General features: G+C 37.6%; 8 protein-coding genes and 1 long non-coding RNA gene across 11 annotated transcripts; 5 read left to right on the top strand and 4 right to left on the bottom strand.

Annotated features, from left to right (window-relative positions):
• Positions 1–581: 581 nt before the first annotated feature.
• On the bottom strand, positions 582–4,119 carry LOC139131760 (heart- and neural crest derivatives-expressed protein 2-like). The gene is made up of 2 exons (XM_070697989.1): positions 3,292–4,119; positions 582–1,794 (listed from the first exon to the last, which is right to left on the bottom strand). Exons 1-2 carry the CDS (start codon positions 3,790–3,792, stop codon positions 1,699–1,701), a joined length of 597 nt encoding a protein of 198 aa, XP_070554090.1. The 5' UTR covers positions 3,793–4,119; the 3' UTR covers positions 582–1,698.
• Positions 4,120–18,818: 14,699 nt separating this feature from the next.
• On the top strand, positions 18,819–26,153 carry LOC139132291 (tripartite motif-containing protein 3-like). The gene is made up of 3 exons (XM_070698679.1): positions 18,819–21,053; positions 25,240–25,390; positions 26,044–26,153. Exons 1-3 carry the CDS (start codon positions 18,819–18,821, stop codon positions 26,151–26,153), a joined length of 2,496 nt encoding a protein of 831 aa, XP_070554780.1.
• A 1,342-nt stretch (positions 26,154–27,495) lies between these two features.
• On the top strand, positions 27,496–29,252 carry LOC139130526 (twist-related protein-like). Its single transcript, XM_070696291.1, has 2 exons — positions 27,496–28,193; positions 28,799–29,252. Exons 1-2 carry the CDS (start codon positions 27,744–27,746, stop codon positions 28,802–28,804), a joined length of 456 nt encoding a protein of 151 aa, XP_070552392.1. The 5' UTR covers positions 27,496–27,743; the 3' UTR covers positions 28,805–29,252.
• A 1,888-nt stretch (positions 29,253–31,140) lies between these two features.
• Positions 31,141–49,844, bottom strand: LOC139131763 (centrosomal protein of 44 kDa-like). Its single transcript, XM_070697993.1, has 10 exons — positions 49,528–49,844; positions 45,090–45,183; positions 44,272–44,419; positions 43,639–43,803; positions 42,887–42,923; positions 42,325–42,512; positions 40,847–41,125; positions 38,738–38,825; positions 37,374–37,860; positions 31,141–31,394 (listed from the first exon to the last, which is right to left on the bottom strand). The coding sequence occupies exons 2-10, from the start codon at positions 45,173–45,175 to the stop codon at positions 31,331–31,333; spliced, it is 1,542 nt and encodes a 513-aa protein (XP_070554094.1). The 5' UTR covers positions 45,176–45,183; positions 49,528–49,844; the 3' UTR covers positions 31,141–31,330.
• On the top strand, positions 32,969–36,138 carry LOC139131764 (uncharacterized). The gene is made up of 2 exons (XR_011552185.1): positions 32,969–33,177; positions 34,090–36,138. It is a non-coding gene; the product is annotated as an uncharacterized lncRNA (long non-coding RNA).
• A 289-nt stretch (positions 49,845–50,133) lies between the features above and the next one.
• Positions 50,134–67,134, top strand: LOC139131771 (F-box only protein 8-like). Of its 2 annotated transcripts, XM_070698034.1 has the most exons (7): positions 50,146–50,318; positions 53,510–53,913; positions 56,780–56,906; positions 61,327–61,445; positions 62,058–62,242; positions 62,941–63,043; positions 63,348–63,487. In XM_070698034.1, the coding sequence occupies exons 2-6, from the start codon at positions 53,681–53,683 to the stop codon at positions 62,994–62,996; spliced, it is 720 nt and encodes a 239-aa protein (XP_070554135.1). In that variant the 5' UTR covers positions 50,146–50,318; positions 53,510–53,680; the 3' UTR covers positions 62,997–63,043; positions 63,348–63,487. The 2 variants fall into 2 exon arrangements, with proteins under 2 accessions (XP_070554134.1, XP_070554135.1); XM_070698033.1 differs by lacking the exon at positions 62,941–63,043 and having other exon boundaries at positions 50,134–50,318; positions 63,348–67,134.
• A 2,832-nt stretch (positions 67,135–69,966) lies between these two features.
• On the bottom strand, positions 69,967–89,175 carry LOC139131772 (CWF19-like protein 2). 2 transcript variants are annotated; one of them, XM_070698035.1, is made up of 15 exons: positions 88,998–89,175; positions 88,399–88,503; positions 87,796–87,906; positions 86,674–86,808; positions 85,785–85,904; positions 83,770–83,982; positions 77,520–78,428; positions 76,986–77,213; positions 75,991–76,131; positions 74,605–74,817; positions 74,097–74,213; positions 72,999–73,154; positions 72,552–72,632; positions 71,680–71,781; positions 69,967–71,059 (listed from the first exon to the last, which is right to left on the bottom strand). In XM_070698035.1, exons 1-15 carry the CDS (start codon positions 89,085–89,087, stop codon positions 70,913–70,915), a joined length of 2,868 nt encoding a protein of 955 aa, XP_070554136.1. In that variant the 5' UTR covers positions 89,088–89,175; the 3' UTR covers positions 69,967–70,912. The 2 variants fall into 2 exon arrangements, with proteins under 2 accessions (XP_070554136.1, XP_070554137.1); XM_070698036.1 differs by lacking the exon at positions 88,998–89,175 and adding an exon at positions 88,736–88,860.
• On the top strand, positions 89,113–95,473 carry LOC139131774 (malignant T-cell-amplified sequence 1-A-like). Its single transcript, XM_070698038.1, has 6 exons — positions 89,113–89,221; positions 91,311–91,463; positions 92,455–92,552; positions 92,876–93,009; positions 93,657–93,724; positions 94,566–95,473. The coding sequence occupies exons 1-6, from the start codon at positions 89,211–89,213 to the stop codon at positions 94,639–94,641; spliced, it is 540 nt and encodes a 179-aa protein (XP_070554139.1). The 5' UTR covers positions 89,113–89,210; the 3' UTR covers positions 94,642–95,473.
• A 1,117-nt stretch (positions 95,474–96,590) lies between these two features.
• On the bottom strand, positions 96,591–108,408 carry LOC139131773 (ATP-binding cassette sub-family E member 1-like). Its single transcript, XM_070698037.1, has 16 exons — positions 108,237–108,408; positions 107,510–107,629; positions 106,520–106,605; positions 105,632–105,729; positions 104,877–104,994; positions 104,341–104,478; positions 103,934–104,003; positions 103,459–103,555; positions 102,716–102,805; positions 102,130–102,251; positions 101,631–101,780; positions 101,143–101,277; positions 100,429–100,598; positions 99,749–99,891; positions 99,064–99,186; positions 96,591–98,492 (listed from the first exon to the last, which is right to left on the bottom strand). The coding sequence occupies exons 2-16, from the start codon at positions 107,613–107,615 to the stop codon at positions 98,333–98,335; spliced, it is 1,806 nt and encodes a 601-aa protein (XP_070554138.1). The 5' UTR covers positions 107,616–107,629; positions 108,237–108,408; the 3' UTR covers positions 96,591–98,332.
• Positions 108,409–120,548: the final 12,140 nt, after the last annotated feature.

A 120,548-nucleotide genomic window follows, 5' to 3' on the forward strand; every position in this document is an offset into this window, starting at 1 on the left:
ATTCGACTGGATACAAGGGACGAGCAGCCACCCAGTGAGATGGCCAGAGAGCCTCATGTGGTGCTTTGTTGGCTAACCGATCTTTTACTTTCTCCCTTTGCGAAACTAACACGTTTCTTGATTATTTATCTGCAATTCCTCCAAACTAGGTGGTCTTTTGTCTTTGCCTTTTATTTCGAGGGCAATACATTTCATAAACAAGTTTGTAACATTTCCAGACCCACCGTACACGCGCGTGCGTCCACTTCGCAGAGCCAAAATCTTAAAACGCACGTCCATTGACTATATATCTGTATACTGCAAGTGCAAGTATCAAGGGTTGACGTATGTCATCGAAGTAACTTGTTATATACGCCGGTGCGTCAATTAACAAACTTAACTGAGCTGAGCACAGTATCAATTATGAGAAACGGCTCGAGGAAAGCCGACACCTCTATCCTCCATGTTACTGCAGAAGCCACGACGATTGAGTGTATCATGCGCCCAGCGTGCTTATTCTGTTTCAAAATTTGATGTGAAAAGAGAAACTGTACATGGAAAACATTTGTTGAAACTGTCGAAAAAACAACAAACACAGACCATATCCTTCTAAACAACGAAACGTTCGAGTTTATTTCTGAAAGAAAACCTGGGCAGAAGCCAATAAAATGCTTTGAAGAATAATAGAGCACCCAATCAGATATTTCCTATCATCCTTATTCAAACTAATCTTTGAATAAATTATTGTTGTTATTGCGGACAAAAAACTGGAGTTTTCAATGGATTTGATTCGTCTTCAGTCTTTTCCCTGAGATTAAGCAACCGGCAGAGAAACTATCAACTCATCGGTCAGATCACGGAAAGTTTCGAGTAATATTATTTATTTACCAAAGAACGGTTCTATAAAAATTAAATAAGTATTCCGTAAAAATCAAATCATAATACGCCAGAAATTGATTTAGAATTAAATGTACATGTATTGGAAGGAAAGCAAACCATTAAAGTTCATTCAGGTTGGTTTTTCTGGACGCGGGAGAACAGGTTCGCAGTGACGGTAAGTCGGTGAAATTACCCCGCTGATGTTCGATTTGTGACGCGGGCGACTTTTTCGCCCACCTCGTCACAAACTGCTATGCTCTGCCCTGGCGTTCATTTCTTTGCAATTCTTAAAATTATCTGTGGAAATTAATAATTGGCAAGATTTACATACTGGGGTCGGCGTAGACGGAATGAAAAATGAGAGCAGTTTTGTGTTTCTGTATATGAGACGTGTGTTGTAAAATCCACCAAGCATTCTGTGCAACAAATACAATGCGCAGGACAACGACCAAATCATGAAAATCTGAGTTTTTGGTGTGATTGAATATACCACACTGATTCATCGCTTTAAGAGAGTTAATTAGTGAACCCTTTCCCGTTGTGCAGAGTCCACTATCATTTCATGTTCAAGACACTGACGGCGATAAACTCTCCTTTGCTGACAAGCAAACCAAAGATATGTCCATGCTAATGACAATCGCTCCCTACACCACATTGGCAAGCACACGCCCGACCTCGACAAAGTGAAATGTATCCAGCCTCAGGACTGTCTTATTTATTTGAAGTAAGTTTCCAAATGTCCTCTATGTCCATTTCTTGTTGTAAATTGCCGGAAATAGCCCAGTCACAGCGTTTGATGACACTCACACTTGCAAGCGGATTTTTCAAGCCATGGGTAACTCACTGTTTCAGTTCGAGGGCCCACACGTGCTGCGGCCAGCCAGTCCGCCCTCTTCCTCGCTTCTCGCCGTTACATTGCACACCAAGAACAGACGACTGCAAAGCACAAAAAACAAAGAAAAACAAAAATATAAAATAAGCTATAAGTCGTAAATCGAACTTTACATGGTATTTATGTAATGTGCAGCGATTTTTGTATTGGGGCGTAGATTTGCAAAGCATTATCTGAAGTCAGGTTATGTTTTTTGTACGATGTCAACACCAGTACGGACTTAGGTGCTGATTATCGTTGTTTCTGAAATTCGCATAGTATTTGCAAACGGTAAGACACAACAAAATGTTTAAAAAAAACCCCAGTGTAGTGAGAGTCTTTTGTTTAATATTAACTTGTCTTCTAGTTTCTATTCGCCTCGAATTTAAGCACAGGATGTACGTTACGCCATAATGACTGCGTTAGTCGATTTTGACGAAATAGGCGAGCGTTAGTCTAATCAGGCTGACTTGAAAAGAGAAAACCGAGTGGCGTCGGTAGATTCTGAAACAAAGAACCGGGTCTTTTCTAGGTGCGTTTTTAAAGCTTCACAAAAAAGAGGGATAAAGTCTGTTGTTTCTTGAGTGTGTTTTTCAGGATGGCTTTATTCAAACCCCGTGTAAGAGCTACGAGTAACAGGTCGCGCAAACAACAACAGACCGACACTGTCATAAGTGGCAAATATTGTGTAAGTGTATCTTAGGTGGTTATTGGATTCTGCGTGATTTATACATTTTCTGTTAGACCTGCGGCTCTCGTGGCTAACCCCACTCAAAAAGTTAATTTGTATGTATCTATCAGGATTTTTGATACACAAGACGAGCCCCCAAATCGCACGCTAGCACTGGTTAGCAGTGTCGAACAGTATCCAGGCACAGGGGTAAAATTACAGCGATAGCGCCGAACTCTTCACTGGGCAACGTCCTGCGTCAGTCAGCGAGATTGAATAAGGGATCACAGTTCAAAATTGAGTGAAAGACTTCAACCAACCGGTCACTTTTGGATCAGATGCACTAATAAATATCCAAAAATAATTATGCTTATCATACTCCGTTACAGAGAAACCATTAAAATGAAATCTATCTTATGCCCTCGATGTCAGATCTGTGGGTTTTATTAAATTCTGTCAGCACTCAATTTATAACAAACCATCGAGTGTTTTGAGTATTCCGTATTATTGATCCCCTCCTTGGCAACCGAAGAAATTTTAACCCTTAAAATTACCGTTAGCCGATTTTACATGACATCAACCAACGTTAATACATAGGAAATACAAAGCCCTATCTTGTTGATGTTTACCGTCATTCAGACAACACACTTGATAAGAAATATATTTTCAGTAAGATATCCGCCAGAGGATTGTAAGATCAGTAGCAATACAGAGGGAGAAATGACAATAATTATTGCGTCGATACAGCCGACACGGTGATGCTATTCAACACACGTTTAGGGTACTAGAAGGTTTACTTGTTTTAGCAATACCAAAGGGGATTGTTTTCATTCATCGTAGCTTCGATTGTCTCAGCCAAATTACACAAACTCCTTAAGAAGATGAAACTCACCATGTCACGCCGCCTCTTGTCTTCTTTGCTTTCGAGTTTCCTGAGCTCAGCTCGGAAGCCGTCGGGCATAGCGTTCGTTGAAGAGTCACTGTTTAACACATCCATGAGATAGGAAATGTAACTGGTGGCTAGTCTCAGTGTTTTGATTTTGGAAAGTTTTGTGTCGGCCGGCACATTCGGGATGCAGTCGCGCAGATCAGAGAAAGCGCCGTTGATGCTCTGGGTGCGTCGCCTTTCTTTCTTGTTGGCCGTGTTCCTCCTTTTAACGGGCCTGGGCCTGGTCGCACCGTCGGAGATGTCGTACGTGCATGGGCTGGTTTCCATAGGGTAGTCCGATGGAGACATCTCCCCACCGTTCAGAATCCAGCTTTGGTAGTACCGTGGGTCGTGGTCTTGGTAGGGACCGGGGTGGACGCCGTTGTGGTGGTACGAACAGTCGCTGGACATGGACAGCGTCACAGGATGGGGATGGTGTTGATTGTAGCCGCCGACAAGACTCATCTTGCGGGAAACTAGCTTCTATTGTCCAAAAGAATACAGGAACAGAAAATGCTGACAATTGTGAGCGAGACAGGATGTCCGAAATGTTCGGCAAATGGACGTATGTTCTTGGCAACGAATGTCAATCTCTCTGACCAGGGTAATATATGTTTTTACTATATGGTTATGTAGTGACGCTGTGTACACCAGATACCTTCCATAAACTGTTCCTAGCCCCGAATCCTACAAACCCTACGGCAGAGACTGGGAAAAAATAGTCAACATCCGAGTGTTGGAGAGGAAATGCCTCGGTGAAGGCGTAATAGACTGGAACTGTATTTTAATAGCAATAGTTGCAGTTCACAGCCAATTTATATAAATGGTGTAGTCTGGAAGTCACTATTAATCGAGAGGGGTGGGCGCCTCTTCAAAGTTGAAGAACCTTGGCGTTGGGTTCGCTTGGAGAAGTTTAACGTGACTCAATCGGAAACCACGCCAGCACACGTGCACATGGTGTCGATGTCATGGCGAAATATGAAATAAAAACTTAAATATTGCGGAGGTTATCGGGAAATATGCTTAGATTTCGTCTTGGGCAGAACGTCGCGTCGTCCTGTCTACACCACAACTGTTGTTGGGCTACCTCACTCACGTGGATGGGGTTAATGTTGCCGTGTCGATGACGGCTGGTGTAAAGTCTCAATTGGAGACAACGTATGCCGTTTCTTGATGTATACTTGATCGCTATCTGCCTATCTCCCTTGAGGATGGCTCCTCACAAAGCCGCACTTGTCCGCCTCTCAGTTCTTTCCAAGTTTCGGGTGGTCTGCAGAGTCGTGGCTGAAATGAATGTTAATTTTACGATCGGGAAGCGCTCCCCTACGGTGGCCCCTACACGCCACGGAACTCTACTACTTTTGAATATAAACTCTAATTTTTCTTGACAATATCTTTAATATTTGTAAGAGATTTTATTTCTCCACCGCAAACTTTTAATTTTGTACGGGCAACTTTATCTTAACATTATCTTAACTTTAACTTCTCGAAAGTAGTTTTAGTTTTAACAATAAACAAAATATGTTTCTCAAAAGTATTTTTTATTTTGTAAAACAAAAGTAAAATTTTTTCAAGATAACAACTCCCCTACACGTCATGGAAATTTATTACTTTTGAACATAAACTCATATTTCTTGACAATATATTTAATATTTGTAAGAAATTTTATTTCTCCACAGCAAACTTTTATTTCTGAACGGGGAAACTTTATTTTTGGGGTAAACTGTTTTTAAAACTTTTAACAAAAACACTTTAACTTTTAAAAAATAACTTTAACTTTGAACAAAATAGTTTTACTTTGAACAAAATATTTGTTTTCAAAAACGTTTTTATTTCGAAAAGAAGTAAAAATTGTTCACAGCAAGAGTTGAAGATTTTTGCTAAGCGCGAACTGAGTTACTTAAATGACATAACCTTATGTTTTAGAGCAGAAAACTTAAATTCTTAAAGAAAAGTTTTTTTCAGAGTAAAATTAATTTCTTTAAGAGTAAAATTAATTTCTTTATGGAAAAAAGATTTTCTCAGAGCAGCAAATTGAAATATAGTGAATAAAACTTTTTCTCAATGGACAGAAATTATTTTCTGAAGACAACAAAACTAATTTTTCAAGATATATTTTCTACATATGAGTGTGGTTTAAGAATTTGGTAAAACTGAACTGAGAAAGAACGAAAAAGGAAGGATGAAAAAGTCAAACTTACTTTTCTTCAGAGCGAAATTTATTTCTGAGAGGAGAAATATTTCATGTGAGGGCGCAATTACCTATAATGCATAGCAAACTCTTTCTAGCGAGAGTGAACATATTTGGAAGAGTAAAACATTTTTCCGACGAGCAAAACTATTTTAACGGCGGCGGAAGTTAAAGTATCCCACCATGCAACACCCAAGTGTGATGACCCAGAGTCTCCGAGTTGGTAGCCGGTATCAGACAGTTCGTGTTCGTGTCGGCTACATGGACGATCTGCTCTCCGAGACAACCACCATGACTGACTTCATCAGCGATACGGGCACGCCCGCCCGGCCCTACCCTGCCTGCTTACGATGCTATGTGTTGGGGCTGTATAACGCCGGGAACTCACAACATCGTACACAGGGCTACGGGCACGCGGGTCAGTTGCCATTTGTCTGAGTCCCCGAAGAACGGTTTTATGTTTGAGTGATTCGTCCTGACGGCAGACGGTGTGCGACGGGACCGCATTGGGGTTCTTCATTAGCTCTGCATTGCATAGCCCTGCGTACACGGTACAGGTCTGTGTGTTCCCGGCGTTATACGCTGGGAACACACAGACCTGTACGCAGGGCTATGCATGGCATGCGGCAGGGCTGTGTGTTACCGGCGTTATACAGTCTCCCACCACATAACACCGGTAACACACAGCCAATGTGTGTGATATTCATTTTTTCTAAGAGGAGAAGCCAGATTCGTGATTTATAGAAACTGAAAGTGAACCGAGCCCGCCAGATTTGACCACAGTCGCGGACTGGTTTTGACTTTCACGTGTTTTGCGGGGTCAAAAACGTGAAAGTCAACCAGCCCGTAAAAGGCATATCCCGTCCGAAAACACCACAGCTGTGGACCAACAACTACTGTATTGAACCACGCTCGACTGTGGTCAAATCTGGTGGGCCAGGTTCAGTTTCAGTCGAAGACTCTATCAATTACGAATCTGGCTGATAGAAAAGATGACTATCACACAACATCAACGATGAAGGAATAGCTCTGCATGGCAGGGCTGTGTGTTACCGGCGTTATGTGGTGGGAGGCCGTATAACGCCGGTAACACACAGCCCATGCAGAGCTAATGAAGAACCCAATGCGGTCCATCCCGTCGCACAACGTCTGCAGTCAGGACGAATCACTCAAACACAAAACCGTTCTTCGGGGACTCAGACAAGTGGCAACTGTTGAACTGACTCGTTTGCGTGCCCGTGCCCATAGCCCTGCGTACGATGCTGTGTGTTCCCGGCGTTATACGGCCCCAACACACAGCATCGTACGCAGGCAGGGTAGGGCCGGGCTAGCTGCAGTACAGTACGGCAAACCGTCCGACCCAAATACCCAGGTAAAACCTCGAGGTACTGTACTGCAGCTAGGGCCGGGCTAGCGTGCCTGTATCGCCGATGAAGTCAGTCATGGTTGTCTCGGAGACTCTGGGTCATCAAACTTGGGTGTTGCATGGTGGGATACTTTAACTTCCGCCGCCGTTAAAATAAAGTTTTGCTCGTCGGAAAAATGTTTTACTCTTCCCCAAATATGTTTACTCTCGCTAGAAAGAGTTTGCTATGCATTATAGGTAATTGCGCCCTCACATGAAATATTTCTCCTCTCAGGAATAAATTTCGCTCTGAAGAAAAGTAAGTTTGACTTTTTCATCCTTCCTTTTTCGTTCTTTCTCAGTTCAGTTTTACCAATTCTTAAACCACACTCATATGTAGAAAATATATCTTGAAAGAATTAGTTTTGTTGTCTTCAGAAAATAATTTCTCGCCATTGAAACAAAAGTTTTATTCTCTGTATTTCAATTTGCTGGTCTGAGAAAATCTTTTTTCCATAAAGAAATTAATTTTACTCTTGGAAAAATAAAACTTTTCTTTAAGAATTTAAGTTTTCTGCTCTAAAGACATAAGGTTATGTCATTTAAGTAACTCAGTTCGCGCTTAGCAAAATCTTCAACTCTTGCTGTGAACAATTTTTACTTCTTTTCGAATAACGCTTTTGAGAAACAATATTTTGTTCAAAGTTAAAGTTATTTTTTAAAAGTTAAAGTGTTTTTGTTAAAAGTTTTTAAAACAGTTTACCCCAAAAATAAAGTTCCCCGTTCAGAAATAAAAGTTTGCTGTGGAGAAATAAAATTTCTTACAAATATTAAATATATTGTCAAGAAATATGAGTTTATGTTCAAAAGTAATAAATTTCCATGACGTGTAGGGGAGTTTGTTATCTTGAAAAATTTTACTTTTGTTTTACAAAATAAAAAATACTTTTGAGAAACATATTTTGTTTATTGTTAAAACTAAAACCACTTTCGAGAAGTTAAAGTTAAGATAATGTTAAGATAAAGTTGCCCGTACAAAATTAAAAGTTTGCGGTGGAGAAATAAAATCTCTTACAATATTAAAGATATCGTCAAGAAAAATTAGAGTTTATATTCAAAAGTAATAGAGTTCCGTGGCGTGTAGGGGCCACGGTACTCCCCGGTGTACACTGAAATGCAGCGGAGTCCGTTAATCGATTTTTGTATGGTTGTAAAGTAACGGCGAGCGAGAAAAAATGCACCACTGATGGGCCAAGTGTATCTGTGAACACAAGGCAAGATTCAGTGGTTTATCAGTAAACTGTCTATTCGCCAGCTATAAGCGCATCTGTTTATAACGAATCCTTCCATGTGTTTAATGACCTAAATGCGCGGCCTAAATGGTTTGCAAGCAGCTGAATATCCTTGTCTACGACACGTAGGAAAAACAGTTACTTTAATTACATATGCAAATTCTCATTATTAAATTGGCCATTTATCCCTGAATGTGCCATATGCTGGTCGATCTCAAATCAAAGCGTGATGCATTTCCAATATCTGATTTCAAATGACAATTGACAAATTGTCAAACCATCTTGGTCCCATTCAGCGCGTACATTCCAAGCTCGTACAGTAACCTATGTATCTTGTACTTTTATTTTCATTAACCCTAAGATTTTTTAAGGAGCATAGTTGGCATTTGCACCAGAAGGGCGACGTTTGATTACAGCTATGCTACTGATTTTTTTCCTAAATGGCTGTATCTTGTCAACGAGCATCATAAATCAATCAATCACCAAAGTAAATAAAATACAATATTTCCGGTATGCATAAAATGTATCGCCCTGTTGGTGCAGAGGTAAGAAAGAATTATGTCTGAAAGATGAGTATCGCCACGAGTTCTCGCAATATTCACCAAAGTGAACGATTCAACGATTGGTAACGAACAGTTTATTCTGAAGTGCGTTTTATTGGAGTCTATGTTCAGTAATAACCAAGAACTTCTTGTTAATTGTTGTGCAAGCGTTTACCATGTGTCACAAACAGGCCTGCAGAAGGAAGGCCGTCCCGTTTTCAATTGTCTCAAACAAGTAATTCTGCTATGCATATATGCTGTTGTACGCCATAGACACACACGCATACACACATACATACATACATACATACATACATACATACATACATACATACATACATACATACATACATACATACATACATACATACATATATATATATATATATATATATATATATATATATGTATATATATTATACAAACACATATATACATATATGTGTGTATACATACATACATACATACATACATACATGCATGCATGCATGCATGCATGCATGCATACATACATACATACATACATACATACATACATACATACATACATACATACATACATACATACATACATACATACATACATACATACATACATACATACATACATACATACATACATACATACATACATATATTTACATAAATACATATAAATACGTTCACACATACACAGGGATGAACGTGCATTGTATGATGTCCTAACGACTTACTGAGAACTTTCAAAAAGAAACCATAAGTGTCTGCATTGGAGCCAGTTATATTAATGGAAATATTCACAGACGGTTGAGTGTTTGATTTTGTGTCTGCATAAGTCAACTGCACATTGAAATACAGAGAATCCTGGGATTACACAGTGCTACCCCCACTGTCATGGTACAGCATTGTGTTCAGTCAAATAGACAAGTCTTCCCATGGTTCCGTTTATAGGGGCTGATAACTTGATGTATTGCAATTATTGTTAAATTTGTTAGATTTGACAAATTACTGAGATGATTGAATAAAAAAATATTACCATTAGTATTTTGCATACAGAAGGTAACATAATACCTTTGATCACAGTTTGCCTAATTGTTCTCATAAACGAAGTTTTGTGGTGCTATAAAGGCATGCGTTTAATATTATGAGTATGTGTATCTCAACATGTAAAGCAACGACGCAGTTGTGAAAGCGAAATGTACAGACCCTGGTTCGGATGTTCGGCATACTGCAATATGTCTTCGCACGTACGCGGGATACGTTGATATGCACGCATTGACGATAAATCTGGAATACAGAAATATGCCGAGACAGACATATTTTGTTGAGGTACGGCATGATCACAGAAACGGTCGTAAAAAAATCTGGCGACCATAGACTGCATACCAGCCATTGAGAAATTTGCCACGCATACAAACAATACAATATCTCCTGCAAATAACCGACCGGGACAATTTTGCGTGAATACCCATTTTTCCTGCGGGTCGCATGTCTGAGGTATTGCCATTTTTTCTGCATTGTCCACGTGGGGGCATGTACTAAATTTGGAACATGGTAAAACAGTGAGAGCTGTCAGAGTAGGGAATGCCACAAGGAGAAAGCGTATGAAACATGTAAAGTCCTCACACCATCGTAGTGCGCCAAACGCCCCACGGCCAGTCATCTTCACTTGCTGCTTTCTGAAGACATTTGCTGGCAATAGTTGGTTTAAATGTTAGACAGCCATGGCTCTAATATTTGACCACTTTTTAACCATTTTTGTTACTAATGTCACTAAATATATTTTCTTGTTCTATTCTCAACAGCTTATTAAGATACAGTATTCAGCTTGTCAACTCAGTCTGTAAATGTTGACAAGTGAATTCAGGTCCGTACTATAGTTAACTCGTCATCAATTGTGTATTTTACAAGTAAAGACGCTGAATAGTCAACATGCGTTAGGGAGTACAAGAACTCGCACTATTGACATACAAAACAAAAAATGTGAAAAAAATCTCCAGAAGTTACAGCTACTGTTGCTTCAAGCACGATCTTGTTTTCGTTGATTCAGAGTGCGCCAAGTATGTAAATCAATAATCGGGAGCTAACAAACTTAGGGATTAGTGGATATCCATGGACAGATGTTCTGTGCTCCTGTGGCCAATGATTGAGAGGTAAAACAGCCACGGACCTTTTTTGTTAACTGGGACGGATTACACGCAAGGTGTTTTTAAATGACAGGGAAAAAGATAATGGGGTTGAAACGGGAAAGTGTTGGATTAATAATATATAGAGAGAGAAACGGCAAGGGTGTCACGGTCGGGTTCTCACAGATGTATAGGCGGGATTTGGAAGTTGACACAGGGGAGATGGAATAAATGGTTGACGCAGAAAGAACTTGGGTTATACAATACCAGGTACATAGGAGATTGAATGATACAGTAAGGATAACACGGCTGTGGAGTTTATGCAGAAAGGGGCACTGCTGTAATGTTGCTCCCCTCTGCCCAGCAGAATGGGATTAACAGTGTTCTGTGTTGGATTGTGGGGTTTATGCAGAGGGTAGATAAAGGCAAAAAAGACTATGGTCCAACAATACCAGGTACACAGAGATTGAATGACAAAGCAGGGATAACACGGTTAGGGAATTTTATGTAGAAAAAGGCCGATGCGATTAACAGTAACACAGATTTTGTGTGTCATATGCCAACGAGTGAAGTGAGTACAACGTGCAACGTGGTGTAAGGAAGAGAGGGACGGGGAGCGTGGTCAATACACAAACATACACACATCCATCCATCCATCCCTCAATCCATCCATCCATCCATCCATCCATACATGCATACATACATACATACATACATACATACATACATACATCCATCCATCCATACATGCATACATACATACTACATACATACATACATACATACGTACGTACATACATACATACATACATTCATACATACATACATACATACATACATACATACATACATACATACATACATACATACATACATACATACATACATACATACATACATACATACGTACGTACGTACGTACGTACGTACGTACGTACGTACGTACATACATTCATACATACATACATACATACATACATACATACATACATACATACATACATACATACATACATACATACATACATACATACATACATACATACATACATACACACATACACACACACACACACACACACACACACATACATACATACATACATACATACATACATACATACATACATACATACATACATACATACATACATACATACATACATACATACATACATACATACATACATACATACATACATACATACATGTACGCCATATAGCAAAGTCCGTTACACATGTATTCACGGTTAGCGACCATTTCCTCTCAAAAACGATGAAATTTGCTGCCACATGATGAAGACAGATGGCTTGAGCAAACTTTCAACCATTCTCTTTCAAAATCAAGACGCTGTGTTAACAAGCTAACAGCACAGGGTCAAAGTGCAAATTTTGACACTGGAGTAACAACTTACCCAATATTTGCCGACATTTGAAATGCAAAATGGTCGCAATCCCTGTATTATCTGTATGGGGAAATATTATTTTTCTAACTTTCACAAACTAAGCCGGTGAAAATTTACTTTAATTTTCCCAAATGCTTTAAAATGAGCCCCTACAAGTGACAGCCCAACTGAGAATATTGTAGAAGTTTGAGTTCGAAATATCTGTCCCGAAGGCACATTCTACCTTTAAAATCGTTAACCCCTTTGACAATATTGGCAAATAGGGTATGTTTTTGTAGAATACCAAATAATGTTATGTCTACATTACAGAAGAATACATACTGGTAGGTACATTCCGAAAGTAAAGCCAGACCAACAAGGCGCGAATATCAGCATATACTTGCCGCTATGTACGTAACATGCAACACAACCTGTCGGTTGGCAAGTATCTGCCCTGATAACAGCCAGGCGTCAGGTGATACGAAATTCCTCCTGAGTGACTCATTTTTTTCACAAAACTCTATTGTATATATGATATTTGGTTTACCCTGAGAAAATGGGGGCGACTCAATGAATAATCTTGCTTAAATGTTTATTAAATGAAAGATTTGTTTGAAAAAATTATGCTCCCATATGTAGAATTTTCATAATGGTGAGTGTTGAACAAGGTGTAGGGAAAGGTTTTAAGCAGTGCTGTGAGATGCATGAAAACTATTGTGTTTTGCTTCCCGCCAAAACGTACTAGACATGCTTTACATTTCCAGTCTATCCAAGGGACACAGTCGTACAACTTATCTAATTAGAACTTTTACGTCCACAACGAAAGTGTAAACGCGGTAAAGCACATTTCGAGCTTGCTAATTAAACGCTCAACATTAGCTCAGCTATGTTTTTTTTCAGCAGCTTCGGCATGAAGAACTAAGCAATGGAAGTAAAATTTCGACGAGCGGGACTGGAACTTTCGCAAACGTAACAAGAAAAACCGAACAACACCCCTAATTTATATCAGTTAACTTCCTGATTTCCTTGAATCGGTTTAATGGCCGTGTTCGGTAAAAACAGGATCTTTTTCTACATTGTGAGGTCTCACTACATGCGTCTGATATGAAAATTAGGGTGTGTTCACGTTATCTAATCAGAGGAAGTGGCGTTACTTTTCTATATTTATCAGAACCGTCGATATCAAATACACCGAAACGCATATTAGCATATGTAATGTGTTTACCATATGAGAACAGCACACCCCCATCTCTGAAATTCACGTTTTCTATACAATGCCCTTGAAGATTTCTAGTCACAACGTATCTTTCCGTGTCCATGTTTATTAGTGTGTTAATTTGTGCTACCAAAGCCAATGGTAGAGTGGCTATTTGTCATGTTGCGACGAGATTCATAGCGAGGACGGGACGTGAAGAAACAAAAATCGTGATTGAAGCGTGTGAAACGGCCTTTTGACGATTTAAGGGAAGAACCATTTATTTCTGGGGTGGGCAAATGGGTATGGCAACAATTTTTTCCATCACCGTGACAGCATTTTTTTTATATTGTCAGTCTATTTCTCGAGCCATTACAGGATCAAGTAATATTTCTCTTATTCACCTGTCACCAATTTTTTTCCAAAAAAAGTCCAACCCCCAGAAATCAAATGGCTCTCCCTAAAACTACTCACTATATCAGGCTCAAGACCTGTACTTTATTTCCAACACGCCAAATTAGTAATGTTTAGCTAAATTTTCCCACATTAAAACATTCAGCGGCACAAACCCTGTTGACATGTGTTCGATCGATGTCAGTTTGAGTACTGATTACATTTTCGATTTGGCAAGTCCATTGAAATCTTGAGATAGTGATGAAAAAAGCGAGCTCCAATGGTGTTTTTGCAGAAAGTAATGCCCGATGCTCTGGTTTTAAAAGTTCCTCATAACCCCCTAAATTACCACAGAATGCTAAAGTCACCTTTCATCACGGTCAGCATTCAAACCACAGTTACGAGTATTTCGATGCATAGCGGCGGCCGCTATGTATCGAAACACTCGTCACTGTGATTCAAACGCACAATAATCTGCGCAAAAATGTTTCACATCAAAGCTAAAGCCTAACAAGCATCACTGCAGGTATCAAACTCGGAGGTGAGTTCTATTTTTCACCGAAACTGTAGCGAATCACTAGTCTGACACCATCACTAGCGATCCTCATGTCTTTCCAAGACATCATCATACTTATAACTGATTTATTGAATGTAATTCGATGACACTAAGCTAGATGGTGTCAGGCACCGCAATCTCACGGCGGACTCTACAAAAAGTTATGACGCCCTCTTGACTCTAGTCGACTGTGGTCAGTTGCTGGCTACTAACTGAGCTAATAGAGATTTTACAGAAACGTTTACGTTTTGAGTCAATTCATGCAGGACCTATATCTTTGGCATATTTTTTCCGTACAGTCTGGTTCTCGGGACCGCTGTTCGGATGGGAATCATCAAAGCTACCGCTGTTGGTTCGTAGGAATACATTGTGAACAACAAGCGACCGAGCACCGATAGCTCAATAATTCCGTGTCAGCAAAGTTGTCCGAATAAAAGCGATTTAACCGTAACATCGGGTGGGGAATGGGAGAGCAGGCGGGCAGTTTTTTCACATTGGTGAGTGGAACAAAATCAATTCTACTGCTCAGCGGGCACCTTGAAAAAAAGGCCCAATGGACGGGCAGGGAGTATAATTTGGTTGTTTTCAGGAGTTTGCCGATGGAAAGGGAAAAGCTCTATAAGTGGAAAAATCCTCTGTAATTGGGAGACGGTAGCAGAGGGAGTTTATTGGTGGGGAAAGCGTAAGGGGGTTCCTGGCAATGAGAAAGAAATGAGAGAGAGGGAAAAACATGGACGGAAAGGGAAACATTTAAACTTGCAGCAGGAGGGTAGTCACGAACATTATCTGTTCCTCTTCAACATTTTTATTTTGTTCAAAATTCATTAGAAAAGAATAGAATATGTGCAAACTAAAACACCATTGGTCACAATGTCTGTAGAACAGCTCTCGATCGATCATGATCTCTGATGCTGTCAAGCCCACGGCAAATTCCCCTACTCTAAATACATTTATGACTTTGAGAACTGATAAACCCACGGAGCCTGCAAGAAAAGTTATGTATTGACGAAACAGCACCATCAATGGTCAAAAAGGCCACTATAAAAACGAAAGTTGTGCGTTCTACGGACAATGATGGCGCTATTACAACAGACAGGTTGGTGTGCGTTCTGTTCGACGGGTAAATCATTATTTGATAAGAAAAATATCCTGAGAGTATATGAAAGAGTTGGCAAACTATAGCTGAAACCCCAATTCAGATAAAATGTTCCAAAGGATTAGTGCTCCATATTATAATATGTAATGTTATCACTTTATAATTTGTCGTAATGTAAGGTAATATGCGGAAGTGATAGACTAAAATTTTTGCTCAAAGTTCCCTAAACAAATTAAAACTTGTAACCAGTCTCTTACCAAATTACGGGGTAAAAATCAGGGGTTATCGTGCAAAGTTTGGTGCCAGAGAAACACATTGCCTAACATTTATCGATATTTGAATTCAAAATGTGTTTACTTTACGGGATACATGAAATTTTCCATTTTCGAAAACATAAAACGGTAAAAAATTTTCTTACTCCAAGAGCTTTAAAATGAACCCCCACATGTACAAGCAGTAGACCAGAAAAATATTGAAAAGTTTTAGAGTCCGAAGGTCTGTCCCTACGGTGCATTCTACCTTTAATGCTAGGTTTTAACACAACATTCTTTTGCTTTGCTGGAGCACATTTTTATAAGAAAATTATTATTATTATAGTAAGACACAGATAACGGACAATTTGTGAAAGTAGCGCATAAGTTCCGTAATGATAGTTCACTCCGCAAAGCCCTCTCGAGATTTTGTGGCCTTGACAATTCCAAATACAATGAACACGATTGGAACTAATAATTTTGAAGGTGCCCTACATCTGAATGTTGCAATATTACAAATTACTCATAAAAACCATAAAAACAAGTGTATAACCAAAAAAGAGAAAAGCAGATGAGCTTACATTTGCAGATCAAAAAGACCTTACTTTACCATCCAATTATCCCAAATTAGTTCCAATCCTGTTAATGTACTATGTAGAGCTTCTGGACAATTCTGAGTACATGTACTATGTAGAGCATTGTGAGAAGTTATTTGTGACTTGCCTTCTATTGCTGTGTACACACGATGATAATTTGTGCCATGAAGAAATTTTAGGACGAAAAAGTAGCACTATTGAAATTCTACAAATGTTGAGGAACACGCTTTCGCTAAAAGCGATGGAAATCTCAACAAAGCTGCCGTTGGTGTCGCTGCATCATTCTGCAGAGAATTTAATACTCTTTCATAGTAGCAGCGCGCTAATTGCTATTGACATCGAGGTCTTGACTTTAAAAATGAGGGACAGCGTCCCGGGAGAAGTAGACTATTAAATGCTTTGCCTTGAAGTCGTAAGACAAATGTCTGTTTGATTCAAACGTTTCATTTCAACAACCTGTTGCGGAAGCTTTGCAAAAATTTTCGTGTTAAAACTGAGCAAAAACATGTCCTTCGCGTTTATTTTCCGTCGAATATGTATTCGTTTTCTCTCAACAAACTGAAGCTACAGTTTACAGTAAACTATTTCACTGTTAGAAAACAATTGGCACGTTGATTCAGGATAACCCTCCCACAATTTGAATTGCCCGCAAGAAATCTAGAGATACCACAACCATGTCGTAAAATGGCATCAAGTCATCTTTAAAACCTCAATATTTTCCCATAAAAATATAAACATAGAAATTTTGCATTCTTAACCTTCCCGAGTTTCCTTTCTAAGAAAATACATATACCTTGACATGTATTGCTTGAAACTTTCATAACGCGACAAAAATACTGAGAAATTAAAGAAATGAAAAAAATACCGTTACACCGTAGAGGATTTTTAAAAATAAATTGCAGGAAAAAAAATCAACGTTGAATTTGATAAATCAGATAAATGACCTTCCCCACACATCGGTATCCATGGTGATAGGGCAAACAATGAAAGAAGACAATAAAGACAAATTGTTCGTTTAATTTGATATTTGTGTTGAATTCTACAACATTAAGTGTAAGTACACCAGGAAATACTTTTCAAACATGTGTTGTCAAATTGTTGTCAAATTGTCAAATTTCTCTGTAAAATATATAATTACGTCACCATCTGATTGACAAGGGTCATCGTACAGATCTAGTAATCAGTATCATTACGATTGAAAACAGCCATAGGAATAAGATTAATAGCAACAGTAATTAATTTTTCAATTAATGGCATTGCCTGATACTGAAATTATTATTCTTCCCTTCACAGGAAAATATGTATTGGAGATATGGGTAGTTCCTGCATACAGTTTACAACAGATTCATAGCATCATAGAATTTTCGTAACGCGGCATAAGTGCCGATAAATTATTATTTGATAATATGTAACAAACTATCATCAAAATATTTAAATAAGTAAACCAAATATTTAAATTGTAAAGTGAGGTATTTATTTTAAAACATGAATAAACTATTAATTCATGACAGAACTAACCATTAGGGTTCATTTGCGACAGATTTACTTTTGATGCTAGTTTAATAAGATGTGAGCTGCTATTCAATCATTACAATATTTCAAATATCCATATCGTCCATTTTCATGTTAATTAATGTATGTGCATAATTTTACAAAATCATACAGCGTTAATAATCATTTTGCAAATTTTCTTCCTGGGTTTGTATTCAGTTTTCTATATTCGCACAATACCATGGTATTTACTGAAAATTGTCTTCATGTAGTGAATCATTTAGATTTAAAAGCTCCATTAGATGTTAGTTTGCACCGGTCTGGTATTTGTTTCTTGTTCTACTCCTAAAACCGTGTAGAAATGCCGGCTGCTAAAATTGTCAACATTGCCTATATATGTGTTAATATGCTAATTGTTATTGTTGACGACTAAAATTTGGTTTGGACTTGAATTTGATTTATTTGTCAATAATAACATTTGATGATGTATACGATGGGTTGCGTGTTCATGAATATTTCAACATACTTGAGAAGAAAATGAAATTGTATCGTATTTCATAGCATAAAAATAATGGAAATCTTATCAAAAATTACTGCTATTGTCCCCTTGCGTAACCTGCGAAATGCAAGCTGGAGATGCGTTTATAAGCAGTACAGGTCAGCTGTTGTCTGTGCTGTATAAAGCTGGCCTGCTTTTAAAGAAAACCTCTGTAATGCACATGCGCTGTCGTTTGGAGAGTTGTCGCAGCACAGCGCAGCCAGCGGTAGAAATGGGGCAGGGAACCAAACGCATACCATTGTCAAATTCATAGATTTTATGTAATCACGATATAATCGGGGACATTCAAACGATTGTTACTAAATATAATGTTAATATGTGTGTATGTTAAAAAAAACATCCACGCCTTAACAAACCGATTCCTCGACTGCCATTACATGGTAATTTAAGGTCATAGGTCATTTTGCTGCTTTACAAACAAAAACGCGAGGAGGTTTGTCCATTCAGAGTTAAAACACTTCACGAGAATATCACTACACGACTTGAGAACAATCATGGAAACGAAAGAAGCGAAGTTCGTTGAAAAAATCGACGAAGATTTCCTGAACTGTGTCGTGTGTTGTGAACGATACAAGGATTCAAAAATACTTCCGTGTGTGCATAGCTTCTGCAAGACCTGTTTGATCAAGCTGGTTGGCAGCCGACCTACTTTAACGTGTCCCGTCTGCTGCCGCATCCACAGACTCTCCGACAATGGAATTGATGACTTTCCGAGCAACTTCTTCGTCAACCAATTGGCCGAGGAATTTCGTAGGAGACGAGAGGTCGGAGAGGAACCCGCGGAACCCGAGAAGTGTGGAGGTTGTGACAAAGACAAGGCAGTACAGAGATGTCTGGAGTGTGCTTTCGTCTTGTGTGTCTCTTGCGTCGACGCGCACAAACGGATTCCCGTGACGCGACATCACAGCCTCTTGTCCCTGGCCGCTTACGAGGAGGCAAAGATCAATGACCTAGCCTCCGTACAGCCGCCAATCTACTGCGGCAGCCATAAAGGTAGCGAGGTCAAATTCTTCTGCGATAGCTGTCAGGTTCCTATTTGTTTGGAATGCACAGCACTGGACCATTCGAAACCTGAGCACAAATACCGGTATCTGAAAGACGCCGCCAAGGAACATAAGGTAGTCCTCAAAGAGATGATTGAAGAATTGACTGGTAAGGAGAATGATGCGCGCGATAGCATCTGCGACAACAAGAAAATGACAAATGACTTGGAGACTCGGTTTCAGGCACAGAAGCAACAGATAAACGAATGTGTCAAGGAGACCATAGCGAAGATGACAGGCCTTGTAGAGGAAAGTGGTAAACGACTGATGGGGGAGTTGACGGATGAGTACAACTCGAGGAAAAGAAACCTGAAGACTCAGTTGAAAGATCTTGACTTAAAAGAGGGCGACCTGACAAACGCAAGGGAGTACACAGAAAAAATAATGCATTACGGCAATGATGCTCAGTTGATGTCTGTCATCAATGTGATGATCTTTCAATTCAAGGAGCTGTTGCAGATTGACACAAAATGCCCGCCGGCTGCTGACAGTTTCTTGGAATTCCACCGGTCGGAAGACTTCTGTCAGGACAAGGAAGTCGGGTTGATACTGAAGGAGGTGTACGAAACAGTTCTGACATCTCGGGATGCTGGCTCTTCCCAGCAGGAGGAGCTCTCATTCTCATTGGTGTCCGAAGATCCGAACAATTCCGAAAAAGATGAAACAGAGGTTGTTGACCGCGTGAGTAAGGCCCCAGGTAAGACAGTGGTTGAAGTCGTTGACAAGGAAGACGAAACGTTGTCGTTAAGGTGTGCTGGCGAAGCGGCAGAAGACTACGAGATTTCTGTGTCCGTCCCAACCAAAGGACGCCTACAAGGCTCGTGCGTGAGGGTGAAGTTAGTGCCCAGAAAAGGGCTCGTTGACCAGATCGGAGAGCGGGGGAAAGAAGCTGGAAGATTGAACGGTCCATTTGGGATCACGGCTAACAATAAAAAGGGCATTTTGATCTGCGATCACGGTAACGAAAGGTTACAGGAGTTCAAGATGTCGTGTCAGGTTCAAAAGGGAGACAAAATAGTTAAATGCATTTATCTCGACGACAGGAAATATGGCGGTATTTTCAAACCATGCTTTTCAACAGTGTCAGAGAAGGACGAGATTTTTGTAACAAGTGACAAAGCCAATCAGGTATTTGTTTGTGATGAGAATGGTAAACTTATAAGATGCTTTGGAGGAGAAACTCTCGTAAAACCGAGAGGAATCGCGATCAGCCCACTCGATGGGAGGGTGTACATCGTTAACATGGGGGGACACAGCGTAGCAGTGTTCAAACAAGATGGGGAACATCTTTTCTCCTTTGGTGAGGAAGGCAAGGAAATTGGTCAGTTTTCTTACCCCTGGTGTGTCGCCATTAAACCTGACGGCAGCGTGGTCGTATCAGATTGTGGAAACCACCGCATCCAGGTGTTTAGTGGTGATGGTCAGTACCTCTACTCCTTTGGCGCAGAGGGGAGGGATAACGGCCAGCTGGACAGTCCAGAGGGACTGGCATTAGACAAAGCAGGGAACATGTATGTCTGTGATCACTATAATAACAGGGTTCTCAAATACAACTCATCTGGTGTATTTGTCTGTCGAGTCGACCAAGACGAAGATGGTCTTCGCCATCCATGTGACGTCTCTGTGATGGAAGATGAACAGTTCACAAAGTTGCTCGTCACTGACTGTGGAAACGATTGTGTCAAAGTGTTCAATATGTGACGTTTTCGCTAACTCGACGACAACACTGTCCTGTGTAATATTATGCGGAGTTGGGTAAACGAAACGGTACATTGCACTTCGCTACGTGTCCGTGCAAACGTCACTTTTGTACAACAGTATGTTAACCGATAAAATCTTGTTAAAGCAGCTGGTTTAGAGGTGCAATAACTTCTGATATTTTCATCATTTGTGTTCCAGAAAACAAATACGTTTCTTGTTCTTCTCCCCCGGTATGTCTGAATACAAATATTAGCCGCAAACACGCGTACGGGGCATTGTGTACTATACGCAACGGTTATTGCTGACATATGAACTCCAGATTGAACAGAATCCAGTTGTCAACGATAACCATGGATATCATAGTATACACGCACTGGCTGTTTTTACCATGTCTACATGAATTTTGAAATACAACAAGAAAAACCCATGTTTTATTAACGGAACAAAAATGTCGGAAAAGACAAAAAGTTACTGCTACTGGAGCTTCGAGAGTATACACGTAAAAACACGATGTAACATATGGTACAGTACGATACAGAAATTACTTTAATCTGTCTTTTCAGTTGGACGTAACATTAACGACATTCATTTGACATTTTGAATATCTTTGGATTTTCATCGTGTCGAGATTCCTTTCTCCAAACAATTTGATGAAGGTTTTGTGTCAATTTTGATCGTTCTAACGTTATTATGTGGTGATCATGAATACATTAGTAACGTATCAGCACAGCTGATGAACACCGTCATGACCACATCCTCCGTATGGTAAATATCAGTGTATTTCCTGAGGGTGCCTTTCATGGTAATTACATACGAATGTACCTCCTAAGATAATATTAAATTACTCTAGGGCTCAGTATGAAGCCAGTTAGCCTTTGCCTTCTGAGTTGATAAACACTTGCCGTTCATTGAAACAGCTGATGTGAAGAGTTTGCTTGGAGCGCAGCGTATGACAAGAACCATGACGTATGTCGGTTCGCCATGTTCCTAAGTAATTCATTCAAGTTTATATTACAATGCCACATTTCATGTCTTTCATAGTGTCTCTTTTGTTTTAACGTTTAGGCTTTTAAACGTTATGTTTGTCATATGCACAGCTATTATTATTTTAACCATTTCATTCCAATTCCCAATTATGTAAGTTCTACATTTATTGAAAACAATAGGGATGTAACAAAGGTCTGGTGGTGCGCGGTTTAACCTGTTCACCCCTAATACCCTGCTAACAGTTCCACAAACACCATCGATAACAATAAACTTGGGCCAAACTATGGTGGTGAAAGGGTTAATCTGTAGTTGGTTAATGACGGACGTGACTTAATCAGATTGTAATCGCTCAGCCATTGCAAAGTGGTGATTTCTTGAACAAGCAAGTATTTCACATTTCATAGCGGTCATTCTCATCAGGAGATGTTTGCAATCAATACTTGATAAATATTTACTGCTGCAAATACAACCAAGAGCTTTGCAAAATACAGCTTCAAAGTAAGAGTGTAATTTCAGATTAAGAGTAGATTATATTTAAGAGTTTAAAATGTCAATCCGAACTGTGAATTCTTGAATTTTTTGAAGACGATAATAGTGTATAGGTTTGTACTTTCTACCCATTTGATTGTTGGCATTCACAATCTTCCCAGTCAGTGCGATGACAGATAAACTAGGAGTGCACTCGATGTAGGTTGTATAATATAGAAGTTTCCATTGTTACTTCGTTCAACAGTAGTTTGGAACTTTTAATATTTGTATTCTGAAGCTTTTTGTGATGGTAATGGTTTCTCTCAACACCTTGGGACTGATTTAGAATCACATTTGTAACAGTTTTAATATCACGTACGAATAAGTATAATTAATTTTGAATATTTTCTGACCACATCATAGATTTCCACGATTTAGAAATGTATCTTTCTCTGTAGATAACATCACAGTTTCTGAATATGTAATATCAATTCCACATAAATAAATAAATTCGAAAATGTCACCCCGAAGACTTTCCGTGTCCGAATACCTTTTCCCATTCCTGTCTGTTTGATGACGTCATGAAGCAGCCAGCTTATGCAGCAAAACTGAACATATCACGACATCTAAAGCAACTTAGCAGCAGTGAAAAACGCGTTTTGGCTTTGAGCGGCTCTAGCGTAGAACATGTGTCACAGGATTAAAAGGTCATTATTAAAAAAAGTAACGGAACATTTTTTTTAATTTAAAGGCCATTATTTGTAACTTTTGACCATTTTTTACCTCGGAAAATTCCATGTTGGAGGCTCATATTTGTTGCAAATGTTGTTTTACGAAGAAACAAACATGATTAATGATGTTATAGCCACATAAAACTGCTAATTTTTGTTCAAACGTGTTGCCCTTCCGAGCTCATTTGTTGACGTCTGGCATGCTCAGCGTGCTGGGGAGAACGCAGATATGGTGACGCCGCGATCACGCCAGATGTACAAGTTCACGTTTATTGCGGGATCAAAACAACATTGCGTCGAGGATTGCCAGACATCTGGCTACGCAACGTGCTCGGACAATGGACTACGACGTAAGTGCCGGGCATAAGTAATGAATATTTATTTTGAAATTGCTGTAAATGGCTCGTGCAGGTGCAGAAGAATGGCTATGTTGCAATCCGCGTGTCAACAGAGTTTGTATTTCTGTCCGGACAAAAATTGAAATTTTCGTTGTAAAATCACATGTTATTTAGTTGTAGGGCACGTAATGTTTCCGAATAATATGCGATTCTCTGTTATTTGACAGCCTATTCAACATGAGCCAGTGATCATTTCAATCAAAACTAACGGAAAAATCGCAAGAAGATACAGCTAATGGAACTTTAAATATGAAAAATCTGAAATGACACAGTAGGTGAGTTAACATTTCCTCGGCATTTGAAGGTATGATTAGGAATCTATAAAGTCTGGACTGCATTAGAATGCATCTATGTTGAAAGTAAAAAAAGTGTTTCTCTGCCCCCCCCCCCCCCCCCGTAACATAGGCATGAAAGAGGGCGCTCCAGCTAATAAGCCCTAAAAGGGAAACATTATCCTCTTGTCGTGTTCCCGCCTCTGTGATAGTACCCTTTGATGATAGTAGAATTTGAGATGGTTGGTCTAAAATAATGAATGCAAGTCGAAAAAAATTGAGAAATCTATGTTTAAAACTCAACCTAAAAGAGACTTTAGGGTATTTTATCCTAATTACCCATTCCTCCATACCACCATATTAGTTTTATCGGCGCAATTTGAACCAAACTATGTAAAGACTGTCTACATTATTCAAATGCTCGTCAGAATTCGAGATGTGTTATGTAGACTGTGTTCGGATGTAACACTAGCAACGATAACTTGCTGACTTGAAAATCTTTACGAGAATTTAGAAAATCCCCAAATTTTACCCAATCTCTCATGTTGTGTTTGTCTCACTTTTTTATGTTTTGCAAGTAAAACACTTATCTCATCAGTTCGCAGTTTGGAAAGAGTCGCGCCCCCACCCTCAGCTTGTTAACCACTCTGTAAAACGATTTGAAGTGCGTCCCCTTCTACCGATTTATATTAGCAGTCCTCAATCCCAGCATAAGCGAGTTCCAGCTTGTCGACAGTGACCAGGATTTAAAGATCAATTCTGTTTGTATTTTTTAATATTTTTACGAAATGGTAGGAAGAGCATAGTGAAAATCTTCAAAAGAGGTCTCATTTTCTCTGTGTACAAGAGGGTAATTAATCAATAAGATTCAATAAATTATTATTCATTTTTCAAGACGTCGTGGCAGTTATTGCAAGAAGATGCTACGAAAATTAAGGTTTGTCGATAACTCGCCCATGAGACTATGGCCTGAGACACTTTAAAAAGTGGAATGCTTATCAACTTCACTTCAAAACAAATTGATTAACTCAAAAACTCTTGAAGAAAAATAACGGGCAAACACACCAGTCAATGTCGACGAGTTAGAACTACGACTGGCGATAACCCCGAGCGCTCTGACGTCATACTATACCGGAACCATGAGCTCACACGGTGACCGTAATCTTTCAGACGACAGACACACTTCTAGTCCTGTCTCCGAACATCTGTCATTGCTTGTGACGTTGCCGAGCGCAGACACGCTCGGTCAAGCGATCGAGTCAACATGTGTTATAATTTCTGTAGTAACACAAATTCCGTATACGGTAAATTTTAGGTAATACGGTTACACATATATGATGATGATGACGATGATGATGATGATGATGATGATGATGATGATGATGATGATGATGATGATGATGATGATGATGACGACGACGACGACGACGGTGATGATGATGATGATATTAACTCTATAAACAAGGGTATGGAGGGAAAATAGATTAATTTTCAAATACGATTCTTTAAATCATTTGGAAAACATTGCTTTAAAGTTGCATTACTTTATTTGTGACAAAAATATCGTGACAGACTCTGACGATGATGCATTCTAAAATTTACATTTTCATGTAACCGACACATGATTAACGGTTTAAGAAATATAAGCTAGAAAGGAATTCGAGGGACACGCACATAATTACAGAAGTACACATAGCGCTAGAAAGTGTCGTTTCTCCAAATGAATATGGAGAAGAGCTTTCTACTTGTCTGTGCATAGAGAACCCAGAAATCTGGTTGTTGTTGTTATTATTATTGTTGTTTGTATTGTTGTTTATGTTTATTAGTCGTGATGTCGTTGTTGTTGCTGTTGACCAATAAAATTCAACGAAGATAACTGTTGTGTTGTGGTTGTTTCAAACTTAATGTAGATGTCATAAGAAACGCTACAAGGACACTATCATTCTTCGACCCGATGTAACTATGCCAACGTACGCTCTCTTGTTTAAAGGGACATAAGCTGTAACTTGTGGCAAGTTTTTCAGTATTCTGCTTCTGTATATCATCTACCGTGTCTGACCCCAATTAAAGCATTTGTGTTCTATCAATGACCAATACAGATGTATGTTCTTCTCCCCAGATCTTGGTGAAATACCTGGTATTCAACTCGTCAACACAGGCTCTGTTGACAAGGCTGTGTTGACAGGCTGTGTTGAGTACATTATATTATGTGTTGAATGCCCACAATAATTGATAAACACAGGGCTATAGAATGACGGCATTGCTTGCGTATATTGTACACTTGTAACGATACGCTGTGCTGGTATGGAGAACCCTTTGTATCAGCATACCGGCATACGTTTGGGAAGAAGAGGAGGAAGCGAAAATTGAACATCTTCTACGACAAAAATCATGAAAATATTACAAAAGATTAAAAAATTACAGCTTTTGTCCCTTTAAAATTTACTCTGCATCAACTCCCAGTGATACGAAACAATTCGCAAAACGCACTACTCCCTTTGAATCTGACATTTTTGTCCAATGCAAATAACCGACTGAAGGAATGCATCAGGGACTGCTGAAGAAATTCTATACTTGCCTCGGTAAAGCCCCTTCCGACAGACTTTCACGCGAATCCATGCGGTCAATGTGGTTGTCCTTTGCTGTTCAGCACTCTTTGTCGCCAACCAGCTGTCGCCTCGTCGCCGTGGCTGACTTCCAAAGCTCGGCGACATCATCTGTGACTGTACGTTTGCCGCCACTTCAAATTCTTGTGCGATAGTAGCAACGGGACAAGTCAGTCAGTCAAATTAGAATTATGGGATAGACCAGTTAGTCTAGGGACAAGCAATTATTTGTAGTAAGAGAGGAGTGCTCTATAACAAGACAATGGTGTGTGCCTGCATCATCAATGGGAAAAGTAGTAGTTACGAATATGAAATTTGTCTCGAAATATGATTGCAGAGAAATCAGTACTACATGTAATTTATAATAAGCCGTGGAAAAACTTACATGAAGGACGGTCGATGGACAGGGTCGGCTTTTTTTGCAGTTGTTCAAAAAGAGTTGAAAATTTAAGTACGTGTTCTCGAATAATGTTTGTCGATCTCGAAAATGTCTGCGCAGTGTCAGGTTCTTTATCGTTTTATTTGACAATTCACTGCATTAACATCCACTTTCGGCACTGTAAAATCTTTGTAAAGCCATTCTGCTCGACAGGTGAGAAATGCTGCCCCAGAAAGAGTAAAGCTGTGACGTAATGCAATTTTCGTTCGGCCAGAATTTTCATTTACAGGTAGAATTATTTAAACTTTCTAATGACTTAAACATACGACAACATTTCTTGAATTCACAAAGGGCCCGAAATTTGACTTGTTTTACAATGTGCACAGCCTCTCCCTGATAGAATAGTTTGTCCGAAAGTACCGATTGAGTTACGGGGTCGTGGTGAAGACATAAAAGATATAGTCAGATATCCTTTGATAACCCTAACTGGCTTGTACAGCTACATCGGCGCCAGTGTTTTTTTGTCGTCCCGAAATTCTCGCTCGGTATGTATATAAATACGGGATAGTTGTCAGGGATAGTTGTCGCTCACATTGTACTCTGATTCTAGCACATTGGCAGCCGAGTTGGTCTCAAACACGACCACCAGAACTTCCGTGCAAACAAGTCATTCATTATTTGGTTCTGCAAACGCTTCTTCTCGCTGTCCTTTCGAGATTTCATCTTCTGAAGACATTTATCCAGCTCGCACAAGAATCCAGTAGAACGTCTTGCCGTTTTGTACGTTATTCGAAAAAGGTATTCTTCAAATCGGACCAAGCATCAATCGAAAGAATGAGTCATTCCCTCACAACGAAGTCCTCCAACAAGTTAAAGATGCCCCTGAAACTACATGCGAAGACAGCAAGCGTTGATATCCTTTCAAACGAGCATCGCAGTCCTTGCTATGTCAAGTTGAAGAGAACACCTCATAATCGAGTGTGTGCGTCTTCAAAGATGTTATCCATGACTTCGTTTAGCGTGAAAAGGAAACACTGGCTCCTAGCGAATAGGAAAGCCAGGTCCTGCGATGCTGTCATGAACACTGCATTCCAAGACTTAAAGAAATGCATTCCCAACTTGACGCACGGAGAAGCCGATGAAGTCCAAACATTGACAGTAGCGAGTAAATATATCTCATACCTGATGGAGTTGCTCGGAGTGGACGATCCGAATGAAGTGTCCATGGAGACAAAGGCAAACTCGACCGACACAGTTTACTCTGCGCTGAAGACGTGGAGTGTGGTAAGTTTTAAGATCATTATTTTCACTTGCTTTTTCCCTCACATAGTGTCTTTTTTTCCCCAAAATAATCCGTCTAATAACAATGACTTTTCCGCAAAGGTGTGTAAGTAGCCGGTTCTTTTGCATGGATTTATAAAACATTGCACAACCATGGAGACTCGACCTGGGAAAAGGGTACGCTATTGTAGATCCAATCCTTTGCATCAGAAATGCACTATTGTGTTTGTGGTAAGCAAAATAAGCTGGAAAATTACAAATTTCTTCTGGCAGTGCTTTGGTGATGAAGTTATGTAATATTTCATGTTTATTCACATGTCGGACTTCCTTCTCAACTTTGCCTGTCAATTTTTCAAGTTGTCAAGAACAGTCCATTTGTAGCTATAACTCGAACGCCGAAGCTCAGCCTGCAAGTTTCGCAATAAAGATTGTTCCGATGAAGCTGAACAAAACCCATAGATAGATACACTGCACGAACTCAGCGTCAAGTTCGCAATAAAGTGAACGTAGCCTTTCGTTCGGTGTCAAAGACATGAAAAATGAACTTTATAAAATATGATTATTGCATTGTAGGTGAAGTTATCTTTAATTTTTTGAATCTGTTACAGGAATGACGTATACGGGCAGGGAACCGTGCATGAATCAGGACTGCTTCCAGATGACATAACTTCTCATATGGCGAAATGCGCGTGCACCGACAGCAATGTGTCGACATGACGATTGTTATGAGGAACAATCATGTCTATCTGAGTGTTTAACTTAAATCGCTGGAATTTCACTGTCAGTCGATTCCAGCGACCTCTGGAGACAAACGTATATTTAAGAAGCATCGCAAACCCAGATTTATACTGTTTATATTCCCGTCCGACATAGGCGATCAAAGTCTTTGTTTTATATACTATCGTGTTACAGTTATCAGGACCCCTTATTTTATTTAAGTTGGGTAGAAGTGTAACTTGGTTTGCATTGGCTCTGTTTTTTTTTTCTTTTCAAAATGAATTTGAAATTTCTACGATTTACAAACTGATTCATGCATAGATTAAATAAACTGATATATATCCACTTTCTCAGTCATGTGTCTGTAATTACTGAATGGTTGTTTGCCGAAAACCTTAAGAGACCCCTATACAATTGTGAAGAGTAGATAGTGTAGAGGTTGACACCGAACACGGGAACTTGATGGAAATTTGGAGTCAGTGGTACTATTGGTGTCTGACCCTCACTCACTTGACTTTACCTGTTACAGTGGTTGCACCTGCATCTTCAGATATTACTTATTTTAGTTGGTCAACTGCTTCGTTCAACTTGCAAAATGCGACTAATTCGCACTGTGGAAAGCTCCGGTTTGCATAATTGGTGAACATGTATGAACGATTTTCCACGCATCTATTTTAAACAAGCGTTGCCTCATCCCCGAACGTGACACCTCCCTCCGTCCTGTCGCTGCACGCTTGTACAACACCTTTCACAGTAATATCATGAACATGGTCGGTGTGAAATATTTAGCTGGCCTAAAGTAACAGAAAGTAAAATATGTCGCTTGAGGGCGCTGCACTTCATCATGCCAAAGGAAGTGGGTAAAGAGAGAACTTCAGAGCCAAGTGAAATGAACAATAAATGTCCTTAGTGCAAGAAGCATTCTGACGGAAACTAACCAGCAAGGAGAAAATATTATGCAATTTGGAATGCACCAGGTTCTTGATGTAGACTGTTCGATTCAACATGTTCGACAGGACTTGTAGTTGTACCTCATACCATAGGGGTCTCGATCTCCAATGATGATGATAATTAAAGATCTAAAAAATGAAGAAAAAATAAAAATATATTTGGACTCAGTAAATTTGTTGGTGTCGTTATTGTTGATAGTATTTGCAGAAAAGAACAAAAGTATGCGCTGCAAAATTCAATACGGCCTAATTGTACACGTGCTGCAAAATTCAATACAGGCTAACTATACACATGCTGCAAAATTAAAACAGCTCAAGTGTATAGTTAGGCTGTATTGAATTTTGCAGTGCATACTTTGTTCTTTTTTGCAATACTATCAACAACAACAACAAGAACAACGACAACAACAAATTTACTGAGTCCAAATATATTTTTTTTTTCATTTTTTAAATATCTAATTATCATCATCACCATCACCATCAGAGATCGAGGCCCCTATGGTCATACTTGTTCACTCTCGGCACCCCACCCCTTCACTTCTAAAATGGGCCCCGAAAATCATGCTTCCACAATGAGGTATTTATCTCCTCATTTCAGACTCACAGTGCCCCTCAATGGTCTGGAAAAGCCAGTTAGGGCAACTTTTATAATAAAGCAAAACCGCGATAGCAACTGTAATTTGCAGTGATTGATTGTTAGAAAACTTCCAAATTACACAGTATGTTTTAAATACATGCAAGGCCCATTGAAAGAATTTTTATAATAAAGCAAAACCGCGATAGCAACTGTAATTTGCAGTGATTGATTGTTAGAAAACTTGCAAATTACAGTGTTTTAAATACATGCAATGCCCATTGAAAGAATTTTCCTCTTTCCTAACTCTTAATTACTGTATTACTGTAAAAAAGCTAAGAAATGTGATAATATTTCTGTGGTGACTTATTGTATTACTAGTAGTCTGCAAGTACACTCCTTGCCTCAGATTTCACTGCACTGTATTTCAAATGTCGGAAGAGCAGTTGAAATGGTAAACAACAGTAATGTCTACCTTAAGAGGAGATGGCGCTAGACACATTTATTTGGTTGTCGAGTGCCCGTGGATCCCATTTCAACTTGACCACACAATTCATTGCTGTCACAACGAAAGAAATAAATGCACTTTATTTCCAAACAACTTTTATTTCTCTTACGCAGTAATCTGTTGAATTGGAATGAAATATGAACAATAGAAATGAATAAATAAGACTATGACTGTCAATTCATTCAGAGCATTTTGGAGAAATATATATATATATAATAAAGATCAGATTTTATTTTAATATCACTGAAACTCGATATACATATGTCCCTGACCAAATTCTCTTACACATTTACAAGTTTATCAAAAATAATTTATTTATCCATCGACATGATGATGTACATCAGCACTGGAACAAATTTTTAATTGAAATTGGTGATTAATCGTACATGGGCTAATTATCTTCTGAATTGGTCAAACTACTATTCATCCCAAGCATTGCCTCAGTGTCCTTCACCCTGAAAAGAAAAAGAGATTTTGTCACTATAAAATCTTTCTTTTAACAACAGTCATCCATGTAGGTCTTGCGCAGGCTATCCATTCGAAATTAGATGTAATCATTGATTCCATGATCTGATTTCATCAATGTCTCTAAGATAGAACAATATCATGCATATGATCAGTAAATGTGAAATCTTAAAATGGCTAATTTGGGGGATATATGAAAGGTGTAACATGTGTAAAAACAAGTTAGCCCTACAAGTTTTGGATTGTGAAAACACTCGCATGGCAAACAAAAGTCACCCCTTATAGCCGCAATGCAACTACACAGACAGAGCAAGTGGCGCATTTTGGCAATTGTCCAATGTATCCTTTAAAACCGTCCAAAACTGAATGCAGAAAAGCCTTATAGAATGCTCTGCACTTGGGGTGCCTTGAAACAGTCAGAATGAGCATTCTGTACAGCCTTTTCAGCACACACAAAAATCTATTGTTCTCGGTGTAGATATATAATAATGAAGCATATTTTCATACATCATACCTTCCCGAGAACCGTCACAAAAATTTCATCCCATCACGTGATATATGATTTTTTTGAACATTTACCATTGGAATGTGTGTAGATTTGCAGTTAGTTTTATCATTGCACTGTTTATACAGAATGTTTTAAATAATTAACTTAAAGAAGTGCACAAATCTTTTTACATATGATCATAAGCCAAAGGAAGTTACATGAAAAAGAAGAATAATTAAACAAAAGAGAGTGCCCCTCACTTTAACATCAAATGATAACGCTGAAGATGTATAGAAGTCACAGTAAAAGTTGTGTTGTTGGTTGACCATCTGGGCATTGTTCAACATGGATAATTATAACACACCTCATCTGCAGTCTGTGTTCTAATTCGCCAATTGATAGTTACGTGGGATGCGTTCTTTTTGTGCTGATCCACGTAAACGACATCATCAGGCATCATTTGTTGGAACTGTTGCCTGCCAGGCATCGGTTCCGAAAAATGATGCCCGCTGACGTCAAAAAAACATTGGCACATGCGCGAACTGGAATGTAAACAAAGATGTCGTCTGTGGCTGAGCGAAACGATAGTCGAGAAATTTCTCGGTTTATCCTACTTTCTGAAGAAGAACTGAATGCTCTGGTTTCAAACAAGGACTCGAAACGAACGAAAACGATAATCAAAGGTGCATTGAACGTTTTGCAGAAGTATTGCGACCCTGTCAGGAAAAACTTCTCCTTGCCAAACCACTCCAACATATTACATCATAAGCTTACATGCGACAAGTTTTGAGTATGGTACGTTCTTATGCATGACTACGGATGAGGTGTGTTATAAAACACATATTGACTGGCCATGAGGGCAACAGCATACGTGTTTTAACCCTTTAGCGGCAGCGCCCTCTATTATCGATCATATATGATCGAAATTGCGTGTACGTCGGCTTTCCCGCTGTTCCTATAGCCGTTCTGACGATGAATGAGCTGATTCAGCCATATATGGCAAGGGTTTACCCTAATAAGGCAATATTCGTTTGAATGATGTCATTTTTTTCCGAATAAACATGAGCCGAGGCTCTCCGAAGTTAGCGTGGGTTATCATGTATACGATCTTGAGTGTAGACTTCCAACGCAGATTTCTGCGTGATATAAAGAATTCGCACAGATCGAATTTCTTCTAAATCACTGTAAAAATGAGCGACACTGACGACAGCAGCGACTACCCTAGCAAAAGTTCACCCGAGGAATCTGAATATGACGATGGTTTTTGAGCAGGATGATAAAATAAGGTGAGTTTCAGTGCTTTATTGCCGCAGCGTATAGAATTGAACGTGAAAAAAATTCAAATTGACGTATCCACGTACTGACATAACGGACATTTTGGAAAAAACTGCATTTGCGATTGAAAAAAAAAATGAAATGTCAAATTCTAAAAACGCACGTTGTTTCAAAATATTATGATCTCATTATTTTTGGCGACTTTTATTGGCGTTTTGTAATTTCTGTGGGATTTTGCGAAGTTTTCAAAGCCGTTACTCAACTGACAGTACGCAGGTCAGCGTAACAGAAAGGTCAATTTGTGTGACGCCATTTTGTGTTCACTGCTGCATTAGCAAGCGATTCCGCTTTTGATGAGTACATGAATTGTGATCGGCCTGTTCATTATAATTTACCGTTTTGAAGGATATTTTACTGTTGGGAGTATTTAGTGAGCTTGGTATGTTTTTTTTAATCCGCTTTTACTCTCCCCGCCGTACCACAGGCGAGGTACATGTACGTACGTGATGTAAACAACATGAGCACGTGGCGATCCGTCGCGATATCACATTGAGGTTTGAAGGTCACTGACAAAATGTATTGAGGTTGGCAGCTTATTGCTTTTTGGGTCGTTTCGTTCAAATTTCAGAGAAACAGTCGTCCGCCTTGTAAGTTTTACTAGTTACTGGCAAATTCCAGACTGGTGCTGGTTACATCTGCACTCGATCAATAAACGGCAAACCCGGAAGTTGTACCACTGTTTACAAATTGAAATAAAAGACCCGAGAATCTCAATAGGCGATTACAGAAATTCACTGTGGGGCAGATATTCGCATAATAATAGAACACAAAATTGTCTATCAGTTTGATGTTGTAGTGTTCGATATCATCCATTTTATTATTTCTTTTCTGATCATTTCTTTCCTAATCTTTTCAATTTCCAGAGTGTATCTAAGATATGGATATTCCAGCCATGGTGATTTAGACCCAAGTCTGTGGGGATCAATCTACGGCATCTTACCAGACAGGGAATCCATCATCTGACACATGCTGTAGATTTTTTAAAGTTATTCTTTACATTGGAATTGATGGGCCAGATTTGTGAGTACACAAATATAGATGCTCATCACCATGTGCAAACCCGGCAAAGTTATGGGGAACCTGATGGAAGCTGGACTGACCTTACACCAGATGAATGGTACAAGTTTATCGGCCTTCTAGGACTAAATCAAAAGTTACAGCTACTGTGCCTTTCAATCAATAATAAGAGACAATCAGATCAGGGGGTGATTCAGAAAGTACAATATAAATTTGAAAGTGTGATTTTGCCCATCCCTGTACTTGCGTCCATATTCAGATGTGCTGTAGGTGGTTGAAGTGATACCTATATATATTTTGATATAGTTTCAAACTTCATTGCATGATATGAGTCAAGTTGACTTACAAATCACAAAATATATTTTGATATAGTTTCAGACTTCATTGTATGATACAAGTCAAACTGACTTACGAAACAAATATATTTTGATATAGTTTCAAACTTCATTGTATGATATAAGTCAAACTGACTTACGAAACAAATATATTTTGATATAGTTTCAAACTTCATTGTATGATACAAGTCAAACTGACTTACGTAACAAATACATTTTGATATAGTTTCAAACTTCATTGTATGATACAAGTCAAACTGACTTACGAAACAAATATATTTTGATAGTTTCAAACTTCATTGTAAAACTCACCTGCTGTAATGCCCTACCTTTTGCTGCTGCTCATCTGTATAAGGTCATAGTTCGTTAGATTGACATGATTGAGCCAGGCTGACTAACAAATCATAAAGGCAAAATTTATGAAATGTATTTTGATGTAATTTCGAACTTCATTGTATAATTCATTTGGTGTAAGGTCAATGTTCATCTGTCATGATGTGACATGACTCAAGTTGACTTACAAATGAGAGGTCATGGAATGAAATATATTTTCATATAACTTCAAACTTCATTGTACGATTCATCTGGTGTAAGGTCATAGTTCCACCGTCAGGATGTGACGTGACTCAAGTTGACTTACAAATGAGAAGTCATGGAATGAAATATATTTTCATATAAGTTCAAACTTCATTGTACAATTTATCTGGTGTAAGGTCATGGTTGATTTGCAGAATGTGACGAGACTCAAGTAGACTTTTGAAATTTTGTTTTTTTTGAAATTCCAATTTACTGCCAGTCATGTGGTCACTTTTTATAAAAGTTCATCAGTTCAAGGTTATATGTATATACTAGTCTAGGGTAATTCATTTGTAGTGTAGCAAACTGAGCAACATGAGCAATGTCTGCAATATGGCTTTGTCCATTCTTTCTGACAAGTGTCTGAACTTGAGATAGAAATGTGGATGTAAAAGTTACAGTTTTTTGAATCTTTAGCAAGGGACTGATGTATGTGCTTTTATTTACCCTTATGTTCTCATTTGCATTTGTTATCATTTACATCATTCTGTTTCAGTGTTCACTTTCAATTGTGAATAAGAATTTACATTTGTATTATCAATATAAGGTTGGATCAGTACTGCTTTTATCTGGTTGCAAAGATACAATCATGTACCATATTTGTACATGAAAGCATTGACAAAACTAGCATTGCCACAGTATGTGACCAGAGTTCAGGTCATTGTAAGCACTGCCATTTACTCTTCTGAAATATTTCATGCTAAAACTGGAACAAGATAGAGTAAGAAAATGTATGTGTTCATTATCAACTAAAATGTTATCTATGCGGAAAAATAAATTCCAATGTGTTGTCACGGCTATGTTTGTCGCTTGCAATTTTTAGTTAGAGACTATCATATCCTAAGGGAACAAGGAAGGAAGGATTACAAGGAAGTGTTGTAAAGCTTTATTTCCTGTGTTCAGAATTTGTTCAGAATTCATTCAAGTGTGATGTACACACATTATACTTGTATGGTGAAATAAAAAGCTTTGGTTTCACTCATACATATAGTGACTGTGTGTATTGATATGTTTGGAAGATTGTTAGCTGACATGCTTGGGCCGGGGATTTTTGAAGTCTTCAGTCATTGTAGGTAACACATATGATCCCATTGTGACCTTACATCCTGATATTGTTGGTGGTTTGAGTCTACTGATTTGAAATTACACCAGCCAATTTGAAACTACACCAGCCAAGCTGGACATTTCTACATGTGTAGTCTCTCATGCTAGAAGCAAAACGATTCATTTTTCTCCACTACTGAAATGAGAATTTCTGAATATTGAATGATGCAAACCAACAAATAATACCGGGGATGTAGGATCACCTAGGTCATAGTAGATATGGAAAAATATCAGCACATAACAAGTATGCAGTCTTTATTTACCTGTTTGAGTTTGACAACTCCACAAGTGCCCATTTTGAAAGTTTGCTTTCACGAAAACCGAAACCCTGTACGGTCTCCCCCGTCCCTGGGATATATTATCTTGGTCCTCATATCTTGCATATATAAGGAAGATTTACATATAATTTGCATATAAATGATCAAAATGAGAATAATTATTGGTAAGAATATTGGTATTTGTTCAGAGCTATATGATAAAAATTCAAAAAGGACAACATGGAACATGAAATAAATTATGACCAATCAAAATTGTTCTTCAGTTGACCTGCCTTGCCTAGCAGTTGTATGCATACAGGTTATCACGCGACTTGTTAAATCAACTGTAACTTTTTCATTTTTCACTATTTTCTAATGGAATTTTTTTCTGGTAATCCATTGAAGTGCACATATTTCATCACCAAGCAAATTTGATGAAGAATTGATTCAGATAATAGTGATATAATGGTATTTTTCTCAAAAATTGGGTTTTTATGGCGGCCATATTGGATAATTTGCATATAATCTGCATGTAATTAGCATATTTTTTGGTCTTTCAAATATATATTTTGACTGCTTGCGACAAGACCAACTTGATGATACCTCATAACCCCACAGGTATCATGTCAAAATTTTATCAGTAGGTAGGTGTTTTGGGCATACATATTTCCCATGCTTAACCATTGGCTGCTAAAGGGTTAACCCCTTGGGCCTATGAGTCACCCCAAAAACAGACTTTTTCCTTCAGCCTCGGGAAACAGTCTGTTTTTGAGGGTGACTCGACAGTCCCGAGGGGTTAAAGACGTATGCTAGCTGTTGCCCTCATGGCCAGTCAATATGTGTATACTGTACTCTTACATTGCCAAGAGTCTGTCGACCTTCTCACTAGTCTCAGTGACGCTGGATGAGAAGTTGCTATCACCGACTGGCTGTTCAGTAGTGCTGCTTGTGACGTCATCACCATCAGTGGCTGAAATTTTAACATTGCCAGGTTGTGCAGTGGATTGTTCTGTCTGGTCTACTATCACTGTTGTTGTAACTTCATCTGTTGGTTCAGACATAGCACCAGGGATACTGGCTGCAGTTGTAGAGTCTGCATTACATCCAGTAGGTGATGGTGCCGAGACAGTGGCTGCAGTCACTGCTTCAGGCTCTATGTCATTTGAAGCTGCAGAAGTTGGGATTGTATCATCTGTCTGGGCGGTTGAGGGCGCTGTTTTTGCTGCTGTGATGCATGTACCAGCTTCCTCAGACACTGTTGAGTCGACAGTGTGGTTTGTTGATCTGACATCAGTGTATGCAGGGGGCAGCAATGAAGTGGAAGTTGCTGCAATTGTTATAATATCTGTTGGACAATTTTGGGAGAAAGTGATTAGGAAATGTGTCTGACGATGTGTAGCCATCATCGGTATCTATGAAGCCAACTTCAAGGACCATGAACTTGACCAAACAATCACATCTAAATATCAATATTCTGAAAGTTAGCCATCTTGTCAATGTTTCTCATCTTGAAAGTAACCTTCTTTGAAAGGAAAACAAAAAATTGACTAGATATAAAACTAATACTAAAGATCAACTCAATGTTTTCATGAACATACCGGTAGTGACATCTAATCATCATAGGGCAAATGCAATAACTATGCCAAGCAAATGTCATCTACTTAATTTTGTTCATCTAAGTAGTGGTATTTATTCCAGTGACTGCACATATACCAACCATCAAAACTGTGATCTCACCAAGGTGTAATGAACAAAATTTCTGTTGTATCAGGCCTGTGTAAGAAATCGTGCCATTGAAATACACAGTTGTTGAGCAGTGAAGTGATGAATATCAATGGAACAGTAATAATATGTTGTGAGCATGTGAATTGTGTTTTGTGTTTCTTGTAACTTTCTTTTGATTAAGCAACCATTCATCCTGCATACTGTTTATGTATATTATTGTTATTGTACACAAGTGTTGACAGGAAAGAAGTATGATAGAACAGATATTCCACTACTAAAATTGTCTTTCTGACTGTAAAGTTTCATGTGAACTTTAGCTCAAGATCAAATTAGAGACTATTTGTTCATTTTGATTTGAATATTCATGGTCTATTTCCCCTTAGGTAACAAATGCACTCATCGGGGAGGCATTAATAAATTTACGAATATTAACGCACTCCCCCCCTTTACTTTTCCATGATCAGGAACAAAATGTTGCATTGACAAATGTATCTTACCAACAGGTTCTCCTTGTGTAAGTACAGGCTTTGTTGAGGAGGGTAGTTCAGGTTTTGCTGCAGGTAAGATTCCACTACCACTGGGAGCCTGTGTAGAGCCAATGATGTGTAAACTAAGATGTCATACAGTCATATGTCAGTGTGTTCACTTGTATGTCCAGCACATGAAGGGAAGTAAGATTGCATCTTGTGATCAGTTCACCTACTTCATAAATTTATGATACCAAATCACCAACTCAATGAACTATGTCGACAAAAGCCTCAGCACAGGTACTGTAAACATAGCTAAATGGCTCATGGAATGTGAGGTTAATCATATGTATCAAATTGATGCTGATATGCAGCTCTAATGCCTTTGTTTTGCTGACAAGTATAACAGTTGAAACATGGTTTGCCATGTATGACTACCAGGCAAGAAATGCAAATAAAAACAAAATCCACCATTGGCCCTGCAAAAGTACAGTTGTTATATACACTGAAAAGTACACATTTTCCAATTATCTCTCTATAATCAGTCTTAGAACAGCTCATATTCCTGACCTGATCACTGTTACTGATGGAAAATCATTAATGTATACCATGACACATAAGTCTGTCAGCGTTCTTCACACATCACATAATGTTGTTAAACTCTATCAATAGCATTTCATTTAAATTTTCCTAGGTACTGACCCTAACAAAAAACATTCAATGTATGCATGTAGGTTGTCATATGTTAGAAGAAGTGTTTTCACCTTTCTTCACATCTCAAATGCCTAATACCTCAGTTACAATATCCACAATCAAACAGAAACTATCACTGAACTATGCAAGCAAGAAAGTCTTGAGTACATATTTGACCGTTGACAATTCACATTTCAGCTACAGAATTGCCTGAAAAATCTTTTTACGAAACAAACACAAATATGGTGACTCTATCCCGTTACAGAATGAGTCAGTTAAAATCAGATTCATTAAAACTCTTGACACCTATATTTTCAAACCATCTGACTGACTGACTAAAATGAAGTGGATATGTAGCCTTATGAAGTATAGATAATAAAGTAGAAAACATAATTACAGCAACATTTTGATACGAGTCTTGTCAATAGTTACTAAGTGATCTAATTTATACTTTTTGTAACAGAAATTCCCACATAGGAGACAGAGAGATGGCAGACAGTGTATTAACCTTTCATAGTAAAATTTTGGCTAAAATGTACTGTTTGCTGGATTAAAGTTGGGACCTTTGCACTGAGAAATAGAGGACAAAAGGTCAAATCTCTGAAAGTCCATGTTACTTCCTTGTCACATCAGTGTTCGCGGTAACTTTTTTCTCCTCGTGTACGGCATACGCATTAGTCTGCTAAAATTGCGTAAAAAGTATCGATTGATGAAAAAACTGACTGCAAAATACAATGTGCCGTTCAATAAACCTACACTACATATTCGGATTGGCGATAACAGGACAATATGTCGTGAATTCCGACATGGGTTCAATTTCACTGCGCTTCTACGTGTTCTCCATGTTGGGTTGCCCGGTAGTGCCTTTTGATTGACCCTCTGAATCATTTTTTTCATGGACTCATGGAGCAAAGTGGAAAGAAAATAGAGTTGTTTGCTTCGACGCCATGCTGCATGTGTGCTTTGATCAAATTTGGGGACAGTGAGACGCGATGAGAGTGCACAGTTGGCATTCAATTTGTTGCAACATTTCCGTCAATCACTCACTTTGTGTTATAAGTTTCAGAAACTATTGCCCGCCTGAAAATTTGCAACGTAATTCATAGGCACAGCTGACATGATAACGTGCCTTTGAACTATGATGCCGATTTTTCAGACCACGCCCAGAGAATCCGAAACTTTCCACACAAAATGAGTGATTGACGGAAATGTTGCAACAAATTTAATGTCAAACGGGCACTCATCTCGTCTGGTTGTCGCCTAAGCTCAGTCGCGGGGTGTGCTTTTGGAATATTTTCACTGTTTTCCTTTGCGTATAGAAAACGCATAACAATGAAAAAATGCGTAGAAAGTCAATTTCAATGCGTAAATACGCACGTTTTTTGCGTAACCGCGAACTCTGCATATTGTGTACAAGGTAAACCAAGAAGAAAGAACAGTTCAAACCTGTGACTGTAGCAAATGGATGCGTGATTCAGCAAGAGTAAGACGTCCAAGTATAGACTCTAAGTTGTGATCAACATTTGCAGTGGCATTCTCTCTGTGTTCTCTGTCTCTGTCCCGTGATGACTCTCGTTCAGCCAATGTAGACTCCAGTCTTGTCAGTCTTTCGTTCAGTCTGTCCTCAATCTCGGCAAGTTTCAGGCTCATTCTCTCTTCAAACTCTGTCATTCTCACATTTATTCCCTCTTCAAGCTCTGTCAGTTTTCTCTCAGTGTCAGATGTCTGTGAATTAATGAAAAGCGCCATATGGGTGAGCAAAGTTTGAACATTTTGAACATGTTGCAAAAATGAGTCGATTGTAAAGGATGCATGCATTATTGTTCTTGGAGGTCAAGTTTAAACATTTTATTTTTTTGCAAATTTTATTTATTTTTTCAAATAACCTGACGTGTATACAGCTATTGTAATTATGCAACTCTACTTAAATTCAATAAACTCTTCAAAACTCTTCAAAACCTGGCTGTACAGCAGACACACTTCAGGAATCAACAAGAGTCTGGACTTCACACAACAGATTTCTATGTTCATATCCAATATTTCATCTTCATATTGTAGCATAGATTCGGTAATATTTTAGATATTGTTGAGATAGGCAATGGTAAAATTAACAGCAGATTGATGCAAATTACCACTCTGAGCTGTAAGACAAACTGATCAGAAAATGACATGGTGTGACAAATTCCTCCTTCGTTTCTGTTTGGTATACTTTTGGGGACTTTGGATAAATTGACAAGGAAAACAAAGAAATTACAGGGATGGTCTTAAAACTTCATGTTATCTCTTGAGAGGGATCCAGGTTTTCATTGCAAGCACAATACACTGGACAAAACATTTCAGCAAAAGTTGCAAAAGTAAGTGTTCACAATCATCTCGCTCTAATTTTGGAAAATTTTATCATAATTAAACAAAAACCCAAGTCGAAATTTTTTCACTTTGTAACAAATCTAAAAATCATTGCTGGGGATCAACAAACTCTATATAAGTTCATGCGATATATTGAAAAGAGAGTGTACCATTCATATTAGGCCGGACAAAAAAAATTGTGCTGTTCTGATAACCCGACCTACCCTATTTTTTACCTGCCGACCCAAAACTTTTTAGAGCTACATAAACACGAAAGTAAAAAAAAAGAAAGAAAAAACTTGTAAAATCACGCGTTTGTTACTTGGCATTTGATTTGTGCTTGAACGAGGATGTCTTTTGTCTTTTTTTTCTTTTATATGTATGATACATTTTTCTGGAAATGCTGTGGCTAGTGTTTGACCTCCCTGAACCCCTGAAAAATGCATATTTAAAAATAAAAATATTTTGGAAAAAAAAATTCCTGCCAACCTACCTACCCTATCTTTGAAAGCCATGTTATTGGAAGAGCACAATTTATTTTTTAGCCTTACAAAGAACACCAGAACAGTCATACCCACATTAGTTTCTCTTTCATCAGGGACAGGAGAAGCATTGGAGCTTCTGTAGCCATCATCGGGTCTAGGTTCTCCCTGGGAGTTGAAAACAGTGGCTTGAACTACTGCGATGGATGCTGGTCGATAACTCAATTGTGACTGATCAGCAACTCTGCGGACCTGTGGAGTGCTTCCTAGACGAGATGACATCACTGGAGTAAAGAAAGAAACAACACAATAAGAGATCTTTATGCGTCCTTCTTTGAGACTTTCCGATGACATGGGGGTAGCCTCCAAATGAGCAACGTGGTGATGTTGGTACCACACGCAGCTGTAAATGTCTCATTATTTTTGAGCAAAGTCATGTCACAACTAATTTGGGTTTCATTAATGTAAAACTGCAATTAAACTTTCGATGATATGCCTGTCTGTGCAAGATTTTTGTGTCAAGTGTCAACGTTTGCAGCATTAGTTTGGTATAGTCAGCTGCATATTGATTGAGTCAAATAAAATTGCTGGATATATCTGTGTTAAAGCATAAAAACAATGTGCTTGGAGTGACCAGCTTCAACAAAGCTATTGTTACCTGTTGATGATTGCTTTGTTAATCTTGACTTGGATGTCTGAAATTGAAAAATGAAAAAGTCAAAATGGATAACGATCACAAAATTTGCTCTACACAATTAAAACTACCAGCGTTTTGGACATTTTCTACAACTTCAATGTCTAATGACGATACCTGATATTCTCTTAGCCACAAAATGTTGAAGTGTTTAAGTCTCTAAAAACTTGGCTTTCAGTCCAACTGTATATTACATTATAGCCTATTCTTCACTTCTGGTATTTTTGAACATTTTCTTTCAGAGTTTGTGTCTGTGAGTATGACAATTGGAGTGATTCATGGGAATAAAGTGGTCTACAAAAGAAATTAAGGCTCTTACTGGAACTGTTCAGACCTATTTAGTTTTGCACCTACACAGTATTTAAATGGATAATAATCATTAGTGTATTGTACATGTATTTAGTTATAAATATTGTAATGGGTTTAAACAAAGCTGATATAATTATAATTATCTGATATCAGCGTTGTTTTATTTGGCGTTATTAATCATCTCATCAAGTAATTTTGACATGTTTCTGGCAGATATGATAGACTTCAAAAACATATCCTTGTTTTGATGATGTTGGTGATTCAAGATATCAAAAGTCAATACCAAAAAGGGTTTCAAAATTACCTCTGCATTTACAGGAAGGTTTTACTGAATGTTTCATATATCAGATCATTGCAAATGTTTCATGCATACATGTACACACATCAATTGGCTGACAATGATGTACCTTTGATTTCACTGAAGTCTTGGGATCTCTGTTCATGGCTATGTGTCTTTGCTTTACCAAGTCTAATAGATCACATGTCATAATGATCTTTCTCTCCACAAATCCAGAAGACATAATTTGATCTTTAGTTAGTGGCGGTTTGTAATTGAAAATATCTCTCAGAATCTGCAACAGGAAAGGAAATGATGAAGCAGACAGATGGTTGATAAATGCAGTGACACCATTCAAAGATAAATCTACGTACATCATCTTCAATGAGAAACTAACAATCCACCAAAAAAACGCTACAGTTTCCTTTTGTAATGAAATACATGATGGATGAGCAAAGTCTGTCATCTTGGACAACCAAATTTTTGCATAGATGAGAGACTCTAGAGACTTTGTAGTAAATTATAATACCAATGCAATCATTTCATAGGGATGAATTTTCAACTGACAAGCCACTTTACTTGACTTAACCCTTTCACCACCATGGTTTGGTCAGGACCCATTGTCATCAATGGTGACTGTGAAGCAGTTTACGAGGAATTGGGGGAGAATAGGTAAAACTAAGACAGATCAGAGGACCATCAAAATACTGCATGGCTCTTCTCTACTATAGCAAGATTACGAATTTACAAATATATAACTCACCTTGAAAACAGTTTCAACAAATCTGAAGTCTGTTTTGCCACAGAGAGAAAGGTTTGATGTGGCAATGAATTCAGCTACTGGGCGAGAGTATTCAAGGAATGCAAAGTCCCAAATAGGCAATATTGAAGCAACTGTACCATCTATAATCCTGTTACAGAAAGGAGGAAGGCAAGAAGATTATTCCCAACACAATAGGCAAAAAGACAACAACAAACCATACTGACTCAGTGATGTTGTTTCAATTTGATTCTTCAACCTGGTGTCAGATTTTCATGGCATTATTTTATGTTGTCAGCACCTTTACTGATTTAACATCAGACCTGCCATCTTCATATTGACAGCAAAAGCGGAAGAAACTACTGTAATAGGAAAGTGTAACTACCACCAAGTCATGAATCCATGGAAATGACTTTTGATGATTTCAAGAAAGTTTGTTCTGAAAATTGTACGACTTAGAGAGTAGATATATCAAGTTCTTGTTCATGCATAGCTTCATCAAAATTGAGCACTTTCCAACATAATTTACAATACAAATCAACACACAAGAAACAATGACTGAAGAATTGTCTAACTGCTAATCTGTAAAACTCTTTACCATAAAGTTTAATATTCACTTTTGAGACTTTCAAATTTCCATTGACATTCTCCTGTTTTCAGTTTTTGAAACTACCCTTGTCAAATATTAGTCAAAAGTTTTCACTTTACTCTGCACTGCCATCACATGCCATGCTAAAAAGCACCACCATTTACAAATAAACGTTAAAATTAAATACACTAAGATGTAATTCATAAAAATAGTGACATTGTAAAGAACATACCCTCTGTCAACTTCACCAGGATATTTCATGTGTCGTAGCTGAGTGCGTAATTTACGCAGATTATTTTTGATGTCTCCTGTGGCCATCCTGAGATCTGAGAGCAGTATAGAAATACACGTAGGTGAAACAATATTGTTTATGAAAGAATATAAGAGGTACAGATGCCATGTTAACAGTTTCGCGTACTGTGTTTTGTGTGAGTTTTTATGTTAATTTGCTGATTGATACTTGGCACTTCATCTGTCATCAGTGATCCTATCACAGCCAGCATGTTAATGCATGCTATTGTGTGAACCACAATTTATTTCACTCATTGATTACATAACAATGTGCTAGTAACATTAACCTTTTTCCTGCCAGACGGTAATTACTGTATCACTTCCCCATCAGCCAAGTCAGTAAACAGCGGTATTGAGCCAAAACATGACGTATTTTCACCTACTTGGCTTGGTATGTTATAGCATCTTTTGTCCAAAACAATTCAACTTTACAGTATATATGGCTAGTTTTCAATTGGGTTCGAACCCACAACATACGGCATCAGTCGCCTAGCGGAGAGGCCACAGAGAGAACCGCTCGGCTAAATCTCCACTCCCAAAAAAGAGTGGTTCAATAGTCGGCTAAGCTGTTACATTTTTCTGACTGAGACAGCTCTACACGTTGTAGAGTTCGTGAAGCACTCACGCATGCATGCTCACTATCACACATCACACATACAAACTTTATCGAAGCGAAGAAACAAATTTCATCGCTTTAACTGGGTGAATGATAACCTTGGTACAGTATTATGTTTTCAACAGTCTTCAAATGTACAGTATTATGTTAAAATACATCATATGGAATACGTTGTGTTTCATTAATTTTAACCATCTTCACCTGGTGGTGAAATATGGACGCCAGGAAAAGGGTTAAGCAAATAAAAAACTTGTCAAAACAATTGTGTGTATTAAAAAATTTTGTTACTGATGAATTGAGTTGTTACTTACACAAGTAGGCAAGTTTAAATGAGTAGAATATTAAGTAGCTTTCCTTGGTAAAATACTCATGCAAAATATCCAAAAGGCTTATACTTAATCAAAGAGCAAGAGAAGAGAGACAAAATTATCATATTAGAAGCATAGGAATACTAAAAAAGTACATTCTTTTACTACCGTACAGTATCAATTAAAAGAAGATGGAATGTGACAAAAAAGGTAAAATACAAAATATGAAGGAGATGGTAAACACTTTCAGATGAGAAGACAGATGATGTTTGCATGATCATTACTTGAAAATGACATAATAACCTATTACCATAACTGTAAAGTGGAAATGCATCTTGAGACTCCTCAAAACACCCTCTGTGTGTTCTATAGGATTCATTATGTTTTTATTAATACTGTTGCCTAAAACTAAAACTAACTCTAAACCCCTTCAAGGCTAGATTTGACATGCTTTTTGAAGTACGAACTTCCTCTAGTTGAACTGATTACAGGTATTACAACATTGGGCAAATCTTTTCCCTTAATTACATGAAGCTAAAGCTAACTTTTGATAATTTTTGCACCATTTTTTGTTTTGAATGTGAACCATAATTCCTCGTTCTACTCCCCCTAAGCATGTTGATATACACAGTATTCAGCTAGTAGGGATTTTAGGTCACATGACATTCGTGTTGAACGTACACGTTCGATGCAGGTCTAGTCCGAACTTTCGTGTTAATTCTTATTAAGACCAAATAATCAGAGAAAATGAAACTGTAGTGTTGAAGATTATTATTTTAACTTCATTTTGGGAAATTTTCACTTTTGTACTACGATAAATGGCAAAGCAGCACGACTACAAACTCACGCGTACCGGCGATTTTGGCGTCCATTATGAGCGTTGTGCCGTGATCTCAAATGTCCCGCGAAAGAGATCGAATATATACCTCTTTGATAGGCTCTCCGCATGACTTATTCCGATCGCATCACTATTTTTTAGGGGTGGTACGAAAGACGAGATCATGGGCTTCATTTTGAGGGGGCGAACGTTAAAATCGGCCTGGAAAAACTCCATCAATGATCAAACTTTGTGTTTTGTTTGTGTTTTTTTGAAAGAAAATCTTGATTTCCTTAACGTTCGGCCCAAAAATTAATTTTATGATAAATATTAATTGTAATTCTGCAATAATTACAAGTCTGACGATGCGAAAAATGATGCTTAAGGCCCTTTTTAGCGAGTATGGTTTCACCCCAACTTTACATCCGGGCACTCCCAGGAATCACATACAAGTAATCAGCGCTTCGCCGCATGTTCTGTGTTAGGAGGTCTAAGCTGAGTTCCGACGTTCACGATTTTGCAGCTAGATTTGTCTGATTTCTTATTAAACGCAAGGATCTAGAGATATATTTCTATACTTTACCCTTTCAAACGTTATCTTGTTCGAAGTAGTTTGATTTCCGGGTGATATTTTTCGATAGACACTGAGAAGTTGTCAAGCATGCAGTGTAGGCATACGCACGTGCACAGCACTTTGCCGATACTATACTGAACTGCTCACGTGCACCGCACTTTGCCGATACTATTACTGAAATTTTAGTTTTGATCTTTAGTTCCCGAGAAGGGGACTATTTTGGTTCTCTCTGAAGAAAAAGGCCGTAGATTATTAATTTGTTCTTTCCTCATTGATGGTGTTCCGGACTTTGGAAAAGTTGTTTTTTATACTGGTTTGTATTTCGGACTGCTGACTTCGAGGGTCTATGGTATTTCTGGGGCAGCGTAATTTTGCATCCAGTTTAATGCAGTTGTTCATTCTATAAATGCGTGTTGCTGTTTTACGGCATAGAAAAAGGGTTGAGAACGAAGTTTTTTTTTACTTTTTGGAAAAGTTCTCTGTAATTGTTAAACTTAAAATCTACATTAATCAGACTATTTCATAATCATTTAATAAAAGTTGTAATCAAACAAAAAAATTTAAAAAAAATTCCGAAGTTCAAATTAAAAAAAATTAAAAAAAATATATTTTGTTAAATTTACATCAAGTTCTAAAATGTCACAGGTATCATTTGATTGTTTACAGTATTGTTGTTTATTTGTTTACCTTGTAAACATAAATCTAAATAACTTTTTCATATATGCAAAGTAATATATGATGCAATATGATTATCATATTTCTGTTGATGTTCACAATACATAATGCATACAGTGATCAATGTCACAGGTGTCATTTGATTGTTTAAAGGTATTGTTTATTTGTTTACCTTGTAAACAGCATTCTTAATAATATTTTTCATTTATAAAAATAAAAAACCATTGAACATTTCGTCAGCAATATCCACAAAAAATTTCATCAATTTTCAATAAGAAATGCTTGAGTTATTGCTAAAAGCACTAGAAATTGCAATTCTAGTTTCCTAAAACAATGTTCAATATGGGGTCACCTGGTTGTAATGAAAACTACAGGTGTCTACCATGGCATAATTGATTTTTTCAAATTCAACAGGACATATCTCTGCACGTACTGAAACAATTTTCATCAAACAAATGCAATCAATTGGTCTTGAAGAGAACTTTCTTTTGATATATAATTTATCATTATTGTAGCTATCTATCAATTTATGTAAAATCCCTACAGCTAGTCAACTCAGCCCATACATGTGTAAACTGCGCTGTTATTGTTGAAAAGTTACTTCTGGCCTGGACTAGAATTCAAATATAAACAATAACAATGTATTTTACACATAATAAGTGCCAAGTTGGTGGACAAGCTAAATAGTGGGTGTTTCAACATTCTTTGGGGAGTAGAATAACTATTTGCGATTGATGTATAAAATAAAAATAATAAAAAAATTATCGAAAGTTAGCATTACTGGCCCTTTAAAGTTGGGGAAGAAAATTGTTTCACCATGGGCTGATGGAGGCAGACCAACAGTGATTCACAAACACCCCGTGCATATGTAGAGCTTTTTGTTGAGAGACAGATCTCGAGCTTTTATTTCCTGCTGGCACCTGATATCAGTGGTTAAGCTGTCAATGTGTCAGTGTAAATATGAAAATGAGGGTAATCGAAAGTTAATGAAAAGATTTCATAGTCTAACGGTCTCGCTGTACAAACGTTCCGTATTTCATGTTATGGCATGCAAAAAGGATGGTGATGTTTGCCCATGGACCAGCCGGGGTCTATTGTAAAATGTCGCTAGTAATGCTAATGAAATGTTGCTAAAGTTCGACTCAGGGCTGCACAGCAATTTGGTTACTCTTCTGAGTTCTTTTCCGCGGGGAAATGTAGAGGGACTATGGCGAAATTAACTGGCATGCACCTGATCTGTATCAAAATAATGTTTTGTGTCATTGGTATAAACATTAAACCATTGTTGAGATGTCTTTTTCCGCATATGACATGATTTTGTGATTTTAAAGTTCCTGTTTTGGAAAGGAATGGATGATAATTGATTTTGTAGAGCTGTTCGTCACTTACCTTTTTCTGTACAGCTCAGAGAGCAGCACACGGTCGACCTTCGGAGCAAGCTGCACCTGGTTTTGAATAAGCCGCTGACATGACGTCATTCAGTGACATAAAACGCCTAGCTATGATTGGTCAGTCCCGTTGACTTCATGTAAAAATAGTTCTCAACCCTGTTTCGTTTTGAGGGACCACATGCGTATAAATGTTGAGTTTCTACATAACATTTTGTTAAATTACTTACATAAGATATAGAATCGCATGTGGAAGCCATTTTGAAGTGCTTATGCTTCAAAAAGTAGTGTAGCCCAAGCGCTAAACAGGACTCTACTACAACAATCATTGAGTCTGATTGTTAAGAACGAAGCCAATCAAATTGCATTTTACATCTGGCGGGTAGCGAGCGCAACACAACTCGTTATTTTTAGTGTTCGAAACACTACTTATTTAAAAATACAAATAAACAGTTTTGCTCAAGTTTTTACAAATAATAAACTGCAAATTATATATGCTACCTTATAAGTAGTTTTTTAATATATATATATGACTGTTTTAAAAACTATATACGAATCAAACATTCAAAAATTATGTATATCCAAGTCAATAGTCATTTAAACTTTGACCTTATAATACACGTAAAGTCGAACAGCTCACCAAGAACACCGTGGAAGCTGACGAGCAGAACGAATGAGGTCATAGCCCTAAAGAGACCGTTCAAATAAGGCCAAGACGTCGCAGGAAGCTCACTCGGTATCAGGCAGTTCTTTCCACTCAAATGTCATTTTATCCACGGCAGAATGGACAAGGTAAGCCAAAGTGGGCGGTGGTGGATAGCTGTGTGGAACGTTGACAATGTTTATGTTTTTGTTTACTACAGACATGGGTTTTTACCAGGTCACACGTAATATGTAAGCTCTACATACTTTGTTATGCAAGTTCTGAAAATATAGAATACTTATCATTTTCCGCGGCTGCCGGAGAGGGTTTGTAAGAATTTTTTGGCTTTCTACATGTCACCGGCTATGATGTAACGCTTGGCGATCAAAAAGTGTACGATGATCCGAAAGCAGGTTAACATTCATGATTTCAGGCACTCAGAAATGGGGGTAAATGGGTCCCGATTGTGTTGAGCAGTCACCGAAAGACATTTCTATCACACGACAATCATAAAATGCAAAAGAGGCCAGTCATGACGTATATTTTTATCATGATCACACTTGACGTTTGGGTCATAAAATGTGCCTTTTGTCTGAAATCTGTAGGCAGCTGTATGTTTGGCCTAAGCATGGAGGTAGTAGAGACCTCCATGGCCTAAGTAAAGACAAATGGACACAAGTATCATACGAACTGATCAGTATTGGAATAAAAAAAATAAAGCAAAAAATAGATATAATATAAAGCAAAATATATTATACTATTATTTATCTCGCTTTATATTATACCAGCTAAAACATGTTTTCCACTATAAAGTGAAAAGTTCTGAGCCCACTAATCTTGACTCTTACCGTGTATAGTCTCAGGAACCTATATTTTACATGTATAGGTATATACAGTAGGACACATACATAATATGTGTCTTCACCATATGAATAATTATAACCAAGTGGTTTAAACATAGACAAGCTTATACAAATTCCTTTAGATTTTACTTTACCTGTATAAATAGCTTTATTTTGTATTTTCTTCGGGCCTCTGTAATACTGGTTACCGGCTTGTTTTCACAATCACACAAATACCACTATCAAGGCAACATAGTACGCTGAAATTTATACTTCCTATTTATTCTGTAATGAGGTGTGTTAAACTTAGCAAACTGGAGGGGATATGTAGGCTTCCACCCTGAAAATAAGTAAAATACCTTACACATCAAAATTACTGGATTTAATGTTTAAAATATTTAATTTTAATGATGCAGGTTGCCATTTTTGGTTATGTGTAAGAATTAATTTCTCATAGGACAAATTGTTTTTGTACTTAACGTTTTGTACCATGTCTCAGTAATGTTTCATACCAAAATGACGGTAAGCATTCATTTGGGATCTTACAATCTTTTGTTCCGTTTGCCTGGTTACCATCTTACAGTAACACATCATCATGAAATGTCAGTACAATTCATGCACAAAATCAGTGGCAAGTATGTTTGTTGACCTGTGTTTTGCTGTTTACAAATACTCTGGCTAATAGTTCGCAGTTGTCATTGTCATTGCAATTGTTTAAAAAATTAACAACAGTTTACACCTCATTGCACCAGGTACCGCACACAATGAGCATTGACTGCATAAAGACAGTACAGTAGACAGACTGATGATCTTGATAAAATGTCACCTCATGTTAAGTATTCACTGTTTTGAAAGATAAGAAGCACATCAGTGGCATTATCTAGAGGGTTGTTAGGTTGGCTGGCAAGTAAAGTAAATTTACAGTTTGTCTGGATGAGATGTTCAGTTAACGTACTTTGGCATGTCAAAGGCCAAAGGTCACTGCATATTTTCTGACCAGTAACTGAAGAGGGTAGAGGGTTTAAGAGTAAAATTATATTTTTCGTTTACCAATATTGATATACATTTTGTTTTCAACAGTATTCTTTATCTTTCAAGTCTATGGGAATAAGGTTTAGCAGTGTTATACTCTTTCACAGATACAATGTTGACCTGTCAGTATTTGGGCAAGTGCTCTGCAGGCTATATTACCAAATATCAAGTTCAAAGACAAGTACACCTGTCCCACATAATTGCTACTGCTTTTACAGTAACATTTTTTGCAAAGTTCAAGTAGTGAGCGCATCTGACGAAATATCTTAAATACCTGGCTGCAAAAACAAAAATGTGATAAAATGTAGCCTCTTGGCTTCTTAAATGTTTGTACAGATTTCATTATTTCCCGTTTTGCCAAAATAAATTTGTTATGTTCTGGCTTGAATTACTGAGTACTGTCAAAACAATTTAACATCATTAAAATAAAAATCTTCAGACAGATTATATATAAATTCTTCTTTTCTGGTGATGATATTAATGTGTACCCAATTACCAATGTATCAATTAGGGATATAAATAACCAGGTGTACAATAGATAATGAGATATGGAGCAATCAAAGAGTACATCACGCAGTACAGATAGAATTTCATCACAAATTGTTCCAGTTCTCTCACATTCCACAAACCAGGGTGTGGGGCACATACTTTTTTGCAGGAAGTGTACGGCACTTGTCAAGGTTATATATAAATTGATGGGATAAATCATGCATCATCTAAAATGCTAGACTTACTGTACAATGTTTACAAGCTAAACCCCTTTCACCACTGTGGATTAACTGAATCCCATTGTTTTCGTTGGCAAAGTTGGGTCTCTGTACAGTGAAATGGGGGTGATAAGGTTGCCACTGCCACTGTGCCAGTAACGAAAAGATGAACACCCGTCAGAGAGATGAGATTAAATGAGTGTTTTTCAACAATGTGGATACAACAGTCCTACTATGGTTTTAATAGGTTTAATAGTCTATCAAGTTCATGTTCCATTGCTCTCTTGAAAAACATTCACTGTGTTGACCTATTCCTTCAGATCAATTTGGAAACTTTCATGTTTCAGTTTAGTTTACTTTGAAAGGTACACGTAGTGTACATGCACCCACCAATCATTTAAACATGATTATGTGAACAGAAGCACACAGTCTGTGCACAACTGTGTCTGGATCTGAAATGTAGTCTGGCAGAGCACAATGTCAGTCCAGCATAATACATTCCATAGTTAGCATTACTCATTCTGTAATCAAGCATAACAATCAAGAAGCTAACTATGGCATACTTTGCAATCCAGCACATAACATTCCATTTCTTCCTTTATCAATTTCAGTTCCCTCGTTATATCTGCAAAATCTTTCCAACTTCCATATCATGTACAAATGTGTTTGCAAATGTTTTGCAGCAGCGGCACACACGCTGCAGATGCAGACCCGGAACATTTTAATCATTATGATTTTCTGTTTCATATGACACTGTAGGACTGAAACCCAGTGATGCACTGTAGCTGCTCTGATGAAGAATGGTGTGGTTTCATTGACTAATAGTAGTTTTGTGTTGGCTGAGAACATTCAGAGAACAACAACGTAAACCTTGCTCATCATGAAGGATTGCTTAACTTAACCTGTGCGAGGAAAGCAAAGGCAATCACGATGGGACAAACACTTAAGAAAGTTAGAAGCGATCAAACCGGAAATCTAACCTTGACCTTCCGGCGGAGAACAATCTTTGAGGAGTTGGAAGAGCGATTTCCAGATCTGACGGAATTGCCACCGGAATTAGGTCTTATTGTACTCTCCAATCTGAGTGCCACGGATCTGTGCTTGGCAGCATGTGTCAATCAGTTCTGGGCATCTTTGGCCAATGATGAAATGCTGTGGAATGGGTGAGTATACATTGTGTTTTGAACCCAAAGTATTTTGGCCCTGTATTTCTGCATTTTTGTAGCTCTGATCGTCCTGATCCAGAAGAAATTATAAGGGTCTGTGAGCCTCAAAAAGGCATTGCTTTACCAAAGATGATAGTGGCTATGTGTAGAGATTGCAAAAATTATTACAATTCTAATATTCAGAGCTAAGGATTTGGTTATTTATTTCTGCAGGCAAATCCTTGTCACAAGGAATTTAAGACAGACAGTACATGAGAGATGGAACTCCTAAATGTAAAAATGTAAAGGTTCCTGAGGGATCTGTAGAATAATAAGTTCACTATAAAGGTAGCAAATTTGTTGGTGGTTTGCACGCAGCTCTACAAAATGACAGCCTAAAAGAAAAAAATGTACCATAAACAGGTTTTGTGGTATTAATGATTTGATGTTCAGTGAAAATAGTAAACAGAAAAAATCACATATTTAGTCAGACTTACAACTCAGATTGCAGTATATCTTTATTTTGCAAGTTTTGGAAAATGTGAACAATTGGTGTGGTATATCATTTCCTCATAACAGAACATGAGGTACATGTGATTGGGATGAAAACGAGGAAACACTTCTGCTTTGACAGAGAAACAAAACAAAGAGCAAGAAAAGAGACGTCAGCAAATACACAGGGTATGATTTGGGCCCACCAATGATGGAATCAACATAATCCTAGGGGGAACCTTGCTTCACAGTGCTATCAAAGACCCCCAAGAATAACCATGTTGTTTTCATGAGGAGGGCTGGGCCCGTGATTTTCCAGGAACACCAAACCTTTGCAGTAGGAAAATCATCATTATGTTGACAGAATAATATTGTTCAATTGATGGCCAACATGGGCATGGAACGTCCTTCTGTTGCACAAACTTAAGAAAATGAAAGTTTCAGTATTGCTTTGAGTTTCTTTTATTGAACCACAAAGTTTTATTTTTCCCAGTTTTCAGTCCAAAGACAAGTAGGCCACCTTGCCTGTCAAAACATGAATTTTAATCTGGCACCAGAATCTGTACATATCGTGAACATCTGTTTTTATATGCAAATTAATGGCAAAGGTTGATCTGTGGTAATGTAAAGCATACTATGAATGAAACAGGTATATGTTGATCTGCCTGTAAAGTACACAATGATGAGATATGTAAGACATGTCTAGGTTATCTTTCAATTTGGTTGCAGATTTGAATTTTAAAATTGAAATTACAAGACAGTGGGTACATTATTCATACAAAGATGTGTATCCAATTAATGATGAAGAGGATCAAATATTAAATGTAAATCTCGCCCATTTAAGTCCAAAGCTTGATTTTTTTTCTCAGTATATGTCCATCCACATCTACAACCATCATGTCTGTCATGGCCAGGAAGGCATGTTGTTTAAAGTGTGTGAAACAAGTTACCATAGGAACAAGAAATTACCATGGTAACAATCAGTGTGACTACATGATGAAGCAGATATCTTCCCACAGCAACACAGTTATGTATGTGACTTGGCTTAAACCTTGGTAAAAACATATTAAGGGACAAGTTGTTTACGGTGTACTTCCAAAACAAATTCTTTTGTTGGCCTGGATGGATTTGACACTCTGATAGTGAAGACTAATTGAGAAATGATATCATTAGGAATATGTAGGTCAGACATGGAATGCAAAGCAGTATCCAGCTGAGGTCAAAGGTTACATGTGAATGGGAATTGTAATTCTGCAGTATCAGCTTGGTTTGCAATATGATTCTATTTCCATCTGAAAATAATCCATCATAATTTCTAACTATTTACAACAAAAGCATGAAGGACCTATAAATCTTGTACTTATGCACAAAAATATTTAAACCTGTATGTTTTATATATAGATTGAGTAAAGCTAGAAATTTCCTGGCCAAGCTCGATTGTGGTATTTTAAAATTGCAATCTATTTCCCGGACTGGCAGTAATGTCAGTATTTGAAAAACAATTTGTGTTCATTTAGGTTATACTCCATGAAATCATACAATATGTGACATGTCATTTTTCAAATTGTAGAATTTATTATTGGAACATACATGTATATGATGTGGTATTAAATTAATATGTAAAATTCATCAAAATGGAAACAGTGATGGTTTCATGTTGAATATATTGTATTGTCAATGATATTGAAAGCCTCTCATATAAATTGAAAAATCCATGTGCATTTAGCAGCAAATCCAAGATAACCATTTAGGCTGCAAATATTTAGATATTATTCATGCCCTGTAATGTATCAGGCCATATAGGGTGACATCAAGCAGCTGTAATGACAAGATTTTATGATGGGATTATGTTACATTTCAGTAGTCATTTATCATTTGTAGGATACTTTTAAAAATTGAAAGCACTTCACAAATCCCAAACAAACATATTTTTCAATTATTCATTGTCTTATATAAATACAGTAAAGGCCAGTGTGGAGTTGTTTTGAAAACAAAACGAAATTATGATATAATTTTGTTTGTTTCTCATTTTCCACTTTATTCTGATGATGAAGCCTAAAAAAAAATACAAAGACAGTAATCTCGAGAATTTTTGGGCTTTGAAATTATTATCAATGTAGAACATACACATGAATCTAGTCAATGATGAAATGTACTCAAGGCGAAGCCAGTTTTACATCTTTAGGAAGAACACTATTAACTGCACCAGTTTAGGAAAATAGTTTTTCATCAGTGAATAAAAACATGGTTTTCAACCCAGCAGGTTTTCACAACATGGATGTTGTATCAATTTCTGAAGAAATGGACCACACTGCAAATCTTTCTGAATCCGGCTTCTGAACACATGATGTATAATATAAACTTATTCAGTCGTCAATTTCTTCCCCTACAGACTTTGCCGAGCCACGTGGGGCAGTGTGTCAGCTTACAGACACAGAGATGATTCTTCCTTCTCATACAGAAAACTCTACCTAGAGTTAGATGAAGGCACTCTCACCTTCAATGCTGATCCCAGACTGGTAAGGCATTCATTATTCAGTATTATTTAACATCATGAAGTGATAGTTTGTCTTATGTTCTGATGTCCTCAGGCTGGTGAAAATCAGATCAAAAATCTCTTTTGAAGACAGCAGCTTTTATCTATCACACTATATGTCATGAAATATGCATACTGTGGCATTTATACCGTTCAATGAGTACTTTACTTGTAATATGGAAGCCTGTTATCATTTGCCACTGTCCTTTATTGCCACTTAATTGCCATGGTTGCATTTTATGACCAGGACTAAGTTCGTTCATACTGTAGATCAAATGTTTTTCCATGCTCTCTTGATGCATGATTGTCATAATAGAGCCATACAAGCTATCTTGAGTTCAATGATTACAGGGTATACCTTTCCTAATGTCTGTTTTACACATGTAAATATCCTAGTTGACATTTAGCATTCAGACTTTGCATGGTTCAGAGCGATAAGACCTCTCTTTCAGTATGTCATTGTATGGCTAATGCTGACTTTATTTCTTCCGGTTCCACGTACATATTGCAAGCTAAACAAACCAATAGTAGTTTCAATTTGGCTGATTTGTTTAATCAGTGTTTGTTATACAGCCCTAGATTCAAACTGCCTAGCAACAAGCCTGGATACAACTGTACGTCCAATTTACATAGTCATACACATAATAGATAGTCAAGCACCCTTGCTCAGGAACATCTATATAAATAACCAACAGCTCATCAGTAATATGTCTCATGGGATGGAATATTTGCTATTGTGTTTGTCAGACCTCAAAAACAAAACACTGGGTGACAGCTAGCTTCTGACTGCGTAAATAACCTATTTTCCACCAGGCTGTGGCCTGTCCCCCTTGTTTACAGTCAGTCTGATGGACCTTAATACAGGGACATAGGGATGAAAGGCTTAGGTACATATCATAGTGGCACTGCATTGATCCAGCAATCAGGCTATGTATTTCAATATACATATATATCAAAAATGAGCTATTATATCTGTTCATTTGAAGCAGAGTGTTTAATGTACATAGCTTACTGGCCTTCTCCCCTCAGAGCCAGACAATCATGTTGTTTTTATTAGGGTCACATAAATTTCCATAAATATCATTTTGCTGATTAATTACATAATTACTCTATCAAATGATAAATGCTTTTTTGTTTTCAGCGCATTATGTTTTTCCAGTGTACATGTACATTAAATGTCAGATACATTCACAAAAACCATTGTCGACCTTTAAATGAGGTAGAAAAAAATTCTAAAACGATAGTAAAACAAGTTGTACATCACAGTGTGTGTGAATTTTAATGCTGCCTTGAATTCTGTCACTACAGTGGAATTACCTACTTAATATGACATAATGGCCCCAGCTGCATGCAACATGGAGAGCCTCTCTTACTACAATGTAACTATAACATTGATCACAGGCCATTTCCGTTTCACCAAGACCTGGCTAGGTCACAGAGATTTGCTGGTTAAAAACAGAGTTCATGATCCGGACTCAGTGACTGTTCGAGGAATGTTAAAGGTCTGGTGAAATGCCCATGTTGCAAAATCACAAAAATACAGTTGATGGTCTATAAAACAGTTGCATTCATTTCTTTTTTCGTTTAGCGCGCGTGATTATGAAATATGGCAAAAGAAAATGCAATGTGGGCGTGTCCCCCGAGCCTCTCCAGTCGACTTTTTTTCGGCTTTCCGAAGTTTGCCCGACGTCGTATCTCATAACGGGAAGTGAAGTATTTCACACCTCCATAAGCTCCCGACGGGGGGTAACTTCAAGGGTTTCCGCTTACATGATCAGGACAGTGTCCTCCTTCACTTTGGGAAGACGTTGTTCTTTTGGTGGCTGTGACAGCGGCAAGAATATGAACGGCTCAACTGTAAACTTTTTAAAGTTCCCGTCAAGTGTGGAGTGTTTGAACCATAATGTGCTTGTCTCGGCTGGTTCGTACGATCGGCCACGGTCCCTCGGCTGAGCCTGCCTCGCTACTCGCTACACAGAAGTTGGGACCGCAATGCAAGTCAACTGCATGAACACCAACACTGAACGTTGTGACTGCCATTAAAATGCACTAGTCTACAACACGGAACGTCGTGACCGCAATGCAAATCGACAGTAAAAAACGTAAATGGGACCGTGATTAAAATGCACTACAACTACGACACGGAAGGTTGGAACCACGATGCAAATCAGCTGCATGAACAGCAACACTGAACGTTGAGACTACCATTAAAAACGAACAACAACACGGAACGTAGAGATCATGATACAAATCATGGAGGTAGAGTCCTCCATGATACAAATCGACAGCAACACGGAACGCGTCAAGGTCCTTGAACGCGTCGTTGGGACGGCTATTACTGAGGCTAAATTGAAGAACAACGGGGAATACCGGACCACGAGGAACGCGATGCAACTCGACCACAACATGGAATGTTTAAGACCGTGATTAAAATGCACAACACAGAACATCTAGACCGCAATCAGTGTAAATCAACTATAACACCGAACCTTGTTGCCTCGATTAAAATGCGTATGTCTGCTATGTATAGCAAAAGTTTCAATTCTCGCGAGCGAGCGTTCCTATGCCCGCTGTACACTGTACCAAAATGACGTCAAATTTATCACAAGGGCTCGATTTTGTGTGTTTAAGTTTCAATTCTCGGGAGAGCCATTTATGCATGCTGTACACTAGACTAGATGACGTCAAATCTCTCGCGAGACTTGGCTCGATTGCAAATACATACGACGCGACGAAAGAACGCAATAATACGGAAGTAGACACAGTTTTTGCGAATCGCCGAGAGGAGAGAGAAGCGCAGATTAAACAAAAGACTAAAAAACACACGTTTTTTCTTTATTTACCATATTTTTTAAACAAAAATCAGTTTCGCCACTGTGGCAAATTAGGATCGATTTTTTTCGCCACTTCGGATTTCGATTCGCATTGGCGAACGTGGCGAATGGGCAGCGCGAAGCCTGTTTTGTTAGCGGATACCGGGCAGAGATAAGGCGGCGTTGGACCGCTATTCGATGTAAATGAACACACCTGTGACGTCACAGACGGCCAACCTTGACTCCCGCTGAGGGCGTGACCTGAGTGCGCAAAATGACCCCATGAAAGCCGCGCATAGAAATATCAAAAAAATTAACACTTGCGCGTACTTTTAGGTTGCAATTTTGTTGCGAGTGTAATAGTATTGACCTCCTGGAAGATATTCTGTCACACGACCGGGACCATTTCACCAGACCTTTAAAACAACAGTCTACAGACAAATTGTGAAATTTTCAGAAGCTGGACATGGTAGTATAATCATTGTATGACTCAAATGCAAACTATGCCTGTACAAGGGTCAGTTTGTATATTACCAGTCTTGCAAACAACATCAATCTTTCACTGATAGCTGAACAAGACACATAATATGTACTCACTTATCGACTCAATTCAATATTTGTTTTTGTAACTGCTCGACAGTTGTTACACTTTCCAAACACTGATAGTACAGCTGTGATATCAATCATAGTGATAGTGATTTTATAAATTTCACATTTTCAGTTTTTACATTGTAGGGTATGTTGCTATGGAGATGGAGATGACATTAATATTGGTTATACATACTTCAATACTTGAATATGTGACTACTATTGAAATTGTTGACATGAGTAATTTATAATTTATACCTGTGTTACAGCTAATTGCAAATTTCAGTAATGGAAATGTGTTTGTTCATATTTGCAACCGCTGTGACTCCTTTCATCTTTTAATGTGCCTGTCACTCAAGAAACTTCTCTTTTATCCTAGAAAATGTTATATATTACATTTACTGGTATATCTATCTATCTTTTTTCTACTTTCTATCTATTTATGTACAGTATTGGATATACATATATATATATATATATATATATATATATATATATATATATATATATATATATATATATATATATATATATATATATATATATATATATATATATATATATATATATATATATATATATATATATATATACATTTTAGATGTTATAGAGATAGATATGGCTATTAAGTAAAGAAGACAGATGGATAGATAGATAGATATAATGTAGTATATTCATACAAACATACTCACACACATTCACCTGTACCTTGTTTTCCCAAAATGCTAATGCATTATGTCTACCAGTGCATTACTATAGCTCCCCATCACTATCATCTGTGAAGAACTGTTCTCCTTGCTGTAATATCCAAGTATCAAGTACGGATGTTTGGATGCAGCATACAAAGTTATCCATTGCCTGTTACTACTTTATGACAGAAATCTCACCTTTTCCTATTTTTCTCTACCAATCTGCTGAGTCACTGCAGTTGTAAATAAAGCACTTATGGCATTCCTACATCTATGCAAGTTGTTCAGTGATTCATTTATTCAATTATTCCAGGGAATACAGTATCTTATTAACAAGGAAATTCTTGACAACACTCCGAGGGCCATTGCTCACTTCATTCACACTACCAACAGGTTGGACAGGAGACAGGTCCGGAAATTTGTCAGTCAAAGGTGAAGTGAGAATCTTTCTATCATTTCAGATTTGTACCTGAAGTAAACAATCAGCAACCCTGATGAAATATGACTTCTGCACCAAAATTTATTATACATTTTCAATTCTATGAGTGTTAAAAGTTTCAGAAGATGTATCCATCAGCATTGCTTTAATCTACCCGTCCTTCACTTGTTTCTTGAGTTTGGTGGAGTGCAGGTTCTTTTTCTGTCCCTAAATTAAATGAAGGCGCTATAGCTGGAACTTTTGATGATTTTTTCATTATTTTAATTGTACAAAATAGCCCATTTTCGTCTTCTATAGTAGCCAAAATAGGTTGAAACAAAATATCAGTGCCAACAAACACATTGTATACAATATGCAATGTATCATTGACAAATGAAATGCAAGTCCTACCCTACTAAAATATTCAGTCATCAACCAAGTGATATAGGACATCGCAGACTGTGTAAATAAGTTGAAAAAGAGACATTTCAACATAATTTTTAAAGCAAACCACGAAACTGCCTCTTCTACACACAGAATAAAAAGCAAGAAAATACGTCAAAAGTAACCAGCAAATTTAGCTTTCAGTTTACCCTCATTGAAACTTTCCTTTTGATCTTTTTCAGACGGGATGTTCTTGATGAGCTGATAAGTTTACACAACTATGCAAACAAGTTTTTGGCCAATGCACTGCGGCAGTTCTTTTCAAACATTGATGCCCCGAAACAGCGAGGTGACGAGTTGCAGGCTCTCATCGAGAAGTTTGCATCAAGATTCATCATATGCAATCCAGAATGTGGTCTCAATGAAGGTAAGGCACTCATCTGCTATAGCCACTAAATAAATAATACTACTGGCTTTTATTAACCTAAGATATTCCCAGAAGTCCCAGTATATGTGGATACGGTATGGTATACGTGGAATTTAACGGGTGCTCAAAAATACATTGTTTGGGAATGTGATGCAAAGAGTGTAATTTCATTTGATGAGCCAAATTCCCTCTACCCTACTTTAATAATTTGGAAGACTCTAACTAATAATGCTTAAAATTTTTGCAGTTGATCAATATGATGATACTTATTGTTTTGCTAATCTGTGATTGACGGTCAGACTAACTCATAGTGGGGACTGTGTCTTTACGGTGAAAGTTTGTAGATCAGAGGGTACATACATTTTCGTCATCAGCAATGTCACAAATGATAAATGGGCTTCCTACACACAATATTTTGCCTGAAAATTATGGTATTTTTAACATCTTGGCACTTTATCGGGAACCATAGAGTACCTGTGCTAGTGTCAGGGCCTGTGTGAATGTGCGTGTAAACCACGGATGTGTGCAGGAAATCAGTATCATGTCGAACTTAGAAAATGTGTGTAGGTTTTTTTTGCCAAATTTCGTGCTTGGATTGGTTTGGGTTGCTCACAGAGTTAAAGAAAGTTAAAGGGACGGCAATTTTGTATTGCAATCATTTGATAACTACTGTTGATCTCCTGTATTGTGCATTGTAGCTGATCTGAAAGGCTGCAAAGAACAGCAGAGAAGATTTTATTTTTTTAAATTTTGAAGAAGTGACACATTCTTCTGCAAAGTTACTGGAAATGGGAGATTAAGGTGCATCTATGAATACTAAATCTATCATAAATAATAAAAATGTTCCTTGTAATTAATGTTGGGATTTTAATGTTAATGAATTACATATTTTATTTTATTTTATTTTATCTATTTATGGTTCTAAAATTACCTTCATCCTTGCATATTTGTGTGTATGAAAAATGTTTTCTGCAAAATGTACTCCCTTTTGTTTTTCATTCACTTGTTTTGAAAATGCTGGAATGCATACATTTCTATGATATACTGGCCAGGCTGTAATATTAATGACAGCAAGTACACTGAATATTTGCTCTGTCTTTCACAGAAACGATCTACGTGCTGTGTTACTCTCTGCTGCTGCTGTCCATCGACCTGACCAGTCCACATGTGAAAAACAAGATGTCCAAACGGGAATTCATCCGAAATGTGCGACAGGCCACAATGCGTGTGGACGATGAACTCTCAGGTCATCTCTATGACAACATCTATTTGGTGGGTCATATCGCACCACAGAAGTGGTGAAACATCAACTCTGCATAAATGTGACAGTGAAAAGACGACACTCACAACTGCAAGGATGTGCCAAAAAAAATGATGATGATTACAGACTCTGCCAGGTTTATGCTGGGTAGTAGACACATACTGTGCATAACTCTGTCTTTACAACTGATCTGCTGTACAAACACTAATTGTCCAGTGCTGGCATATTTTATATTTTCCCCGAAAAGTACCTTTACACCAGAGTTGGTCCTTGGTCCAAGTCAGCTGTCACTCTTTCAGTGAAATTAAAACTTGTTGCAATATTGTCCATATTTTGAAAACCTGTGAAATTTTGTTTTTCCTAATGTGCAAAATATGACATCCTTGTCATATCATTTGTATATGAAGTTGGTAGTAATATGCGATAATGCTTGAGATGCAATCTTATGTGACCAAATAAGGTGTAACTGTTTCTGAAACAATAGCTATATAATATTGAGCCAAGTCAGACGAGGACATAGCCACACAATTGGCTGACTTGGTAGCAGTTTACGTATCATTTTCTCATATATATTCCACTTCTCCATGTTACCATCCAATAAGTCAAAACTACCCTCCATTGTCACACAGGTGATGTATACACCTTGATATTATTAATCCATAAATCAAAAGTTTCTTTTGACTTGTGAATGTAAAACTGACATAGCCTTGTTCTGTCAGTGTAATGTGAATATGAATACCCTTTGTGTTCTACAGATTCACAGACCTTCACCGCCAAAAATAGCTTCTAAAGCTTGACTCATTGTGTGATTTGAGTTAGGAATGTTCTTTCTTGCATTTCTCTGTTTGTGATCCCTGGGATAAAGCATCAATGCCTTTTTGTTTTGCAAAGCTGTTTGTCATCATGTAGATCTCAGGAACAAATCCAAACACAGGTATTTTTGTCAATTCCTGCTGTGTGTGTCCAAAATTATGTCAGTAATAGCCATCAAAGTTCATCTTAATTTAATGGAAAAAGTTTGACAGTACAGTATAGTCCAAAATGTAAAGGTGACGGGAATGAAAATATTGTTTCAGGTACTTTATGCCTATGGTGATATGAGTAAAGCACAGCCTACACAAACCAAACTATATTGTTCAAGCAGGCACTGGCCTTTTTTTCAGCTGTTTTATTTTATACTACAGGATGCTGATTGTGTTTGGCCTCCAACAGTAGGGCTCACTTAAAATGTGATTTAATAATTGGAAAACTTCACAGAAACACAAAATAATGATGATGGAGATCACCATCAGATATGCAAGTCAGTAAACAAATGTTCTCACAATTTATCTGCCTCAGTGCACTATAAAAGTAATGTTTGACACTCAGTATCCCATCCAGTGACATCCTTTTAGTTCATGGTTGATTTAGAGATGGAATACGATATTTTTCAACGTACAGAAAAAGTACCACAAGCAGTTACTTTGTCCACAGAGGAATATGGCAATAGAGATGCAGAACTCCAGGCGACTGTAGCTTATTGCATTGACAGGTGTAATGACTTGTAAATCAAAAGTAAGCCACAGCTCTGTTTACGATGTCATGTTTACTCATTGTCTGAGTCTGCATTGAAATCTGTGTGTTTATCTGCACTCACTGTAATGCGGATGAAACACGGCATCAGCCTGCATGAAATTGTCCACCTCCACATGGTAATCACATAGTCTTGTCTGATTCTGATCTTTATGCTCTACGACTATAGGCCAAGACTTTCATGATGTGTGCAATTGCCAGCATTGGTACAGCAATATATGAAAAAGAGAGAGAATTTTTTAACACAAAATATCAAATTTTTTGTTTTTGAAACCACAGTTCTATCACCTTTCTGATTCTTCAACAATGAGATATATTTTTCCCGACACTGAACAGTGTATAGATATGGTTTTGAATTGGGCTGTAAAGTACAATCTTCACCCTTGTTCTGATTATGTACAACACTCCCTCCCTTCTCCAAGCACTTATAACTATGGGATTTAGCTCCAGTTTTGCCGTTGAAATGTAAAGCTAGTATTGACTGGTGACTGAGGTAGTTGTTTTAGACTTGCTTGACTCATAAACTTTGACTGACAGAACTTTCCACAGTTTGATCATCCTGTTCCTTGTATACCATAATACTTATAACATCGGTGTGGTAGCTAGAATAAATTCAACATATCACTGAGAGGTACATTGTATATCTATCACATCACAAAGAATTATTCATAGGAGTCATTCGCTTGAGAATTTGCCATTTACAAAAAACTAACTTTTTTTATTATAATGATACATAGAATATTTTTTAACTGTTACAAAGAAAGCTCTGACAATATAATTATTTATTGATGGGAAAGTAGCCTTCTCAAATTGTTGTGATGGGTCACTTGGTCTTGACTTCTAGTATCATTTTACATGTTTCCGTTCTATAGTTCAAGCAGTTTAGTGTCTTTGTCATTTAGCGGCAACCCTCTATGTTCTGCTGGACAGCTGTTTGGAGTTGTCTAGTCTAGGTTGTTATTTGCATTGTGTTTTGATAAATGTGACTAGTGTAGATGCATTTCAACCATGCAATAGCTGCAATGTGAAAATGTACCTATAAAATTAGCACTGGTATGGAATGTGTTGTACTTCCTTCAACAAATCCCTCATATCTGATTGGTTTAACAGTGTCAGCTGATCATGATCAACCAATGGGAGAGAACAACACATTGATCACAATGTTATACAGAGATTTTAAGTGGTTGGACATTATAAAGAACAAATTAAAATGGACCAGAGAAGGACAGTACATTTATTTATTAAAATAAAAACCAAACTCTTTTCTATCAGTGTTGGTAGTCTATTACCTTAGGCGCTTTAAATAAAATTCTTTGTTTGTTGTCTTCGTGCTGGTAGGTTTTAAGAGAAAATTATGAAAACAAACACGATGTTAACACTACTATAAATAAAAATGTTTTTCCATAAGAACCCAAGTAGAAATTGAGCTTATGTTAATACACTGGTGTTTTTTATTTGTCTGTGTTTGTTTTTTTCCTTTGTAGGTTTTTTCAAAAATCCAAGGACGGCAAACAAAGAATTTTCTTTAAATGGCCTTATGAGAGTAATCAAATGTTGAGATAATTCACAAAACCAGCCTTGATTTTGTTCATCTCACAATGGGGTTGTGAAGTTTGTAACATTTTGAACAATATAGTTCATATTCTATCTTTTCATAGACAGTTAAAAACAATGTGTGTCTAAGGTTTTGTTTAATCTTTACAAAACTGATCATTTTAGCACTTGTTGGAAATTCAGAACACATTTTTGGCATTTGTTATTTCAGCAATGAGTGTGTTCCAATGCATCACTATACATATTGTCAATCCTCGATTGCTCTATTTTGTATGATATCAAAATTTGTAAATATTGGCTGTACATGAAATTCAAATGAAATATTTGCTAGTGTTTACTGATTTAAAGCAAATAGTTCAAAAAGTTAACTGTGAATAGCATCTTGCAAAGTATATTAATTTTTTTTTATGTGATACTTTCTATGCTTTTACGTGCATGTTGTTTCTATGGTTGTGTATAGCACTTGATTTACATGCTCAATAAAGCTATAATTATTTATAAGTAATTTTGAATACGTTGTCAGTGTATTGCTAGCTTTTTGACAAGGCTTACCAGCCATCATTGTCTCTTTGATAATGAATATAGTCATGGACACATCCACTGAAATGTTACATATTGATATGTAACGTTGGCCCATTGATATTATCAGTGTTTCATGGCATGTAATCAGAGCTAATGACATTTGAAGGAATGTCTGCATTTTCTGTATTTCAAAACCCTAATCTGCATTGATGTTGAGAAATTCTAGATCCGCATCAACCAATGACATCTCAGTGATCAAGCAAGTGAGAAATCATTTCAAGTATGTTGAGTATTTGACAAGAATTTGTCTTAGTTCGGTAGTTCATAGGTCAGAAAGTAGTGGGTTTACCAGCCTCACGCCCATACCATTCAGTTGACACTGGTCAGAAGACGACAATGTTCAGTTAGGATATAGCATGATAAGGATCTTAGCACTATGGGAATTGTACAGTACATGCACAATGGCCTGTGTGTACAACTTAAAAACCCATTGTGACTAGACAAAGTATCTAGATTTTAGAACACAAGGGTAATTTTCAAAGGCCAAACTCCGATTTCAAATGACCAACTTCTCTTTTTGTTGACATGCTTCTTAGTTGACAGGTTCAACTTCATGGCATCCCTGATACAAACAGGCCACTTAACACATATGGTTAATTATGCATCTATTTCATTATAATAAGTGACAATTTTCAGATTGACAGTTACAGTAACTCAATGTCCCGCCAGTGTTGTGTGATGTACCATGCATTAATATGTACAATGAGGTTCAGATACAGCAGTGGTCATGCTGCAGGGGATTATATTCTTATATGCTTAGTACCATGTACTTTACTGCAAGATTAGTGTCAGCATGCCCCCTCATCAAGTTAGTTAATCCTGTAGCTTGGCTTAGGTGTTTTAAAGCAGATATAGCTGGGAGACTGTACTGCATAGCAAATCTACTGTGCATGTCCGTTACAGACAATTCAATTCATCCTCAGGTAATTCCTCCAGAGTCAATTGCCCATCACACATCCTGAAATGCAACCACTGTGACAATATTCCATTCAATGGTTTATTGCGGCCATAACCTTACGTTAATGTATTTCAAAATCTCCTCAGTTCCCAGCTGTGTGCTGGATGTGATGGATGAACAAAATCTGTTTACAGACATTGTGCGCACTGAGCTAGCAACTGTTACACTACATCCCAATATGTTACCCAGGTATCGGAAATCCTAGGGCAAAATATCTGGTGTACCATTAATAATGGAATTAAATGATATCAGGAAATTTTAATAAATAGAAACAAAAAATAAATGTGTTTCATGGTTGAGAGATGACTAGCACTGTCTGCACATCGTTTACAGAGACTTAACCTTTTCACCACCATGGTTTGTCCCAAATCCATCGTTTTCTATGGTAAAGTTGGACCTGTACACAGGGAACTGGGGGTGAAAGGGTTAATATTGTTCCAAGTTGAGATCACACTTTCAAATCCGTTGCAACCTGGAAGATGAAAATTATGATGTAGAGGGCCGGCTAGGTCAGCTATCCCATGATTAATAAATGGTATACCCTTCAACTCCCCATGCCCTGCAATTATTATTGGCCTCCATTTGAGCTAAATGTCAAGCAATACAGTACAAAGGAACATGTCAAAGGTAAATTTGAGCGTGTCAAAACAAACACTTTCTAAATCATGCCTGGATGGTTATTTCCTTTCATTTCTTGGATAGATTGGTTTGGCAAAATAATCTTATAGCTCTTCAATGTGAAGAAAAATTTGTTGGTTGATGCAGTGTTACAGATGCAATATGATAGTTCCCAACATTGATAAATGGTAAATACAAATATGAGAGAGAGAGAGAGAGAGAGAGAGAGAGAGAGAGAGAGAAAATCAGGGTTTGAGCTCATTACAGTATGAAGATGGCCCATACTGTTGACATGCATAAGGTTAGCCTACTTCCTGCAAGTTCAGGCGCATCAGGACACCTCTTAGATGAGGGCACTTTACAGTCAACCAGAACGAATCTACCCTGTTGAGTTAAATGCATCACGTACAGATGTTTTGGCATGAGAGCATGGTTACATGTATTTGCAAATGCCAAATGTCAAACGATTCTGACAGACTTCCTCTTGAAGTATATATGCACTCCGATATCAGCAGACCTTAACTCACGGTTGTTTCAATAAATATACTGTGAGTGTATTTTCCACTGGTTCACATAAATATTTACATGTTTCCAATACAGAACAACAGTGTCCTATAAATGGTGGGCATAGTACAGTCTTGATCAAGATTATATTTGATGGTCTAAAAACCTACAGCAATTAACATTTCTTTGTGATCCTATGATTGATAAAAGCTTCATTTATCTTTTAAAAGATGTCATCTCACCCTTTAACCACCGTGGTTTGGCGTAAACCCAATATTATCAATATTGATTGTGGACCTGTTTATAAACAGGGAATCGGGCATTGGGGGTAGGAGGAGAGGTTGAGAGGTTAAGCTTTTCACCCTGTTTCCCTGTGCACAGAGTGAGTCAACCATTAAATGGGGTTGGACGAAACCATTTCAAATCTGTGGGAAGGTTGGATCTCTGAGATGGGAAATACAGTAGGATGACTGGGAGAACCAATTCTGTACTAATATTGTGGACAACCCCACTGTTAAATATGATATGGTTTGAGGTATATACAAAGAAATGAGGGAGGACACCATTGTGGTATTACACACACTCTTTCTTTCTAAATTTTTCCTTTCTTTCGATATAATTTTATTAGGAAAATGACATACGTCTGTGAGTAGATCACAAAACATGAAACTGAAATTTAAATGTGATGTACTTAATGTTTATTGCTTACAAAGTAAACGAGAATATTTACAAATAACAATTACTTGGGTTTTGCTTGATGGTGTATATTCTGAAGGCAGAAAACTACTCGTTTATTTCAAATGAGTTAAACAGAATTATGACGGCGGTGGAATTTTTCCTTACTTAATAATTACAATGGACAAAACATAAGGCAGATGCCAGATGAATAAAATTGCCACCTCTTTACATTATGTATTTTACATAAGTAAGAGTTATTCTCAAGACTGAAGTATGGTGAAGTATGAGTATGCGAGATTGTCAAGTCCTGCATACAGAGATTGTGTATCTCAGAAGTAATAATGTTGGTCAAGTATCTGATTTACGTTATTTACAAGGATGATAGTAGACTTCTGACAATAATCGCCTACACATGTTCAATTATCACAGTTATTCAACTCAGTACTGCAAAGATGAAACAAATGTATCTGCATATAGGAAGTGACTCGCCAACTTCAAGGGTATACCTGTTGATATTACAGATGAATAGGTCTCTGGTTACGCCAACAAAGCATCAAGTGGTGGATGGAAATGCCAAGAAAATTCAATCATCCTAATTATATTACACGTTACAGCTACAGTAAACTGGATAATTTTTTTCCAGCGTTTTTGTTCCATGTATCACCTACAGTTTTTTTATTTACTTCCTATAGCATTTTGAAATACCCGGTACTTGGATTGTTATTGCGGCATGTCAGTGTGCGACATGCATTATTGTTGTTGACCTGGGTTTAATTATCAACACTAACAATACAGGACACGCATATACAGTCAATGTGACAAGCTGGATACCAGGTACTTCAGCATGCTATGGAAAGTATACCAAGAAACCTGTAGCTGACACATGCTACAACAACAATCTGAAAAGAATGTCAAAAGTTACAGTTACTGGGCCTTTAACTTTTTAATCTCTGTCAATTTTTTGAGTCCAATCATAAGGTTTCCACCATTCCGCAAACTTCAGTACTTTCTGCCTGTGATCTTCAAAACTTTGTTTTGGCGGATTTCTCCACCGCCTTGGCTCCAGGTCAAGCATACCACCGATGACTTCCTGTCAATGTTCAGGGCAAAATAAACCAGGTTGATTACTTACATTGTGAATTTTACTATTGAGTGATTTATGGTAGGTCAAACTTTTGGGCAATCATCAATAATGCAAGCTATAATTGTTTACATATAAATCAACAAAGTCTGATTTATCACAGAGCTGATGGGTATAATTTTGGGCGCCCTCTATGTTCAATATGTGACAACCTTGGATGATATTAACAAGACACAAACTTTGAGTCTTTTGGTATTTAATTGGAGAAATAACACAAAGCTATACCCTAGTATACTACTGTGAAAAAATTAAATACTGAGAATAATTTCTAATCAATATTGAAATCTGTGAAATACAGATATTTCTTGGTGACTGGAAGTTATGATGTCCTAATAAAAATGGGGCATTTCAAATTTGCAACGATGTAATTGACTGGAGAATGATCTATTTTTATCATCTGATGGTATCATTGCTCTCAGAATGCATAAATGCCTTTGGTAAAATATGATGACAAAGAAATTGTGCTTAGATCTGTTCACCCTTAATTCAAAGTAAACAGGTCCTCAGTTAACTTTGATAACAATGAATTTAGGCTAAACCATGGTGGTAAAAGGGTTTCATGAACCTACCTTTCCAAAATAATGTGGAAAAGTCTGGTTATCTTCAATGACATGTGCAAAGCCACCTCCCAGTCCAAACTCCACACTGAAGTATGGCAATCCCTTTGGTATCTGTAAGATGGCATTGTAATCATAGATAAACTTAGCGGATTGCGCTGCCAATTAGGAAGTTGCAGTAATTATACAATCGTTAATATAGAGCAAGCAACGATGCTGTTTCAGTAAACTAATTTTGCTTTGTTCTGTTAGTTTTCATTTTGTTTTATTTTGCACACAGCATTTGACATTACTTATCTATAAGGAAACACTTCATCATGTAATTTTGTAGACGGTTTCAAATTACAAGTCTCTCAATTCACGACTCTTTTGCTTCTGGTTATTCTGAATTGCAATAAAACTGCAAAGGAATGGTCGGTAACTCTACTCATGAAGAACCCTGGATTTGCAGCATAATGAATGTAAGGAAAAGAATATATGGAATAGGTAGCTGTGGCAATCCATTGGACAATAACTTGGCTATGATATGTTCTCAGCCCAATGGCACTACAGCACCCAATTTAATTAAAGCATAATTTTTAGCTTCATTATCACAAAGCAGAGATGTAAATTCTGGGAAATGTTTGATCTGCAATAGGTTTTTACAGGATCAAGCATATTACCCTTGCATTCCAAAACACAATATTGTCTGTGATTTCCCTTGTGTTATTTCAGAGTATGCACAGTCTGAAGAACCATTATGTATGATAAGAGACTAATAATGACATTGAGTCCAAGTGTACATCTTCATCAACAAGTTTATTCCTCTTTCTCCCAAGTTGTGTTTATTTCTATGGTTTGTCTATAGAGTCTGGTAGAAAGAGGATTTTGTACATTCTACTCACAGATCTGCGGATGTCTTTCTGTCTTGTGTCCACAAGTTTCTTATTCTGGGCCCACTCACTCTCTGATTCCATAATGGCTTTCTGTAATAGATTTGTCATAAAATACTTGAGAAGCATTCTAATTGAAAACTGTTAGGCTGAAACTGTGAGACTAAACAAAATATTTTTGAACTTGTTCAATCATTAAATGAACATTTGACAAAACAGAACAGCAAAAATGTAAATAGCATTTATGTTGGCTACACCATCCTGGTTCTTTCACTCTAACCACAGCAAAATATTTTGACAGTCTCTCAATTACTGTAACCTCAATTACATTTATTTTTATTTGACTATGAAAGAAAAGACTTGCAAACTTCAAATCTTCTCTGATATGGTCAAGTAGATAGTCAATAAATCATCATGATTACTACTAAACACATGGCATGATGAATGCTGAATTTTTACCTTGAAATAAATGGGCGCCATATCACCTTCTTCCTTTGGTACAGGAATACACTCAATAACCATGTGTCTGTGTGACCTGGGATTCATGAAAGTTTCCAGGAAGACAGTGTCCTGCTCTTGTTCTTCAAACATTTTTGTCAAACCTTTGCGGAAAATCTGTTAGAAAAAAACGATCTGATATAACAACTAGTTCAAGGATGCATTGACTGCTGTGAGACCAGATACATTGAGACAAACGGCCATACATTGACATTGTGATGTAATATCTTATACTTCTTTCTCCTCCTCCACAACAATGCCAGTTGAAATCTTATCAAAATGAGAGCACATACTGAGAATGTGCCATCAATATTATACCTCCGAGCAAGATAATGTAGTTATCATTTGGTATACTAACATGTTCATAAACGGAAGAGGTGGAGAGGTCTTCCCCCCTGCTGTCTAGGGTTCAATCCTATTGGCTAATGGGAAATTCTATTTAATGAATATATCAAAGAGGCTTATGTGCACTCAACATAATCAATCATATGTATACATGCCATCCATCTGGGGTATGGTTCAGATTCAATGGTTTGTTCTTACCATGGAATTTTCTGAGAAGGGGCATCAGCACATGGTATATACATGAATTCCTTATTATTGACCTATTATTGAACTTGCATTTGAAACAAATGTGGTTCCAAAATTCCACTGACAAATTTGGATTCTACTTTGGAAGCTTAAGGCCACATGTGTGTTTCAAATCAAATCCAAGGTAGATCCAAGAAATTCTATCACTGCCCTGGTATGGTTGGTCACTGAATGTGGAAAACTTATGCACATCTTTTTTCCGGGATGAATTCCATTTCACGCGTTGCCCCTCAAAGCAGTGTGATCACTCATGCACCATTAGGTTATGCACCTGCATGTATCAAATCAATTTTAAAATCTAACATGTTTGGCTGAAGGGGGATCTGCCTGTGGCTAGGAAATGAATATTAGAAAGGGGTCAGTATTTGATACTATTAGCCAATATCCATGACCATTAGCTTGCAAAAATTAGAACTGAGGAGCATTTTAACCAAGGAGAGAAAATACCGTGGATAGGACATTTGTTACCTTGACTTCACTCCACACATCTTCATCAATCAAAGTAGCTGACGTGCTGTGTTGCATTGGTATGATAAAACAATGACCTTCTGTCAACGACTGCTTGCTGGGAAGACACAGGTACACCTGCAGAATGGAAAGTTCCAGTTTACAGTGGTGTCACACTTCTGGACATCTCATTCTACACGTTGCTGCCAAAATTATGATTTCAGATTATGGTAGTCCGTTTAGTGACTAACATGGTTACAAACTGATGAAATGTAGCTCAGCAAATGAAAGTAGAATTTCAAGCAAACTTTTGTTATCATTTCAATATACATTTTAGTCAATAACACCTCTTAGACATCTAAATCTCACTATGGAGACATTTTTGTGATTCCCATGCATGTCGCAAACAGACATTGCATGATGCTTTGCTTAGGGTCCAGAAGTGTTAATTTTGTCAAAATGTAGTTCTGAGGATGTTTACTTATAGATCTTGCAAAATTGTTTGTTATAACTACAAATACATTCTAACCTTCAGACCGATGGCAATTATCAGGTGTTTTGGCATTGCTTTGTTGCCAAAGCAATAAAGACATTTGTCAATCTGTTCGTTTTGTCGTTTCTGTTGCGCAATAGCTTTGGCTCGATCACGTTCCTGCATCTCAGCCTCAGACATCTGTTTAGAAGCTTTAGACACAAACATGTCATCCAGCGTGTAGTTATCGCCGTCTAACTTCTCAGTGGCCTGCAAGACAGAATATACATGATGGCAAAGGAGAACATAGGCTGAATTTTCTTTATCAGTCAGTCAAAAATATTTACAATATGCTAAAATCAATAATCAATTTTCTTTCAGGGGCATGGAAGTCAATATACTTGAGTGTTTTGGTAAACAAAAAGTTTTTCAGTTTATGCCTACAGCTGTTAACAGCGAATGCATGCCTAATGTCCTGCAATGCCAGATGGTAGGGAATGCCTAAGTCAGGGAGTTACAGATGTCCATCAATATGTTTTTAGTCTGCAGTGAGATATATGTGTCACCATTTTAAGAGTAAATGCCAGTTTCAGACACAAAAACCTGTATAAGGTCTACATAGCCGGGAAAATTCCTTCCTTGAGACAGTGGCTTGATTTATTGGGGATAAAAATCCAACACAGGAATCAAGAACGGTGGACATTCATGTTATCGCTCCTAGGCTTCAATCAGCAATAATGGAACATTTGTGTTTAGTCTTCTTACCAGCAAAAGGCATACACTGAATGATGAAGACTATAAAGTGTGAACTAAGAGTGACATTTATCTTGCACAAAAGTATTATTATGAAATGCACAGGTAGATGATTAATTTGAGACAAAAACAAAAGAAATTACATGTATAAAGACTGAGACTCATATACATATATAAGTATACACACAATGTGTGTATATATATATATATATATATATATATATATATATATATATATATATATATATATATATATATATATATATATATATCTCGAAGTATACAGATGTCCTCGTGGGAAATTGCAGTGCTCAATGCAAAAAGCAGAGCGTTATAAATAAACAGATTACTTCAAGTACAAAGTAATTAAATCTATTACTTAAGTTTCATGCATCTTGCAATCCTCAGATAGACTCATGAAACTTAAGTAATATATTTCATATATTTATATATATATATATATATATATATATATATATATATATATATATATATATATATATATATATATATATATATATATATATATATATATATATATATATTTACATGTAAGTATACAAACAATGTAAATGTGTTTACACCAGACACTTTATGGTAAGGTTAGACACAAAGAAAGTTGTACATCTTTAGTGTACAACATATAACATTGGTATGACTGAACAGGAACAAACACAACCATGTACTTACCCTGCCAGCCAACCTTGAAAACATTGAGTTTTGATCTTCAGCTGTACTCATCCTCTCTCTCTGCACCATTTTCTTCAAATCATACCTGTCATCATCAGCAAAGTAACGCTCCCTTTGTCCGCCTGCATCGTGAGTTGCAACCTTCAACGAATGTACAGAATGAGTGGAATGTCAGGTTAATTTCAGAGTTTCTATCTAAGCAACAATTATGATTCTTTTTGTCTCTTGTTTTGAATACATTATAGTCAGCCATGGAGAAGCATGAGTTGTTGTCAGATAGTTAGCAATTTTATTTTATTGTATATTCTCAAATTTTATGTCTTTTTATTGTGAAATTATTCACATCACATCTGTAAATAACTGTGAGCCTACACTTGACCATTTATCATTTATACCACGTTTTACATGGACACATTTGCTGTATGGTGTATGATTCCACTTGAATGTTGTTAAGGATGGTTACTCTGCTCTGGGGTAGAGTAACTGTTTGTCAAAGCTTTGGTGTTATCACTGTTATGCTATTGAGAATTTTGTAGCGTTTGTAAAATGAGCCAATTTTGAAATTTTTCACCATCTGTTCTTCAGCCATGATTTCATTTTCCATTTTTACCTAAGAAATTTACTATGACTTTACAATCAGTAAACTTAATAAGTATGACAAGTCTATTAGATTGGACTTTATCAATTCTTTACCTAAAAAACTAAACAATTAAAATACCACCATTAATGACAGTGTTCTTCCAGTTGAACAATGTGTGATAATACCGCCAAAATTAAGAAGAAATTACAGAAATTTTCACCTTTTACTACACTTAGAAAGCTTTGCAATTTGAACATTTTGACAATGATAGTAGTACAGCCATTAATTAGTTTATTAGGTTAACTGTTTGACCATCTACTTTACTCATTTGCATATCAGTCTGTACTGGAGATTCTCCGTCAAAGGATCACATCATTTCGAAATAAAGTAAAACGTTTCTAAAACCTACGCTTACCTTCTTTCTTCTTCTCTTTTTCCCTGTTTCTCTTTCAACAGTCTGTTCCACCGGCCAACTCTGTCCACTTTTATCCATTCGACTCAAAACCAATTCACTTTCTTCTTCTTCTTCATCGCTGTTTTCAGTCTTCCTTTTCAGTGACTTCAACACCGCCATTTCCCGTTCATGTGTCTCTTTGGCCTTTCTTGAAGAATCCATTTGTGATTTGATTTTGGAAACAGTTTCCTGAGAAGAGATCAAACCAAACAATAGCATTCTGTGTATTACAGCAATTCCATAGGGATGTTCTAAATCTGAGGGAAAACTTGAAAAACTTGCCATTCAGTCCTGTGCCTGTCTTAACTTTAAAAAATGATGAAAAATAATACCACAAATTACAGCTTAAGTCCCTTTCAGTGAATGTCGATATGTTGACTGCCAAATCTGTTAGAATGTGGAGCCATTAAATGAATTATTGATCCTACATACTGTTAAATTGCATCAGTGTTTGCGTCGTCATCAACACTTTTCTACCTGTATACTGCTTCTCACCTCATCTCCCATCAGCTCTGCCCGGACCAGTTTTGCTCCCAGTTCATTCATTTCTTTCTCTGTCAGTACTTTGATGGGCGAGGGCGCTCTCTCCTCTTCTGACTCGGAGGATGACGCAGAACTCTCACTTGCTGAGTCTGATTTGTCACTCTCACTCCTGTTGCCATGCTCTTGTCTTGAAGGAGACACCTTGCTTGTTTTTTTCCATGCGGGAACATCATTGGAATTTCGTCCTGATCCTGAACTAGATCTGTGTGTAGATTCCCCATCTTCGGATGGTTTGATAAACGCTTTGTTTTTCCAACGAGGCACATCAGAGTCCCTTGCAAAACTGCCTCTACTTGAGGAAGGCCTGACTCGTTCTGTCTCTTCAATGGAATCAGAGGGTCTCATAAACTTTTTACCGAAGGAACTCAGCAGTCCCCCACTTGAACTTGAAGACTGACTCTTACTAGAGTCTTTAGAGTATCTTCTAGAGTCCTTGGATCTTTCACCTGAAGATTCCTTTTCTCGCCTTGGAGATCTGTCTTCATCATCTGTACGTCCACTCCGATGACTGCTTGTATATCTCTGATCTCCTCTATCTTTGTATTCGTCACTTTCTCTTGATTTATATCTATCATTGCCTCTGTCATTATTTCTGTATCTGTCACTATCTCTTTCTCTATATCTGTCACTGTCTCTGCTGCTTCTTTCTGTGGTTCCATCCATATCCCTGTCTCTGTGTCTATACCTCTCTGGATCCCTATTTGAACCCCTTTCTCTCTCTCTATCTGTACCCCTGTCTGTACCCCTGTATCTGTCACCTCTGTCTCCATATCTATCATGTGACCTTTCACCTTCCTTTTCTTTGCATTTTGAGGCAGATTCCTTGGCAGCCTTCATCATTGCTTGAAATTTCTCCAGTGACTGGCAAAGAAAAGGAAAATATTATATCGAAATAAATTGCTTCTATCAACACATCATCCAGTGCGTCCTCACGTAAACCACCAACAAAATTCTTGCTTTCCTCACCCACCAGTTTCACTCCTTGTCTGTCTGTCCAATTATTTCCCCTGTGTCGAGACTGTCTTGTGTGTCTCTCTGAGATCTGTTTCATACTTCGTTCATACAGGCAAAAATTGAAACGTTTCAGCGACTTTATTTGTGATTTGTAAACACAGGGGATTAATAGTTTGGGTCCGCTCGTGTCCATACTCACAAAATTAAGCCATTGTTTTGATATTTAAGACGTCTTAATGCGCCCTCTCGAGTTCAAAAGGTGTGTATGGCCAAGCATACTGCATAACAAGATGGCTGAAACGAACGACGTCGTACTGGCTGTAAAGAATGTGAAAGAGGCTCCCCACCGAACTATCCAAAATGTTTTGTGTCGAGTTTGTGTTTTATTCGTTTCTAAATTGTGTTCCTACATTCTTATCGATTGTTTGTGTTAATAAAAATGTTTGTTTCGCCTCGCCATAAGCTTTCCTCACACAAACAAAACATTACCGTCCACACTAATCCAAACTTCCCTACAAATATCCGGGGCGAAACAAACATTTTTATTAACACAAACAATCGGATAAGAATGTAGGACACATTTTAAAACGAATCAAACACAAACTTAATGACTCAATCGAATATTTTTGTTCCCAATTAATAAATCATATAGACAATCTCAATTCTCGGTTTATGGCAATTTTTGTCGACTGATAAAAGTCTTTTCATCTTCAACATTCCATTCTAATTTCACCTACGGTATATAATATCCTAACCTCCTGTGACTTTCCTTCTAAACGTTGATTTGCCTTGTGCACCAAAGAGATGCTGTATTTTATGCCAAACGATGAAAAAATATGTGAAGAAATAACCATGTATCAGTCAGTACGGCAGGCGAAACCCGGACGGCCATACCGATTGGAGACAGAGCAGAGTAGATCGAAACGCAAACGGGGTGTTATTATAGGACAGGCGGTGACTATTTTACAGCTGAATAAAATGCTGTCTCTGGTTGTGTAAGTCTGTTGATCGAAATATATATTTTGTTCCCAGTTGATTAATCATGGGGGATGGCAGTCTCGATCTCCCCTTATTGGTTCGATATTTACTGACTCGTTCCCTCTCATTTTTGTCAATCAATGAAAGCATTTTCGTCTTCCATATTCAATATTACTTTGACCGATGTTACATCCTGACCTATACTGTCATTAGTTTTGACCAACGTACAAAGATATTGCCCATGCGTCCGGCTGATGAGATGTTTTGCAAAACGGTGAAGAAATGGGGGCCCGGGAGACATCGATGTCAGTCTTTCCGGACTGTTTACATGTAGCTAATAGGGGATATCAAGGAGATGAATCAGTTAGTTGAATAAACATAACTTTTCGGACTTATTTTATGTCAATTTTGTCAATGTCGGACTTTTGATTCAAGAGAAACCAGAATCACCTACAGAGATGTCTGTATTAAACACGACGAACAATTGGGAATAGTTTGTTATGCTACTGTCGGTCTCAGTCGTGGTGTCTCTCCCATAAAATTTCGAAGCTATAGGTCTACACTTGTCGTTTCGATTCACAGGTAGCGGTACACCGATAGATATTGTACTGTTCTTGAAACTAGTCTAAGCAATTTTACGACACTGCACTATTTGCCATCGTGTCTCCCCGTGAACGTCCTTGAATCTTTGGACATGACCATTGTTTTACTGCGCCCATTAGAGTGTAAACCCCTGTTCGTTACCAGCAGAATACTTTTTAAAGTTCTGTACATCAGTGTACACTGTGTGTATAAGCCCTAAACTAGTTTAATTCAATTATGGAAAGTATTAAAGAATAAAGGGTCGTTACAGTTGCTAAAATTGCGAGAAAAACGGCACTTTTTACTCAAATAGTCCTATTCACAAGCTCTATTGTTTTAAATCACGTCCATGGTGTGCTGTTGATTTTCATTCTTTCGTGCAATTTCATTCGCTTGAAGCAATTATCCTTTCATTTGACTGCTCTGTGGGACTCTTCTGAATATGTGTTTTGGATAAAAAGAACTCTACAGTGAAAGACATAAACTTCGACGGTGATAGGTATACAATATCGGTTCTCGACGGTGATAGGTATACAATATCGGTTCGATGTGTGAAGATATACAGATTACAAGTTATTTTAGAAGTTCTCAAAACCAGTAAAAATAATTCTGCGCGCCACTTAATTTCTTCTTGTGAACGTCCTTGAATCCGTGACCGCGACCATTGTTTTCGAAGTGTTCGACGGTGGATGATCGGTAGATTAATGAAGATATATGTTACTGAACTATCGTGTGATTGTTTAATAGCATGGTTAGGTAATAGACGGTGTAGTCTGTAGAGGCGATACGGCGAAATTCAACGGCCCAAGGGAGCGTACATCGCATGGTTTCTTACAACGAACCATAGACAGAGCCGTCAGTTTCCATAGCTACTACGTGAAATGCGGCCTCACCGATGTCCCTGTCCTGATTCGGAGAACAACTTTCAAGCTGCGTGTTGAGGTTCAGAGTCCGATTTTTCATATTCAAAAGGCTTATTGCTTTACAAGAACGCCCGTCTTGTTTTTAGCTTTAACTTAGCGCAAGATGGCTATTGAAAATTCAAAGCCAAATAGCCAGTGGGAAAAAAATAGACGACTCGCTCTCACCAGCGGTCGAGGTCGCAATGAAAAAAAAATCGAAGTCTCTGAAATTGGTATCATTGCTCCGTCATGTTTATTGTTGGTTGTACGGCCAGTTTAAAGTCACAGACTTTCTTCAAGGTAAAGTTCATATAATTGCCATACCGCGAAGTTCCCTGTGCATTTCAATATGTCTATTTGGAATCAAAAGCGCCACGGACATTCGATCGATGGTGATGAACTTTCTCCAGGGCGTGACATGTCACCAGTTACGAACTTTACCGGTTTTCGATACGAAATATGCAATATATTATCAGCGTTGTTCACGTTGTGTTTGAGTTTGATATGGAATATAACAGGAAAACACTAACAATTAGAGTGATGATAGAGACCATGCCCGATACGGAAAAATTGACATCAACTACTTGCAATGAGCAGTGACCTGAAACTTCAGACTGATATATAAATGTCGACAATATAAACATTGAAATGCCGGAGAGAGAGAGGGGAGAGAGAGGTTTACGCGGTCGCGAACTGATTATACTCTTTCGGATATGACTTCGGTGTAGACGATACACAGACATCGAAAATGTAAAACAATGGTCACGTCCATAGGTTCAAGGACGTTCACGGGGAGACACGATGGCAAATAGTGCAGTGTCGTAAAATTGCTTAGACTAGTTTTAAGAACGGTACAATATCTGGTCATCGGTGTACCGCTACCTGTGAATCGAAACGACAAGTGTAGACCTATAGCTTCGAAATTTATGGGAGAGACACCACGACTGAGACCGACAGTAGCATAACAAACTATTCCCAATTGTGCGTCCGTGTTTAATACAGACATCTCTGTAGGTGATTCTGGTTTCTCTTGAATCAAAAGTCCGACATTGACAAAATTGACATAAAATAAGTCCGAAAAGTTATGTTTTATTCAACTAACTGATTCATCTCCTTTGATATCCCCTATTAGCAACATGTAAACAGTCCGGAAAGACTGACATCGATGTCTCCCGGGCCCCCATTTCTTCACCGTTTTGCAAAACATCTCATCAGCCGGACGCATGGGCAATGTCTTTGTACGTTGGTCAAAACTAATGACAGTATAGGTCAGGATGTAACATCGGTCAAAGTAATATTGAATATGGAAGACGAAAATGCTTTCATTGATTGACAAAAATGAGAGGGAACGAGTCAGTAAATATCGAACCAATAAGGGGAGATCGAGACTGCCATCCCCCATGATTAATCAACTGGGAACAAAATATATATTTCGATCAACAGACTTACACAATGAGAGACAGCATTTTATTCAGCTTTAAAATAAGTCACCGCCTTTCCTATAATAACACCCCGTTTGCGTTTCGATCTACTCTGCTCTGTCCCCATCGGTATGGCCGTCCGGGTTTCGCCTGCCGTACTGACTGATACATGGTTATTTCTTCACATATTTTTTCATCGTTTGGCATAAAATACAGCATCTCTTTGGTGCACAAAGCAAATCAACGTTTAGAAGGAAAGTCACAGGAGGTTAGGATATTATATACCGTAGGTGAAATTAGAATGGAATGTTGAAGATGAAAAGACTTTTATCAGTCGACAAAAATTGCCATAAACCGAGAATTGAGATTGTCTATGATTTATTAATTGGGAACAAAAATATTCGATTGAGTCATTAAGTTTGTGTTTGATTCGTTTCAAAAATGTGTTCCTACATTCTTATCCGATTGTTTGTGTTAATAAAAATGTTTGTTTCGCCTTGGATATTTATAGGGAAGTTTGGATTAGTGTGGACGGTAATGTTTTGTTTGTGTGTGGAAAGCTTATGGCGAGGCAAAACAAACATTTTTATTAACACAAACAATCGGATAAGAATGTAGGAACACATTTTAGAAACGAATAAAACACAAACTCGACACAAAAACATTTTGGATAGTTAGGTGGGAGCCTCTTTCACATTCTTTGCAGCCAGTACGACGTCGTCCATTTCAGCCATCTTGTTACAAACAATGCTTGGCAATACACACCTTTTGAACTCGAAAGGGCGCATTAAGACGTCTTAAACATCAAAACAATGGCTTAATTTTGTGTGTATGTGGACGCAAGCGGACTCAATCTATTAATCCCCTGTGTTTACAAATCACAAATAGTGTTGCAGAAGCGTTTCAATTTTCCCTGTCTGAACATAGTATCTGTATAGTATTTCAAAGAAAACAGTCTATATCTGTTAATTGCCCTCCCTAATCCCCTTCATTAATTTGTTCTGCCGATCGCCAACGCGGGGGCTTATCGCCCTGACCAAATACCTCGTTAGCAGCTCATAAGGTAGTAGACGGACTACCTTATGAGCTGCTAACGAGGTATTTGGTCAGGGCGATAAGCCCCCGCGTGGCAATCGGCAGAACAAATAATGAAGGGGATTAGGGAGGGCAATTAACAGATATAGACTGTTTTCTTTGAAATACTATACAGAGATAGCTAGGGTAAAGTAATAGGCACACACTAGACACAGGTAAGGCTTGTATAATGAAAAAAAGTTTAATACAAGACATTTATTGATCATATTCATAATTTCTAGACGAATATTGCTCGCCGGACCCTGTGATATCTATAAGCTATGACCTTACCCCATATCTGTACGCCATAACCTCTTCTAAAGATAGTCCTTTTTCCTCAGCTTCTTCACAAGCCCTTTCATAAGCCTTCTTCAACCATGACAGTCCTCCATCTCCTATTCCAGGGACAGAAATGGACTTCTTTGTCGTGCCTGGTTTCTCTGATGGCAGTCCCATTCCACCATCTTTCCAGAATGGATTCAGTTCCCGGGTACTCATTCCAGGCTGCCAATGGAGAAAAGATTGGATATATATTAAACCGTCTGCTTTGACAAACGGTTTTAAGATCTGTCAAATTAATTTATTGGTCATAGTTTTCCATCAATCTACTGATGATTCACATATCGCACATCAAAACTGACATCTACATAGCATATCTATCATAGAGAATCACACAGTATATCTGTCATAGCATATCACATACAGCATACTACACATTCTCTCGCCACTTTTCTTCAATGTTTACACTGATGAACTTAGCTCTAATTTATCCAGTTGTAATGTTGGCTGTCTTTTGGTGGTAGAAGACTTACTAGTCATCATATTTGTTACGCTGATGATTTAGTTATCTTTTGCCCGACAAGCAAGGGCCTGCAAAAACTTATTCTTATTTGTGAGGTTTACGGTGCTGAACATGATATCATTTATAATCAAAAGAAAACTGTCTGTATGATTGTAATGCCCGATAGTTTTAAACTTATCAATATGCCTGAAATCTGTCTTAGTGGTATGAAGCTTTCTTTTGTCCACTTGTACAAGTATTTGGGTGTCTTTATAATTAGCTCTTTCAACGATGACGATGACATTAAAAGACAAATGCGGCTATTGTATATTCGTGGTAACTTTCTTTTCAGGAAGTTTGCTTACTGTTCTATACAGGTGAAAACCAGATTATTTAAATTATTTTGCTCAAATTTATACTGCTGCCAGCTTTGGTCCACCTTTACAAAACGCTCTCTAACGAAAATTCGAGTGGCATATAATAATTGTTTCAGACGACTTTTTAATCTGTCAAGACGTTGTAGTATTAGTACCATGTTTGTTGTCTATGATGTATTGTCTTTTGGCGAGTTACTGCGTAAAAACACTTTTAACTTTATGAACAGAATTAAGAGATCTCAGAATTCTTATATTAAGACTATTTATGCTTGTACATATATTGACTCACTACAGTGCAGGCACTGGAGAACTATTTTATACTGAAGTTTTTTTCCAGTATAGTTGATTTTGTGTGTATCTGTTATATTTTCTTTATTTTATGGTATTTTCTATGGGCCTAGAGCCTGATTCAAATAAATGAATAAATAAATAAATAGCATATCACACACATATCTTACATAGCATATGACACACAGCATACTACACATAGCCTACCACATACACAGTAGCATATCTTACATAGTATATCACACACAGCATACTGCACATAGCATATCACACACACCATATCTTACATATCCTATCACACACAGCATATCTTACAAAGCATATTCCACACAGCACATCACACACAGCATACTGCACATAGCATATCACACATACAGTAGCATATCTTACATAGCATATCACACATACAGCAGCATATCTTACATAGCATATCACACACAGTATATCACACAACATGTCTATCATAGCATATCTATCATAGCATATTATACACAGTATATCACTTATGGCAGATCATGCCACATACTGACGTATCGTATAGGAGTTGCAATTACTGCTCTTCAACAGACCAGTAACTATCTTTTCTACAGTACAGCTACGATATATAGAAATATGTTTGTCATCTACATGTATCACATAAGTTTTGCATCATGATTATCATCAAAACATACAACTTTACGCTCTGATGATTTTGTAATCAAAACGTGTGTGCATGGGAACAGAGGATGTTATTGGCAAATTGAATACCAGTAAACCAGCACAAACAACCAGTGTTGAAATTTTCCTTGTGGGCCATATCTATTATTGAAAAGTAAATGAAATTTCCCATGCTGGCAAAAGAGCAAATGTTGTTGACTGACTTTTTCAAGAACTTCTTTCCACTTGTCTTGTTTTTCTTTGTCCTCTCGTTTGTGTTTTCTGAGATCATCCCGGGTATATGTGGCAAAAGAGAAAGGGTCCTTCTCCATCCAGTCAGCTCGCTGAAAATGATTGAAACATGGTGTTACAAAGATATACACTGTGGACTAACTGCATGAAGAATTATGAAGTACAATTATTTCACTAAGTTTTACTGAAAAACAACTGTATCCCTATAGACTAAATCCTGACTTTTTAACTGTAGTGGGGAAAAGTACAAAATAATGCATGTGTTCCCAACCTTTCTTTATTTGCTGTTTTGCCGAAAAAAGTGATTTACAAATACCAACAAATTTCCTGCAGTTTGATTCGCTGCAACAGCATGTTAAAACTGACCCTGATTCCTCTTGCTTTAAAAAGTTACCTTGGGCAAAAATGTGAGCTTTTGGTAAAGCAGAGATGATGACTTTAATTTTCAGTGGCACAAATATACAAGTACCGTAATGTTAAGATGTTTTCATCAGTAGACAGTCTTTTCAAAATATTACGGAGATACTCAGAAACCTCTGGAAAAAAACTCATTTTACCATCATAATGATCTATCTATAGCTTTAACCCCTTCACCACTATGATTTGACCCTATTCCCTTGTTTTGTACGGCTAAGTTGGTCCGCTACTCTGGGAAAAGGGGTTGAATGATTAAACTAATACAGAGATTTCAAGTTTCTTGATTTGATTTTGGAGAAATGATGACCTATTCCAGAAATCAAAACTTTATACTTGAACTGAATAGATAAACATAATATAATGTTATTCAACAATTCAAAAGTATATTTAGTAGGATTTCTGAATCTATGCAAATTTTTCACTCCAGCCAGATTTAACAGTTACCTTTTGTTCCTGCGATTCAGGAGGTGGTAATGAGGGGCCTTTGATAGGAGGACCAGCAGGGGAGGCAGTGACTGAGTCTTCTTCAGTCTCCCCAGCAGCCACTTTTTCCACCCATTGATCTTCAACTTCAGAATCCTGTGTGTGAAATTGTAGATGGATTAGGAATGCGGTGAAATTCAGAACAGATCACAAATGATGAAGTAACATTTTCAATCAGTCTTATCAACAGACTCTACAATATGGACTTACATGTGTTTATTGAATACATCAAAGATATTATGAAAGCAGAAGTCTTGTTGATTTTCTAAACTCCTTTCAGTAATACAATCTTGATTTTTGTTTTTGTCTGGATACTTTTTAAATGTTACATTATTACTGTCTGCAAAGCATATAATTAATTATTTTTTGTAGTAACGGAAACATTGTAGAATTATGGAGTCAATGCTGCCTGACAATACAGCATGATCCAAAAATTGAGTTCTGCATAGAAAATAAAGATGCCTGGCTAGACAGCTACTAACACCTAGCATAGCTACAGAGTACAGTCTAACTATAAGCAAACTTGAATATTCTCTTTTGTGCATCACAATGATGCATAATTTGTGTGTATTGTGTATTTTGCTACCGTTCAAACTTCATCATGCTGAATCTGCATAAAGTGATGTAACTTTCTGATAAATCAAGTTTTCTACACTTGAAATCTTGTGATTCAACGAGTAATTGCCAAAATGCTTGAACACAAAGAATTACAAATTGAAAATTACATGGCAGAAAAACTGCTATTTGTATCGTTGGAGTAAGTGACCTTTGACCAGTAGAATGATGTACTGAAAATGATTTGTACTTGAAAGTCAAATCTACAGGCAATGGCCAATGAGAACATGTCTTTTGAAGAAACAGTTCAAAGCCTCTCACCAACTCAATTTACCCTGAATTAATTTGTTTTAGCATGAAACGATTCTCAGTTGGTGGCCTGTTTTGATTTATATTTCTAAATTTACCAGTAAATTCTATAAAGTAAAGATGTGATCTTTCCTCAGAACATTATAATATGGCACCATCTGGATTTTCCCAAGATGTGTGACTATTAGTTGAACATTGCACAACGGCAAGACGACTTACGGAAGATGAGTTTTCCCCAGTGTCACTGTGTCTAGACTTCTGTTTCTTGTGTTTTTTGTGTTTTTTATGTTTCTTCTCTTTTTTGTGCTTTTTCGCTTTAACTCTTTCTTTCTGAAATTGAAGAAAAGAAACACATAAAAGTACATAAAATTTCTGTGAAAAAATGTTACCATATTGGTCAGACTGAATTGAATGAGCCCTGAGCTCCCATGATGCCCTCTCTGTTGAATATGCTGGTGTTATTACACCCTGCAACTCCTCTTTCAAATTGGATTTTGATATAATAATTTTGAAATTACTGACATTTTTTGCACATGAAGCAATTTTCAGATGATTGAGAGGAGGATAACAATACGACCACTGTACAAAATCTTGAATTTACATAGATGGTGACAGACTTCTTATTAATCTGAGATAATAATAATCACATTCATGGAATACATGTAAAATCATCATTTAATATGGTAATTCTTTGTTGTATCTAGAGATTTATTTCAAAATTTCTTGAATGTAACCTCTTTGGTCGCCAATTTTCTCTGTACATTCTATTTGTAGTATAACAGAGATTGTGACATTGGGCCTAACACACGCTGAGCTACAAACCTCAGCATCTATCCGTTTGTTGACAGATGGTAGCATCCATACATCATCCCCTCTCTGACTGGCTTCTTCTTTCTTGCGTTCACGTTCTTCATATTTTGCCTTTGCCTGGAATATGTAAACGATGTCAGAAATTAAACTGAAAATCTAACATGCGAGAAGTACCGTCAGGATGCCCTCCTAAAGATACAAATTTCCAGGTTGATGGCTTTGAGAGGATGTTGCTATCTTATGAATATTCAATGTTCGTATATCTGCAGGCAACAGTCTGACAGCCAAATGTGATGTTTCACGGAATGCAGAACTGCCTTCATACTGATGCCAATGCCATTTTACTCACTGTAACTACATCAGCAGATTTGAACAACAGGTGTTCGGTTAACTCTATGTACGGCCAAGCTTGGGTTGGACGGCACATTTTGCGGTCCAACCCAAAACCTCAAGCAAAATCTCGACCTACAGTACAACGAGCAGAGGAGTAGCGCGGGCGAGATGGCCAGGATGCGCCGCTTGAAATTTAAATTTTGGGAGTGACTTTCGGTCCAGGATCTTCTAAGTTATTTCATTTAAAAGCAAAATACCAACAGATGTCTAATACCAACTTTTTCTAACACTAGATGTCTTGCTTCCCTCAGCTCCTGGCGTTGTTTTTCTTTCTTCCACGAACTTTCGAAATTTATGGGGGCAGCCATATTAGTTTTGCCGTAAAGGGTTGACGGTTGTATTTACGACAATTGGCCAGTCATCATTTCAGCCACTAAAGGGTACCCTATACATGTTGTGACTCAGTTTCCAGAGTCTGGGGAAGAAACAGCATGTTCAAAAAGTAAGTAGACGCATTTCATCAATAATCGAATTCCCGCTATTTTACAAAAGGTCACAACAATTCCTTGACATGCTAACATTGATAAATCGTCCACTGAAGAATGACTGATTCATGAAATTGTTATTCAGGTTCGGCTTCCCAACTGTACTCTGTCTTGAGTGTACTAGGGGACTGGTCAGTTTCTTCGGCCTGGGGGGGGGGGGGGGGGGGGGGGGGGATTATTTTTTGCCGACGTCAAAAAGTGGCTGACCCCCCCTATTCCAAATTTTGAAAACAGGGTGACCCCCTATTCCAAATTCTAAAACAGGTGACCCCCCCCCCCCCCCCCCCCCCGGCGCGACAAAGGTAAAACAAAAGATGGACATAAATTATATATATATATATATATATATATATATATATATATATATATATTATATTTTACATTTTACATATATTTATATTTTAAATAGTCATTCTATGTTTTAGTGAAATTGTTGACATGTCAGTTGTAAGATAGGAATTTCAAAGTGTCAATCTTAAAGTTTAAATACAGTACATTTTGAATGAGCTGTATTTTGAATGAGCTGTGAATGTATTTCACACTTTCTCTGCTTAACCAGATGTCCTGAACTGTTGTACAGAAATGGATGTCAATCATTAATATCAAAGAGGAAAAAGCAGTGAATCAAAACTTTGATGGGTGTTAAGACTTGCCAACCATCCAATTAAATCTACTGAGGAGCCATAGAGAGCTTTTTTAGCCAAATCTAATGTGTACAGTGTCTGAGAGGACCTTTTCTTGTGTAACATTGAAACCATAAAAGCACAGCTAATAATGACAAAAACTGCCTTTTTTAACTGTTATTTTGTTCATAAAAAAGCATCTTTCTACAGAAAACCTATGAAACAAAGGAAAATAATTGCATCAATGAGAAGGAAAGATATCTTGTCATTTTCTATCTCTAAAATAAGTCACTGTATCAAATATATATTGTGAAATATTTGTGCATGTTGCTTTGTCATACTGAATTCTCACAGAGAGAACAGAAAAGTATCAGGAATTTGTCATCCTTTTCATATGAAATGCAGATTTCATAATGGTACATTTTCACTTAGCAAACATCAAGATATCTCTGAAAGTATGGCGCGCCCGAAGGGCGCGCCAAAAAATATGAAACATCCTGATATCTCTGATATATATGCCTTGTATATTAAAGTCATGCACCTGAAGGGCATGCTGAAAGATGTATGATATATTAAAGTAATGAGCTTGAAGAGCACGCTGAAAAATATTGAACATACAGATATCTCTGATGTATGTATGCTTGATATGTTAAAGTTGGGCGTGCTGAAAAATATGACTGATTATTAAAGTTACGCGCCCGAAGGGCGCGCCGAAAAATACAACTGAATGATGAATTTTGTGGCTGACACTAGCATTTTAGGCAATGATGAGCCTGTGTCAAAATTCAAAAACACACTGACCCCCCCTATTGGGCATTTCAAAAACATGGTGACCCCCCTATCACCAAGTCAAAAACAGGGTGACCCCCCCATGAATCCACCGGCCCCCCCCAGGCTGAAGAAACTGACCAGTCCCTAGAATGCCTACGAGACAGTGGAGTGAACTGGAATGCCGTCGAGAGAGGGACCAGTCGTATATACGTACACGATCAAGTCAGTCTCGAAAGTCGTGCATTATTGTCGAATTTTATGAATTCATGAAACAGCAAGGTGATTTGCAATTAATACATGGGGGTGGGGGCAGTGTTTCATCTGGATATGGGGATTGGGAAATTCCTCCTCTGTTGACATGTTGGCATCCCCTAGTAATTTGTCAAGGGGGGATCAGCCCCCCCCCCCCCCCCCCCAATGAAATGGTGCCAGTCACACCTTAGAGATACAAGAAGGACACAATGACTCGGTGAAATCCCCCCCCCCCCCTAAATTTCTGGTAAAGGGGGAAATCCCCCTTGTTTATTCCATCCTGGATGAAACATTTGGGGGGAGGGGGGTTAGGTACCCGAACTCTATGGTAGCGTTTCCATATCTTCATAGTTCAATCACCATTCAGATTCATTATGTTCTTTGTATCTTCATTTCATAGATTTGATCCAAAAGAACAGGTGTCAGGGGTAACCCCACTGAAGTCATCTGTACAGAAAAACCTGAAAAAGAATTTAGTCGATCACTATCCAAATATAGAGCCCTACATTACGCAGATATTACCCAAGAAAGAACCTCTTAAAGTTATCAAATGGTAAGTAGCAAAGTAAAGGTAAATAAAAATCCATACAACTAAGGAGGTAGGAACCCTTCCTACCTCCTTGGTGCAAGTCAAGGGTAGACTATTAAATATTTTGAGGAGGGATGGTCGATATTGGAGGGAAATCTGTAGAGCAAAAATTGCAAAAATTTGCAGCCAGGCTGCTTTTGCAAAAATATTGGACCATAACTGTCATCCAAAGAAAAAAGTTGAATGCAAATTTGAATATATCAAATCTTGGAACAAAAAATACTATGTTGGCATTCTGATGCTTCCCCTCTGAAGATCTACTGGTCTATCCAGTAAGTAGTTGTTCCCTATGAAATGATGTCCAATGAAAGCTTACTGTAGTCTATAGATTTAGCTCTCATAGGTAGATTTGTCGGAATACAGCTGTGCACTTTGAACAGTAAATAAAGACAACATTGCCACTTTTGTATGTGTTACAAAGTCACTGCATCCTTTTGATGCCCTCCCTTTATGGGGCCGTCACTTCTTGAATGTAGTTGCTCAGTCTACACACGTGCCAAAACACGCATGCCACACAAACTTTAAAAGGGGCAGATCCATTGTCATTGATACTGAAAGAGATTTGGCATATGATAAACAGCACTGCCAAAAAAACATAATTCATTACTTTACAGGACCAAAATATACTCATCAGATCATCTTTTTTCCTACTTTGATGATAGTTTTCATGTTTGAATAATGGGCCTTAATCAGATATTATCAGATGCTGTCACCAAACAGTTGGAGTTCTCTACTATTTTCCTTTTCTTTCAGTCAAAGTGATTTCATTGTTATTTCCTTGACTTCAAATCTACTTTTTTTCAAGTGAAATTAATTGTACTGCAATCAATGTTGAGATATTTTGTTACAAATATTATGTCACTAAAAATCTTTCAAAGCTGTGTTATATCAGGTTTTCTTACTCTTCACAGTCTTTTTCCGGAATTTCATATCTCAATATTTTGTTTGTTTTTAGCCATGACCATATAGAAATATTTGTTACTGGAAATGAGGCAGTGTTTTTTAGACAAAGAGATGGACCTTACTATCCCACACTCAGACTACTACATAAATGTAAGTCATGATATTAAGGGTAGCATTACCTTCATGTTGTGTGTGATGTTTCATCTGATTAGAGTATTTTTTTCAGTGTTAAAAGGTAGATTCATACATACAAGATTCATGTGCAGCTTTTTCAAAATTATTCCAGGGCGAATACCCTTTTTATCATCACAATAATCCTCTAAACTTGCTGTCAGTTACCACTTCAGAACAATCACTGCCATGCTTCTTGCATAAACGCAAACACAGCAACTGTAATTCAAATTACGAGTCAGTAATTTGCAGTAGACCATCAATTGTCAAGACTTGTTTACTGATTATGATTACTGTTTCAGATCCGACGATATTACCACACCAGAGAGTTGACAGAGGTGCAATACGTTTCATCCTCAGCGGTGCCAACATCATGTGTCCTGGGTTGACCTCACCAGGTGCAACCCTTCAACCAGCAGAAGAGGAGACAGTAGTGGTATCCTTAATCAAATGTTAAAATTCATTCTCATTACAGAATTTCCCCTCATTTAAATCATCCTCAGCTATTACTCTATGTCTGTGTTACATTTGGAGAATTTCTAACAAAATTTACAATGTTTGAGATGTTTTAACTTCTTTACCTTTTGTGGCATAGAAAATCCCCTGATTGGGTTGACTTACAAGGGCATGAGAAGTTTCACAGCTACTTTCATGTACATGAATTATATTTTGACACAAGTACAGTCAGATAATCTCAGTACACCTGCAGTATAGCATGTGCCCACTTGTATAAATGGGTTGACATTCAGAATTACCAGAAATAAGTACAGACATACAGTTAGGAACAAATTTTGAATGTACATCTGAGCATGCCAAAGTTAGTATTTCCCAATGTTTGAAGTTTAGTTCAACGGTAAATTAGTGATGCATTTGATTGTGGTTACTGATGATACTTGTGATGGGTTCCATGTCAATGAATAGACTGCATTGTGTGGAAACAAATCTGAGTGAACGCAGTCACAAACTTAGACTTGTGAGGGCGCTTCTACTGATTGTGCACATAAAAATTTCTTATTTCAAGACTGACCTATGATGAAGTCATTTCCTAAATGTTATTTATTCCTTGATAAGTATTCTTTACAGGCAATCATGGCAGAGGGTAAAAAACATGCACTTGCCATCGGTGTGATGAAAATGTCTGCCGATAAAATGTAAGTCAAACAATTTCTGTTTACCAATAGTACAGTCCCAGTCCAACATTGTTTTACAGTGACACTGTTCTGATGATACATCATTAGAATCTCTTGATTTGACCTTTGGATTGCCTTGATCAAGATAGAATGTGAATATGTACTAAAACATTCATTTTACTTTCAAAGAGATCAGACCATGGTATATACTGCAATTGGACGGGTAAATTGCATGGCAGTGCCAGTTTTCCATTTTAACTACCTATTCACCCTTAAAATGCAAATTGCTTGAAGGACACCTCTCCTCACATATGAATATATGACAGTCACAATTTACTCGCTAGCAGCATCTCTATACCTTGTCGTTTATCTCAGCAAAGTTTAGCAACCTCCATAGTGCAGTAACACTTAATCTGTGCAGCCATGCAATGGTACTATGTGCCATACATGAAGTCAAAGTAGGTCATGACAAAATGAAATATCATTCAAGCAATAGTATAGTGACATGAACTTTGTGACAACAAAATAGGGAGTAAGTGCAGCAGTCTTCAGTCAGGTACTATCGTAGTTTTGCCCAGACCACTAATTAATATTGTCAGCTGAGAATACTATCATGTACCTGTATGAAGAATGTCTAGAATCAGCAAAGGACACAACAATGCAGCTATAAGTTTCATTGATACTTGTTCAAAGATCCTCAAATGCTGAATAGATATACTTCACCAATGACCTTGATTGCTACATCATTGACCTTGATTTGCTACATTAATGACCTTGGTCTGCTTTATCAATGACCTTGATTTGCTGCACCGATGACCTTCATTTCTGTACACTGAATACTACATTTCCCCATTCTTTGCAGCAAACAAATCAACAAAGGTATTGGTGTAGACAATATCCACTATCTGAATGATGGCCTATGGCATGTCAAACCATAACTGCTTCCGGGGAAACTTCCTTGACTTCCAGCAGCATCCATCCTGACTGGCAAGAAGCTCATGTGGACACAATAGTCAGCAGTGCAACTGTGACAAGTGAAACTTTCAACAAAATGCTCAATATTTATGTACCTTTTAGCTGTTACTGATGATCAAGTTCAACTATGTAGTTTTCAGCATGAGAAATTCTGCAATCTCATTTTGCTGTACAGACGTTTCAACATGATGGCCACGCTCTCTTCTACTGTAAAAGAGGAGCTTTAAACTTTATGAAAGTCATTTGCCTCCTCAATTGACATTCATTCTTCATTCATAATCAAGCCAAACATTTTCTGTTGCTACATTTAAGCAAATTTCTGTGCAAACCTTGTTGCTATCGATACTTCAAGTAATGTGAATCTTTGTTAACATACAGAACATTTCTTCAATTCCCATGACTTTTGTAATTTTTTTTTAGTATTCTACAACTTTGACAGCAGGAAGTGTGTAAGTTTTCACCAGATTATGCAAGCAAGCAGGCAGGCCAATTCAACCAAGCCAATTGTTGTTCAAGCAGTTTGTCAGATATGCTCAGATATGTAGTTTTGACACCTGATTTCAGAATAGCCTCAGCAAAATCAACTTTGACTCTTGTGTACAAATGTGAAAGTATTTACTTGTTTTGAATTCACATTGGATGCTTCAAAATCATGGTTGAACTCTGTACATTTCAACCAAACCACATCCTCAATGCGGGGAGCCGTGCCCACTGTGTAGGCCAATGCAAATTGAAAAAGCTGGCAATGTGAACGTTGTATCCAAGGAAAATTTTAATAAATATCCACACCATGTATGATCACTTGTCATCATATTTTGTCACTGCATTGCTCACACCTCATTTCCAGTGTATGCCAATATACTATAAATGAAGGCTTGTACCAGAGTATTGGTCATGAGAGTGACAGTATTTCTGTTCTGCCGATGTATAAGACGTGATTTGTATACAAGTTTGTGAGTTATGTCAACCCTTCCTTTGTCCCCCACTGGTTTCAATCTTGCCAATTTAAATCTGCATGTCATGTGATAAACATTGTTTTCTGTTCACTTGAAAATCAAGCTGAAAAATGTACACAATACACAAGTGCAGCCAATCCTACAGTTTTTTAAATGAAAATTGTAAGCCTCAAACAGATGTAATCTTTGAGAGATGTCCAGGAGTCTGGTTGTAATTTCATTCTGAGGAATCAAACATCAAAGAATCAAAGATCAAAGACATTCAGTTGCTGCACTAGCTAGCCCCTTCACACAACCATAAATTTTGCAAATTTTCAATATTAAGAATATCGGAAGCTTGCATTGCCAACATCTGTAAGTGCACAGGGTTTTGCATATCTACTCTCCGATATATTATTATGGCCCTCTGAATGCACCATAAAGAGACAGACAAAGTCAAGCTTTTGCCACCCTCTTTGACGCGCTACTTTCATCTCGCAAACCATTTACTCTCTGTCAATCCATAGAACAGGGACAGTGCACCATGTCACACTTTCAACAAATTTACAAATCTGGTAGACTTGTACTCAATGTTAGCTCAATGTTACACAGTCACTGCACAGAATTATAATACCCATCAAATGAAACTGGATACAATAATATAGCGATTACATGATGCCCATTTTCATGTGTGTGTACCTGCAGTGATTTCACACTAACATTGAAAGGCAATAATGGAAAAATTGCACAATTTTCTCGATATCTGAGTATACATAATGCAAGGCATTGTTTGTAATCCAAAAACTTGTATTTTGGTAACATGCTTTCACACATATAGGAATAAATTCTGGCCTTGCTCTGATAGACAATAGCACACCAACCAATGTAATGTGTGGTTCCTGCACAAGATCTCCTAGCCAAACCTACCTGAAACGTAAAAAAATTCAGATTTGACACGAAATGCAAATAAACACAGGTTCATGATTTCTATGCTTTATTATTTGTAGACAATGACAAACATTACAGACAGGTCAATTCTACGATTTTCTCTAAAATATGCAGTTTTCATAATTTTACATTCGCTTTCACTTCCCTACTTTGAAAAAAAACATACAATTTTGCTTCTGGGCTTTGCACTGATGTTGAAATATTACTCAAAAAATAATTTCACAGGTAAAATTACACTGTTTGACCATAAAAAGGTATGGAGGTACAGAAAGTCTTCACTAGTCTCACATACTGTTATTAAATAAACAAAAAAGGTTCAATAAGATATTCTGATATCTGGTAAGTGATCATGTGTATGCAAGTCAAGTGCACCTGATGCATGGCCACTGTGTTGGGATAAAAAAAATATGCTTTTCTTGTATACCATCAGCAGGGTAACACGGATTTGACTGACATGTTGCATGTATCATTTGAGACAGTGTAGCCTTGTACTTTAACATGGTGAAATTATACCACAAATAGCTTCTGCAGTCAAATTCATTCAGTGGCTAAGTTTTTTGCGTTTGATGGTATCAATGTAATTAATTCGACGCTGATAGCATGATTGTATTCACTGATCGAAATTAACTTGCTGTTTTTCAAGTTGATAGTGACACTGAGAGCAAAAGTACATGTAATCAACAGCTAGTAAAAGTAGGAACAAGAGTAATGAAATACAAACATTGTATCCAACTACTAGGAGTGTACAATGGGTCAAACAAAACTGAAGTCTGTCTGGTGAGAACAGTGAACACAGAATCCATTTGGTGGTTTTCTAATGAGTAATTTCTTGAATGGAGTTCATTGCAAAATAAAGCAAAGTTAAATAAGGTTGTCACTCTAATTGACATTTTCAGTTAGCCGGAAAAACATGCAATTTTTGAGACTGAAAAGATTAAATGACATTTGCCGGCATATTATTCGAGATCAGACCACACCAGGTCAATCTATAAACTCTAGTTATTGTAAGCATAGGTTTTCATATCTGTAAACTACTCCCTGGATGATTTCATTAGCTCCAGAAGCAGAATTGATTCTTATTCGCCCTCACAGTTACAGTTGAAGTGCTAGTTTTCTTTTTGAGTGACATGAGCACTGCAAAACTGTCTGCCAAAAAGTCCTGTTTGATTTGTCCTGGTCATCTTTTCAATGTCCTTAGGTAGCCTAAAATGAGGGTCTACTTTTTAAAATCTCAAAGTTACATTTTATATTGAAAGCTGCTTTGAACCAGAAGTTGTGGTTTGTGTCTCCGCCATACAGCAGCTCAGCAAGATCATCTTGGCAAGAAGATTAAGTCGACATGCTTAAACTAACATATAAACCGACAAAAATATGAGACACTAGGACTTGATGTTTTAAATTTCAACCTCACAGCGTTAGAAAACTGTTCTAGAATATGTTTCTTAAGATAGGAACCTTTGCAGAGTTCAATGAAACAGCTCAACGTCACACAGAAAAAAGGCTTGTATTTTTCTATCCCAACACTGACCTGACCAATACATATGAAATGAAATGGTTCTTTCTTTGAAGCACTGATAATGAAAACCCTGCTCTATCGGTTCAAAAGCTTCAAGGATAGTTGATAAAAACTACCCTAGCAATTCTGTGGATCAGAAGAAAAGACTTGTAAGTTTTCCAAGGGTTTTGTGCAGTACACAAGACTGAAGATCACACGATGATAGAGGTACACCTGATACGCTGACATGTACAGCAGATTGTGGATCCGATGAATTTAATCTTCAAGGAAGAAATACTGGCCGCTCTTCTTCTGCTCCGAGTCTTTGACAGAGTGCAGTTTGTTGATTCGTGGTCGGAAGTTTTTCGGGTCTCTCCTGAATGTGATCTGAAGTGATTCCAGAAATTTATTCATCCCTCCAAGTAACGTCTGGGGCCTGTAATGTGCATACAAATAAAGCGATAAAGCTCTGTTCTCTTTATGCTGAGCTTTTCTATATGGTATTATAGCAATAGCCTAGTTTCAAGAGATATCTCATTTTTCAATCAACTGCAAAATCAATCACCCTAAATATTCATCATTGACGGTACAATTATTCAAATACTGCCATCTGATTGCAATGTGGGTGTGTGGTAGGAAATGCCATAGCAACATGCAAATATCAATGATATCAGTCATATGACTTCAAACATAACAGCTTGCATGGAGGAAACCTTGAGAGCAACATGCCATCAAGTAAAGTGTGTACAGAACATCTGCTTCACATACGATAATTTTTGAGATCCTTATTTGTCCAATCTTGAATTCTTCATTTAATTCTTCGTTTAATACAAGTATATTTTCAGTAACAACTATGGTTACTGACTCTACGAGCAACTGTAGCCTGTGTTTAAAGAATGCTTTTTCTGTTTATCTGGAATTGTGAATTTATACACAGGTATCACTCCAATATTGTAATACTGCCCTCACAGCAGAGTGTTGCAATTCACTTGCTGACAATCACTTACGTATTCGCTTGTGTGTCCACAGATGGTTTTCCTTCAAACACGATGACTCTGTCTGCTAAGTATGTTGCCATGATGAAGTCATGTTCCACAACAAAACCAGTCTTCTTGGCGTGAAGAATAAACCTAGCCATAAAAGAATTTCATCAAAAAATATTAAAAGTGCTCTGTACCATGTACTTCAGTCAAAATGAGGATCTTTGTATCTGAAAGTTCTCGTATTTCCAAGTCAAAAGCCTTGAAATGAAATACTGAAACACATCACACGGAAGCCATATTGGATCACATTCCAAACAAATTGACTTGCATATGTCAGTCATATGTGCTACCCTAGTATCAAATTTGACAGAAACCTGTCCATGGCAATGTTTCATAAAATCCTGCAAAGATGTGCAGACTTTACCCAGGGCTACTTGCTATTCAAAGCTTTGCCAAACTGGCACGAACTTTTGTCAAGACTTTAACTTTTACTGAGACTTTTTGTAATCTTCCGTAGTTTTCGGTTCATTTGCTTGGTTGCAGTTCAACTGATTGGTCCAGGTTATAATGAATGCCATTATTTAATATCTGTCTTTTTTCAAATGTCAATGATTTAAAGAATGGGCCAAAATCACACATGAGAGAACACTTCCTAAGTCCTGACATCTTGATGGACAGTTACAAAAGTCAGATGTTTTTCCTGCCTTACCGTTTGATGACCTTGGCCGCAACAAGACGCTGTTCTGAATCAAGGTAAGCTGACGGTTCGTCTATGAGATACACATCTGCAGGTTTGCCTAGACACAACGTTAGTGCTACACGCTGCAGCTCACCACCAGAAAGATTTTGTACCTGTCATAAGGAACGATGCATGATACTCTTCTATCAGTAAGTGACATGTGGAAAGTGCAGGGATCTCCACAAGGGAATTTTTTTGGGTGGACCAACTCTCTAATTTTGGAGCAGTCTATTTGTATGTTAATAACTTTATAAAAGAAAACATTTTCAAAACAAAAACGATATGTAAATTATGAATTGTTATGTAAATTGCCACTCCTTTATTTTTCCAAGTTGTGGAAGCACTTAAAATGTATGTCATATGTCCACATGCATAAGAACAACACGTTCTGCAGAAAATAATTGATGACTCTGGTTTCAAGTGAGTGTTAAAAATAAGTGCCAAGTGCAAAGCATATAAGCACTATGATGAATTTCAGACCAGGCAAAATCATTTGATTGAAATAAGATTTAAACTTGTTGCCTGTAGATGATGCAGCATGGCTTCTGTTAAATACAAACAAAAACAGGTCTAGTGATTGCTGTCGCGTAAAAAAATATGATCCAAAACCAATGAATATTATCAGTTTTTAATGAGTCGTTATTCCTTACCTCTTGGTCAAAGATCTGTTCTATAAGGAGAGGTTTCATCACATCAGCAATGAACTGAGGATGGATGTAGGCATCACGAATCTTACTGTGCAACAACTGTCGGACAGTACCCTGTGTTTTGGGACTGATTTTCTGTGGTTTGTAGCTGATGTTCAGCTGCGGGACATCTTCTATACACATCAAAAGTGGACAGAAATAGCATTTTTGTTACATTCAGGCATGATACAAATTTGGTTACAGATATTTGGACTCAAATTGTCCTGCACTTTTCAGGGCTATTGCTTTTGTTGACTTATTTTTATGGAGTAAATGAACTTTGCACAATTTTGATTTTGTTAAAGTCAAAAATTCATTTTTTCCCATAGAGTTAACATAGTGATAGCGGCCATTTTGAATTTCAAATATTGGTAAATTTTAAAGTTTGTTTTTCTAGTTCCAAAATTTGCACGGCAACCCAATTTTGATTCTTTGTTTTCAAAAGAGAATGGTTGAAAGTTTCCTTGAGGAAAGTTTGGGCAAAACTTTTAAATTTTTCAATTTTGAGGTGCGTAATACCTCACTGCAGGGCATGTTATTACTAAAATTAATGACTCCTTGAGTGAGAAACTTTCACTGCAGCCCTTTCACATGTTTGTACGATCCCATTGTTTGTAAAAGAGTTGAGTGGAACCAAACACTGAGCATTAGGGATAAATGGGGTTCTACCATACCCACCTGATCCATCATCAGGAGCAAGCCGTCCTGCCAACATTCTGATAAAGGTAGTCTTTCCAGTACCATTTTCCCCAAGCATGACTAAGATTTCAGAATCCGTGAATTCTCCTGATTTGATTGACAAGTGAAAAGATCCTAGAATAGAAACACACACATAAATCTGAATGAACACTATGTATACAACAGCTTTCTCACATTTTGTCTTACACTTCATACCATCAAAATCTCATTTGAATAAATTAAACAATAATCTGAATAATTATCATTAGAATATTATGAACTGACAAAATCTTTTAAAAATACAGCATTTTCCATAAGGGTTGAAACTGAACAGAGAAAATCAAATTCAAAAAGGAATTGTTGATTTGCGTGGCAAAAGCATTTATTGACGTGATCTGTAAGTGCCTTCATTTATCTGCACTGACAAAGAACTTTGTAATATATTCATTCAGTGTGATATTCCTCTTTTCCATCAATTTTCACCTTACCTAATGTTTTCTCCATATCCGGGTATTTGTATCGTAACATCTTCTTTACTTCTTCCTCTTCCGCTGTCTCTGCCACTTTGAAGACGAGCGACGTTTCGCGGAATCGTAAATTTTCAGTGGGAACAAATCCATCCAAGAAGATGTTGATACCTGTAAAGACAAAGCATGTGTACAGAGTTTAGCTGTGAAGTGAATTTGTGCAGTTTCAAAAACTGCCAAACACAGCTAAAAATACTGTTAAAGTCAAGGTGAATATTGTCCACTCCATCATTTGACAGATTTGATCACTGTAGTCTTTTTGTCTCAAAAGCTTGTACAGAACTTCCACAAAACTACGTTACAGCAAAGATTGATCACAATGGTCATTTTCATATCAGGAAACCCCTGTAGGTAGAGGGAAGACAGCTACATCTGGGTATGTATCTGTGATCATACTCCATTTCTACACAAACACTGGGTGTATGAATTTTCTCCAAATTAGCTGTCCTAAAGCTCTTACCTTCCCTGACGGAGAAAGGCATAGTGACGACACCATACGCACCAGGCACTCCATATAGACAGCAAATGAAATCCGACAAATAGTCTAAAACACTTAAATCGTGCTCTACCACGATCACATAACTGCAAAAGGAGTGTAGAAACAGAAAACATAAGAGAGATACCATAAATGAAGATGTAGAATATATCAAAGCAGTAAAATGAATCTCCCTTGGATAGATATGTTGAAGACTGACATGTTAAAGCCAAATTCCCTGTAAAAACGTCCACAATCACCATTGATAACTATGGGCTGCCATTCCATGGCATTCCATAGCTGCCATCCCATCGTTATCTCTTAGGGGGAAATAAAATTCCTGATTTTCACAAAACTAAGCCGTTGAAATTTTTTTTAATTCCATAAGGTTCAAAAGCAGCCCCTACAAATATATATTATATAAGTTTAGGAGTCTGAATATCTGTCCCTAAGTCGCATTCTACCTAAACATGCGTTGATTAGAAACCCCATCCCAACACCTTCCACTGCTTCAAACACAGAGATTTCAGCCAGGAACACAAAGAGGCTTATAATATTACATAGTACGTACTTTGAGGAAGATACAAGCTTTCTTATCTGAACGGCACAACGTAACCTCTGTTTTACATCCAGGTAACTTGACGGTTCATCAAACATAAAGCTGAAATTGAGTACAAAAAATATGACAAACTGGCAAATGACTTTAAACAAAAACATTTTCTTACACAAACCCGAGAACTGTAATCTCAGGTTTGGTGACAGGCTGGAGACGGCCTTATCAGAAATCAAAATAATAAATTCTTCTGTACTTAAATATGATGCATGTACACCAGTAGGCACTTAAAATCAATGTATCTGCTTCAAACAGCCAAATATATAATATTGGGCTTGGCATTTCTTCTGAAGACTTGCATAGACATGTGGATGTATCATGAATGACATCATACACAATATGGACATGATATCAAATAATTGCATAAAGTTCTCTGGTGCTGGGGCCAAATTTTGCACAGATACAGAAGTCGTAGTTTCCATTGATACAACCCAAGATGATACATAACACAGTGGAATTGTCGGACGCTGCAATGCATATGTATGTAACTAAGAATTAACTGTGCATGTAGTTACACATGGTATTTTACTCTTGTTCCTGTGAGAATGATTCTCAAAGGACGTCATACAACCAAACGAAGTTTAGTTAGACTCATGTGACAAAATGTACTTGAAACTTAAATTATTCTGGACAATGCTTTCGTGTGTGCAAGCACAGCAGAATAAAATAACACATAGGAAGGAGAAAAATTACAAACTCACATATCTGCATTCTGTATGCATACTACAGCACAAGCAAACCTTTGAAGCTCACCACCAGACAATTCATCTACATTGCGGTCTCGTATATGAAGCAAATCTGTTGATCCCAAAAAAACCACAAAAGTGCATTGTGTTATTGATAACCTTTCTTCACTAATGTTCAGATGAAAACAAAGCTGTTTCAATCTATTCAGCTTAGAAATTTCCTGCCATAAATTTGCATGTGTTGAATACAGGAACCTGCATTACTTTTATATCCAGTGCTTCTTAGGCAGAAAAACGAAGAGGCATATACTGCAAGTGAAACAATATGCTGTGTTCCACAGGAGTGTGTTCTCACAACTCCATATCAAGAGACATGTATGAATAACTTTGATACGGTGTTTAGTTTTACTCAAGATTTCTAATAGTCAAGGTCATCAATCTAAAATGTTGAGTAAAATTGACAAGATGCAATTTTGAGTGTGGAGCTTACCTAGTTGCTCACAGACAGATTCCTGTGTATCTGTCTCATCTTTTCTGTCTAGCAAAGATTTGACTGTTCCCTGTGAGGGTAAAGTGTTAACTCTGTTAGCAAGGATGAAGAAGTTTCACAGAAATCAACAATGTTGTGTACGGATCAGAAATTTTAGATCAGCAAATTTTAAATGGAATCTTAATCGCTTTGGGTGTGGGATCTGTATTATTCACAAGCTGGTATCAAGTTCACTTTGACCTGACAATTTTTGTACAAAAATTGAATCTCCTATATATAACTAAGATATGGTATATAACTCATATCGTATGGATGGGCTGATGACAGCAATACAGAGAACTATTGGTTTTTAGCATGAGCTGAATCCAAATTGGTTTCCATGTAAACGGAAACAAAAACATCATTACCTTCACAGCTTTTGGGATCTGATCAACATACTGTGGTTTAATAATGGCCTTCAAGTCATCTTCTAAAATCTTGGTAAAGTAATTCTGTAATTCTGATCCTCGGAAGTAGGTTAAGATTTCTGCCCAATCTGGGGGTGCCTACAAACAGAACAGCAGCAGGCATATATACTGTTGATAACTGAACTTCTCTCTGATCTTGAACTCAACTGTCAACAATGACAAAGCACGTCACACATTTGTTCACTACATTGACAGCCTACACATAGGTATTTCAGTATACTGTCAAGCACAAACACAGAAAATACAATTGATACACAGTAGTAAAACATTGAACAAAATTGGCAAAATTTCAGGCGACTGCGACTTAGTTGTAAACGCACAACAAAGACAAATTCATTTCCAGATCAAAACGCTAGCAACACACACTGTTCATAGATAGTATATTATCACCTGTTCAATATACTGATCACTACAATTAACAATGTCACCAGTCTGTTGAGAGGACCAGTGAAACTGTCAGTCATTACTCCACTTACATTGAATCTTCCAAGGTTTGGCTTTTGTTTTCCAGCTAAGATTTTTAATGCCGTCGATTTGCCGATACCATTGGTACCAACCAGTCCCAATACTTCACCAGGTCGTGGCATGGGAAGTCTGTCAAAGGAATGGAGGAATACAAATTAAACGCACATCATTAATGTCAACTTAAGTGTATGCTACGTACAGCATTCAACATGTGAGACAGTTGCTTAAACAGCAGCCGGGATCCAGTCAAATCAGCAACTTAAACTCAGTCTGTCACCACCTATGTACGAAATCTATAATTAAACACAAGATGTCACAGAGCACAGACTACTATGCATGTGATTTAGTAACTTCCTGCCAATACAACTTTGTTGCTTCCCGGGTACAAACTTGTACATTACCATTGGAGTTATGCAGTCTTCAAATACATTATTTGTGTAATTTATTTTTAAAAGCATATTTGTTTACGTACACTAACATACCACTGCAATTAACAAATGTTTGAATCAATAAAAGCGTTATGGTAATGTAACTTGATAGAGTGAAAAGTTGCTAAAATTTGACCTTTTTCTTCACTATTATTACCACACAATAAATTGTCAAATTACTCAAAGAGGAGAAGGAAATGTTGGTACACAAAGCAAATCAATCACTTTTCTATGTAAATCTTGACTTCAACATTTGACATCAAAGTCAGTGGCAATTAAACAGCTCTTAAAAGATTCCTGTCAACCATTCACCATGCCGTCTTTCTACCAATACTCACCTGTGAAGTTTGAAGGAATTGGCACTGTATCTGTGCGTGGTATCTTTCTCTAAATTACTTGGTAAGTTAATAATAGAAATGGCTTCAAATGGACATTTCTGGGGAAAGAAAATGCACAACATCAAATCATAAAGTAGAATTGAGAATGTTCCTATTTTCAAACCTGTAATCTTCTTATCATTTGGACTGAACTATCTTTGAATTTATACGTATCAAAATGATTTATTTTGCCATTATATTTTTAAATGATCGATGTGTTTCCTATATAAGGCGCTTTAAATAAAATTATTTCTTTCCCGTCCGCGTGCTGGTAGGTTTCAAAGAAAATTAAGAAAACAAACATAATGTTAACACTTTTACAAATAAAATATTGTTTTTTCACAAGAACCCAAATAAATATTGAGCTTATGTTAATACACTTGTGTTTTTTGTCTGTGTTTGTTTTTTTCCCTGGCTAGCTGGTAGGTTTTTCAAACATCCAAGGATGGCCAACAAAGAATTTTCTTTCAATGGCCTCATGACAGTAATGTGAAAAGACACGGTTTCACTGGTATCACATTGATGAAAAATCTACATGAGGCTTGTAAGTTAACAGTATTTCTGTTTATCCTTACACAGTTGTAGTTTAACTGTATGGGTTATTATGAACAGACTTCTTGTCAAACACATCAGAGCCCCTCACCACAGACACTGTCTGACATTCTCCTATGTCACCACATTCTATAATCGTGTCACTATGACATATCAACAAAAGAACTTCAGCACAATGCCACAGTATCATCTTTAACACTGCTGTACATCTATCATTTCATATATCCTTCAGATGGTGTTCTGTCCCAAATAACAAGGAATTTACAAGTACACAACAATAATTCTTGTCTGCCTTACCTTTGCACATATACCACAACCAATGCACAGTTCTTCTGATATAAATGCTATCTTGTCAGCTGGTGTTACTTCTATACAGAGTTTGCCTGTGAACATTTGGGAAATATTAAAGTTGGAACTGTAGCTGTTTTGTTCAATGAACAATTATGTCGGTTGGATTGCACCACATATGACGATTTGTAAAAGATTTATTAAAGAAAACAATTTTATGTAACCATGGGTAGAAGCACATGTGTAGTGCAGCAACATTAGCCAGCTGTATATTGCAATCTATAGATGGAAATGGATAATAGAATATATTTACATCACAAAATCACATAATTTATGTCTTTGTTTCGTCATTTATGCTATTTGCTACAAACTGGCAAGTCATCCTTTCACTGGTTTTAATCTGCAGATATTGGTGCCAGACTAGTGGCAAGATGCAATATTCACAACTATGAAATTCCTTGAATGTAAGGGATATTGTATCTTTGTATCATCAAATGTGAAATACATAGTTCAAGAAGGAACTTCTACGCTCAGCTGTATGTTCCTAAAGCGTGCAATATTGGCCATAGAAATTAGCGCCGTTTTTTCATTCAATGTTGGTGAGCCAGTACTGTACATGGATGTTACTGTGCCTTCCCTAGGTGTATCAATGCATTTGGTGAATGGTGCCATGTCATCTGGGATCTTCAAATTCAATTATTTATTTCAGATTTCTATTTGTAATGAGACATATCATGATGTCACGGCCTTTCCGCAAACGTGTGTGTGTTTACTCACTGTACAAAGTTTTACACAATTTGCCCTATTCTCAAAATGGGCATTTTCTGAGAACAGCGAGACACAAAGTACATGTACCTGTGAGAAACTTTCTGCTGTGACCCTTTTACCCTTGTTTCATTGTATATGGATCAAGCTACCATATAAAGCAATGGACAGTGTCAATAACCTAATAATGCCGTAAGGGCTCAAGGGTGACAGGTAGTATGCCTACAAACTTACCCATTCTCACGACGGGACATGATTTTTTGCACTCCTGACGACATCTCTTTGGTTTACACTTATCAGAGCTGACAATGGCAATACGTGTTAATTTGTCTTGTGACATGATGTTGTCTTCATCTGCAACAAGATAACATCTTAACGTCAGGAATGGAGCACCATAGCGGTGAGATGGAACAGGACACTCTGGATATTATGTTTTCCCTGTGGACTACAATCACAGATTCACTCAATCAAGGACCCCATTCTACCAGTTGATGTGTATCAACTGACACTCTCACTTTCGCAGTGTAAATATGTTGATGACTGTAGTGGCGGATGGCAAACTGCAAGTTTTATAGTTCTGACACGTGAACATATTAAAGCAGGGAAACAATCGCCCTTCCTCTGTCAAGGTTACAAAGACCTAAAATGTTTTTCCTGAACTTCCACCTCGGCAATGACACTGCTTGAAGCCTTTTTTCAGAAGTTTTTCTTAATTATATTGCTATAAAGGTAGACTCCTATGCGAGCTCGACTACGCCTGCAAAGAATCAACCGCCCCATACCCCTTGACCAACAACACTAGAGTCCCATATTACACCACAGTACAGTGTCGCCACATGATACATATTGAATGGCATGGCTTACTCATTGAGCACGTTGACTGAGCTGGCAATATGGAACACATTGGTAAGACACATGGATTATATAGAAGGCGAGTTCACTTAGAAATCTCAAAACTTACCGGTAAGACAGCCTACAACTTAAGTGCTGCTCTCGCTTCGACGTACAGAGCGTAGGGGTCGAAATATCGGTGTTGCGGCAACTTCTTCTCTGATGCCTCTCGGTCTCCCCGAAATGGCGGCGGAAACACATGCGCGCATATCGTCTTGCGCAATGTGGAGTAATGTGAATGTGGGCTTTCCGCCTCTAGAGGGCGCACTGATTACCAGCAGTACATTGCACCACAGTCACTCACAGTCTATTCCGCTCGGCGTCTATGCCCCATAGACGTGTGTACATATGCCTGAGAAAAACCCAGTGCCTGATGTACACACGTCTATGAGGGCATAGACGCCGAGCGGAATAGACTGATCACGAGTGACTGTGATTGCACAATCTTGTTGACAGTTAGCACACATGGGAAAGAAAGTGATGACTGGAGTAAATCGTATCTCTATTTTACACCCATAATCGCAAGGATTTTCAGGTTTGTTCATAAATGAATTTTGTGAGATTACACCAAGATTCATACAACACATTACTTTTTCTCCGAAGATTACGGTTAACAAGTTCGTCAACAACTTGCCTTTCATTTTTTTCAGTGGGTGATGGGATACCTCGATCATATATGCTGGTATTGATTACGTTTCAGTCAAAACATCGAAGAGAGAGTTCCAAGACAATCTTAATTTTCATACTTTTTCGTACATCCAATAGCACGAAATTGTAGGCGAAAAAACAATTGTGCCTCGGTCATACCTCCAAGGCTCCATATAACAGCAGTCTAATTATTCGATGTAGATTTACGTGTAAGAAATTTCACAGTACCGTACGTTGTCTTTCCTGATGAACATATTGATGCGTAAGGGAATTACCAGCAATTATCCGCTTCTAAGTTTAGATTCAAAATCCAATAGCCTGGATTAAAATGACATGGAATTCAAATGAAATTTAAGCTTTGATAGCATAATTATTTGAATTGACTCGTTTATTAATTGACTTATCAGATTAAATGGATGGTTGGATTGATTGCTCGATCGATCGATTGCTGTATTGATCCAAAGAAGCGCAACGGTGGCGGACATTGACTGGGCCATTCCTAAACTACTCTACGCACATTAATACAATTACTGTTAAAGCTTTCAAGCTGCTAGGTTTTATAAAACGTAACTCACGTAATTTTAGCAATGTCAACACTCTCAATTTACCCCTGTATATAACACTTGTCCGGAGCCAGCTTGAGTATGCCAGTCAAGTATGGTCTCCACACCAGCTGTATCTCATTCACCGTCTCGAAAGAGTTCAGTGTAAATTTCTCAAATACTTGTGCGGTAAAAGTGGCATAACCTACTCATCTGGCTACTACAACCAACTCTGTACCTTTTTCAAAATCCCATCTCTACAAGAGCGTAGGAGTTTTATGGATGCCACCTTCTTTTACAAATGTATGTTCTCTTTTTATAACAGCTCCGAAATTCTAGCGCGTATCTGTCTGCATGTGCCTTCTCGCACTCTGCGCTCAAAACAACATTTTAAACCTAATGTATCAAAAGTCATTGCTCATTCTTCAGCATTTTTACAGAGAACTATGAAAAATTTGAATAGTATTTTAAACAATGAGACTTTTGATATTTTTAATTGTAACTATGGGCAATTTCGCAGATTTTTATTTAATAATGTTTATTCTTTTTAGATCTGTATTTTTTACCAATGATTGTTTTTTTAACTGTGTTGTTACTGTCTTTGTTTCTTTGTTGTGCTCTTTGTTAGTTTCTTTTTCTTTTGCTGGAACTGTAATTGGGCGAAAGCCCGTTGTTCCCAGCATAAATTCCTGAAATGTCAATAATTGTTTTCTGAATTCGATTCCATACAATTGTTGCAGTCATCTGTAAGATAGGTTTATTTCTGTACCCGATACAATGTAGACTGAGGTATATACATTTTGTCGACAAGGTGAGAGTGATCAAACATGAATTACCAATCTAATTCGATCTCAATTTGTATTCACAACAGAGTGAAATATGACTCATTTAACGTTCAAGGAAAAGAAACAAGTTTCAGAGATCAAATTTTATATCTAAAAAACCTTGTTTCCAATTTTTTACTCCGCATAATTTGCTCACGTTGCAATACTTATTTCAGTATTTACAGCTTTACATACTGTCGCACTGTCCTTTTACTCGTTATCGGTAATTTTTCTTCAGAAAAGACAGAATTTATTTACGAAAATGAAACTTTATAACAGAAATGTCAAGCATCAACACGAAGACATCGAGACTATTCTCGGTCTTTTTTTTTTTTTCGGTCTTGCTGTTAGGCCAATATGATACAACGCCCTCATGAGGCAAAGGTAAAGAATCGCTTGGGCCCTGACAACGTCTGCGTTTCCATGTGAGGCTTGCAACGAATGCATCTTACAGTTTTAAAGTAAGCATGAAGTCCTACCACACTCACAAGTTGAAGATTATGGCTAAATCTGTGATTCAAAACATCAATTATTTTGTATAATAGAAACTTATCTGACTAAATTTTGTCTAGAAAATATTAAGCCTTTTCGGGAACAAGACTCCAAAAGCCACCTGCAAATGGGGATTCCTTGTTTTGAAGTACAATAATTTCATATTTTTAAACAACTTAAAGCTGTATATTTTAGGTAAGTTGGTGACGGGAGCGTTGGGGTGATAGGGTGGATATTTGAGGTCCCCATTTTGCAAAATGATACCTTTTGAGTACGTCAGTAACAACACGAAGTCATCGAACTGACTGTCTCCTGATTATTGTCCCTGTCAAATGCAAATCCTTCTTCCACCTGCCTGGTAATTTGTTACGTCTGTGTTTGTCATGACGTCTGTCGACATCATACCTTATAATTATAATTATCTGTCGAAGATTTATATTTTCAGCACGCCTCGGTTCAGTGGAGAGTGTTGGCGTTTCCATTAACACATTATCTATTAAGTTGCATACCCGGGCAGAAAAGACTCGTTGAGTGTCTCTCAACTTAACCTTTCCCTTCCTATTTCAACGTGAACACCTAAAACCACTCCGTTAGAAACATTTGCATCATATGAAGTGAAGGTGATTCGAAGATAAAGTACTTGCGGGGTCCACCGCTTCCCTACCCCACGTCTCCTCAAAGTCACAACGGTTAAGGTTATACTCGCACTAAAAAGTTTTAGTATTTGCCCATACTGTGCTCTGAGAAACTTAAAAGGGACAAAGTCGACAATTTTCCAAATTATTTCGAATACTTGTGTTTCTTGTGAGAAATTATTTACATTGATCTGCCTTCTAAATGTTGGATTATCAATGCATTAGAGCTCTACGCACACGTACACATAACATTATAAATATCCTAATGACATAATTTCCGGTCTGTACCATAAATTATGTCATCCAAGCATTTATCGTTATCCCCAGGAAGAGAAGGAGTAGATCAGTGAGTAAAACAACTCAAAAAGTTTCTCACTTGAAACAAAAATAACCAAAATAATGTCAAAAAATAGTAACTTAGCCCCTTTAAGCTATTCTCTTTCATTATCAAGAATACAAATCAGGGGAAACCATGTACAGTGTTGTATTATCGCCAATAATTTCGAATTTTACAATATTTACAATATTAGAAATTCAATGTGGCCGACATCGTCTAATTCACTAGATGGTGTAAAGTTCATTTTCCCTTCAAGTTTCAAAACGAGTCCTCACATGCGCTGTAAACAAGCCAAAAATTTTAAGATTTGAGAATCTAGAAAATGTTACCGAGGCTCCATTACCTGTCACCTTTGATGTCTTTTCCAGCGTTTTTGTTCCGTCTGTAAAAAGCTCGTTCTATCCCCAAACCGTGTCGACATACCTAGTGTTCAACTTGTCACCACAGTCTGCTTGTAATGTGCAATATTTATGGTTGACAGTTGAATTTTAGTTCGGACCAGAAATCGTCTGTCGACAATAAGATTGTATATTAAACAAAGTACATTATGGTGGTAAGAGTTACACGGCGTATTTCAACATACTGTACGGGGGAAAATGTATCTGTTCTATGTAAACAAACAACTGTGAAAATATTTTTTCGACTCTTACAGCTATTGTCCCTTTAAACCATCCGGCACTGTGCAGCTGTTGTCTATTTCCTGACTATATCGCCCTTCCGTCGAGCACTCAGAGACTCGCACCAATTTTTTTTCCTAATTTTAAAAAATAATCAAATGAACAGAACGTTTCAGAATTTCTCATTCGAATCTCATGTTCACTGCAGCTGCGTTACGTTCAAGACCACGTGATCAGCCCATCTGCAATGTGACGCTACGTGACCCCAGTTTAAAGTGTAATATGTCCTCTCTATGTTCGAGTAATATGTCTGTTAAATGGGAAACGATTATTGTGTAAAAAGGGCACCGTATGCTACGATTTGATAAAAGCTTTCGCGTTTATTGAAAAACAACTTCAAAAGAAAATATGCTCCCGCGTTCGAAGTGGGAGGGGGGATAGCAGCGCATTATGATCGGGTATTCTACAGAAACACTTTGGGAACATTGCGTTTGATTGAAACGTACAATCTAAGTGTTGCAAGCACAATCCAGATAGATTTTGCTTAATATTTGTAATGCCATTCTTGATAAGTGAATTCCAGTCCACAATAAACACGGTTTTTCAAATAACTTGGACTACACACACACAGGATGTGTTGACGAGTTCAAGGCCACGCATTTCAACGTGATTTTTGGAGTAGAGGAAAAACATACTTTGTCCCAAACGCATAGATATAAACAATATTCAACCTCTCAACTTTTGATAATGCTTTGCTAGTGTGCTACTTGTGTGGATATGCTTTGAAAGTTCTCCAGATAATGAAATTCTCACAGTCTTACTTTTGTGAAAATCGAAAATTTAATTTTCCCAACCGAGTTAACATTGGGATGGCGGCCATTTTGAATTACAAATATCGAAAAAAATAGGCATTTCTCTCGTACCAAAATTTTCAATGTGACTCCTTTATTGTTATTCTTGACTTTGAAAAGGATGATTTCAACGTTCCTTGAGGAAAGTTTGAGCAAACACTTAAATCTCTCAATAAATTTCGAGACGTATAACCGATGATTAAATTAGCAATAACTATACACGGAATGTTACGGACTTTGAAACATTCGCTCTCTTTGCAGGCAGCAGCTACTTCGTCTTGACTGAAACGCAAAAAATAGTCCGTGCGACAAGCTAATTACTCCTGAAAAAATAGTCCATGCAACAGCCTAATTACTCCTGAAAAAATAGTCCATGCAACAGCCTAATTACTCCAGACCTGAAAATTACCAAAGCAATAGATGATTCCCTTCCGGACCGATGGGATTTGAGCCGCAAGCTACATCTGTCTGCAGTTTTGATCGATTCTGTCTCCAAAGATTGGGTCTCCGCACAGTGCGTAGCTGATTTACCGTTATTCACAGTTTGCCATTGATCACGGTCAATTTCTTTAGACAGATATATCCACCGTAGATATAGTAACAGATATCTGTTTTGGCATCTGACTCAGATAGATTGACCTTTGAACTGATACTCCGCAAGGTAGAACGCCCCTTGGGGACCGATGTTCGGACTTTCAACAGTTTCCAATACTTTTCTGGTCTACCGCTTGTTGGGCCGATTTTAAAGCTCTTGAAGTAAAATTATGTTCACCGTCTTAGTTTTTTGAAAATAGAAAATTTAACTTTTCGCAATATATTTAACTCAGGGATAGACACAATTTTGAATGTCAAATATCGGTAAATGTTAGGTAATTTGTTTCTCTAATTCAAAACTTTGCTGCATGGTGACCCTAGATTTTTCTTTGTGATTGGTAAGGAAAATGGTTTAAAGTTTCGTCGAGGTAAGTTTGAGCAAATGTTTAAATCTTTCACTTTCGAAGCGCCTACACTCTTAATCGTATGATTACAAAGAATTCGGTAAATGGCATGCCATTTCTTACGAGAGAAAATGCAGTAAACAGTTGACATGTATTTGCTACCGTTATGTATAATATATTGGTGTTAGAGACCCACAGTGCAAGGACTGCAAGGACGCAACCTGGGCGACCCCAAACATCATGTTCCCGCTTGCAATGGTCGACCAGTCCTTCCATGGGCATCAAGTGTTGGAAACAGTTCACAGCCGCGATAAATTCATCAAGTTGCAAGGCACATGTACCAAAAACGATAATTTTTAGCCGTTTCTAAGGTTTAGGCCTATCCATGTACCAAATTGAGCGGTTCTGAGCAATCTTTCAGATGATAGACAGACAAACAGACAGACAGACATATAAGCTTAGATACGCATGCAAACTGCATTCTTATTACAGCTCCTGTGCATGGAAGCAACAAAACCGGTGATATTGATTTTGCTTGTTTGTCTGTCAGTCTATTTCGTTGTCGTTAGATTATACCATAAGGGACAATCTTCTTCGTTCATGCATTGACAGTACGTACCGTCTAATTTGGGATGGCCAACTGCATGGCAGTTCCCATCAAACGCAATTTAAAGTCCTTAAACAAAGTTCAAGTTCTTCGTTATAAATATAAGTAGAATGGTATAAGTATAAAAATGCAATACAGTCACGTTTAGTATCAAGTAACCGATGGTCAGGCAAGTCGCCTTTAATCGGGTCAGGAAGAAAAATTCGTGATGTCTGCACCAACGATAGGGACTTCATCTTGATGAGATTTTAACTTTGCATTTGTTTCTGAATTATTTAAATTTTAACATTGCTCATGCGTAGAAATTTTTTAATCGCGACTTTATGCGTTCCCATGCCTTTGCTGTCTTTGACTCTATTTTTTGGACATATCTCTACAGTAAGACCTATGTATGCTCCGCTGTGCGTTTGTCGCCTCTCGGCTGGATACTAACGAAAATGTACCTTTTTTGCGTAATCTCGGGTATCTAATAAAGGCTATTTATTTTTCTTTGCTCATTGTACATTTCTACTTTATGACGCGTTAACGGGCAAATAGTGAAATGAGGAAATTCTATTAGGACCGCTTTCAAGACTGTCTCCCTCTAACCTCTGCTCTTTGACATCAACCGTTGAGCTCAATGGCCTTTGACCTTGTGCTCACGTACCCTACATCTTACATGTCAACACACTGTGAGGAGGTCAACTGCAGTTGTGCGTATCTGCATATAACCAGGAAACGGCTCTGTTTTTGTCAGTGTTGAATTATTTGCAAGTATTCCCTGGATGCTCATGCATAGTAAATTAGACGTGCGATAATCCAATGGCAATCTCAGCCAACTGAACCATGACGGTTGTCAGTAGGACAAAGTGTAGTCAGCATCTTCCATGCAAGGGAAGATGGCAGGATCTTACTGTAATACAATTTTGTGATACTCTATCCAGTGTGAATGCAGTGAGAGGGAGATGAAGAGAAATGGGAGAAAATCTGGATGATTAAGAGGTGCTAAATAACTGAGTACTAAAACATTGAAAATTAAAAAAGTAACGGTATGGTTTGTAGTGTTTTTGCGATATACGTGCTGATGTAGAGAAAAGTAGAATATTTTGTGACCATCTTTAATCAGAATTTGTTTGTAGCCGAGATTTTAAATATACCCTCAACTCTTTGTGGTGATGTTTTTGGCTTGTTTTCTTTTTTCCCCTTTTCGTAATAAAACTGGTATGGTCTAATTCAAAACGTCATTTGGACTGTAGTTTTAGTTCAGTAAATTAAAAACTCACTCATATATATTTCATTCCTTGTTTTTCCATCGTAAAGGCTCTGCAATGACCCGCGATGTAAGCTGCTCGGCAAACGCCGGGTTTTCATAAGAATAATTTATTCGACATTGCTTTCTCCCGACCTAGTGTAATCTCCTTGTTAACGTGTCAAGTATCACGATGCTTGATTCAAAGGGGAACTCTTGGCCAAGGGGAGTGCGGTACTCACCGATTTGTTTGTTCGTTCCAAGGTTACAAATACCGCGTTGCTATGCAGAGGATGGTACACTCTGTCAGTCAGACTTTGTTTCATCGAGCCCAACCATCTATATAAAGCAGCTCAGATTCCTCAGTATTACTTACGAATCCCCACTACACTGATTGATAGGTATTATTATGTCTTCTCGTTTTTTTCATCGCGACGTTTGGCTCCGCACGAATATTTTTCCCTTGTCACACAGAAGAAAAGTAATTATGAACCCCTTTCTGAGTGAGAAAATTGAACTCGTTCTCTTTCTTTTCCTCTGCATATTTCAAGTGCTGTTTTTATGGAACAAGCGGAACGCCCACGGATCGTGATTGAAATATGTTATATTTGATTTTTGAAATCAACTGTATCATTCAAAAGCTCTAATTTGCCTGTTGTAGTGAAATCGACGCAGAAAATGTAATGACGTGTTTATTTCAACCCTCAGATGCCCCGTATTCCTCCATCATGGATATTAAAATTTCATGAAAGGGACTGGAGCAGAAATGAGCACTGAAAGGCAGACACAATGCGATAATCAGGAAACACGAAAGGATGACAAATGGGGTTTTATCTGTGTGCGCACGGACTGAAAACCCCCGAAACGCAGTTGGAATAGTAATTTGTCATTCAACTTTGTGGAGATGTACACCTCGAATTTGTACAACATCAACGGCACATATTTGTATTAAATGAATACATGCAGCAGGGGCCTTACACACGGAGTGATTATTGCAATTATGAGGGGTCGTCGATATCTCTCGCCAAAGTTTTTGTCGTTAAAGTGAGAGTATGCAATCGCTTTCCCTGTTTGTTGTCTGCTGCTATCTGGTTGTGCTGACAGTAAACAAAACAGTATCCATGCCCACGGTCCCTTCGCGGAGACGGCGACGAAACTGATGACAGCAGAAAAGTCTTTTTCTTCAAACAGCGATAAGGCTTAGAGTGATAACAAATATTACTATGTACGACACTCTGATAACGCTTAATCCATGAAGACCAGTGATATCGAATGTCTTAAAGGGAAACAGTCGTCGTAACTGCGCCTGTGCGAGTTTCTTGTTTACAAACAATGTACTTCGTGCACGATATCTAGATACACCTCTGTCTAGATGCACCTCATCATAGCTGCAACATTTAAATTATACGATGTAGATTGTGACAGACATGTTTTAACTTTCATCAACCACCATCGTACCTTGGATACAGTGTTTACATTGGTCGTATGGGTCCCATACAGTGCAGTTCCGACGACTGTATCCCTTTAATGACGAAGAAAAAGGGGGTTAAAAGATGCTCTGGTCCCTAAGAAGGTTGAAGTGGGGGTTGATCATTTCTGTAAAACGATGTCGTGCGAATCGAAGATCGGATTTAGCAATGAAGGGAAGACTGTAGAATTCTGGGTCCCTGTTTTGCAGTAGTACAATTCAACAATATCATAGGGGGTATGATTAAGCAATAAAGCACACCCAGCGACGATATACCACGAGATTTTGACCAGTTCACGACATATATGCACGAGCGATAGCGAGTGCATATATGAAGTGAACTGGTCAAAATCGAGTGATATACCGTTGCTGGGTGTGATTTATTGCTATTACAGTATATTGAAATTCTGGCATGGAACGTCAAAAACGGGTTTTTGCTCAAGCTGAGAGCTCGCGCGTATGCCAGCCGTGGTATATCGCCAATATACCACGGCTCTTTTCGCGTCTCGACCAATAAGATCGCTGCATTTGCGCCATCAATATACTGGTATGATATAATTGTATATATTCACCATAAAAGTATCCTCAACCAAGTACTGATTTCGACCATGCTGCATATTGAAAACTCTCCGGTGCACGAAAAACCTTTCCTCCCATGTCAGTCTGTATTGAAGAGGTAACCGCCATCATTGTATCAATGCTGAATCTCACCAGCTTTCGTAGTAGTACTGACAGCTCATGAAAGCCAATGAGCAGAAGACACTCATTCCCCGAATGTAGCCCATCAGAAAATCAGCCAATCAAATCAAACCCGGTCAATCGAACGGCGTCAAATCACGCTACACTGCGATTATTGTAAAAATTTCCAGTTTAATTAAATTACATGACTAAATAAAAATGACTTCTAAATTCAAAGTCTTCCTGACAAAATCATCTCACTCTGCGTACTATGTTACTTTCCAGTTCATCCACGTTACGGCCGACATCATCCTGTCCATGAAGACTTGTCAAGCAAAGTCTACGTTATCTATCTCTTGGAATTCATGTGGTATTTGCTTGACAGATCTCGATTCAAATGATTTAAGGTTTCACTGCACCTTTACTTCATACACTTTTTATTAAAATGTTTGTTGGAACGCACTGGCACTACAAAACATTAGTGACGATTTCACTCGTCAAATTTAATTCAGTTTCGTGTCATATATTCAAAAATTTCAGTAATACATTTAATTCTTGTTCAATTAAGTTCCTGAGCATGAACCTTCGTTATTGGAAATCATTTTATAGCTTTGTCAATACCATTGAATTTAGTGACGTCATACCATCAGATTATTATAAACTGATAACGTATCCCATTATTTAACATTTTGATCCTGATGTTATCTACATCTACAAATTCACTAGCATTGCCAAATCTATAAAATAATAGCAACCCTCCCTTCCGGGCCCATAATGGATCTAAAACAAATTTTGCACTCCATAATGTACTCGGCTTCGCCTCGTACACGATGTCGTGCAAGTTTGTTTTCGTTCATTAGGCTATGGGCCGGAAGAGGGTACATTATTGATTTATTTTATAACTTTATTATGTTTCCAAGAAACCCATATGACTCAATGAAAAGAAGCATCGAAGTTGAAGGTGTTCGTCCCTTTAATGGTTCAATTCTTATGTAATTTTGAATAACTCACGAATGGAATTGAAAAGTACACAACATAAAGGGCAAAGGCGTCGGATATTTGCAGATTTCTCTGGAATTAATGGGTGTATTTGGCGGAATCTTAGGGAAACAACTAAAACGGGCATCACAACATGTCTCCACCTTCCTCGGAATTTCGCTAAATTGTGAACAAAGATGCTCAGCTTATATATGCTACCGTCAGGAACTAAATTTCTATCGGAAAGACCGATTTTTTATTTTCTCACAGTATTCTCAAGTCAGCTGAAGAGATGAAGTCGCTGTCTTTTTTGTATGTTTTTTATTAAGTGTTTGTTTGTAATGTTGTTTTTGGCGGGAGGGTCATCGAGCTAGTTACGATGTCCTGCCAACTAAATTACTGTATGTTCAATCATAAGTCGTCTGAACTTCAGTTTTAACTCTGCCTGTAGAGCAAATAACGTGAACCTTGATACTATGACGTAATTTCCGGTGCATACCAGAAAAAATGTCATTGGAGTGATGTATTCTCGTTACATGATTTCTAGCATGTACCAGAAAGTGAATTGTTGGAGCATGTCATCTGCGATGCCTTTAAGACGTCTGACAACTGACAGACAACTGACAAGCAATCATGGTTTTGTCACCAGAGTACGAACTGAAGTAAAATTGCCTAATAGTGTCATAAGTCGCTCCTCGGTCACCACGGTAGCTTTAAAGTTTAGAAATGTAAGTATGTGTCTTTCACAGATGGCATAGATACTTAATAAAATGACTTTATAATGACGTCAAGATAAAACCATCTTTACTGCGGAGAATTGTGTAAATGTTATCAATTTAACTTCAGAGGGACACATTTGTCAGACTCTACTTGATCTTGGTGCATTGCGTCGCATGCTCTCCTAAATACGTGACGTAAGCTGAATGTGAGAGGGAACATGTTAGTGAGAACGGAAATTTAGTTCACCATCTACAATGTATAACGTTAATAACGTTTTTGAATAATACATAAACTTAACCGAAGAGAATCAGCGAAATATGTGCATGTCATCAACCGCTCGCCATGCTACAGAGTCGAATATAGTTTTGGGGAAGTGTAGTCGAAAGGTAAACGTTCTATCTGTTAACTAAGAAAAACGGTCTCCGGACGCAGATCCTCCGATAGTAAAAAAAAATGAAACCCTACATCTTCTTCCATGGAAACCAGAAGGCAATGGCGGACAAGATATGAACCTCAGGAGTAGTCTTGCGCATATGTAACCGGGGCAAGGTTGTTTATCAGTAGGTAATAAGTAGCCATGAGGAGTTGCAGTGAAAGGAACTTTTAATGCCATGTAGTCAACAACTTCGAAGCAAGGAAATTTTGAAATATATTACAGATGTCTATTACATTGCGTAAAAATTATGACTACTTAGAATATGCAAAGCATAAGACATCTTTTGAAGCTACATTCTTAGGTTTTTCTTCGCTTTCGTAAAGAAACCTGACAGTTTGATCGGGAACGGTCAAGGCGTCCTGTGCCATTTATAATTGCCAAGG

Source organism: Ptychodera flava, chromosome 4, assembly GCF_041260155.1.
Source record: "Ptychodera flava strain L36383 chromosome 4, AS_Pfla_20210202, whole genome shotgun sequence".
Taxonomy (NCBI): Eukaryota; Metazoa; Hemichordata; class Enteropneusta; family Ptychoderidae; genus Ptychodera; species Ptychodera flava.

Bases quoted from the DNA above. Each gene is read 5' to 3' on its own strand.
- LOC139131774 (XM_070698038.1), top strand. The intron at 92,553-92,875 runs GTAAGTCATGAT...TTACTGTTTCAG, and splicing joins ACTCAGACTACTACATAAAT to ATCCGACGATATTACCACAC. The intron at 93,725-94,565 runs GTAAGTCAAACA...CATTCTTTGCAG, and splicing joins AAAATGTCTGCCGATAAAAT to CAAACAAATCAACAAAGGTA.
- LOC139132291 (XM_070698679.1), top strand. From the start codon at position 18,819: ATGGAAACGAAAGAAGCGAAGTTCGTTGAAAAAATCGACGAAGATTTC. The intron at 21,054-25,239 runs GTGTTCAATATG...GGTAAATTTTAG, and splicing joins GTGGAAACGATTGTGTCAAA to GTAATACGGTTACACATATA. The intron at 25,391-26,043 runs GTATGGAGGGAA...TCTTCTCCCCAG, and splicing joins TATTAACTCTATAAACAAGG to ATCTTGGTGAAATACCTGGT.
- LOC139131771 (XM_070698033.1), top strand. From the start codon at position 53,681: ATGGGACAAACACTTAAGAAAGTTAGAAGCGATCAAACCGGAAATCTA. The intron at 56,907-61,326 runs GTAAGGCATTCA...CAATTATTCCAG, and splicing joins TCAATGCTGATCCCAGACTG to GGAATACAGTATCTTATTAA. The intron at 62,243-63,347 runs GTAAGGCACTCA...TGTCTTTCACAG, and splicing joins AGAATGTGGTCTCAATGAAG to AAACGATCTACGTGCTGTGT.
- LOC139131760 (XM_070697989.1), bottom strand. From the start codon at position 3,792: ATGAGTCTTGTCGGCGGCTACAATCAACACCATCCCCATCCTGTGACG. The intron at 1,795-3,291 runs GTGAGTTTCATC...TGTGCTTTGCAG, and splicing joins ACAAGAGGCGGCGTGACATG to TCGTCTGTTCTTGGTGTGCA.
- LOC139130526 (XM_070696291.1), top strand. From the start codon at position 27,744: ATGAGTCATTCCCTCACAACGAAGTCCTCCAACAAGTTAAAGATGCCC.
- LOC139131773 (XM_070698037.1), bottom strand. From the start codon at position 107,615: ATGTCACAAGACAAATTAACACGTATTGCCATTGTCAGCTCTGATAAG. The intron at 103,556-103,933 runs GTAAGCTCCACA...TGGGATCAACAG, and splicing joins ATCTGTCTGTGAGCAACTAG to ATTTGCTTCATATACGAGAC. The intron at 98,493-99,063 runs GTAAGTGATTGT...TGCACATTACAG, and splicing joins GTGGACACACAAGCGAATAC to GCCCCAGACGTTACTTGGAG.
- LOC139131763 (XM_070697993.1), bottom strand. From the start codon at position 45,175: ATGGCCACAGGAGACATCAAAAATAATCTGCGTAAATTACGCACTCAG. The intron at 44,420-45,089 runs GTATGTTCTTTA...TTTCTGTAACAG, and splicing joins CCTGGTGAAGTTGACAGAGG to GATTATAGATGGTACAGTTG. The intron at 42,924-43,638 runs GTACATCATTGT...TTTCAATTTCAG, and splicing joins AGACTTCAGTGAAATCAAAG to ACATCCAAGTCAAGATTAAC.
- LOC139131772 (XM_070698035.1), bottom strand. From the start codon at position 89,087: ATGGCTGCCCCCATAAATTTCGAAAGTTCGTGGAAGAAAGAAAAACAA. The intron at 85,905-86,673 runs GTAACTGTTAAA...AATCATTTTCAG, and splicing joins CTGAATCGCAGGAACAAAAG to CGAGCTGACTGGATGGAGAA. The intron at 72,633-72,998 runs GTAAAAATTCAG...AATCTATTACAG, and splicing joins TGGCGCCCATTTATTTCAAG to AAAGCCATTATGGAATCAGA.